The following is a 143,456-nucleotide window of genomic DNA, read 5'->3' as shown; positions in this document are numbered from 1 at the left end:
CCACTGTATGTTGAGGTGAGCTGGAGAAGCTGTGGGTGAGCGGGGATCGAACTCCCAATCATTGGGTCTGAAGCAGGTGCGCATGCGCAATATAGCTTTGTGCCATGAGCATGAGCGTTAACCCCTCGGCCACAGCAGAAAAATGGCTCCACTTCTGTGAAAAAAGGGGGTAGAGTCCCAGCTCCCTATTAATCCAACCACTCACGGTTTTAATGAGGGGTGTTATGATGTCAAGGCAGGCTGCAAGGAAAAAAACAAAAAATGTCATTAGGTAAGATCCAATGGCTGTGATGGTGTGGAGTGTTTAAACAGACAAGAGGTCATTAAGTATTATGTGCACTTTCACACATTAAGGACTATATATCTCAATGTATGAAGTTTGCTGGTTTCAGAATCTTTTTTTTTTTTTTTTTTTTCATCAACCCATTTTCAGGATTCGATCCAATACAATTGCCCAAATCTGATCAGATTACTTCTGAGCAACTGGGACCTGATTGCTTCCACTGAGATCTAGGATTAATCTTGTTTTCTACAACACAAAATGGGCAAAAAAAGCAGCTGCTCATTTAGTTAACAGTGGATCCAGTTGTTAGCTGCATGTATTTGCTTAGGATTTCTTTAAACATGCACTTAGAGTGTTTATTGACCTGTGTGTATTGGTAGCATGATAGTAAATATGTTAGATGGAAACATGCCAGCAGGACAAAAAGAAAAACCAGTCTGACAAAGGTAAGGTTTGTGGTTGCCCAGTGTCTGTGTTCCACTGCTTGACAATAAGGTTTTTTTTGTGTGTTTTTTGTTGGTTGGTTATTATATTTTTTTCAGGAATGCTGACAGTAAATATTGTTTCCATGTGGCTCATGTTGGCCAAACTCCTTACCAAGACTCCAGTATATGGTTTCTTTTTTAATTTGTTATCCATCTGTAGCTATATATTGAGGAAATGGGTCAAAGTGCACCACCTGGGGGGGTCAAAGGTTTTAGTGGTATAGAGTAATCCAGTAATCCAGTACATAATTCTGGAATTAATACATGGCAAGAAATTTCCTCTTACTTGTGTAAATTTATGGCTGTCATATAATCAGGAGCATGGCAGTGTCATATGGCAAGCCGTTTTAACATTTAATCACTAAGTCCCACTATCCGGAATTACCATTATAGATATCTATAACGTCATTTTGACTAGTAGTAATGTCATTGTGACTAGTATGAATTTTAATTTAAGATATCTGTAACGTCATTCTGACTAGTCAAAACTGAATTACAGATATCTATAACGTCATTCTGAATATTCAAAACTGAATGACAGATATCTATAACGTCATTCTGACTAGTCAAAACTGAATTACAGATATCTGTAACGTCATTTTGACTAGTCAAAACTGAATTACAGATATCTATGACATCATTCTGTCTAGTCAAAACTGAATTACAGATATCTATAATGTCATTCTGACTAGTCAAAACTACAGTTACAGATATCTGTAATTCAGTTTTGACTAGTAAGATTCAAACTATTTTTGCCATTCATGTGTATGGGGTTTGTCATTATAGATATCTACAATTACATTATGACTATCTATAATTACAGTTTGAGATATCTACAACGTCATTTTGACTAGTCATAATTCAGTTGCGGATATCTATAACGTCATTTTGACTAGTCATAATTCGAATTCAAGATATCTACAACGTCATTCTGACTATCTGAAACTCAGTTCAAGATATCTAGAAAGGACCATGTAGATATCTTCAATTGATAGTCACAATGACATTACTACTAGTCAAAATGACGTCATAGATATCTATAATGGTAATTCCGGATAGTCAGACTTAGTGATTAAATGTTAAAACGGCTTGCCATATACACTAGCATCTCTATGACAACTTTCTGAGAGGATTATCAGACATGAGGGCAGCATGACAAAGTGGCAGAATGGTGCTAAAACATAGCTAGCTGAGGTGACAGCTGACACAAACGGAGTGAGGGAGTAACAGCACCTATTAAGGAGAACAGGTATGTGCTCACTATGGTTATTATCTGTATTTAAACAGTGTGGGAAATGTGATATTTTATTATGACAAACTGTGACATCTATGTCAATTTCCTGGTTTTGCATCCATCCAAAATAGTTGTTGTTGCCCCCACCATGTTCCACCTAAAATGCCACTGTGTGTGTGTGTGTGTGTGTGTGTGTGTGTGTGTGTGTGTGTGTGTGTGTGAATATTTTACAGAATTTCAAATTTATAGGTAGTCTACTTTTGTGTCTTAGCAGGGATTCTTTCTACACACACCAGTTTAGTCTCTATCAACTAGTTTGAGGACATCCGACGCCACTAGATGGCAGCATTGCCATTCAAAATGCACCTATGTTGATGGAAACTACATGTCAAATATGTATCTTCTCACCAAGGAAACTGCCCAGATTATGGGTTGTTAGTGAAAATGTAAAAAATGTAATTGCAGGTTTAGGCCTTTGAAATATCTCTTATATGAACCAATGCAGTGAGATGGAAATGGTAATCCTCTATGGGATCTGTGAGGTATCTGTAACCTATACTAAAGTCATTTCCTCATGTATTTTACCTCCTACAACATATCCATATTGATGCTGTAGTAATAACACTGGCACCCTAAATGCCACAGCTGATGCTGTGTGAGAAATAATGTTTCATAGCAGTGGCAGATTGTAATGATGGAGCGTGAAGATTGATGCACAAAGAGGCAGGCAATTCTCTTCTATGTTTTCCTTCATGCAAAACAAATAAGGACTTCCCCTGTAATGTACAGCCTGATAAGAAAATGACACCTTACCTGGAACAATTTGGAACAATGCTTTCATATAATAGATAATGAATAATGAAATGTCAGACTAATGATCAAGTGATAACAGTAACTATGTGGAGCATTATTATCTCCATGCACTAATTACTGCTTCATGATAGTGAAAAACACAGTTTGTTTTGATGTTCTGATGCACTTGTGGATTCCTGCTCAGGAGTGGTTTTAACTTTTGAATGGACATTGGGGGGATAGTAAGGATGAGTCTTTTTGTAGTTGTTTTGCATGTCTTCGTAGTTGTTCGATTGACTTTCCAACAGGAAAACAGTCACGTCATACAGAGGCTCTGGTCCAGGGCTCCGTGGGTCTCTTTTTGTGGTCATATATTTTTTTTAATCTCTTTGTAACTGTTTTATGTCTCTTTATGGTTGTTTTGCCTCTCGAGAGACTGTGTGCTTTTATGTCACCTGTGTTCTCTCAGATGCCAAAGACATTTCATAAAAATGAGACAAAAAGGCTAATCTTATCTTATTTGATCTCATCTCATCTCATCTCGTCTTGTGTCGTCTCGTCTTGCCTTTGTTGTCGTTGTGTATCTCTTTGTGGTTGTTTGAATGACTTTCAATGTGAACAAAGGCAAACAAAAGAAGACAAAAAAACTCTGCATTGACCGAGCTGTCCCGACCTGTCCCAGCCTGATCCACTCTGGCACCTTTCTATCTTCTGTCCTTGGGGCCCAACCACAGGTACCCTTCAAAATCATTGTAGCTATTGTACCTTTCGTCCTTTGGCTAAATTTGTCTCCCCCTTTTGCTCTCTTTCCCCTCTGTATTTTACACAGGAAACCCAGCCACCTATGCAGATGTGCGTGTATGCACACAAACACATTGGCAGACACACACACCATCTTTTTTTTTTTTTTTTGAGTTTTTTTGCTTGGTTTTTACTTCCTCCTTTCATGTCTGTGTTTTGTGTTTTCTTCTTATGTTTCTTCATGTTGATCGTTTTTATTGTTCTATAAACAAAAACAAACAATCAAAAAAAAGAAGTGCTAACAATCACTACATACAGAGGCCCTGGGCCTGTATCCTTTGTGGTAGTGTTGTGTCTCTTTATGGTTGTTTTGCATCACACTGTAGTTACTTTGCATCTCTTTGTGGTCGTTTTGTGTCTCATTGTAGTCGCTTGATTTACTTTCCAACAAAAATTATAAACAACGTCATACAGAGGCTCAGGTCCAGGAGCTCCTAGTCCTATAAATAGAAGGCCCGTCCAGGATTTCATCAATGATATTAACAAGCCAGCTAGGCCCACCTACCATCTTCTGATTCTGCTGGGGTGGGGGCAACAAGGGGTCAGTCAGATGCCAGGTAGGGGGCCCATGCCACTCCTGGCCCTGCATCTGTTCCTTTACATGCATGTTTAATCATGTAATATTCTCAGTGCAGCGTGAAATGGCAAAAAATATAAAACATACACTGGCGGCCCTGTGAGTTTCGTATTTATTTGTCTATTTATTTAGGCGATGGGGGAGCAGTAATCTGTGCCCCCCTGGTGTCTGGGCAGAGACAAACACGCTGGTTGTTAGGCTACTGAGAAACCCCACCGGCTCTCATTAGTGAGGAAGAGAGAGAGATGAAGAGAAAGACAGAAGGTGGGAGAGAGGAAGAAAGATAAGTGTGAATGAGAGATGGAGGCAAAGAGTGAGGAAACTACACAGTGAGAAACAGAAGCAGAAAGACAGATGGATGCATCACAGCTTTCACCTCTCAGTCGTGTTTGTTTGCAAGGAAAGCCGCAACCCATTTTTCCTCCCTCTTCTCCTCTCAGTCCTGTCACCCTCTTGTTATCTCTCAGCACAAAATACTGAGGATTAGTGCAGGCCACAGGGGCTGCAGCCAAATGCTGCTGAACCACAGGCACAGCAGACAGTCACTTAATAAATGTTTAATTAAACTGCTGCAATGTTATGTGTGAATGTAGGGATGACTCACAAGTTTTGTGGAAAATAGAAATGCTTTTAAAGCGTCTCCACAAGAGATTCATATTAAACTCTTCACCCAGTCTGCGGTTATTATCAGAGACATAGTGTGACGTGGTCTACATGCGTATATGCCCCCAATGTCTCCAGCAAGGTCTGATTTTATAGTTCTGGCATGGACTGAAGACTTTAGTTTGGAGAAAGTTTGTTTCCACTGAATTCATAATTTACCTCATGTCACTGAGGACTTTTTCCACCTATCAGGTTTCTAACTCACAGTTTCTGCTGACACAGCGGTTGTTGCTGGTATGGTTGCTGTGGTCCAAATTCTGCTGTCATCTGACACACCTGTCACACATTCAGGTGTAACATTGCTTGAGTAAAAGTGAAGATGATATCTAAAAATTCACAACTAAACCAAACTCTACAAAACTAAGGCTCAGTAGCAGCCTCGCCGAAGGAAAACTCCTATACTACCCTGAAAAACAAACTGATCACTGAGTTCTGCCGAGGCCACATGGGCTTCCTGTCTGTTCGAAGAAACACTGTTGAATATACCAAATATTGTCAAGGCTGAAGTTTGTTTGACATTTTACTTCACAGCTTACTTTTAAGGAATAATTCAACATGTTGGGAAATATGTTTACTCACTTTCTTGCAGAAAGCTAGATGAAAAGAACGGCACTGCTCTCATGTCTGTGCAGTCAATATGAAGCTGTCGCTAGCAGTTGGATAGCTTAAATCAGCACAAAACTGGAAACAGGAGGAAACAGCTATCCTGGCTTTGTTCAAAGGTAACAAAACATTTTTATTTGTAATTTTTAAGGCAACAAAATCTACCTACCAGCACCTCTTACTAACATATGGCAAGCAAGTGAACTCTGGGGGGATGGAGGGCAAAGTGTCAAGATATAGTAGGCTTGCTGATGCAAATAGTTTGGAGGTCCACGAAGCTAGGGAAGAATAGAGCTGGGCGGGCGGCTTTTCAAACAAGTGACAATCTGCAGGCCTGAAAAATTAAGCCAACACGGAAGTGCCAAAAACTGCAGTCCTTCAAAAAGTCACCTGAGGCTGTCTCCAGAAGCCAGTCAGTCCCCATAGACCCTCATGTTAAAATGCCCAATTTTATAGCAGACATATACACGTTTACAGCCTGGAACAAGTGCACTGCTGATAGTGTCCTCAGTCTCAGTCAGATCCAATCCACACCTTCCTCTTTCACAGATGCCAGCCTCTCACCCAAATATTGTCCCTAATCTCTTAAAACAAACAAAAACAAGATGGCGACGGCCGAAATGCCAAACTTGAGGCTTCAAAACTGGATTCAACAATTGTTTTATACAGTCTGTGGACACGTCGCTTAGCCTGTTTGCTGACAGACAGAGCATGTTAGGACATCTTTATTGGGAAATACTGAAATAATCTGATGTTCGCTGGCTTGCTCATTTACATCGCGTCCGGTTAGGAAGAGGTGTAATGCTCACTCAGGTGTTTTTGTAAACGTGAAGTTGCTTGGCAAGTCACAACTTTGGCTTTTTGGATAAGTGAGTTTATCGGTGTTTGTAGATGGATTATTTAACTTTCAGATTGAGACTACCTGTTTCCCTCTGCTTCCAGTTTTTACGCTAAACTAAGCTGACTGTCTCCTGGCGTCGTACTGGCGTACAGACATGAGTGGTAGCGACCATCTCATCTAACTCTCAACAAGAAAGTGTGTAATGTAATTTTGAAAAATATTTGGTTCTGTAGCTGCTAAATGCTCCACTGTGCAGGTGCCCAGTAGTTCAGTGGGTACAGCAGGCATCCCATGTGCAAAGGCAGTATCCTTGCTGCAGCGGCTGCGGGTTCAATACCAGCCTGCGGCCCCCATGTCATCCCCTTTCTCTCCCTCTTTCACACTTAATCTGTCCTGACTAAGGCAAAAAGCCCAAAAATAATGATAATAATCAAACTGCTCCACTCTGTTCACCACATAGTTACCAGCTGACATTTGTCTGCTGTTTGGTGCTGAGCAGGTAGTGTACAGTGGGTTTTTAGAGTAATTGCGCTGAAAATAGCTGCCTGCTGCGATTCTAAGAGATCAAGATCAAAGATTAAACCAAAACAGTAAAGCTGTGGGCTGTACAGCTAAAGAATGAACAGATACTCTCGTAAAAGCTCTGTAAAGCAGAGGAGAGCAGCTCATCACTACAAACAACACCCATTACATTGTCTTGATGCATTACGTTACTGATTTATAGATGCTTTAAAACAATAACAGTCACTTTTAATGTGAACATTTATGAAATAGTTTTAACATTGCGATCCTGAAGAATCTCCTCTTGACGACCCTAGGATCAGCTTCAAATTGACTGGCATGTTTTCCATCATTGATTAAAAAATCAGGAGCAAAAGCATTGTTAGACTGCTGCTGTATTATGATCAGACTTCACCGAAAACTGAACTTGTTCTGTCACTGCTTGGCTGTCAAGAGCTTGAAAAAGCACAATATTTACTCCTGGTGTATGTACACTGTTTATAAAATCCACTCTCAGTGTGCACGATGCTGAATTATATTTTATTCATTTGTCATCTACTGTCTTTCCCGGAGAACTCAGCCTAGCTCCCTCCAGTAACAACTAGCCTGATGTTTGAACACTGAACACTCTTACGCAGTGGGGGGGTTAACTAACTTGCTCAAGGGCAACACAGAATCTGAAGTTTTGCTGATAAGATCTATTTATTAACAGTGACTGATGCAGATGGATTTCACGCAGAAATTTGAAGAATTATATTTTTATAACTTTTGACCTTGGCAGCAGCAGCTGACAAAACCTCAAGGTGCTTTTAGCTGTTTTGGAGCTCTGGGTCACATCGCATGATCTTTACTGGCAAACAGAGTTGCTCAGTTGTCATGGCATTGTTGTTGCACTTTGAGGACTTCTTGTCCATGCTGGCTTAAAAGTTGATCCTGTGATATCACGTCTTCATTTCCATGGCAACTGGGCCAAGTGAAACAGCTACTTAATGGACTTTGAGGGGAGTTTTTGTTGGTCAACTCCACAGTTGGCCTATTTGTATAGATGTCACAGACACATAGTTTGCTATCTGTATATGCTTTCTTTTAAAATGATTGTGATGTGTACATGTGTAGTTTGTGGTGCTTCACTGGTGGTGCCGGAGTGTGTGTGGATGAGGGGCCCGAGTTGGATTTTTGTGTCCCCAAGTCCATAATTTCTGGCCTACACTCATTGAGATATATGAGGTGAACACAAGAAACATCTGTCAGTAACGCAATACGATTCAACAGCACAACTCATCTGAAGCCTCCAGTATAATCATACAGTTTAATTAACACCTCTTTAAAACAGTTTCAACAAAAATGAAACATTATAATCTTCATGTGGGTAGATTTTACACCCAGGCATATTCACCTCAGCTGTAAATAGCATTGTTGGCTGCGGACACCTGGTGCAAAGAGCATCTGCCAAAATGTTATTCAAAAAGGACATACAATGCACTGCAGTGACATTAATACTATGGTTAGGTAGTTGTGTTATTTATTTTGTCAAGCATGTCTAATTAAATTAAAACTAGGCTAATTAAAATAAGATAACTAAGTTAAAATACACTGCAAACAAAGAATTTGCTTTCTTTGTCTCTCTCCCATCAACACACTGCTATAATCACTAGGAGGCAGTAAAGCTCAAATGTTGCACTGACATACTGAACAGCACATGATGATGGTGGTGACATTTTTGAGAAGTTTGTTTTCGTAGACAGAGATACTGTCAAAATGACACAATCAAATGACCCTAATGCTGCTTAAGGGCAAAACAAACTCACAATATGAATATAAATGAGTCTTGTGTTCTAAGATGAGCCATTACACACATTAACAAAAATGACACAGTGTGCAAAAGGACACGTGGTAATTAGATTTCAATTTATGCTTCTTTTCCGTGGCTGGAGAGACAAATCTGTCATACAGAGTCAAGATGATTCATCCTGGTAAGCCTTCTTGGAAGCAGAGAAAGAACATGGGACAGCAGCTTATCCGCTGTTTCTGTAGCTGGAGGCAATCTGATGTGCGAGTACATCCTCTGTACGGAGTTGTCGTCTGAAATGCTCCACTTGTGTGAAAGTGCTGCTTGAGTTACACTTTATTCATGTCACAGTGAGACTATACCTGTTCTAGAAGGTGACTATTAGATTACTACTAAATTTTGAATAGTTCATTAAAAGCTAATCATGACAATAGTTAGTGAAAATGAAAAGTATAGAAGTGTATGTGGATTAACCTTTGTCATTTTGATCTCTGCAGATAATGGGATCATTGTTTGTAAAAAGATGTAGAAAGAACTAAGTTGTCATATTTGACACACTCATTGCCTACATGTTTGTTCAAATCAATAATTCACTCAAGTAAATGATGGCGATTACAGCATTAAAGGTATATGTAAAAGTCTACATTTTAAAGGTAGAAAAAGTTTAAGAAAGGTTCAGACATGTTTGTAGTAACAGCAGGATACCTTTTTTGGATATGGAGGAAACCAAGTCGACGTCCATTTGTTTGAGAATATGAAAGGTAAACTGTTCCACAGTGCTACTAGAGGTAAAAAAAAAAACAAAAAAAAAACTCAGGATACCTTTAAAGGAATATTTCACCCTCATGCTGTGCCTCTACACAACCATGCTGCCCCCCTCGGTTCATCTGTAATTATAATTTGTGAACAGAGGAAAGCAGAGCTTGTCATGTTCATAATTGCTGCATAAGATGGCTGTGAGCAATAGCTGCAGTTGCAGTCCAAAGTCTAAGAAAGTCACGCATGCAGTGATGTATAAACATCCTTATTATTCTAAATTTAACCAGTTACTCTAAACTCTGAAGCTGTTTGGTTTCAGAGTTTAATGAGATCATTAATGTTTGAGAAAATGAAAACATGAAACTAAAACTCCCAACTGCTGCTTCCATTTCTTTGTCTTCACCTGCAGACCAGTCTCATCCACACTGACAGACTGTGAAGAGCGACTTGTCTCCATCAGCTGGGAACCTCCGCCGGTGTCTTTGTGTGTGCGTCTGTCAGCGGAGGAGGAGGGTTTCAGGCATCATCTCTCAGGCATCCTCTTACTGGGCTCACTGGACTAAAGCCTGGGAAACAGACCAGCGATGACCATTCTCATCAAGCAAATGGATCCAGGTACTCTGAAACTGAAATCAGAGCCCTGCTTCACAGCGTGACGTCCAGTATTTTTAGACAAAAGCTCAGAGAGAAAAAGTCTGTCCGAAAATGTTTCCACTGTGCACAGTTTTACATTTATTCTTCACTGATGAGAGAAAAACCCTGAAATGAGGTGAACCTGAGGGCACTTTTTTTCCTTGTGATTATGAGCAATAAGTTTCCGGTCCAGCTGTCTCTCTGTTTTTCAGCAATTTTCACACATTTTATCTCATTAATTATACAAAATACTTAAAAATAAACACATTGCATTTCTAAACAGAATTGAACTTTTGATCTTAAAGAACTTTTTTGTCACAGAGGGGATCCAAAGCATCTCATCTGTTTTCATTGTGTGCTATGTCATTTTTAGCCATGCTAGTGCAACATGTTCTCATCCCAACTTGTCAAAAATCGCTGTTTTGTCAATCGACTTCACGTCTTTATAGGATGTACTAGGTATACCCCTGTTGATGTTCCAGGACACCCTGTCAATTTGCGCTTGTTATGTGCATTGTGGTGCGGGGGGGTAGGGGGGCTGGAGAGAGGCAGGGTTGCCAGCCTATCGCAGGGCTAACACACAGAGACAGACAACCATTCACACCTACGGCCAATCTAGAGTCACCAATTTACCTTCACGGGGAGAACATGCAAACTCCGCACAGAAGGGTTCCCTCCTGGGATCGAACCAGGAACCCTCTTGCTGTGAGGCATGTGGTTAGGTTTAAAAAAACATCATGGTATGGCTCAACATTCACACAGGAAGTGAACAGCGGCCTCCCGGGTGAAAGTTTAGGACCTATCCACCCAACCTCCTGCTCGCTCAACAGGGACTTTCCCAGTCCTCATATTACCATGGTGTTTCAAACTTCTGCAAAAGGTGCCTTTTTACGTCTGTGTCTGACACTGAAATCACAGACAAAGCAGCATTTGATGAGTTGGGAATAAGAACGGTTTGGCTAGTGATGTGGCTGTAGTGATGGCAAAACTATTGGCTGGTCAGTTGCTTGTTTTGGTCCTTACTAAAATATCTAAACAACTGTTGGATAGATGACCCTGAATTCCACTTGACACATTCATGTATCCTATGGGATACATTTTTTAAACTTTGATGGTCATCTGACTTTTCCTCTAGCACCACCATCAGGTCAGCTTTTGTTAATTTGTTCAATACTTTCTGCCTTAATACCTCTGAAACTAACAGTATTCCCTCAGGCAGTGGCAACCCCAGAAATATTTCAAAGAGATGGCCAGGTGAAACCACTGAAAACCACAAGCCATAACTGAATTTCAGGAATTGGATTATGCTATTGACGTGTGTAGTAGAATCAAGAAGTCGCACACTGATATATTGTAGTTTCTTATTTTGCAGTTAGTATTTCTAATTATCTGACCACATAGACTCATCAGTACAGTTAACATTTTTAGTTTCACAACAATCCTGTTTTGTATCTGTGTATAGGCAAACATGTGTTAGGTGATTCATTGTTCTTCAGACAGATTGGCTGTTCTTTTGCTTAAAAAGACACAGCTAGCCTACACTGATTGTAAGGAATAAAATATTTACTGAGACCATGCCTTCTCAGGTTTAGGGGAGACTTGTGGGTACCCATAAAACCCATTTTCATTTTGATATCTTGAGGTGAGAGTTTAAGGGACCCATTTGAAATGGCCCTGCCAGTTGTTCCCTCGTCAAAATTTAGCCTAAGCTTGGAGTATTGTTCAGCCGCCTTCCCAACAAGCAGTGCCGACAATTGTATCAGGGCCCCCCCTGGCCACTGCTGGTGCCACTGCCCTCAGCCTCAGCTGTACCTTGCATTTAGTGCTATTTATCAAATATTAGCCCTGTAACACACTGAACTAAGATGGTTAACAGAGTAGACATGCATATTAGCATTGCCACTGCAAACATTTTAATCAAAGCTCTGCTGTGCAGAATCACGTGTGTGGTTGTCAATTCTTTCGCTGTGTCCCAAATTCATGCTACTCACTAAATCCAAGCAAGTGTTGTGAATGTCCTATTCACACTTGAAAAGTGACTGTAATAAGTGTAATCAAAACATTCAGTATGCATAACAAAACAACTTGATTTATGGGTTTGCTGTCAATGCACAAAGTCATAAAGTTATGCACAAAGGAATTTAAGTAGCTGCTCACAGCTGCAAAGAAGAAAACCCAATGTGCATGATGGTAAAAAAGTTTTGTGAACACTCTGAAAAGCAAACAAAAAAACAAATGAATCCTGGGAGAACATTTTGATGTCAGCATTTGTGAAGTTTACTTGTTAGTGGCACCAGCAGATTGATTGATTGACATCAAACACTGCATGCATTGCGTCATTTACTGTATGTTTAAAATGTTAAAGTTCCATAATTTTATTGGATACTAACTGCAAATACAGTATACTAAGACAAGTAGTATGTGTTTTGTGTTGTATATATTAGGTGTAGTATGGAACTGGGACACAGCCTTGTTTCCAGTTGGAAGTAAACTTGTGCCCATGTGCTGCTAGATGGAGAGTAAAAAGAAGAATTTTAATCTTGAAGGCGTTGTGTTACGTTCCTCAGCTTTCCTGAGCCCGATAGCTCCTTATCACATTGGAAAAGGTGACGGATATCATCCACAGTCTCTTAATCATCCAGAGGTAATTTCAGATGCACAGTCTGCAGATGACCTTGACTTTCTCCTTTTGAGCTTGCTGCGCTCTTCTGAGAATTTAATCCGTGATGTGGCACTCTCAGAGTTTGAGGATTACTTTTTTCATGCTCTGTTTGAAGGCTTTAAAAGAGGAGAGGCAGAGAGAGATTTGGTGATAACCCCGATAGAGCTATTGATTTGGAGAGAGGACCTGCTTCACACCTGGCAAGATTCAAGGGAAAAATACTGAGAAGTTTAATCAATGTGCCAACAGCTAATCAAAAGAAGTGAGGTGTACCAGCAGCCTGTGGTTTCCTGCTTTGAGGGTTTGAGTGTATGTTCCTCTTTCCACCTGCAAGTGTTTGTATCTCGCTGGATTCGTGCTTGTTTGTGTTCCAGTAATTACAGATGGTGTATATCAAATATATTTTATGTGAGAAAAAAAGAAAAGCACAGATTGGTTTCTTTCATTTGCAAACAAGACTGACATCTCAAAATTTCTATTTACCCAAGGTGTCATGTCATCTGGCAGAAAGGCAGACTGCAGCTGAACTCAATTACAGCCTCCTGTAAAGGCAGGCAAAACACAAAGGCAGCATCTGACGGAGGAGACGGACAGGATGTTTGCCAGGTTTGCATCAATTTTTCTGGTAATTTCAACAGTTTATGTTAAAATATACAGAAAATCAGTATCCTAAACCAAATCTTTTCTAAGATACAGCCTATCAAAAAAGGTTCCTTTGAAATACGGTGTCTCTTTGGTTGTGTGGTAAGACCTTGTTTCCTTGTTCTGGTATCTTTACTCAAACCCTTTTCTGGGATAAATGCTTTTTTGTCAGAACACATTTGGCAAGGTGTGTGAACTGAAACATCCTTGCATCTACTCTCTGCATTCATACAGTTTGAATCACTGGTCCATGAAATGACAACAAATCAGGGTCCACCACTGTGAGTTTCCTTCTAAAAAGGTTTCTCTTTTAGTTCGTGTAGCCGAAAGAGCAACGGGACGTGAGACAAGAGGATGACATGAAACAAAAGTCCCACATTTCAAGAGAGCTTTGCTAAATGAGCCACCAGGAAGCGCCATCCTCAGTAAGTTGACTACATCTCAGCCCAGTCACCAGAAGAAAATGTTTGCATTACACGTTTCTGCAAGCCACCAATATGTTTGCACGTTTCATTTGTATCATTCAGTGGTTTTTAAGTGATGTAATATATAAGCTGAATATGTCACTGGGAGGTGGAGGTGAAGGTGGATGGCGTGTCACCTAGGTGAGATGGATGCCAGGCTGCAGACTACTACAGATCACTGCCCAAGCCAACAAACAACAAAACTGATAGTGTTTCAGGGGCTTTTAGGCTCCAGTTGTGGGTGTTTTGTAGCAACCTGTCAGTGCGGATAGTGCCACAAAAAGCTGTTGTTTTTTACCAAGACATCACTGCTTGTCCTGCCGGGACTGTGCCCTCCCAAAATGTGGAGTTTTACAACAAATACAAAATAACTAAAATAAATTCCACTTAAAAACAGCTGACCAAGCTATGCTATACATTTAAATATAAATACTGCCATGTTTGATGTATATTACCCAAATTACCTTTTTTGTAAAACTGAGTTAATGTACTTAGTTACAGTCCACCACTTTTCAAAGTTTTTACTTTCTCACATGCCTGTCAGCTTAAAGGGACCCATAATGCTTTTCCTGTTTTCTGTCATAATGTTGCAGTATTGGATGTTCATATTAATCATGGCTAAAGTTTCAAATAATAAAGTAAATATATGTTAAAGTAAATCCCAGTGAGCAAAACACCTCAGGCTTCACACCGTCCTGAATACTCTGTGTTCAACATTTTTTTTATAATTTGGCTACAAGCTCTTGACAGATCATAATGGGTTTTTTGTATGCTTGAGGCACACTACTAGCCCACACTGCTACATGTAGCTACATGCTAACGTCAGGGAAACATGTAATCAGTATGAGAATGAAGTGATTTTTGAACATTAAAGCATGTAAACATGTTCCGGTAGAAACCCGAACTACTAGTATGACCCTAAAAACTAGCATAATAGATCCCATTTAAACACTCAAACTAGTTAAACCTTTAATGTAGTGGCTCTATGCTTACCTGGAAATCCAGATGCCCCGCCCCTAGCAAATTCGAATTTGCGCTGCACGGGAATCTGGCCCCAACGAGCAGAGCACTTTAAATCTTAAATCACACCAATCAGATCAGTCTGTCTGACAGAGGCTCTGGGCGGAAGTAGGAGTTGAAAAGTAAACAGCCAAGATAGCAGCTGCTGAAGGACAGCGTCCATTCAATTAAGCTTTGGAAGAAACGGCAAAAGCATAATAAAGCAGTTTAGCCCCACTGGTCGGCAAACAAATGGGACTTAGTGCAATGAATACGTCACCTTGTTTTTTGCTCTGGTTGGCCATCGTGCTATCCAATTGCGTGCGGCGACATTTGGAATGCCTTGGCCATCGTGCTATCCAATTGCGTGCGGCGACATTTGGAATGCCTCAGGTAGTGCCGCCCCTTGGGTAGGAAGGGTGTATCGGTGAGGGCCAGACTCAAAATCTTTCTAGATTTGAGTCTGGATTTCCAGGCTAGCTCTATGCAGTTTAACAAGCAAACTCAAAATAATAATCAAATCACTGATGATCTCAAAAGCTAATTCATAGTTATACAGCATCTGTACTGCTCCTACAGAGGCAGATAGCCCTGCAAAAACAGCTGATTCTGTCAGATAGATTCTTCCTGTGTGGTGTTTACTTGTCCTCACCATGTCGGCTCCTGTTTCCTCTTGGTGCTCATATTTCCTCCCACAGTCCAAAGTCATGTAGAAAGGGTGGATTGGATACGCTGAATTGTCAGCAGTGTGAATGTGTTTTTCCTGCTGTGTGACAGACAGCAACTTGACCTCATAAGGCCTCAAGTCCTCCCGTGACCCTGAACACAATTACCACATATAGCAAATAGAGGCACAATCACATCACACGGTTCTTACAGAGATGCAGTTTGAAAAATAAATAAACCGCATTTGGCTCATTTGTTGATATTTTGTGATTGAATTCATAACATTTTCCAAGTTCCAGCCCTGACTGCAACTCTTCGAGGCAAATTATCGCAATGTGTTGTACAATTTCTATCAGGATCCCTGAAAAGTTTCCAAGACATTGGTTTTCTACAGTGCAACACTTTTTTTCCCAGCACTTGCTGAAAACATATAATATATCTGCAGACCCGAGTTTATCTCTCTTTTTACTGTCTCCCCACCAGAGTAGATAACATAAATATTCTCAGATAGGAAACACCACTGACATCCTACAAGCACAGCAGCCTGAATGCAAGCGTTTTTTTTCTTCAACATTTTATCAGTATGACTGCGAGAAAAGATACATATTTACACGAAAGGGCAATACAGGGATAATGTATACTCTTCATAAGTCCCAGTTTATGGTTCTCATGCGTTAGCACACATACAGGTAACCATCAGTTGTTCTATAAGATAATTAACTGGTGATGTCTAAAAACCCAGAAGGTTGTTTAGACACACCCCTCACCAGTTTTACATGGAGCCCTGCTGGTCCTTAGGTGTCACTTTGAGAACTACTGTATCAGAAAATGTGTTTTGCACTAAAAATATCAGATCTGTGGCAAATTGAAGAAGGGACCAACTCAGCTGCAGTGTGAACACAGCCTAGACAGCCCAGTGCCTGGGCTTGCATGATTTTGTACTTTCTACTTTTTTGTACAAAAGTATTATCTTGTTCCCACATCTTGTTCTGTATATTCGTCGTTCTCCGCTTATTCGGGTCTGGGTTGCGGGGGCAGCAGCCTCAGCAAAGAAGCCCAGACAGTCCTCTCCCCAGCCACTTCCGTCAGCTCTTCCGAAGGAACCCCAAGGCGTTCCCAGGCCAGCCGGGCGATGTAATCCCTCCAGCGTGTCCTGAGGCGGCCCCGACGTCTCCTCCCGGTTGGACATGCCCGAAACACCTCCTAAGGGAGGCGTCCGGAAGGCATCCTTACCAGATGCCCAAACCACCTCAACTGGCTCCTCTCGATGTGGAGGAGCAGCGGCTCTACTCCGAGTCCCTCCCGGATGTCCGAGCTCCTCACCCTATCTCTAAGGCTGAGCTCAGCCACCCTGTGGAGGAAACTCATTTCGGCCGCTTGTACTCGCGATCTGTTTATTAATAGCTTGTTTATACAAACATATCTTGTTCTCACAGGATAAAAAGCACTGTTATTTGGAACACTGATCTTGTTCCAACAGTAAATTGTAGGAACATATGGATATCGTACCTAGAAATAACTTGCTGCACCAATATCCCATTCATTTACTGTAACATGTTGTCAAGTCACTTTCATTTATAAAGACCAGTATCACAAATAACAAATTGGCTTCGAGGGGCTTTACAATCTGTGCTGCGTACAACAACCTGTGTCCATGGACCCTCAATTTGGATAATGAAAAAACAACTTTTTTTTAAAAACAACAACTTTATTTTGCAGTTATTCATTAACAAACATACAACTTACAAACATAGACACAAAAAGAACTTCTCATCATATGTTGGGTGAATTGATGTTTTGAGCATGTTATAAAGTAGTTGTAACTATCCAATACAACTAGTGTTAAGGTGTATCATTGAAAGGGAAAACCTTCTACAAATTCTATTAAGGGACTCCAGGTCAGGCTGAAGTTTTTGCAGGCTTTACATATCTTGTATCTCAGTTTCTCCAAAGGTAGAAAGGATAGTACATCCCTCAACCACTGCAGAAATGACAAAGGTTAAATTTAATTTCCAATTAAAAAGTATGAGTCTGCGTGCAAGCAGGGAAGCAAATGCCAAAGCATTTGCTTGTAAATTTGAGACTTTGCAGCCTGGGGGTGGTACGCCAAAGATGGCTGTGTGATAGTCAGGTGCTATAGTATGACCACAGATTTTGGAAAATACATCAAATATCTGTCTCCAATAGTCGCTGAGGGCGGTGCATGACCAGGAAACCCTTTTAACAGGGAAAAATGTATGAAACCTCAGGAAGAGTAACAGAGAAGGGATGGTTGGACCAATTCATTTTACAGCATCGATACATGTAAACGTATCAGACCTTTTGAGTTTTGCTACTTTTTGCAAAACATGGTGTCCGTCTCTGCATGATGCTCTGTTATAGTACATGCATGTTTGACAGCTAGTGCTGCCCGCCCCACAAAACTTCTCTTTGATGCATTACCCAGTCATTATGTATAAGTTTCATGAAAATAAAACATTCCCCTTAAACGCATTGATTCAACATCCAACTTATATGCGCGTAGATTATGTAAGCTCAATATGATGTTACAGAAAGGTCACTGACCAAGGATCTGTGGTTCTTTGAGGGGCAAGCTGACATCCCAGTTATATATGCAGCCTTGTTCTGCATTCATGTGGTGTCGGAATAATCTGAAAAATGAGTTCCCGATCATATTTCATGGCTCACCTGATCTGTTTAATTTGCTCTTCATTATCAGTGTGTTGTTTAAACACACTGAGCAATTAAATACAACACATCTTATTTGTAGCATCCATGTTGTTTCCACATTACAACTTAAAGCTCATTAACACACCAAAGTCGGATGAACAACCATCCAAGGAGCATGTGAATGCACCATTGGCTGTGGTTGGCGAAGGTTCTGGCTTGAGTCCAGTTCAATCACTTCTTGTTCACTCACTGTAGCGGGCAGTTTTTGCAGTACCCTTCAACAATAGTGAGTGGGAAAACTTGGGAATTCATGGGCACTCAGACATTCAGCAGGCAGACCCGGTCCATACTGGACATTAAAAAGAGTCATTCAGAAAGATTTGTTCATTCATTTTCACCCATCACTACAACAAAGGCGGGATCCCTCTTCATGGACAGGCAGATGTGCAATGAGATGCCTTGTGCACAGAATAGACCAACATAATAAAATGACAGTATAGACAATAAGGATGACAGAATTATAGATACATTGTAAACAAATTCTCTACTGTTCAAACGTTTGTAATCACCCAATATTTTGATGGTTTTCTTCTTTCCTTCAATAATGGCTATTTTTAAAGAGATAAAAACAGTATAATTCTTAATGCTTTACATTCGAAATAGTTTTGGACCCAAAAGAAGAAGAATGAAATGATTAAAGCTTCCATTTAGTCAAAGTCCTCACATTGTTGCATGACAGGGGAGAATACTGTTGAAACTTGGATTTTGATCATGTTTTCCCGTCCAGAGAAGTGTAAGTGACCCTTGATCATTATTGAACCACAACAGTGCAATTGTGCTGTAAATATATTTGGGAGCTGTTTTTTTATTGGGCCCTCTGCAGTCAGCTCAGTGGTTAGACTGAAGAGGTTTAAACTGTGACTTGTCAGTCCGTGTTATGTTCAGCTGATATTCCCCGACTCAGTTCCAGTAGTGCTAACCTGAGACTAACCCTTTGTTTCTATTATTGTGCACTTGACACCTAGACAGAAACCTTTGTAAATCAGCACACATTACAAAGCTCCAAGGCCATAGCCATGGAGTCAATGGGGAGGGGGGACCAAATCTGCAGGGAGGCCTGCACCCCCTGGTGGCTAGGAGAATGTGTGGCTAATTTAAGTCAGGTAACTTTGCCATGATAGCTAACATTAGTGATAGTTAATTGAATAGCGCTCACAAATCGGCCTGTTTACACCAAAATCGTTTGTTTCCACTCCAAGCAATTACTGACACCTTTTAGCAAGCTTATTTATTTTCACAGTCCCAGTTCCAGTGCAACATGATGTATTAACATTGCCTTCTCATGCACTGAAGTGATGTGTTATTATTAGTATGGTGTGACAGTAATAAGTTTCCCATAAACAGCTGATGGTAACAGATCCTAAATTTAGTCTCTGCAACACTCGAATAATTTTTTATTTTTCCATTTTTAAAGATGACTTTTTTGGGGCTTTTTAATTTTAATGACGGGACAGTTTGGGGTGTGAAGGGTGGAGAAGGGGGACGACATACAGCAAAGGGCCACATGCTGAAATTGAGCCCGTCTCTGCTGTGGCAAGGACACTGCCCTTGTACATGGGTGCCTGCTCTCCACACTGGGCTACTGGGCGACCCCAGTTTTCCATTTTTTAATACATTTGAAAGTAATTAAATAGAGAGACAGTACAGTGTTTGACATTAATGGTACCTGCCCACAGCAGTCGAACAACAGCTACTGCTGGGGTACAGAAACTCTACTTGGACAAACCACATGCAGAACTGCAATACATCGTAATACACTTGAGCCAGTAGTTATGATAATGGGAATTTTTCAGGTTTATTCATGATTATAATTACATTTTCTTATGATTATTTGTGGTGTGTGGTTACCTAATGTAGTATAGAAAATAGTTTTATTTAGATTTTCTATCAGTATACTGTATTGAGGCTACATTTTTAAATTTGAGATTGGATGTGTGTCCCTGTATATTGTGATCCCTGCCTTGCTAAGCTTCCAGTTTTTGAACTAATGGCTGATGATTTCCTCTATTCTTATTTAAGTGTAGCTTAAAGGGATCTTTGTGTCTTTCTCCTCTGTCAGTTGTCAGTCTAGTTGAATCATTAAACACATTTTTGTTGTCCATACACAAAACATGACGTTATAGCAAACCCTTTTTACAAAATAACTGTCATGACCGTTTCAACATACAGAAGTCCCTAGGCCACTTAGTTTGTGAGGTGTCTCTGTTTTGACTTGTGTTTTCCTTTTCTGGAGATCCACAGTATTCACATGAGGCAGGGAAAAAGTTGAACAAGGTTTATTGAAAAAAAGAAACAAAACATCAGGCCAAGTCCTTCCAAAATTACATCTTGCACGGTCCACTCGACTCGACTCGACTTGACGCCCTATTCCTATGTATTCTCAGGTATTACGTGTTATTATACTTAAACACCGATAACACGGTCAAAAATGTATTATGATCCAAAACCAAACACAACCTTCATGTCGTCATTTACGCATAACAGTGTCCACACTTTGCTTTTTTCTTGTGCACCAAACTGCCTCATGGCACCACACCTGGCAAAAATAATTGTGCCTGTATTCTACCACAGAAATAAAGTAAATATAAACATAACCTTAGTGTAGTCCACTGCTATACCTTATTCAAAATATACAGAAACTGTTGTGTAAACTTTAATAATATCAGAACCTATATGATATGTCAGATCAACTCATACACTTTAAACAAATATAAATATGTGCTTAAGTGGCTCTCACAATAAAAGCATCAAACACCATTTAAAAGTGTAGAGTACTCCTCTCAACCATCTGACTTTTGGACAGTAGGCTACTTTATGAAGACAGGATCCAGGAGGATGTTAATCAAGTGTTTACATACTTTTCTTACATTGTGTTGTTCGTCGTTTTTTTTTTTTTTTTTTACACTTCATATTTATTAGTTTTTCAATTAACAAAACACACCAAAAAAAAAAGAAAAAGGGGGTGCCACTGCTTTCATTTTACAACTTTTGATACGTTGTCTTCAGACCAGCTGACTAACACAACACATCTTTTCTCTTATAGTCTGTCCATTTACCCCAGCATTGTGCATGTGTATCTACTAACTTTCATTACATCTGCATTTTTTCATGATTTTCAATTAAAGTGGAAGCTCCTGAAGAAGCAGGTTAAGTCATCCCCTGCCTTACAAACCATTTACAATCTTAAGTTTTGTTCGTATCTACTCACTGTTTAAATTGCTGCTGAAACCTCTTAGCCTTCACATGTGCATCAACATAAGGTGTGCAACGTCAACCTAGTGGGCCAGATTGGACCTTTTGGCAGGCTGGTTTTGGCCCCCAGGCTGTATGTTTAACACCCCTTCATTAGTCCTTAGGTGAAAGGTCAGTTTTTCCATAGAATATAGTTTCTCTACAATTTCCATTCACTGTCCTGGACGTGTTTCAGCCAGCTTCTGGTAGTGGACTTCGTCCATACTAGAACGATTAAATGTCCCTCTTATGAATGATGTCCTCAGGTAGCAGTCCCAAGTGAACAATCGGTGGGTCCCTTGGTGTTATTAATCTTTTTTTGATCTTTGAAATTGATTAAAAAACTTGATATACAGCAAAAAATGTTCCCACAAGTTAATATTTTGTCTTGTGTGTTTCACACATTATAAAACCCATTTTTGGGGTTCATTTGGATAAAATAAAGGTGATAAGCAGCCACTGATAGAGAGGCTGCAGCCTGTCTTCACACTGGCATGCTGTAGAAGCAGAAGTCAGGAAATCAGCGGCTGTCACGTGGCGCAGGCGGGGGCGGGGCTCTGCGTCTGCGCCGGCCAGTAGCAGCGCAGCGTCGGTCCAGGTCCAGGCAAGCTCCATGGGGGAAAAAAAACCCGAGAGAGGAGACGAATAACGGTACACTCCAGTATTTATGGAGCCGATCCCCGCATATAACCGCATCGCATCTGCGTGTCCTCTCGTGATGCATACGTGAATGAATGTGTTTGGAGACGGACGCGGTGTACTGCGTGTTGGGGCTGACGAAAACAAGCGGTCCACCATTGTCTGCGTAGAAATAAGAATGGCCTGGATGTGGAAGGTAAGAGGGGGTTTCTCTCTCACATACATTACAGCCAAAAAGGGGGAAAGGGTGGAAAAAACACATAAGCAGCTCCTGACGTCGTTGGCTTTACGTTTTAGTGCGTTTTAGCAGATGTGAGCTGAAATGTGAGCCGGTGCTGGTGGTGGTGATGCTCCGTGGAGGTGATTAACCCTCCTCTGCTTTCTGTCTGCTCGCCTGGTTTTTTGGAGGGGGACCCTGAATTTGTGATTTGGGCTCATGCACATGAAGGAAAACCAGGCCCTCGTGTTTGTTTTTTGAACTGAGTCCACGTTTGCGTGTCATCAGTCGTGGAAAAAGCGGTCAGATGAAGGCCATGCAGCCAGCTGTGTTCACAACATGCCTCATGACATGTTCAGGTGTTCACATGATGTCAGGAGTTTAAAACACTCACAGCTTCCTCAACAGATGAGAGCAAAGTTAGGAAAAAGTTCACCTGTGACTCTGAATCTCTTCATGTTTGTTTCAGCCTTTAAATTTCAGTTCAACTCAGTTAATAGGCCTGTTTGTAATTTACAAATGTGGATATCAGCAACACTGTGAGAGCTGAAGCTGTTGTTGGTCATATATGACACCAGGCGCACACTTCTAAAAATCTTCTTTATCAATTTGACCTAATCTGCTGATTAATTTCTCTCTATAAAATGTCAGAAAATAGTGGAAAATGTCCCTCATAGTTTCATATAGAGTTTAAGGTGACATCTTCACATAGTTTATGTCTACAGTCTAAAATGCACAGATATTTAGTTGTCCTCATTTTTAAAACTTCTGGAAACATTGAATGACTGACACCTTGTCTTCATAAGTGACTTAAACAATGAATCAATGGTTGACAATTCTTTCTTTGTTGTTGTTGTTGTTGTTGTTGTTGTTGTTGTTTATTGACAAATCGATAAAGTAGTTCATTTCTTGTTTTCTCAATTAATTGTTTGTTAAATGTCATATATAAATAGTGTAATGCATCTATCACAGTTTCCCAGAGTTCAAGCCGACGTCTTCAACTCACTTGTTTTATCCAAGCAACAGTCCAAAAGACCTCAGAAGTATTCAGTTTACAGTGATATGAAAGCAAATCTTCACATGTAAGAAGTTGAAATGTTTGATATGCCTGATTGAAAAATGACTCAGAGGTTTAATCGATTACCAAAACTTACCAAAGCATGTGATGAGCATAAACATGCTAAAATAGTTTGCATAGCAAATTTGACTTTACATCTCATTTGAGTGTAAGGGTGTTTTCACGCTTGGTCCTTTTCCAGCATTTTTTGTGCATATGTGAACACTCCAAGAAAACTCAGACCCCTCTGAAGCAAACCGAGCGGTGTGGTGAAGTTAACCTGTGCCTTGTGAACACAAAGCTCTCCAGGTTCACTTTGCTCTTTGCCATTGTATTTAGCCCTTTAGATCACATGCTATTGCATGGGGACGCTTGAAAAAAACAGACGAAACCACGTCAGCCTGTAACGCTTGCAAGGACGCAGGACGGGGAGTAGTTTGGTCCACAGAAGATACTGCACGTCTCCAGATGTGGAGTGTAGAATACATCAAATGGCAACAGTCTACAGCACNTTGTTTTCTCAATTAATTGTTTGTTAAATGTCATATATAAATAGTGTAATGCATCTATCACAGTTTCCCAGAGTTCAAGCCGACGTCTACAGCACAGAAACGCAAAGGGTTTCCACTAATTTTAAGTTCATCAGAAAGTGAGGGGCTTCATAACCCCACTGCAGTGCCACGACAAAGTAAAAACAAAACTATATCTAGGCTATAGTGTGAACAGAAAGAGGACTGAGGCCCCATCAGAGCTGAAGTTGACCAGAAAGACTACTGAGTCCTTTTTGAAATGAACTGACAATGAACACAAAAAGAACTGAGTCCCCTTTCCACTGGTCTACTTTTTGGTCCACTTTAAGAGGACTGAGTTCAGTTCATTTAAAAAGGACTGAATGTGAAGACACCCTAAAACACTTTGTTTTACACTGTACTTTCTTCCACACGTTTCTGATAACAGTACACGATCCTGGTAAGGATGTTTTCTGATATTGCCATATGTATATCACAGTGAACATCGGGTATCAAACTCAAATACTTTTTTGTTATTGCCAAAAATGCATCCGTAGCACCAAGTATCAAAACATGTCAAGAATTAGACCTTTAGATATTTGCTTATTTATGTGGTAATTTTGCTTTTTTATTCAGGCAGAGTTCTTGTAGGGCTCCTTTGAGTTTCAGCAGAATAAAACACTGAGCTGCCTATTGTGCTGATAAAGGACTATCTTGATTAATTTATTTATAAAAGTGGTTTGGTGGTAAATTCTTCAATGTGAGACATTGAAAAAGTACATGTTTGGCATTAGCACAGTGGCTGCAACTAATTCTTTTCATCAGTGATTAATCTGCCAATCATATTATCAATATTTGGTTGATTGTTTGGTCTTTGAAATGTAAGTAAGTTAATAGTAAAAAGTGCCTATCATGGGTTCCAAAAGCCCATTCTAGAGATATTTAGTTTATTATCTGTCAAGACAAAGAAAAGTAGCAAAACCTTAAAAATAAGAAGCTTGAACTGGGGAATGGGAAAATAGTCACAAATAATTTCTACTGATCATCTTATCGATTGTGGACTAACTGCTCCTGCTTTAATTGGTAGTAAAACTCAGGTTTTGTGTTGGCTCAGGTATCAAAATATATTATGAAATGCCAAACACACACAATATCACACAAACAAACGTCTGAAGTGATGGGCTGTGCTCCAGTTGTGGATTAACAAACTCTTTTTATGTGTAAAACAGCACTTAAGCCTGTTGGAATCAAACATTTGGCCAAACAAAATTGCTAGCGTAGCATAATAAGATTATATAATCACAGTGTGAGACTTAATTGCTAATATTGAATTATTGCCCATTCCCTCATTCATCGCACAGTGACACTCAATGATATTGATCTCAGTTTGCTGTGGTGCTAATGAAGGTTTTAATACAGTGAAAAGGTCATTTACTCCTCAATCATTCATCAGTTAGTGTAGCTGAAGATCATCAGCATCATTTCTCTCCCATCAGAAAAATCCACGTGTTTATATTTCTTAGACAGTTAACACACAGTCTGTGTTTGGTTTCTGTCAAACTTAATGATTTATCTTTATTTTCATTTTCCGAAGTTGAGTTTTCATTCATTTAAAAGCACTTTGGTTCCTGTCAATCCTGCAACACCCACAGGAAGAAATGAGAGTCTCTGTCAACAACATGTCACTCCACAAACTCGCTCATGCTGTTTTTGTTATCTGAGACAGGAGATAATTTCACACTAGATTTGACACTGTAATATTATATTTCAAAAACATTTCAGAAAGGAACGTGTAATTATATGGTACAAATTGCAGAGTGATCGAAGGGAATGTAAAGTAGGAGTGGACAGAAATAAATGAGCTGAAGCTAGTGTTAGAAGAAACAAGAAAGCTGGTGTTCAATTTCAAGCCTATTAGATACAAAAATAAGGTTAAGATAGTCAGACTTAAATGGAAATGTCTTGTAACACACTTTAATCTTGCGTCACCATAGAGTTAACTTCGCGATTTGTGCAGCCAACTTGTTGCTTGTACTATATCACACATATGCAAGTGTATACGCAGCAGTTTCTGAGCAGTGAAGCAACACTCTGCTGCCATGTTATTGTTGTATGTTTATGATACAAACAGAAGATTGCTGTTCATGGTGTTTCCATGCTTTTCTGCTGCCCTCAGTGATTCTTAGCAATAAACAGTGTAGAGGCAGGATAGATAAAGTGTTGATGGATGGTTGGATAGATAAGCTAATGCATCTACTGCCTAAAACAAACAAAAACAATGTGGAAAATGTGATGACAATATGGCATTTATGCTTTTTGTGTATTAATTTGAGGAATGTTATGGTGTCCTTATCGCTCCTCAGATCTGATGCTTTCATCTGCCACTATTTTTCATCTGTTCAGTGGAAGTATAAGTGATGTTTAAATCTAATAGTTATGTATGTTCCCATTTATTCCCTGTCTTTTTCCATTGCACTTTGTCAAGCTCTGTTTTTATTATCTAAACACCATCGTTTGTACCTCAGCAAAGCGCAAAAACTATTTTTTGCAATATTTTGATATTTAGTTTTTAAAGAAAGAAGCATATCCACTGACATTTTTAGGCAGTGTAAAATGTGCATAAAAAGAGGTGGATGGAAATGCACTTATAGCAAATAAGCACTTTCTAAAATTAATATGAAATAAAAAAACATAGTAGCAACTAAAGGAATAAATCAATAAATTAGAGTCTAGACTAATAAATTGTCTCGGCCAATATATTAGCTGATATTAGGTGTTGTTGATATTTCAGTATTGGCATATGTGCTTTCCATTAAGGAACAGGAGGTTTGAGGTACTTTGTGGAGCCTCAGAGAGCTTTGATAAGTTTATTTGTCAACTATAAAATGTGCATTCAGTACAATCTTAGTCACATGTCGCAGTTTAAATTAATTAAGGGGTCCTCATTATAAATAGTGGCTTGTGCCTTTAAAATTATACAGCGTCCATTTGTGAACTTTGTCAAAGGTTGCAGTTGTTTGTAAGTTTTAATAACTTCCACCCAAGAGTAATTTTATTTTCTAATCTTTTCAGATTGAATAAATTGAGTACTTGTTGAACAAAGAAAAAGAAAAAAAAAACCCCCACAAAGTTTAGCATCCAACCTGCAACTTCCCAGGCAGGAAAATGAAGCCTACACCAAAGTGCCAAAAATGGTAGTTCCTCAAATGGCCACTTGAGGCCGGCTCCAGAAGCCAGTCAATCCCAGTAGACACCCATGTCAAAATGCTCAACTTGACAGCAGAAATAAACATGTTTACAGCCTACTACAAAAACAGTTTTGGACTCTATAGCTAATTTCAACATGCATGACAACTGTACAGGGGTTTATTTTTATATAACTCAACCCATTGAAAGTTTAATTAAGGCTTTAAGTTGCACATAATTAAGGGCTGACAGGCTGTCTGCGAGGCATCACCTCGGGCCCTCAGTCAGATCCGCCCTTCACTCATCCACAGCTCCACTCTCTCATCCAAATATATTGACTTCCGGCTCCAAAAAAACAAAATGGTGAAAATGCCAAAGTAGAGGCTGCAAAACCAATGTGTAACGTTATGATAGCTGCATACATTTTTTCATACAGTCTATGTTCCTGTCCCATTAATCATTTAGCTTGTGATACCTTTGAGAAGAGTACTAACTTTCCACCACTGTGCTCAGGTGCATGAGACGATGCATTTCTTAACCTGGCCTGCTCCGGTGTGGTTCATGACACTGAGAGTTGTTTGACTTGCAGTCTGCTACTTAGTTCATGTTTATAATTGGTTAGCGAGGCCTGCAGAGAGAGCTCTGCCGTGCAGGGTGCCCTCTTTGTTAGCTTGTGTTTTAATTGGAGTGAGTTCATCCGTGAATAACTGTGCTGGAGCTGGGAAAGGCTGCGGCCGTTGTCCTCCATCAAAACAGTTCAGGATGAGCTCTCCATCACGTCTCATGGAAAGATGATGATGCTGCTGTTAGTCCTAACTACATGTGGCAGAACAAGGCCAGCAAAGCAAGTTTTTGTGACAAGTTCATGTGGGTACAACGCAAGCAGAAAGCACACAAAGAAGATTTCAAATTAATTAATGCATGCACTCACAAACACACAGTTGTTTGAGTGTGTCGAGAGGTGTTGTAACAGCCACAGGGAATGCAGAGAGTGTCCCAGTTCTTAAGAGTTTCAGGGATGAATAGCACTTCTCTGAGTCCCCCTTGTCCCATGTGATTGTGTTACAGCAGAAGGCAGGCTGATAAAAAGTGCCCCGCCACAGTTTTAGAGAAAGCACAGGGCACCGGCAGGATGTTGAATGAGGTTCCGTTTTATATTCAAAGTGTTATCAAATCCGTGCTCTGATTTCCCTTTGTGCCATTCTCCTCTTTTATCTGTTTTTGTTCTTTAGTGTGAAGTTTACAAGAGATTTTCCATTGTTTTAAAGTTTGCAATCTGGCTGCACGGGTCCTGAAGGTATAACCTGATTCATTTTTAATCCGACGGTTCATACAAATCAATTGCGAATATATATTCATTCATACAATAATGATACTGCTTTTTTAAAGTGGTTTTGTAGCAGAAGTTTAGTTTTACTCATAAATATGTTCAATATTAATCAACAGAGAAAGGAAATCCATCCAACAGGCATCCAAAACCAGAACTCCAAGTTTTATATGAAATTTGGAAATGAAATGTAACTACAGCACTCCAGTATTAATACTTACACTCAAACTGAAATCAAGATTAATATTTGCTAAAAAAAAAATATTGTTCTTAATCGTAATTTACAGAAATAAGAACTCAAAGTACGGTGGCAGCACAGTGGTGCAGTGGTTAGTATTGTCACCTCACAGTAAGAGTGTTCCTGGCTTAAGGAGTTCAAACCCAAACTTCTGTGTGGAGTTTTTAAGTTCTCCCCGTGTCAGCGTGGGTTTTCTCTGGGTACTCCAGCTTCCTCCCACAGTCCAAAGCATACCTGTCAAGTTTTGGATTTGAAAATAAGGGAAATTTTCCAGCGCCCTCTGCGAGCCGTCCCACCACCCCAACCAAGCTCCAGTATCCCTTACATTTTAAGACAGGTGTACAGGAAATCTAAAATAACCACTTGTCAACCACTTACTAACTACAATTAGGTGATCAGAATCTGATAGGCCTACCTTTGTTGACATTGAAATGCTGTGAACATTCCTACGTTATAATACAGCCTAAAGGAAAACACAAAAGGGTATATGAAGCACATTTATTTATTTATTTTACATATTTTCAGTTTATATACAAGTCAACAAATTACATATTTACTGTTCATTTCACATTGCCTGTCTTTAAGTTAAACATTTACATTTTATTTTCGTTATACATTTTCTTTTAATTTCTCATGTTCACTCATGTGGCTCTCTGGCATTCACTAATGACTTATACAGATTTGTTGCAGACTTTGCATCCTTTAACACTTTTTTGGAAGGAGTGTATTTGTGGGCTGGGCCAGAGTGGTTGATTTTACATGACAGACCCGCTGTCGACACTAACCTCACGACAGCTGCCACCCAAGCTACTGCAGGTGGCAGTTCTCGCGAGGCTAGTGACAGAGTTCAGTTTGGAGAGGCAGAGGATTTTTTTTTTTTTTTTTTTTTTTAAATTATATTATAATACGGGAGATTTATGGGAAAATACTAATACGGGAGGACGGCGGGAAAGAGGGGTAAAATACGGTAGTTTCCCGGCCAAAACGGGAGACTTGACAGCTATGGTCCAAAGACATGCAGGTTAGATTAATTGGTGACTCTAAATTGGCCGTAGGTGTGAAAGTGAGCGAGAATACTTGTCTGTCTCTATGTGTCAGCCCTGTGATAGTCTGGCAACCTGTCCAGGGTGTACCCCGCCTCTCGCCCAATGTCAGCTGGGATAGGCTTAATTTACAACTAATATACAATGATCCCCTGTCTATTTACTACCCAATAAAATAAATAAGTAATAAACCCATTTTATTTACAGTCCAAGTACCTCCCAGTGTTACAAAATAAATATGCACTCCCCTAGCACAACCTTTTCTCATCTGTGTATCTGCCAAAAATACCTTTTGTATAGTTTTTAAAATTGATTTAGATTTGTGCTTTGTTTCAACTCATCAGCCCATTCCACGAGTCCCTCCCATACACTGAAATACACAGACTCGTCTTAGTTGTATGAACATTGTTTTTTAAAATGAAATTCTCTTGAATTATAAGCCCCCCTCCCTGTCACAAAACAGTTTTTTGAATGTTGCCCGGAAGTGAATTATTTCTGGCTTTAAACATGATTATTGCAGTTTTAAATTAGTGTCTCCATTACATAGTTTGGCTAGCAGAGACAAGTTTATTTTTACTCTGAAAATACTTAGTATGTTTCTTGTTATAATAAAAACAATCTGGGGGTCTGTGTTTAAAAGTAACATTTTTTTGGTCAAAAAATTACTATCAGCTGATATATCATTATTGTGTTTTATAAAAAACACTAATAGTAAGTATTGGCTTCAGAAATCCTGTATCAGTCGGGCTAAAGCTGCAAGCTCTTTCTTAGTCCAATTTATGATTTGAGCTTTCTGTATGTTATGTTACTTTGGCACCTGATTTGAGTCACAGGGGAAGAGGATGACACGTTGCTGTTTGTTTTGACAGTCTGTTGAATTGCCATCACCACAAATGAACCCGTGAAATATAGACAGCTAATGCTAGCAAGATCCCCTCCTTTATAAAAAGCAGGACGATATACCCAGTGCTGAATGTATGAAAGCTGCAGGTGACTCAGTGTCTTTCGAAGTAACATGAGTTAAAATTAACATTTAACATTAAACATGGTATTAGGTAGGCCTATACGAGGGTATTTAGACATCCCGACAGTATGACTTTTAATACTGTTAAAAATTCAGATGCTCATCCTTCTATTAAAGTCATAGAGAGAGTCTGGGAATCAGTGCTAACATTAGCAAACAAAGTTAAGTAGCTTTCACTTAATGAGTCGAAGCTAGGGTACGATGGGTCCTCACAAATGTAAGATGTTGTAAAACAGCAGATATCTTAAATCACAACGTATAACCAACAAGGTCTTGTTGGAAAAGGGGGGAAAACATCTTCAGCAAAAACAATTGAAGTTTAAGTTCTTTCTTTGTCATATGCACAACATACATACAAATATGTATAAAAAAATGCAAGTAAAATTAAGAATCTAAGACATTAACTCATGCAAAACTTAGAATATAGGAAAAAAATATAATGTAAATGAAATTTTTTTTTTAAAAGTTTAATATCAAATAGTAATATCATATAGTACTTTGGTAGACTGATGAGTTGTTAACAGGTAACATCATTAAGTAAAACATTCGTAGGCTACACAAGGCTCTGACTTTTACCAAGACAAATGCACAGCCAGGGGCCTGAAGCCTATGTTGTGTTCACACCATGTTGTTAAGACCGTATTAAAAAGCAATTGAGTTGGAAAAAACGTTAATGTCATTCCTGAGAGTTAGAGGTAATGGCAATTTCTGACAACGAGAATATCTTCAATTTGGTGAATAGAATTAAATGTCGACAAAGTGGAAATTGGTTGCAAAGCCTCCAATGCTGGCGGATGCATTAAAAGAAAAATTAACACCAATACAATTAAATCAGGTAATCTAAAAGGAGCTCTACACAGATTGTTTGCATCTTGTTCCAAATACACTGCAATATTAGTTAATTTAAGATCTTTAAATTATGCGACTACAGAGTTAACAGTGGGCGTAATATGAACACTTCCAAGTTGTAATAAGGGAAATGTCTTCACAGTCTATTAAAACAGTCAAATAATTTTCCACAAATATGTCAAAAACAAACAAACCAAAAAAAAAGTATTCATAATTTTTTAAAAAATAGAAAACTATGCCCAATCTCTGTTGTATCATTATAATTTATATTTCAAAGTTCAAATTTCATCTTAACTTTAAGTGAACCTTCCTCCTGACTGAATGACCTAAAAGAAAGTCTTTGTCCTGCAGCTTCACTGTTGCTGTCCATTCTCTAAAACCTCTTTTGAGCCAACAGGGTACCATTTAAGCGTGTGGCTTCTTTATCATGGTAATGTAACCTACATCTGTTGTGCAAACACATACGCACACACAGACTGTTGCGGAGGAAGCTAGTGCGAGGGTTAGCTTATTCACAGTGGTAACCAAGGGTGATAACCTCGCTCCAGATCTGGCATTAATCCAGCGGCCATAGTCGTAGTAACTGGGCCAGCAGACCCTTCGCTCATACAGGAAATCTTATCAACATCTGGGAGGACTTAAGGCTTACTTGATCTCACTACGGGTCATTGGTCATGTTGGTCAGGTAGTCTCTAATCCTGGGTGGTTTAATCATGTGTCATCCTGCCAGTTTGAGGTGCCTGAACACTGCTGCCAGCGCTGGTCATTTTCTCAGCTGTTTTTTCTTTTTAGTGTCTTATCCCAAAATACAAAGAAAAGACACCCAGAGTTTAATGAAAGAGCTGATATGGCAGCCTGCAAATTAAGTTCCACTCTGTAATTGCAGTCACGGTCAGCAGCATAAAATTACATGTCACTCACAGAGAACCTCTGGGCCATAACCTCTATTATTACTGTACATGCAATCACGAAGGAGCTTTCCAAAGCTGTAATGCCAAGTTTGAAAGTTTTATACTTTAATTACTCTAAAACAAGAGGACAGAGCCAATATTCATGAAGTAAAGAATTAAGTACAGTTATTAATCTGCCATTGTTCGTCCAGACATCAGGAGAAAGTGCAAACAGATTGTAATTAATACAGCAGAAAAAAAGGAGATTGCTTTGCCCTCATCGACCAGAGCAAAGTCCCAGCCTTTACTAAAGCTATTTTGGGATATTTGGCTCTTGACATCCTTGTTTTCTGTTAAAAACTGATATTGTTAGTGAATTTCGGTACTAAATGGTGAAGTGCATTATTCCTTTTTTGATTCTTGATTAACTGCTGGAGTCTGCAGTATATTTTCTTTACTGAGGAGAAAATATGTATAATCAAAGATATCAGACAAATAACATATATTTCTATATCAGCAGTAGTTTTCAATTTTTTCTAAATCATTTCAAGCTGCTCCCAAATGATCTTCCTCAACCCTGTGGGATCTTTCAACTACCTTCACAAGGTGGCTGCGGGTCCTTAAAAAGTCTTAAAATGTTTTAAATACACATTTACTAATAAGAGGTATTAAATTGTCTTACATTTAGACTGAATGGGTCTTAAATGTTCTTTTGTCACACCACCAATGTAATTTTTGGTGTTGGTGCTATAGGAAACATCATTTTAACAGGAGGGAAACCAGACTTCAACACGCCTGTATGTGTGCAGTGCCCCATTTTTGCTCCCTCACTGCACTTAGATCAGGCCATGAGTCTGCATCACTAAACTCAGACCTTGCAAATTATGAAAAATTGACTGTGTGTCAAAGGTGTTACAAACATGGTAAAATAGGGATCTGGGCCCTTGAGTCGCACATGCAGAGCTGTAAGCACAGAAAATATTGTCAGGGTCATTTTTAATGTTCATTTTGAACTGAAATCAGTGTGTGTACTTGGAAAGAGTATATTTTCACTTTTTATGTGTATTTCCATGGCACGTTTGGCCTTAAATTTCATTTAAAGTGGTATTAAAAAGGTCTTAAGTCTTCAATTTAGCTTGTTTATACCTGTAGACACCTTGAAGTTCAGGGGCAAACAATCTAATTCATGGAGCAGAATCTCAACCTATCATAAAGGTATTCTTAGGAATTTAGTTTTAAATTGCAAAAACAAGCCAAAGCCTTCACGTGATGTTTCTGGTGAAAAACATATAGGTGAACAGTGGGACCAAATGTTGGTGTGTGGGGTTTCTTTTTTTTTTTATACTAAAATTGGTAACTTTTATAAACATAACTTGTTTTTATATTTGCTGAAACTGTCACTATATCCACACACCAAATGAGAGAGTCTGTAAAAAAAAAATCATACTCTTCTGCATATTACCGTGAATTGCTTCTAATGGCATCACCACATGTGAACAAACAAACCAATCAGAACTGAGGAGTCTCCAAGAGAGCTGTCAATCATGTCAGTCACTGCTGGCGAACTGCGGTCAACCTGATCAAATATGAATCAAGATTCTGTTGCTGCATTGTCCATTTCCTACCTTAAATGCTTTCAGAAACATATTTTAGTGTACTGTTTAGCTGTAAAATGAGAAAGTTGGTCTGGTCAGTTGGTGGTGTTTGGTGTGTTGCTCAAATGTTTCTAACATGGCGGCCGGATCATAAATTTTCTCATTTTACAGATAAACAGTACACTAAAATATGTTTCTGAAAACATTTGAGGCAAGAAACAGACAGTGTAGTAACAGAATCTTGATTCATATTTGATCAGTGTTGCCAGTGTTTTCACAGACTGTCTGTCTCATGTACTTCTTTCAGAATATAGTGACAGTTTGAGCAAATATGACACAAAGTTCTGACACACACGCCACAAAGATCCCAACCCACAGCCCGGCCCACAGTGCTCTGGTACATGGGGCGCCAGGTGAGCTAGTAGGAACCCAAGAAATGACATTTTAATACAGTTAATCTGCAACAGCAGAAACATTTCGAAGGAAACATAATAACGAGTGTTTCGTGCATTTTATTAATGATGTAGGGGATGTTGTTTTCCAGTCCAGTCTTGCAGAAAATTCAGTCTTGGTTTAATACAGAAAATATCCACAGTGACTTGAAGCACAAGATTAATCTGTAACTGAAACCATGATCTTTCCCGAACATTAATCTAAGTTCATTTGTTGCCTAAACCTGATCACATACAGGACTCTGCATGTGAACTCTGGTCTCTGGTGTCAAACTCCCTAAATGAGAAAATAATTTAGTGATATAAAACCTTAATTTCTACGAGACAGGGTTGATTTCTTTGTCCATTGACAAACTGATCTATCAGTTGTCTTCATCGCTGATTTTTTTTTTAACGGTTAAAAGGTGTTTTAGCTTCATAGTTCAGAAAATGATAGCTGATTTTCATAAATCATCTCAAGCTGCTCCGAATGTATCTTCTGACTCTCTCGGGGGTCCAAAGAGCTTGAGTTAGTCTTTAATCTTCTTCAGCCTCTTGCATTAGCATCAGTGTTTATCTTGGAGGTCTTAGGAAGGATAATTTTCAGATAATCAGTTGGCCACAGTGTTTGTTTTTAACTACACCTGTCTGATCCGTCAGCGCACACACACACACACACACACACACACACACACACACACACATTTACTTGGACAGCGGGTTCTTCAGGGATTAAAGGGTCACTCACCATTTTAGGATTAAGACTGGCCTCTTTACACTTCACTCTCCAGTCAGCTGTGAACTCCCACTCGTAGTTAAAGATGAGCAAGTGCCATGAGTACAATCTGTGAGAGGGACAGAGCGGCCAAGACGGCAGATCGTTGGTGGTCAGATGGCATCATTCGGCCCTGATGGTTCCCTGGAAGAACTGTGGCATTCTGGTTTTGAACATGATCCAGGAGGTGTTTTGCCAACTTGCTGCTGTGTGGAAATGACAAATACCGGATGGACTTCACATTGTGTATGTATGAAGGGATGACCAATTGCTGCTTGGTCTGTGTGACGTAGTGTGAACAAGCTGTTAGCACTGAGATATGTGTGCTTGGTTTGCCCGATGGCAGGAGAGGGAATTGAAGTGTTTGGAAGGTGGAAAGAAAACAGAAACCTTTTAGTGGTGCAATATAACAACTGTTAGAGCTGGAACAAAGTGTTTATTTTCACTGTTGATTCATCCAACAGTTGTTTTCTTGATGAAATGATTAATCTTTCACTACATTAGACTTTATAAAAAGATTAAAAAAAAAATAAAATCCCAATTTAAACTCCTCTTAGCCCAAAGTCACATCTTTAAATATCTTGTGTTGTCACATCGAAAAGATGGAATAAGCAATTGTTTTATATTTCTGTTTGAAAAATGACAAATAACTGATATCAAAATATTTGCCTAACCTTTCAGCTCTAAAAGGCTACTCAAAACTATTATCTTCATCATGAATTAATCTGTTGATTATTTGTCTTATTAGGTGATGAATAGTTGATTAAAAGGTGCCAGAGCTCTGACCCAAAAACTAGATATTCAATTAACAATGACGTAAAACAGAGAAGCAGGAAATCTCATTTGAATATTTAGAACTAGCAATCGTTGGCCATTTATGCTTTATAAATGACATATCATTTATTGTTTTATTAAAATTACTATTTGATCAGTCAGTTGGTCGATCAGCGGAAAATACATCTGCCAATATTTTGATAATCAGTTAATTGTTTAGGTGATTTTTCAAGCAAACGTCAAAAATGTGACCAAATATAAGCATTTGTTGCTTTTCCTTCTTTTATTTGAAGATATACAAGGAATTTCACTAAAACAATGTATGCAGTAATCTCTTTCAGTCATCAATTATGACCCACTAGAAGTGTGTGGTGGTGTATTTATCAGCATAATTTTCTTATTATCTTCTTATGTTCTGTATTCGGGACATTTATGGGCGTGCACCCCCACAGTGCTCAGGTGAGGTCACAGCTTTATAAAAAGGTAGCGACCAGGTGCCAAACCGTGAGCAGCAGGCATCCTAGAGACAAAGCGCAGAATAAAAGCAAATATAGTGAGCGGAAATGCCCATCGTGAATCTGGGGTTGGCTTTTACTTTGACTTTTGCTGGCGAGCGCATTTATAAACAGTAATCGACAATTCCGCTTAGTGTACCTTTTAAGTAAACTGAATCTTTGAGGGTGTCAGACTCTCGATTGGACAAAAAAATCAAGAAAATTAAAAATTGAATTGAATCAAAAATTGATTCCTTGTGTGTCTTCCTCGACCCCTTCACTCACATCTCCTGTGGGCGAGACTAAGACACGAGGAGGAGAGCTGAGGAGAGGAATCGAGGACAAATTAGGAAATGGGAAAGGCCTTATTTTCTTGTATTATTTCTAATGGCCTTACCGGCAGGAACGAAAACAACCAATCGGAGCTGAGGAGTTTCTCAAGCAGCTGTCAGTCATGTCAATCACTGCTCGTGTGCAGTCACACCGTCAAAGTAGGCAGCACTGATGAAATATGAATCAAGATCTGTTACTGCATTGTCTATTTCTCGCCTCAAATGTTTTCACAAGTAGTGATTGACGTGATTGACAGCAGTAATAAGACTCCTTGGCTCTGATTGGTTGTTTTCAGTGTGCGGTCAATTCCAGTGAATATAATTAGTAGAAGTAGGAAGAGGAGGAGGGGTGTGATCTTTTTTTCTCAGACCATTTGTCTCATGTAGTTTTCTCAGAATATAGTGACAGTTTCAGCAAATATGACCCAAAGTTATTGTCATAAAAGTTACCAGCTGTAGCTTCAATAGAACAAACTACCGTATCGAGTCAAATGATACTTTGTTGGTGCACAGCTTGCTTTACTTGTTTTCCATTCTGTGGTTGTTGTTTTTTTCCCTGGCACACTTTCAGCCCACTTAATCGCACATTTCTGGGCAATTCTATCAACTTTTAGGAGCATTTATGTCCTCAGTTTGTGTTAATTTCCTAACATGAAGTAGTTACAGAGTCATACAGCTCCCAGCCAGTTGGACTCATTTGAGCATGTTGCACCATTGCTGGATTACATTTGGCAAGTCCCACCCTGCACAGTGTGCTGTTGGCAAGGTTCAACTGCCCATTGGCACAGGGGCGAGCCAAAGCTCAGAAGAGAGCGATCAGCAGAGGCAGTGTTTGATAAGGAGTTATGCTCTCCGCAGACTTGGATGTGGCTTAGAAGTGCTGTCCAAGTGACACAAAAAGAAGTCATACAAAATCAAAAGGGGCAGCAGGAGGTGTCAGACTGAGTGGGAAGATTGTGGTTTAAGTATTTGCCTTGTTGAAGTGTAGTTAAGCCAAACACTGAACACTATTTAGCTCCAGTGGTGGTTGCTTGGCACCTGACCCTGACCTTTAAGCTGATTGTGGGAAGCAGCGAGAAAAATCCGTCTTTGGAGTATCAATTTAGTATCATAGTTTTATGTAATCCTGTTGCTCACAAATAAATTCTTGCCCCACAAAATTCAAGAATCCAAATCAGGCCAGCTCAGTTTGATTCAGGCTGGACCTCATCAGTGTCCTTGACCTCAGAGCCGTGCTGCTGTAATCCTGTGTGTATCTCCTCAGCAGCTTTTTCCAGACAGTGAGGTGGCAATGATCAGGCGTGCCTGTTACCCTGAGTAACGGCTGATTCTGTGCAGCTCGCCTTGAGCTTTCTGCGCTCCGCCCTTGAACCGAGCCTCTGAGCAAGCAGGAAATCCCTGTAATTGCATTAGTGTTGTCCAACTGTGCCACGCCCGTTCCCTCCAGACCGGCTCTTTTAGCTTGATTTATTGCCTCGACATGTTGGGATTTATTTTCATCCTATTGCAGAATTTGCGGACAGCGTCAGATATCCTTGACAAATATCCTGGCTTTGATTCTCTGTCTTTCTCTCTTATAGCAGTGTCAGTGTTGTGCTCAGTGGGAGCCAGGTCTGGTCATAGTATAGGCTCCTTTCCTGAGGGCTCTTGACCAAGCCAGCTAATAAAAGGTTTCAGTGCCACTGTTATTATCCCCAGTGGAAGCCTGGCAGTGCTCCGGGCGCCAGCACCGGGAGGCTGATTGCCTCCGTGAACTGAAGAGGTTGACAGACACAAATAGAGCCTGGCGGTTAAGTGAGGGCATTAAATAAAGTGCAAGTCCTTTTTTTTTTTCATGAAATATAATCCCCCGTCTGCTTTTATGCTCGCCTGTGACCCTGGAACTTTCTGTTGTTGTGGTCATTATGAGAAAAGGAAATGGGCAGTGGTTCAAAATGCCACAGTGTACTCTGGGTAATGTTGCAACTACTGTTGTTTTGTGAGGAACCTGCACCGCTGTGTGTCATGTCACACTGTTGTGTTTGAGGTTTCACGGGTGGTTTCGTGATTGTTGTGTCCGACCAGATTTGTATTTTGGTGCCTTATTGATCTCCCTGACGACTGCAGGTGTTTGCTGCTGTGTTTGTTTTTGTTGTTGACTCTGACATGGCTACCGCCTCCCCGTCCTTAACCTACTCGCACAAACATTGAATGCCACACTCTCCCACCCCTCAGTTTTGGCAACACAGTGCAGCAGCACCACAGAGACTTCGACAAAATAGACTCTGCAAACTTTATTGTTGTTTTCCAGAATGAACACCTGCGCGCGCCGCATAGAGGAGCCGTTCGGTGGCCTTCAATTCACCTGGTTGGTTTGTTTATCGTGTGCAACAGCCGCTCCACTTAAATTTCACAATGCTGTTGTTCAGCTCTCGGAAAACCTTCACAATCTAAAGAGGATTAATGAAAAACAAAAAGCTGTGCTGGCAAATTGTTAGAATGTTTTTGTGGTTGGAAATCTCTGAGAAATCTCTGCTGGTTTGAAAAAAGAGGATTCAGTTGAGATTTTCTCTCTCTCAATAAAAACTCCATGAATTTTCAGAGTGAGACTTCAAAATATTTCTTAAATGCAACACATCCTTTTTCCAATCCAGCATATCCTGTTTGTTCAGCAGCTCAGGAAGATAAGAGTGCGTCCGTCTTTTCTTATGATTGGCAAAGATTGCCATGTTACCACATCCTGACAGACGCCGAAAGGCTGATGTACTGGGGATCGCCATTAATCATCAGTCCAGTATTGGGTGTAAATATCAATCATATTCATGACCAGTTAGTCAGACAATTATTTTTGTAATTAATTAATTTATCTTTTAGTTCAAAAAATATAAAAACATGGCAAAACAACAACAACAACAACATTTTAACATATATGACAAAAAAGCAGAAAATCATCACACTGGAGAAACTTGAAATCAGTGCGTTTGGCATCTTTGCTTGAAAAATGACAATTAATCAAGTGTCAAAATAGGTGCCAATTAAAGGAGCATGTCATTGACATCAGATTGTTGTGCTAGATTTGGGTGATGTCAAGGTATTACTGTATACTGTGGTATTTAGAAATCCCAAAGGTATGATTTTTAATACTGTCCAAAAAACTGATGCTTCCTTTATCTAGTAAACTGATATAGAGATGCTGTATTGAGGCAATGTAGTGTACAACACCCGCCACCAGAGGTCAGTCTCTACCCGTGAAACAGGCAGCTGATCTGAGAAAAATGCAGACTGTAGCCCCTTTTACACGGCCAGATTTTGCCGGCAAGCTGCAAGCGTTGAGACACACAGAGCCGGATTGGCGAGTTGATCCGAGGTGCCCAATTTTCCGCCTCGTAGGGTAGACATATTGGCGGAACCCCTTTAGTTTAAACAGACCGAGGTGGCCTTATGCAACGGGAGGGGCTGTTGAAGACTTGTGGGAGAAGCTGTTGATGACGCCGCACGTGTGAGCCACTGGCGGTGGATAAACAGGAAACAGCTGATAGCAGGAATTAGCAAGCAGTTAGTAGCAAGAGGGAAACGCAAACCTGACAGACACTGTAAAGATGAGCAACTGAGGAGACAAGGAATAACGCACCCTCCTTGCCCTTGCAAACGAAGAGGCCATTAACCGCCAGATGACGGTAACGGTGAAGAACGGACCGACTTATGAGAGAATTGCCGAAGGACTGACCAGCCGCGGCTTCCCTCCCACGTCACTGTTTACGTCACACGCTGAGCTACACATTTTGTTACTTGCTCACGCCCCCCATTGTCCCGAAAAAGGCGCCATATGTATAAACAAAAGTAGATAGGCGGCATTTTGCCGCACTCCCCGATTTTGTTTTTATACTGCCAATGCTGAACAAAGACTGATTGGGCTTTCCTGCAAATTTGCACAATTCCTATCTAAAAAGGGCTTGTGAGTGGCAGGGATAACGTCACAGGACTAGTAAAAAAGAAAAAAGCCTCTGCCCCTGTTTGGGAGTATTGCCACATACACCGTAATCTTGAGTTTATTAGCCACTTGATTATATTCAACATCATCTTCGTTCAGCCCACTGATGTGCTGGCGTCTGCTGCGGCAATAAGTGTCATTGGCTCCTCCAGCAAGAAGGGCACTTATTTCCCATCTAATCATTATTCTGAGGGCCGTTAAGTATGTAAACCCAGAAAGACTTGTCTGAAAAGGCTAATTATTTGTCAGAAACACAACATGGTATGCCAGACAATAACATACATGGTACAATGACTTCTATCGCCAGTATCACAGCTTTCATGTTCTTTATGTCTGTTTGATTTTTACAGAAATACCATCATATACCATCCACCCAGATGAAATGTGAGGGTATGAAAAAATAGATAGCGCCCAAGCCTATAGGCTTACACAGGTAGAAGTACTCAGCCTAAGAAGACAGTTGAATAATGTGTTCTGTGGCTCGAGAGGCTTGTGATTTCATCAAGGTTGTCTCAGCTCGACTTTAAAGTTTTAAACAGGCAGCCTGCATTACAGTCGTGGGACTTGGAGTTAAAGAATGTGAATAAATCATCCAGGCCTATTTACTGACTTGAAGTGGCTTATCACAGATAGATCTGTATACAGTATAAGTACAGCCATCACTAACATAGATTTTTACACTGTAAAAAGTCTCATCAGCATCAGTCAGTGTTGTCAGTGTATCTGCTTCAAAAGTACAGTACTGGTTGGGCTATACTATCACATTGCATTATTGGAAATGTAGGAGCCAACATTTTGGAGCTTGACTCATACAAGGGAGAAAAAGTGAGGATGTGTCAGCCTCTGCAGCTTCAATTTTTATCTTTAAAACCTGTCTCTTGCAAGTCACCTAACGTAATGGAAAGCTTGAGTATCCCCTCAGTAGACAGCAACTAATAATTAGTTTCATTATCAGATAATCTGTTAATTATATTTACGCCTCCGCGCCAGTGACAGCCATGGCTGGAGGCATTTTGTTTTTGGGTTGTCCATCCGTCAGTCTCATTCTTATGAACGCGGTATCTTGAAAACACCTGGATGTAATTTCCTCAAATTTGCCACAAACATCCACTTGGACTCAAAAATGAGCTGATTAGAATTTGGTGGTCAAGGGTCACTGTGACCTCAATAAACATGTTTTTGGCTGTAACTGAAAAAATCATACACTAACTATGACAAAATTTCACACAAATGTCCAACGGGATAAAATTATGACATGACAACATTTTATATCCAAAAGTTCAAAGGCTTAATTCACTGTGACATCATAATGTTTTTTGTCATTATTCAGTATCATATCTCAGGAACATAAGGGTAGACATTTGGTCAAATACTGAATTGGTGACACTAATCTTGGGTGTCCACCGTCAAACTGTAAAGATCCTCTGCGTGCTGGGTTAAAGATGGGTGTGAAGCATCCATGTCTTGGCAACATCCATATTTGAGGCATTATCAACTGTCATGGCTACAGACAGGAAACACAACTGCCAGGTGGTAATTCTGGTTTTTGTTTTTTTGGTTAATTAATCAATCACTTGGCCTAGGAAATGCCAGAAAACACTATAAAAAACCACAGTTTCCTTAAGCCCAAGGTAACATCTTGAAATGGTTTTGGACTGTTGATTGGACAAAACAAACTACACAATAACTATCACAGAATAAAGAGTTATTGATTAGTCAACTTATTGTTTCAGCTCTAATCCGGTCTGACGTGTTTTTATACTTTTTATCCTTTCCTTCTTCCACTTCTTCCTCTTCGTCGCCTGAAAAGACTTAGTGGTATTTTCGTTGTAAAAGCATCTCTCAAAAGTTTAAGTAGTCGAAGAAGACGCAAATAACCTTCACCAGTTAGAACAATGCATTTGTAACCTCAAGCTATCTCAGTCATCATCCCTCTGAGAGCGAAGCACCAAACAGGACAAATTCCTTTTTATTACTGAGCCACTTGAAAATTCAGTCAGCATTGCTACTTTCTGTCTCTGGCAGCCTTGAGGAAAAGTTTCCATGTCAGACACATTTCTTTAACAAATAACACCTTTAGGAAAATCTCTGCAGAGGCTGGACGTCTGTTTAGTCAAGTGGAGAAGAAAAGTGGCAACACAGTTTGTTTCCCTCATACTGCAGATGTACTGCATCTGTCTGTCTGTCTAATCCTTTCAGATTCTCAGATGTCGCTGTAGTTTGCACTGGTAATATATATACTCAAATTTCTCTGTGAGCAGTCATGCTGTGTGTAATCACTACCAATGAGATGAGGCTCTATTATGGAGTTATGGAGGGATACCATTGAGTTTCAGGGGAAATATCAGTTGCTAAATGTCAGTAATCCTGCGCTGGCATTTGGCAAATTGAAATGGATTTTCTCTGGTCGATGTTTTTCTCAACAGCCACATCCCCCCCTGCCTTCGCCCTTCAAACACAAAGAGACAGGGAGAATAATTGCTATTCTGCTGTAAAGTACTCCGTAGAAATTCAGAATTGGATGTGCGGCATCTTTTCACAATTGCATTTATTTTTGCACTAAAGGTTCTCTCGCAAACTGTGCGTCTGCAGCCAGAATGTGGTGCATGGAGAGCAGCAGATTCATTACTATACAGTAGCTTCGTCCTTGGCCGGCAGTGCGGTCTCCTCTGCCCGTCGGCCATCTGTGACCATAAGAGCCAGCTACTTAAAAACTCAGATATTACAGCAGGACAAAGCTAAAATGGCTCTAGTCATAAGTGAGCGGCAGAAGTCATTTTCTGTGATTGGCTGAATGCCGCTAGACATTCTGGCTTCACGTCCTCTTAATATAACCCTCGACAATAGAAGTTATAGATATTATAGAAGGGTGAACATGCTTTTTTTAAAAACCACATTCAGTCTCAGTTTGCCCATAAAAGACAAGTGAGTGGAGCAGGTGGTCTGATACATGCAGATACTGTATCTTTATAGCCAGGCTGTCCCTGTCTTCACACTGCATTTATTTATTTATTTATTTTATGTGTTTGATTTACAGTTTATTACTTTTAAGTTCAACAACCATACAGAAAGCAGCTGTACATAAATTTTAAAAACTTTCATGGAAAAAAGTGAGAGAAAATCTGGAAGGAGTTACAGTCACACATTACTATTATTAAAATTAGGGATGTGCGAGATTAGTCAACTAGTTGATTAAACGTTGCTACCCTCAGCACCAGAAATACTAGTTGGATCAACTTATTAAGACACCCAGCGGAAAACGGGAGGAATTTGGATCAGCATTTGAGACTAACCAGCAGCTCTGATCAGCAACAGCTCTCTCTCTCTTTCTCTGTTTCATACACAAGCACAAACACGTGCGCTGTCAGATTGTGTCCACATTGGTTTGTTATTTTGGCACACGGAATATTCTGAGAAGCCTGGATGTGTGAGTGTGCTTATGAGTGTGTGTGTGCGTGCGTGCGTGCGTGTGTAAATTTGCTTGCACACTCAGAGAGTAACCCTGTGAGTGAGTGTGTTTGTGAATGGAGTTTCAGCAAAATTAACTGTAAAAAACATCCCTAATTGTAGTGTGTAACTAACTGTCACTTTGTCTTTTTTTAAAGATATTTTTAGGGCTTTTGTGCCTTTATTTTATAGGACAGATATAGTTTGAAAGGGGGAGTGGGAGTGGGGATGACATGGAGCATAGGAATGTGGGTTAAAATCAAACCCGCGGCCGCTGTGGCAAGAACACAGCCTTTGTACATGGGACGCCTGCTCTTCCAGGTGAGCTAGAGGGTGCCCCAACTGTCACTTTTTTAATCAATAAAAGAGGACTGAGATTCTGTGTTAAGTCAAACTAAACAAATTAAAAATGTAAAACTTAAATTTAAACATAAATTCACTTTTGCATTGTTACAAACACTGTTTAAAGTTTACAGTCTCGTCTGCTCAGATGAAACCTGTTATCTTTGTACAGTTTAAAATATTTTGATGATTATAATTCGATCACATCATGTCGCCCCAAAATCACAGAGGTCAGTATGATATAGAGTTGTTCCAGTACAGATATCAGTAACAGCAGTAAGTCTGATACTGTCTAAAATGCTGGATCAGATATCGATGAGTGCCCAAGTCTGTGCACCGATCCAATACCACATAATTTATTAATGAACCTAAAAGTAGTGTCACACTTGGATAAAACGGCAGTTTTCCCAGAAATCAATACTCTTTCGCTGCTCTGAGACAGTAACCTACGGAGCAAGTTTCGCTGTGAAGCCACCGGCAGCTACTGTTTCAGAGCAGTGACGAAGAACTGTCAGCAACATCAGCAATTTGGCAACTTTTTACACTGGATTAAAGAACGTTCTGTGGCATTTATTCTCTGTTTATATTTGTTCATGTTTTACAAAAAGTATAACCCGAGCCATTCCATACAACTGATTTCCATTTCACATACATACAGGATCAGTAATTTATGGCTGTTAATTTCTTTTTTTCTTTTTTCTTTTTTTTGCAGATTATTTTTTCAGGCTTTTTTGCCTTTAATGATAGGACAGAGTGAAACGGGGTGAGAGAGAGAGAGAGAGAGAGAGAGTGGGGGGGTTGACATACAGAGATGGTCGCAAGCCGGAGTCGAGCCTGCGACCGCTGCAGCGAGGCATCGCCTCTGTACATGGGGCGCTGGCACTATCCACCACGCTACCGACGCCCCCTTTTTCTTTTTTCTTTGACACAGTTGTATTGGATAGGTAGTCAGTATCAGCCAGTACACAAGTTCAGTCCTCGGGATCTGTATTGGGACAGAAAAAATGGCATTGGAAGATCCATAGTATGATATATGACACCCTCTATCCCCTGACTACAGATGTCATATTGCCTTAAAATAGTAGGATAATGGCAGCAACTATGGTTGTTTTTTATTCCAATTAATCTGATGATTATTTTCTTGATGGTTTTGTCTACAAAGCACCAGATGTCATCAACAATTGATTGTTGTAATTCCCTAGAGCAAATTTAGCATCTTCAGTTGTTGTGTTTTGTCCGATCAACAGTCCAAAACCTAATCCTCCCATTTGAGGAGCTGGAGCCAGCAGATGTTTGGCATTTGTTTATTAAAAAGTGTCTCACACTGATGACTGCTGCAGTGCTTTGTGGGTTAAATGTGTGTTATCAACCTGAGACTTATTATCAAGTGAAACAAAGACACCAGTCCAGGGAGAAACAGTAGTTTTAAGGGCTGTGAGGAAGAAATTGAGAGTGATGTCAGTCTCTCCACACAGCTGAAAGTCTATGGCAGCAGGATAACTCGCAGCCATACATAAAATGCTTTGTTTTTGACAGGTAGACTCATTCTGCTCACACAGATATGCAGCGTCTCTGCTTCTCAAAGAGCAGATTTCTCTTTTTTCACTCTGACAAATTCTTCACTTTCTCAAGTGAGCGAGCAGCAGCCTACGCAGCAGAGCATAGAGCCTCACCAAACTGTTTCTGTGAACATATGGTGCTGTTTTTTTGTTTTTTCCCCCTCGTCCCAAAAGTTTGCTGGATCCAGAAGGGGAAGTGAATATTGTAGAGTGTTTAATCCTTTATACTTGTGGGGATTATGTTCCATTTGATATCAGATATGCATTAGTCAAATGGGTTTTGACTGCTTTCCAGTCACGCATACAAGTACACGTGTGCAGATACATGGACACACACACAGACAGACACACACACACATTAACACACACTTGTCTGATTAAGATAGGATTTTGCAGTATTGATGTTTATGGCTGTGAAAAATGAATGCATAAAAGGGGGTTTCTTCCTTATTGTTGCCCCCCGCAGAGTCTTAACCACATAAAAGCAAACTGATTCTTTTTTAGGCCAGATTAAGTTTCTCTGTGATGCTCTGTACTATAATGAAGCAGTATCATGCCAACAGAGCAGATTAGTGCTCATTTGACCTGAATTGAAGGATTTTCTTTTCATATGTCACTGCTGATAAGGGTGATACAACGGAAGTAGCACGCACCAAGGGCAGCAGCATCAGGATGTTTTGTCATTGAACTGGCGAAGGGAAACATCTGCATGACACTAAGCAATGGTTTTAATGAGGGGATACAGAAAGAAGAGCAACAACAGGGAGGAATGTCCCACTCCCTGTAGTGCAACATAACTAAGTTCATTTACACAAGTACTATACTTGTTAGACTCGTGAAATTGAACACATTGTAAAGTGACCTCTTACAAAAAGTGTCTAGTTGTCTGTGGGTTGTTAGCAGTTCCACCAAATTGCTGATTTCCCCTCTACACTTCTCAGATATTTTATTTTATTTTATGTTTTTTATTCCAGGCTCAAAGTGTAACAAAACAAGCACTTTACTTTGGATTTTTTATGCCTCTTTACAGACACTGTGGTTGCTAGTTTGAACACTTATTTTCATAGAAATTGATCCCTAAACAGATTGCTAAAAAGAATAGCTTGGCTCTTCACAGTAGATCTCATTTGTTTGTCATACTTTAGTATGAAGCATCGTGGACAAATCTGGTAGGCTGGTGAAGTTAAAGGAAAACTTTGGTATTTTTTAACTTAACCTATTTTCCCAGGTTATTCTGCCTTAGTGACAAATGGAGACAACAATTTTTGAAACTGGTCCGGTATTGTGAGAGGGTGGCGAAAGAGATGTCAATTTACATCCAATAAAAGTGCTTGTTTTCGCCGCTGACAGGCTCAGATTATTTTTATGAGTGTCTGACAACATTACGTGAAGGATCCTACAGAGAAATGAAACATTTTTCCTCACCTTTTGCTGATTCTGTCTGTTTGTTATTGTGTGTAACCAAGTCTCGCTCAAGGACAAGTCTTGTTCTTCGATGTGGTGGACTTTTCCAAATTGTTAAAATCAGCTGATTATTCAACCATGACACTGAAAATCTTTTAGGTACACAAAGTAACGCTTTCCATACTCCCAACACAACAAACTCCTCCGTACACTTCCCTTTCATTGATTTTCCTCTTTAAAATATTATCTCTCATGAGATTTCAGCACAAGACTTCTCTTTGAGCGAGATTTGGTCATGATAACAAACAGACCAGCAAAAGGTAATGAAGAAATGCTTAATTTCTCAGTGGACTCCTTTCTGTAATGTCGTCAGACACTTAAGAACAATCTGAGCCCATCAGTCGGCAAAAACGAGTACTGTTAAAATGGATGTAAATTGATGGTGCACAATTACCTTTTGTGATTTTATTGCTGCCCGTTTTGCTGCTGCGGCTGGAGTGGTCTCTCCCAATACTGGACCAATTTCAAAAATTGTTGTTCCCATTAGTCATTGAGACACAGAAACGTGCAAAAATAGGGTCCAGGTCAAAAAATACTGACGATTTCCTTCAAGTGAAATTGGCGATAAGGTTAAAATCGTCTACCACAGTATAATTAATTTACAGTACTACGATATCAGTATATATTGTGATCTTGTTCACTAACCAAATTTTAAATACACAAAGAAAACACCACTGTACAACAGAACATCAGTGTTCAGTAATTCTGGTTCACTCTCTGTTTAGTTTAATAATTCATTATGTCATCAAGAAGTTACAGTATGCAGAGCTTGGTGAAGTTTTCACCTGTTGTTATTTGGGTTAAAAATGTTATCCCTCTTGCTGCTGTCTGAATCTGCCAATATGCAAATTCAACAACTGACAACAAAAGTGATTTTTGTGGGAGATGATGGATTATGAGAAATATGTTATTGGCTAACCAGACTAGTGACAAACACTCTGCAGAGTGAAATGTAAATAAACGAGCTGGATTGTTTGTATTTGCAGAGCAAACACTTCTCAGTATTTGCATGTGACTGCTCTGTTGTTGTTGGGAACCCTTGAAATTAAATAAACGTCCTGCTGAAGAGATCTGGCAGATTAACACACTGTAACTCAGTAAAACGGGGGGGTTTCTTCAGAGCATTAGTGAGAGGTGCTCCACAGATCCTTTTTTTAAGATGTGAGGCTGCAGCTGGAGCTCCTCTAGTCTCCTCTGGGTTCCTCATGACAGCTGTGTGAGGTGACTGCCCCCTCTGCTGGGCTCTGCAGGGACCAGCAGGCTGCAAACATCCCAGATGAGCGATGAACTTTACTGCAGCTCATTTATTCATTCGACTGTCCCTCTGACTGCATGCAGCATGCAGACATGCTTACCACTTTGCATTAGTTCAGCTTCCCTTCGGTTCATTGTTGCAGTGTAATAATGAAAGACGTAACTGAGTGTAGTGGAATGTATCATGTACTACCATTAAATACGTTACATGCACTAAAGTACAGCTCTGAGATTTTGAGTATTTCCTTTTTATGGCACTTTATACTTCTAATCCACCACATTTTGGATAATATATATTAAATACTTTCCAAAATATCTAAAATACGACATATGTGCATGTTACTCCACTACATTTATCTGAAATGCGCAGTTACTGTTCATTTTGCATATTTTACAGATTAATTTTCAGACAGAACATATGATGATCTTAAAAATTGTTATTCATTATTATTATTATTATTATTATTATTAACAACCTTTATTTAACCAGGAAGATCCCATTGAGATTAACAACCTCTTTTTCAAGGGAGACCTGGCCAAGATAGGCAGCAGCAAGTATGAAGCACAGTTACAAATTACACAGATAAAACACAAACAAATAGTATTGAATTCACAAGCAGATTATGAAAAACAAGTACATGTAGTGGAGTCAGCCTCAAGTATTCTTAGTTTGGATTTAAAGGCGCTCAAAGAAATTAACCCTGTTAGTTTCCAGTCATCTTGCAACATATTCCATGCTGAAGGTGCAGAGTAGACAAAAGCCTTTTTACCCAATTCAGTACGGGCATATGGAACAGAAAGCAACAAGTAGTCTTGCGAACGAAAGGAGTAAGGACCAACACTTCTCTGTGCAATTAAGGAACAAATGTAGGAAGGCAGTAGACCAAGTAATGCCTTATATATAAAAGTATACCAATGACTGAGCCTTCGGGTGGCCAGAGCAGCCCATCCAACCCGAGAGTATAACTCACAGTGGTGTGTCAATGGTTTACAATTAGTAATGAACCTCAGAGAAGCGTGGTAGACAATAATCCGTAACCACTTATCCTGTTCAGGGTCACAGGGGGTAGGGTGGCTGGAGCCTGTCCCAGCTGACACTGGGCAAAGGTGTGGTACACCCCAGAAAGTTCACCTGACTGTCAAAGAGACACACAAAAATCCAGCTCACATTCACACCAACGGGCAATTAAGAGCCACTAATTACCTAATCTGCATGTCTTTAGTCTGTGGGAGGAAGCCGGAGAAATAGGAGAAAACCCACGCTGACATGCAAACTCCACATAGAAGGGCCCCAGATGGCCAGAACGTAATGCAAATGTAGGAATGTTTCAACACTAATTAGCTTACTTTTTCAAGACATAGACATATTTATTTTAAACCAGCTGCTTTGAATTAAAAAAAAAAGAAGGTTGAATAATATATTTTTAGGATAGTCATTGACAGAAATGCAGATTAAACAGCTCAAGACTATAAAGTAGTATGCAGTATATAACACTATGAAAGGGCCTAATTGGCAAATAGTACTTTGACTTATGTTACGTGAAGGGACAGTTCACCCCCAAATCATAAAGACAATTGTTTCCTCTCACCTGTAGTGCTATTTATCAATCTAGATTGTTTTGGTGTGAGTTGCCAAGTGTTGGAGATATCGGCCGTAGACGACTGCCTTCTCTCCAATATAGTAGCACTAGATGGCACTCAGCTTGTGGTGCACAAAGTGCCCCAAAAAAGCAATGTCTCTTTCTCTTGTAGGAACTTTTTTTTTTTCTCTGGAACCACACTTGCAAACCGCATCACCGCGCAGAGGGAGGAGTGCATCAATTCATGGATGAGATGCTCATGCTAAAGATGTAAACATTATTGGCGTCCACCTCGGCTGAGCTGTAATGTTACCTAGCTCAGTGGTGCTAGGTGAGCTAGCAGCAGATGTGCGCTTCTCTCTGCGTGGTGATACGGTTAGCAGATGTAGTTTGGAAGAAAGAAAATAGTTCCTACATGAAACTGCTCACAACAGGATCTGTTGATTATCTTGAGTAACCAGGTCATGATTTTTGGAAAGAGACATCGCTGTTGAGTCTTTAAACTGTATTTCTTGGCACTTTGAGCACCACAAGCTGAGTGTCATCTAGTTCCATTATATTCAAGAGAAGGCAGACATCTCTACAGTACTCAAGAATTCACACCAGAGCAACCTAGACTGATAAATAGCTTGACAGGTAAGAGGAAAAACATGTATTTTTGATTCTGTCCCTTGAAAGTACATTTTGACAATGTTTTATACTTATAATTAAGATTTGAATGCAGGACTTCTATTTGTAACTGAAATAGAAGGGAAACAGAAATGAGCCCCTGTGATGAGTGAAAACACAAAAGACTTGTGTAAATAGCTCATGAATGAAATTAATCATACAGTTAAAAACCTAATATATATGCAGTAACATCTACAAATTGTATAAATTCTCTTGCACAGTTCCTGTGACAGTCAGAGCTCCTGTGGGTGAAATTTGGAGAGGAACTTGTGCGTGACCGTGTTGCCCAGCAGCAAAGGGTAGACCTCCTCCTCCTCCGGGAAAATAATAGTTTGTTATCTCGTACTTGGATGACTTTTGAAGCGAGACCTTTGCTGGAAATATGACACGAATTAAGTAATGCGTCTGGACCTCCACTAGCAATTTCAGAAGTGGCTCTTTGTTTATGCTCCTGTCTCACACCCCCGGAGAGCAACACCAAGGTTTTTAAAAGAGAGGAGGAGGAGAAAGAGTGAGAGAAAGACTCTGTAAATATTTTCTCAAACGCCTTAATTGAAATTGGATTTTAACTGCTCACTGGACCGTGGTGGCAAGAATCAGGTGCCAGGGAGGTAGCGGTTTTGCATTGCAAATGTAATTTTCTGTTTTTTTTTTGTTTGTTTTTTCCCATTGCCCAGGAGGCACTCGAAAATAGCTACCAGATATGTTTTTTCATGAGCCATTTTCTTCAGGTTGAGCCTCTCATTATTTCAATACCCATCGCGATTAGCTTTTTGGATTGAAGTACAGTGTGGTCCTGTTGTTTACTGGGCTGGAGCGTTAGTCTTTATGGGAAATTGTATTCTCTTCATGCCCAGATAGAGCCTGATGGAGGTGAAATTTTGATTGCACAATATGTATGGGAAATAAACAGCTAATGTGCTTCGAGTTTTCATTCATCACACAAGTGGGTAGGGCGCTTCTTGTTTATTATTTTGTAATTTGAAAATGTATTGCCTTTTCGGTGTACGTTAAGTCGGGGGAATGCTGCAGTGATTGATAAAGAAACTTTAGATATTTATTTTCACCTGTAGATACCAAACACTGAGCAGTCAGCTCCTCATACTGAATATATTATTGCCAGTGGTAGAAAAAGTATCCAGGTAGTTTACTTAAGTTAAAGTTACCACACTGTAAAAATTGAAAGTGTTCCTTAAAGTGGCTGTAATGGATACATTCATAATAACAGTCTAAAAAGTCCCTCAGAATTTAGCAGAGACCAAAACAGAGCTAAAAGAGAGTGAATATTTAAAGATTATGTAACATTACCATATTCAAATTTCTAAAACAATTATACCTATCATATATTTTTTGAGTTGTGTACTTACATTATCCCAAATGTTTCCAACAAAGTTCACATCCAGAGAAATCTGTAATTTTATTCAAAACATGTGTCATTTGGTCGTCTGTCAATGGCTGTATTTATCAGACCACAAATAGGACAAGCTATGAGAGAGGCTTAATTAGATGAGCTAGCTAGCGCACCCCATGGTCCCTTTGCCTCACTTCCCACTAAGGAGACTATTTTGCCGGCAGGAGAGCAGGCCTCAACTCCGGACACAGACTCATAGTTCAGCTGTAGCAACTTGAACTCAGCCAGCACAAACCCAATCTAGGGGTTTACAGTGGGCTGTTGGCCAGTGCAGCACTAGGTCTAACCTGTGTAATGGCAGCAACAGAAGGTTTGCTGAAGTTGCTGCAGGGCACTAACTGAAGGTTAGTCCTAAGGTTAAAACTTTTTATGTGTCTCTGTGAAGACAACAACTCCCGTGATTCCACCTTACATCATGACAGAGGTGGGACCAAGTCATTGTTTTGCAAGACCCCAAGTAAGTCTCACGTGTTGCACTCAAGTCCCAAGTCAAGACTGAAAAGTCTCAAGTCAAATCCAAAGTCCTAAACATTGATTTTCGAGTTCAAACCAAATTGGAAGTTGTGTCATCTCCGTTTGTAATTTTTGAACTGCATGTTTTGCATACTGCTTTTCACTTTTTACTGACACGACGTAGTTTATTACACAAACGAAATTATCTTTGGTTTAATTTTTCCCAACTGTCACTCGGTAACATAATGTTAGTTCTTCATGGTCCTCGCCTGCCACTTAATTGATGCTGTCAGATTGTTTCAAATAAAGTGGATCTGGGGAATTAAGTGTTGACATGTTGGAAATTAATAGTGTTAATGTTAGTTGATTCAGGAGATGAATGCAAAATAATTTATTTGTAGCACACTTTTTAAATAGCCTAGCGTGCTTTTTTTTAAATCTCTGGGCTTGGGGAAAGGTATCGAGTATTTTCAAGTGAAAAGGCTCAAGTCCAAGTGAAGTCTTGAGTAATTGGTGTTTTAGTCAATGTCAAGTTGCAAGTCTTTTTTGTTTTTTATCAAGTCTAAAGTAATTTAATTTGTGACACAAGTCCATGTCATGTGACTTGAGTCCACACCTCTCCTTCATGATGTCATCAAAGTCTGTCTATTGTTGTTGTGATTGAAAGAACCTTAGCAACAATGTGGGTTTAACGTACATTCATCAGGATGACACAAACACGACTCCAAATGAATGATCGCATTGCTCTGTAACTAATGGATGTGTATGTAAGCAACTGTTTGCTAACAAGTTCACCACATCAGCTCACATTGAAGATGATGAGACTGTATGTCCACCACTTGCTATTTCTCAGTTTCTACACAACTGATGATTCCATAACTTTCTGCCAGTTTTCCTCCTATATGTAATCTGGTCACACATGCTCACTGCAGGAGAGCCTGGTGGAAGATTATGGCTCTCTCGTGTCTCGGGTCCCAATGATCCCACACAGTCTGTCTGTGAACCGAGATCAATACCACCTCAGAGTAGGTTTTAGCACCTTTAAAAATATCCCCAAAGCTTTCGGTGGGGATGTGTTAAATGAAACATCCTCTAGCTACAACCATAAGTGGCACTGCAGTTAATGACCATCATTGTCTGATTTGATGGTCGCAAACAAGGTCATTGCAGCTGCATACAGAGTCATATTCCTCATGCAAAATGTTTCAGTGCTGACCGAAAGCTTTAATGTTGAAATTTTATAGCCGTGCTGCTGCCTCACTGCTGGTGTTAATGGTGCCCATTTTGGCTGGTGCTCCCCAACTCCCCTACTGTACTCCTTCCTCGATGTCAAGCCTTTCAGCCTCTCTGTCAAACAGCTCAACAGGCCAACTCATGATCGCCCTGATGGATGAGCGAACGAGGAGAGGAGTCGTGAGTCTCGCACTCGAGCTAGTGGAGGTTCAGCGCCCCGCTACGCCCACGCTGAGCCGTCCAATCGCCTCCAGACTTTGACACATCATTTCCCCTGTGATTTGTGGCCAGATTGAGGTTGAAGGAGACAAGGAAATTTTCTGTCCTCATGAGAACAGATGGATGTTGCAGCGCTGCAGACTGAGCCGAGGGTTGTTTCTTTATTCCCCCCCTTCTGAAGAACCCTTTTGCTTTATGAGGGAATGGTTTCATGCTCCATAATGGACTCCTGATGACTAGCTATTACAGAACATTTTCAGAAAACGACCTGCCATTTTTTTTCTTTTGGGATGACACAGAATAGACGGACTGTCCTTTGAGGAAAGCAATGTGTATTATTTTGTAAAATACTTAAGTATATTGAGCATTTCTTATTTGTCCTCTTTGTGCTGTTTCATACAAGATCAAAGTTGGAACCCCTGTGTTTGTGATCAAAGGTGGGCGGTAATGCCATGAAATGATGCGTGATGCAACATACATGCAATCGCTAAAATGCGGCTTGTCAGGGCAGCAAATGGTCACCATTTTTTTTCATCCACACACCCCTACCCTCACATGTTTGATCTCGTCTCTGAGCAGCGAGGCCTCCGGCGCCTCCCTTGGGATGTTTGATGTTGCAGATCAGAGCGCGTGGTGGTGCAGGCACTTTGGCTGTGGGGGCTTCACCATTACAGCACGCTACATCCAATCTTCTCACCATCAGATAACTTCAAAGGATCTGCAAAACACCACCTTCCTAAAAATCCAGAGTTTCCCACCGGTGTTGTCTGTTAGATTAGCAGCACGTTATTGAAGCTTCCTGGGAAAGAAATAAATAAAAAAGTCTCTGACTCTGCCGAAATCTATCATCACCTCAGGCTCCGAGATGTCGTAGTACACCGCAGATTTTTTTCATCTTTGTCTGATTCTTTCTCTTTGCTGTGCATTGATCTCCAGCTCTGCCCTGCCAATAGCTTCTCCTCTTTGAGACCTTTCCTCGTCCTCCATCTCTTATCCATTATTCATCACTCTCAGCTCTTTCTGCCAAGCCATAATACCTCTTACCTCCAGACCAACCTTTTGCTGTTTTGCAATGTATGAAACAATGATGCCCAGCTGTTGCTTTCTTGGGAGCCATGCTGTAATAGGAACAAAGATTGCAATGTTTGTGCACAGTCTCTAAGTCACACTCTAATCCTCTGACTGATAAAACAAGACAAATAACCTACAGCCATTCTAGTGGCTGTACTTTGAACCAAATGCTAACATCAGCATGGTAACAAGCTGACAGTGTCAGTGCTAACATGCTGATGTTTAGCAGGTATAGAGTTAACCATGTTCACCATCTCTTAATATGCATAAAAATTATGTACAGCTGATGTTAATAGGAATGTCATTAGTTTTGCAAGTATTTGCCCAGAAACCAAATCAGTGAAGTAATTTAAAAAATGACCTTATGATGGTGCTAAATAAAAAAGTTAGACTAAATTATCTAGGAACCATAAATGTCTGTATTATTTGAGTTAATCCATCAAGGAGGTGTTGAGACATTTAGATGAATAAGTAACAAACCTTGACAGGTCAGTGGATCTCAAGTCAGCTGACTTTATTCTCTTGGGACCATGAATATCTGTAGCAAATATTCATGGCAAGCCATCCTTTAGTTCTCAAGATATTTCACTTTGAATCACAAATGTTGACCTGCTGGTGGCACTATATGAAAAGTCAGAGAATCACCAAAGACAGTGGGATTTGCCTGATTTGCCTGGGATTTGTCTGTACGAAGATTTCATGGCAATCAATCCAATAGTAATAGATTCATGTATGGTAATTCTGTAAGGCCACACCTTCTTGGGCTGTCACTCATTCCAGTTTGCTGCTCTGGGCGACTGGAACGAGTTGTAAGAAATGCTTCAGTTCAACACCTTCATTGCGTTACCGTCTTTTAATAACTCATTACAAGAGATAGTTTGCACCTGTTTTGGAATTTGCTTCTCTGGTACACAGTATATAGACCTCTGTTGTTGTATATGTTGTGATGTCTTCATTTCGCCTTATGTTGTTTTTATTACTTAGCTTTGTCTATGTTTTAAAGGTCTAGTGTTTACAATTTAATGGCATTTAGTGGTGAGGCTGCAGAACTGAAACTTCTAGGATGGTGATGCAAAAACATAAATGACCCTATTTAGAGCCAGAGTTTGGTTTGTCCATTCAGGGCTACTTTAGAAACAACGTGGTGGACTCCATGAAACAGGACCCGCTCCGTATGCAAATTTGCATTTTATAGGATAGCGTAGAAAAGACCTGCAATAGTCTGCCTTACTCTGCCCCTGATTGACTTACCTCGACATTCTTAACCTAACCCTATCCAGTCTCGCTCCTCTTGTCTAAATCTAACCAACAAAGGCAATCAGAATTCACCAGTCACAAGGACATTAGGTTGGGTCATGCCTTCACTATCCTTGAAAACACAAAGTCATGCTCCATATATAGATATAGACAGCTCATTCTAAGGGTACAAAAACACTTAAATAATGACAACTTATATATATACAGATATATACACTATTCCTGCCAGTATATCCAACTAAATCCCACACACTGGATCTTTAAAGCCTTATATCAACTTGCCTCCAGTCACTGCCTCTTGGCAAGGTCATCATTATAAATAAGAATTGATTCTCAATAGACTCATCAAGGTAACATAAAAATTTTAAAGAAAAAATGTCGAGATATTTTAGTCTGGATCAAGGTGGTGGACTGACATGGCTGAAAAAGTGATAACTACTTCCCATCTCAGCTATTCTCAGTTATGGTTTGCCAGTCACATTAGAAGGAGTAAGAAAAGTAGAAATGATGTGGCATTTAGTAGATATTAAGTGTTAATCTTTGCAAATTGACTATCTTGGAAGACGAGTGAGTACTTCATAGAGATCTTTTCATACTCAGTAAGTATGAAGTGATGGAAAGAGGTTACTGTGAGTCATCTGTGTTGAATCAAAAACATAATGATTGAATGTAACACTTATTTTCCTTTATATGTTATTAAGCCACCTCACTACTTGAGAAATGTGTTCTTAGTGTAAGAGAGCTCTTTTCTTTTTGTTTTGTTGGTCAGACCATATCAAAGTGACTCAGGGAAGATGCACTTTTATGAGTCTTTATTTATCTGTAAGGGATTTTACTAAGGAGGATGTTCTTTTTCACACTAACATACTTCATGCTGACGCAGTTAACATATATTCTTACCTTTATGTCTGTACATTTATACCTAAACACAAACTAGTCTGCATATGTCAGTCAAACAGCTTCTCATCGCCATGGTGAGAGATTTGACCACTCAGTGTGCATTTGTGCAGCTAAAACTGATCAGTTACATGCTGCTGTGTGCCTGTTGGTTTGCTCTATTTCAGAATGATAAACTAATAAATTGCCTAATTCTAAAATTTAAAAAAAAAAATTCAGCTCACTCTTGAAAGTGTATGTGACACATGCAGATGATTCTCTGATGGAGAGTTGATACATTAAAGCAGCATAGCCTGTGAATTAGTGCCCCATGAATGACGCTATGTACTTAACGTAAAGTTACACACTTAATGTTAAGTCACAGAGGTTGATCTGATTGGCACAGGACATTTTCATCATGTCCAATAGGGGAATTATTGTATGAAGAGAAACAAGTGTTTATCATGCCTTTGTGCCAGAGAGGACCAGCCATCTTTGTTATGCAGCAGGATGCAATGGTATGTGTCATAGGGATCTCCGTTAATGAATCTGAGGGCAGAATGATAAACTGAGTCTGGGGGTTTGAACGTAGAAGCAGCAGCATGTCCATAGATTATAGCATCATAATCTGGAGCTGATAGGAGACTGCTTCCACTTTTCCTACAATGCAAAGGGAAACTGTACAAAAATCTGAGTTATTTCTGCAGTTTGGTGATGAGGATTGAAACTGAAATACTTAAGTTAGAGATGTATAAACTTTTGGATGTATTGCGAAGTTAAAATAATCAAATCAAATCAAGTGTCTGGTTTTACAGTTTTACGGTATGTTGAATTTTACTGAAAGACTTGCATCACTGTCGGATGAAGTTGCTCCCTTCTTTTGGCTCTGCAGTGCTAAAAGTTAAAGATGCAAGTTGATATTTCCTTGAAGCCCAAAAGCACATTGTAATACAGTGTAATGCTGTATGTATGATACATTTAGGAACAAATCTCATGACAGTTATGTGCAAAATGAGCGTTATATTTTAGCATTATTATATATTATGTACCACGTATGCAACAAAATGCTCCTCAATCATCCTTTTTCTTGCCTGGTTGTTATATTGTATATATTTTACTGTAATAGGATATATTTATTGTTATTATACAGTATTTTTTATTCATATACACTATATTTGCCTCCTCATTGTATATTCAGTGTTATGTATTTATCTGATGTGACCGCTCGCAGATTTATGACGGAGCTGGAAAGCCTCTACTTTTTTATTTACTCTTTAATTCAAGCTATTAAACTACTGCCAATAAATAATTTTGATTAAACGTTCAATTTTAGAATAACATTGCTGCATTTTTCAGACTTGTCATGAGCTCACTCCCTCTCTCTCTACAGAGGAAGTCGTTGATCGCCACCAGTCTGATTGTGGCGGTGTCGCTCTTCGTGGTCGTGGTGAACTACTCGGAGAAGCCGTACTTCCTCCTGCAGCCAGTGTTCGGACAGACGTTCAGCAGCCACTGGATGTTCTCCAAGCAGCCGTACAAGGCCTTCAAGCCTCACCTAGGCTATGTCAGCATCCCCAAACAGGAGGTGAGGGACACAAGTGGACAAAACACACAAACACTGACCAGTAGGCACACTCAGAAACAGCAACTTTATTCATTCAATGTCATATTTGTAGTCATGTGTATGCAGATGTTTGACTCGACTTGATATAAGCTGCTATTAAGTCCCATTGCTTTGGGTAGCATCTTGCTGCCTTTCTTGCTGTGAATGCAAATAATGTTTGCTTAAACTGGTTAAGTTAAAATTGCTCTATACACTACGTGAATTTTCTAGGATGGTGATGGGATGGCCGCTTCTAATCATAGCGAGAGTAGGGCAGGTCACCTTCACTGTCCTTGTATTCGCAAAGTTGCGTATACTGCCTGTTTAGCACTGAATGACACAACATAGTGGAGCATTTAGCAGAGAAGAAGTGGAGCTGTTGAAGAACAAAACGGAGCTAAAGCAGAGTGGACATTGGGCTTATATTCATCAGATGGCCAGAAAACATCTCCAAATGACCAATAATGTAGCGTTGTGTCTCTGCTGCATGTTTTAATAGCAAGTGTTTGCTCACCACACCGACTTAATAAGGTGATAGATGATATGTCAGTGAGGTACAGCTTGTTGTGTTGCACCCCAGTGGCCAAAAAGTAAATTAATTCAGGTTTAAAGCTTCAGTGGGTAACTTTTACAAAAATAACTTTTTGTCATATTTGCTGAAACTGTCTCTACATCCTGAAAGAAGTACACAAGACAGATAGTCTGTGAAAAACATCCTCCTCTTTCTACAGCCTCTAATGGCATTTGCCAGAATCTACAGCAGCACACCAAAACCAGCCAATCAGAGCCCAAGAGTCTCTTAAGCAGCTGTCAATCATGTCAGTCACTGTTTGTAAACTACGGTCAAACTGTCAAACTAGGCAGCGCTGATGAAATATGAATCAAGATTGTGTTACTGGCAAATGTTTTCAGAAACATATTTTAGTGTACTGTTTAGCTGTAAAATGAGAAAGTTTGTGACCTTGCCGCCATGTTGGACACTGTCAACCCAAATACCAAGCACTGCCCATCAGCCGGACCAACTTTCTAATTTTACAGTTAAAAAGTACATGAAAACATGTTTCTGAAAACATTTGAGAGGAGAAGTCAGTAACAGAATTCTGATTTATATTTAATGAGTGCTGCCTAGTTTGACAGTTTGACCGCAGTTCACGAGCAATGATTGACATGATTGAGAGCTGCATTTGAGACTCCTCAGCTGTGATTGGTTGTTTTTCGTTCACATAAGGTCAGGCCATTAGAAGCGCTATAAGGCGATAGAGTCAGCCAAGGAATATGATGTTTTTCCAAGATTATCTGTCTTATTTAGTGCTGTGTGAATATAGTGACAGTTTCAACAAATATGACGAAAGTTATTTTTGCAAAAGTTACTAACTATAGCTTTGAACGCATAAAAAGCCCATAACAGATGACGAATAATGGTGGTAATATTTCAGTAGTCAAGGTAAACTGTGAGAAACGTCCATTTGTAAAATACAAAGTGACAGTTTCATTACATCACTCACAGCATTAACATTAAATATTTTACAATAAACCATTATGCATTAGTCATATCACAGTGTGTCACAATGTCATGTACAGATTCTCGTATGGTGCATTCATTTTCTACAACCCTCTGTGAACATTAACCTGCCATCACATAGCCTCACCTCGATAATGAAGGTGTATTCAAATGCACTCATGCAAACAGCACAGCACCTCCTTGAGGATTTTCTTAATTCATTATATCAGGTTGTCTGTGATGGATCTGAAAACGCCTGTTTGATGTCTCTTGTGTGCATTATTTCTTTGTAATTCCAAACACCCATGTCCATGATCCTATTCTTCTGCCTTCAAACAGCTCTGTGCTGTATATTCCCTGCACAATTTATGGAAATTGAAATATCAAAGCCTTTTAATTCCCACCGCATCAAAATGTAAAAACCAAGCTGTTTGTTTGTTGTTTGGGGAGGCAAGCAGCGACAAGCTGAAATTGTGCTCATATCGCTGGATATTGGGTAGTCACGCAGGAAAATCGTATATTTTGCTCGCAGAGATGCATGCAGCGTTTCTGTCTGACAGGGAATGAGGATTGTGCTTTCAGTTTGGGCTGCAATACATCTAGATTTGAAGTTGCGATGGATGCGTTGGCCCTTAATGAGAAGTGGATGCCTTATATTCAGCGGGCTGATATTGGCAGATTAATGCAGAGCGTCACCCTCTGCCTCCGGAGAGCTTCATCCGCACAACATGGGCCCAGAGGCAATCATGTCTTACACCAATCTCTACGTCTGCACCTCCTTCTGCCTTCAGACAAGCCTGCTTAAATCACTGCCCTCTCCCCATGGAGATTTATGCAAATCATTGGAAAGACTGGCAGCTTCTGCAGAATTAGACCTCTTTTCGGCTCAAATTCCCCCACCATTGAGTTCTCTGTAGGGAATCAGAAGGGGCAGTGATTGGCCAGAATGTGAGTGTCAAAAGTGTTCTGCATGCTACCACAATTTCTGACAAAGGATGGACAGAATAGTGGAGGTCTGGTCAAGGTGATACTGTTGTGCTGGTTGTCGTGAGCGATTACGTCCAGAGTGAAAGCTTGCTGTGTGAGCTGTCAGCCTCTGTTAAGCACACAGCAACACCTTAAGAAGCCGTAATACTTCTCCCGGACAGTAAGGCAATCTTACATGATCCACAGTGAGGTGTCATTTGAGGTGTTATAAACCTCCTGCAACCATGTATAATGCATAACCTGGTAGCATGGGAATGGTCTGCCTTATTTTCCTCATTTGATTGAGTCTGCCTCCAGGTGTGATAAATCGCTCCCGCTCTGCTTTTCAGGAGAAATAGAAAACATTTGTCTTGTGGCACTTTACATTCATGCCCCTGGTCTATCACAGATGAAGACAGAAACTCAATATTTTCTTTTAGACCTGTTTTTTTTTTAATTCAGGCCCTTTAAAATGTACACAGCAACCAACATGGAGAAAAAATTGCTTCTGTTTTTGGATTTCTTCATGAATCACATTATTATTTTAATCATCATCATCATTTATTTTATTCAAGGCCTCGGAAAACACATTGAGTGAGAACCTTCATTTTTAATGGTGCAGAGGTACATACATCAAACACATCTTTAATCAAATAGCAATACAAGAAGAATACATGGCTTTAGTCACACAATTTTGCTGCAGAGTGAGCGCTCCTGACTATCACACTGCTCTTTGATAGCTTCAGACGTGATGCAGTGGCCCACTGTAAGGGTTTGAGATCACACTTTCTCCTGTCTTCTGCTTGTATTCAGTGAAGCTCACAGATACTTAATAGACACAGTCTCTGGCTTTTGTCTGTTATCTAACGTAGTCAAAAAATGTTGTTGCATACATCTGATCTGTCGTTAGCATCATTAGTTAATTATATAACATGCCACTGTTCGACTGAATGCCCTGCTGAGCCCCGGAAAAAAAAAACCTGAATCATCGAATATTTTTATTAAACAGCCAAATCTGATTCGTGTACAGCCCAATTTTTTCAATGTAAAGCCAAATAAACAAGCAAGATCTAAAAACATGACAGTTATAGTCAAATGGTTAGCAATTTAACCTTGAAATTCTCTCAGTGCTGTTAATGAAGTCAGCTTAAAGTTTTGTTGAAGCATATTCCAAGTATGTGGGGCACAGTGAGAAAAGGTAGATCTTCCTAGTTCTGTACAAATTTTTGGCACCTGCAGTTTGAGCTATGTCTGTGAGTGGGTACAGTGGCTACCAACATTCCTCTCGTTCATTCTTCTCTATAATGGTATTATTAGCAGAACTCATTTCAGAACTACTGTAGTCAATATTTCTTGCATTTGAAAACAAAATCCATTTTGTCTTTCCGCAGTTTAGGACCAGTTTCAGATTATGGAAGTGTCTTTGATGGAAGTTAAATGATAGCTGTATATTAGAGTGGCTTCATAAAAAGAGTCTGCACAAGAATAAAGGACAGTGTTGTCTGCGTAAAAATGGAAATTACACATTCATAATGTGGAGGAACCCCGAGGAGTTCCCTTTGTAATGGGGAGAAAAGAAGACTAATAATTACCAAACCTGACACACTAGGACCTGTCAGAAAGATAATTCTGAAACTACAGGCAACTGCCATGGTCAAAACCCAAAGCAGAGAGTTGTCAAAAGCTTCCATTAGATCAATGAATAGAAGTGCACATTGTGTTTTGTTCTCTAAACTATATTGTTACTACTACAACTACTACTACTACTGCTACTACTAATAATAATAATAATAAAAGAATAATAATAATAGATACTAAATAATAATATTAATGATAGATCATATTATTAGTTTGTTTCTGTACCAGCTGACACTGACCTAAATGCTAATGTGCATGCTAACATGCTGATTTTTAGCAGGCAATGTTTACCATGTTCACATTTTAGTTAAGCATGTTAGCATGCTAACATTTGCTAATTAGCATTAACAGCTGAGGGTGATGAGAATGTTATATTTTTTCCAGATCTTTGGTCATAAACCAAAGTACTAAACAAATTGAAATCTTTAACTAATGAAAGCTGGATGATATTTCACTCTCAACCAAAGTGGTGGACCAACTGGCATTGCCCTACCTAAAGCCGTGCTAATAGCATGGTTAAAAACTTATCTTTATCAGCTTACCAAGGTCAGCAGAAATAAATGATCTCATGCCGATATATCATATAATATTGCCCATGGTTTTACATGTGCGTTTGTTTCCAAAAGAGTTGCACCAACATTTTAGCCAACATAATACCAGAGTAAACAGCAGGGTTTCCCCCAACCATTTTAAGACTTTCACGGAGCGCCTAAGCATTTTATCAGAGTGCCTAAGCCAAATGTACAGAAATTAACTATGCTGAGACACGTTTTTTTCGTCATTTCTGCTCAAATCAAAGTTCATTGGTCTTTCAAAGGGTCTACTTGCATTATTACACTATTATCATTTTATGAGTAGCAAAAGATGGTCTTAAAATGACAATATTTTTTTTTAAAAATGCTACTATTTCTGGCCTAACTCGCATCTTTTACTACTGAAGTAAGGTAGTAGGTAGGGTTGGGATCCGGATCCGGTTCTTTTTTGGAACCGGGTCCAAAGTTTCAGTTCCGGAACCGGTTCCATCACATTTCACCGTAGTACTACGGTACTCCAACATTATGGTATCATATGTACCGTGGTGTTTAAGTACCATGGTCTACCGTTGGTACCAGTATACCGTGCAACACTAATATAGAAGAGTAAAAACTTTCAGTGTTTGCCTCTGAATTGTAGTAGATCAGATGTATAATAAAGTAATGAACACAAAGTGGAAATACAGAAAAAAATTACAAGTACCTTAAAGTGTGCAGTATTTGAGTAAATGTGCTCAGTTACTTTCCTCCAGTGAGTCCTCAGTATAATGTGCGTGCCCTCAGAGGAACATTTGGAATTACTCAGTTATTTCCATGCAGACGGCTTCAGCTAATCAATGAATTTTTAAGTGCCGTAGAGGCATCTTACACTGGGACTTGGCACCTTAGTGTAACAATTATTGCTTATTAATTAATCGTGTTTAGAGTATTTTAATGAACGTCAAGGTTAAGTTCACACCCCAGTGCTATAATTTAATGATGACCGAGTTCCCGGTATTAAGCCTGTTTTTATTTTATTTATTTATTTTTTTCGTTTTAAATAACCCACTTTATTTTTGACACACTCATGCATTAAAATCTGAGGCTTTGAGGAGATTTTATACTTATCAGAGAGTGCCAAAATTATTGGGATTATAAAAGCGCACTCTGTTTGCGATTACTGCATGGCACGCTGAAACAGCCCCATCATGAACATGAAACTGAAACATGAATCACAGCTGAGAGGATGAAGAGGCCATAACATTTTATTGATTTACAGGATGTAATGTTCGGCGATTTGTTGGGAGCTAGTTTCCAGTCCTGTGTACTAAATAAAAATATCCCACTAGAGTTTTTTGTTTTTGTTTTATACACTCCGTTAATGCATGTAAATGTGATTAATGTCCATGGGAAGCTAATTATGTTTTTATTTTTGTGACTATAAACTACTCAGATGCCCGTTTTTATTTTTAAATTAAGCCTAATTAATGCAGAAAATCCATCACTTGTTTTTCTTGATAAATGTAGAACCCCAGTCTTCACTGAGTAGCTCTGCTGTGTTAAATACCTTGCTGAGGGGCTCCTCAGCAGTAGGTTTCCAGTCGTAGACCCATGTGTCTGGCATGCAGTTAGCCAGCTAGTGTTCCCCACAGACTTCAACCAATCTGTGTGTGCTGAGAGGCGTGATGGAGTTATGAGCTGAGCTGAGGGCAGCGGGTGATGATGGACGAGCTGCTGACAGCTCAAGGCTTCGGTGATGTGTGTCTCAACCACCCAGTAAATGGAGAGCTACCAGCCTAGGTCCAGTGATCATTTCTTAACCCATGACTGAATCCATACATGAGAGGAAAGGAAATATCAGGCAGCTCTGTTGGAGTAGTTCACTCACAAATTTATGTCTCTTAAGAAAGGAAATCAACACTGTTTTTATATCATTTTAAGCAGTTGATCTTCTGTATGCACAACACTGAGTCATATGATTGCTGATAAGCCAAGTAGTCGTAATAGAATTTACTAGATTGTCTTGTGGGATCTGTTTGCACACTGAAACTCGGTTGTTTGTTGATTAAACGCAGAACACGCAAGAGAGAGTTTTACGTTCGTCGGCCAGAACGCAGCACATATGCAATTTATATTCAAACCAGTGGCATAACAGTTATTCTCCATTAAGCAAACGATCAAACGAGGCTTAGTCATGACACAACGCTCTTTCTTTTTAACTTTCTCTTGCATTCATTCACTTAAGTAAGTTTAATCTCATCAAAACAAACCAAGCATATTAGCTTCAATTAGGTAAATCTCCCATTTCAGATTCACAGAGAGCTTTCTTCCTCTCTTGGCAAAGCGTAGCTAAGAGCCATTATTGAAGATTCATTACAAATCCCCCCCGCTCCAGTAAAGTATAATAAGATATATAAAAAATATACAGTAAGATAAATGACGCAACTCCCTCGCTTCCCCGTTCTGCATTGCCGCAGTAAGACTCTGTTGTAACCTCTGAGGTCCCACATTCAATTAACTTAATCAATGTTAGTTCTGGGCACAGTGACATTAATCTTGGGGAATAAATGAAAATGACAGTGGGCTGTAAAACCCTGATGAATATATATATTTTTATAAATGATTACCAAATGTATTTTATTTTATGTTCGGATCACACAAGCCCCTTGCCAAAACATCACTTTACTGTGATTATTGCATTTATATTAAGTATATCACAAACTATAACATAATGAGATGAAAATTAAACAATATTAGATGCAGTATATTTTAGGAGAAAATCTCACTCAGAGGTTTAAAATAACCCAATTAAATCTATGTTAAATTAGAAGACAAGAGTCAGACATATTTCAAAACTGTCTCTAGTTTATTTCAGCAGTCTTAGTCCCAGTAGAGTCTCCATGAGGGGCCTGGGGGGGACATGGTTTCCTAGGTAGAATTGCTGGCCCTCCCACTGGCAAAAATAATTGGAGGCCAGCATTACTGTCCTCAAGATGCTGTGGCACACTCATTTTTTTGGGCTGTGTCTATGCACAGCAGGTAATTGGTTGTATTAACTGCACAATAAGAAACCAAAGCATATCAGTGTGTGACTCCAGTGTGTGGATGTAGGGACATAACAGTTTTTTGTTACCTTAGAATGAGTTGCTTATATCTACATTAAGGCAGGTCCTCTTCTAGAGAGTCCACCATGTTGTTCTACAGTAGCCCAGAATGGACAAACCAACCACTGGTTCTAGATAGGGCAATTTGTGTTTTTGCGTCTGCCACCATTTTACTACACGTTTGGCACACAGGAGAAGTTTCAGTGGTGCAACCTCATCACCAGATGCCACTAGATCCCACAAACTAGACCTTAAACTCTCCGTATTGACAGAGTCTTCAACTAGCCTATATAGACTACTAAAACAGCATAATCAAATTCCTGAAACTCATTGAGACTTTTGGTTTTGGTGAGGCACTCCAAGATTTGCAGTGGCCCCATCTGACCATCCCTAGGAGACCATAAGAAGAATATATATCACTTTTTTCAAACACTTTAAAATTGAAAATAAATATTTTATCTGTCCTTGAACACAAAATGACCATAAAATTCTGCAGGAAATGAAATAGTTGATGGTGAAAAGATGTGGTTACCTCACAGTACCTAAGATTGCTAGTTTTAAATTCTCATTTTCTTGTCTTTATTCTGTTTTCCGATGGTGCTTTCAAGACGACCACTTTCTCCTTACTAACTTTCTTGCATTTTTAGCCTCTCCGTGATAGAGGATGTTGTTATCTGTATACAAGCAGGCTAAAAAGCCTTGTTCTCGAGCTATAAAAGAAAATGATAAAGCACTGCAGTATTTTGCACTGTGATATATTTCCTTTCTCCTCGGTCTCTGTTCTTATTATCTAGTTTTCTTGTGCCTCTGTTGTGTGAGCAGTTCTGCAGCTCTGCTGATTGTTGCCTTGGTTGTTGATAAAAGTTACAGATTGCTTATTTTCTCCCTCAGTCGCACCTGTAGCCTCTGTTTAAAACAAACAAGACAGCAATAGAGCGGTTATTGTTAAGCCTGTGTCTTATTGTGGCCATCATTCTGACCTGAAATACTTGGATCTCGTGACCTCGCCTGGACTTGTCTTCAAGACCTTGACGCTTGGACTGGGACTTGTCTCTTAATTTGATGTGAGACTTACTTTGACAAGCCTGATACTTAACTCGGTTATGTCTCAAATGACCTGTTACTTGACTTTATATTGTCTCAGTTGACTTTGACATGTCTTTATTGATTTTGGACTTGACTAAAAACCTACTCTAACAGACATGAGACTTGACTTGAACTTTTTTTGATTGGTTTGACTGAAACTTGACTCCCACTTGTCTCATTTGTCTTTGATTTGTTGCCATTAGTGTTAGACTTGACTTGAGACTTACCTTGAGAAACTCAGACTTGTCTAAATTGAAGCAGTTATATAATAGTGATGAACTGCTGTAGCTGACTTGCTTCTTCTCCTCCAGCCTCTGAAGCTGCACTGCGAGCTCTGCAGCATTGTGTCCAGCTCTGGTCAGATGTTGGGCCAGGCTGCCGGCCCACAGATCGACCGCTCTCCCTGCATCTGGCGGATGAACAACGCTCCCACACGGGGCTTTGAACATGACGTGGGCCAGCGGACCACGCTCAGAGTCGTCTCACACACCAGCGTCCCCCTGCTCCTGCAGAAGCCCCAGTACTTCTTCGGCCAGGGCAACGACACCGTCTACGTTGTGTGGGGGCCACTACGAAACATGAGGAAGGACGGGAAGGGCATCGTGTACAACATGCTGCGACAGGCGGCTGAGAACTACCCTCATGCACGCATCTATGTCACCACAGAGGACAGGATGAACTACTGCGACATGATTTTCAAGAAGGAGACGGGAAAGGACAGGTGAGTCCATTTTTTGGCATCATTACATTCCACAGCAGACCTCCAATTTTTCTCTCTGACAGATTTACCGCTCAGTACTTTGACATCCACTGTTGTGCTCGCTGCTATAATATCGACCTTATCGATGCGGATGGTGTGCGCAACGCTCTGTGCTTTCCTTGTCTCAAATCCTCCCTTTCATGAAGCCTTATCAAAGTGAGTTACTTAACTTTCCCTCTGAAGACACTCAACACGGCACTGGAGGCCATTTTCTAAAGACAAGCTTTTATGGGGAGCCTCAGAAGCATGCACAGCCTGGGTTATAGACATCAGCCAAATGCCGGTCTGGGGAAAATTCGGTTAATGAGGTAGCATGATTCTGGCAGTCTTTCTAAACACCCTAGTTGCATCTAGTCTCACAACTTCTCTGGCAGCATTTTGGCGCATTTTGAATCAGCAAAAACCAAAATTATTCAAGCTACAGATCAGTAACCTGGAAAGTTGGAGAGAGAATGTGTTTGTTGGAGGCATTTGGCAACAACATATGCTAAAATTTCACTGTGTTTTTTTAAGACAGACCCACCTAGCATTTCCTTTCTCTATCAACTCCCTATAGAGAATTGTAGGTTAATGACTATAGCAACCAGGCTCCAGGCTCGCTATTGTTTAAGACGAACCTCATTTCTCAGACCAGCCTCTGCTCATTTCCACAGAGCTCTACACTCCTGCCTCTCCCTCATGTCATCAAGACCTCTCTTAACTTCTTAAGAGGATTAACATGTTCGGTAATAGGCGTAGCATCCAGTCCATTCCAGCTCCATTGTCTCGCTCTTATTCAGGATGGCAGGGTTAACACTGAATTTCATGTAGAGCGTCCATGTTCAGCCTGGCTCAGCTGAGGCCCATGACACACAGATAGAGACGTGGGATTAGGGAGGTATGCTTGGAGAGAAGAATCTCATTACAGCACATAATGCTCCTGGGAGTGATGCAGCGCTTCAATCATTACTGATTGGTAACAGAGACAGAAATTCGAGGTGTGAACAATGAGCCCCATCTAATGAATATGTGACGAGCTCTGAGAGGTTTCTCCCTGTCTGTTTCCGTGCCTGTCCGTCATTATTTGTGTTTGTCTGAAACTTGGCTGCACGTATTGAGAGGTACTAGGTGTCCATGGTAACGGCTTTAAATTAGCTTGAAAGACAGCAGTAACACAGTATATTTTCATGTAATCAGAGAGAAAGAGGAGGTTGAGTGACTGTTATTATTATGTTGAGCTTATACAGTATGGTGTGATTCCAGAAATACACTGCAGCTCTTTATATTCTCAGCCATGAAAAATAGTTTTCTTAAAGTCCAGAGCAATGCAACACCCTCAAAATTCTAAAACAATAAAAGTTGTTGATTTATTTTCCCTGCTTTTCCACGCAAGCTACATTTATTAATGTCGTAAAGTTCATAACAACAAAACGCAGTCTTAAAACACTCTTACTGGAGCAGCTCGTCTGCCTTTACCCTGTCATTTGTGTGTGTGTGTGTGTGTGTCTCTGTTCACTGGTTTACTGTCACCGCTTGCTGCACGGTGATGGGGGATAATCATCAGCTTGGCGGAGATGGAACAGTGATCGAACACAACTCTAATTATCCAGATTGCCGGGAGCAGCAGAGGAGACGCAGCCGCCTCAGTTTCGACTTGCTGATCAGGCGGAACGCAGCGCCGGCTGACTGGCTCGCCAGTCAACTGAGTAACCATCTCTCAGCCTGTAATTTAAAACCACACGTAAAGAATCTAAAGCTCATTCATTGTGGACAGAGATGAGGAAGATAAACAAAAGGAGACTCTGGGGTGGAGGGGTTGCGATGATCTAAGCAGGGCTGAAGTAGCCTGAGTTCACCCCATGACCAGATGAGCTGATTTCATGAGGTGCAGCTTGAAAAGGCCAAATGAGACAATTAAGGGCTTATCAAGACCCAGAAGGAACTAATAAACATCCACAAGCTGCGTCCAAATGCCAAACTACATACTAATTCTACACAGATTATGTTATGTATGTCGTATGTTCATATTGGAAAAGTGATCAAATCAAATATACTGGAAATGATTGTTATGGCAAATCCAATACTATACACCTGGGATACTCAATTTGCTTTGCCTGGAGGCCACTTTGCAAAATGACAGAGGGCCAGGGGCCAGTTGCAGCAGCTTGCAGAGTTCAGGTGTACGCAGACTTTGAGGACATTCAGGGCTTAGCCTGGACCTTTGTCAGAGGAGCTGGGAGACAGCCAAATACATGCAGGCTGCAGTTTGCAGAACAGTAATGGCCGTTCCTGCTCCCTAGCAGAGTAAACACAGCGTTAAGTGAAGTTATTGCAGAAATAGAGTCAATAACAACAATTAAACAAGAACAATAATATGCAGCACGCAGAGTTTCTTGGAAGAAAAGACGTTTTCACCGTTCTTCCAGCTGGATTTGGCGAAAAACTTGATTTATCAACTGGCTCCATTTGGGATTGAAGATGTTCCCTGGTGTTTTGTTATGCTAATTGGCTGAAGGAGTTTGTCTGTCAAGGCCAGTATCCCCGTCCACTGAAAGTGTTTGGAGTGGCAGCAGGACCAGACTGACACAGAGAGCAAAAAAGAATGTTGAGCTCATCATGATGTTTATACCAGGCCAGCTAGTAGAGCCACCCCCGCTTGCTTTGATGTGTTTTAATGCACTCTGGTACCTTATTTATGTTCAGCTTACAAGAAGAAGTTCCCAGTGTGAATTAATTTATTTTCATTGTGAAATAGAAAATGGTTGGCAGGCCACCCAGCACCCTGTCTGGCCCACGGGCTGCAAGTTGAGTATCATTGCAAAACACTAATAAGCCTTTTTCACAGCTAAAATTTCGACTTGTTATATTAGAAAACAGCGCAGATATTGGAGTAAAGGAGAGAGAACTTAAAAAACTGTCTTGGGCAAAGTGCTACAGTCCGTTGCTCCACATTAAAAACATCACAAAAATAAACATGTTTGACTGCTCTAAATATATATACTATATATTATTAGTGTGTAATATGGAATTGAGTGGGTCTTCTGAATAACAGTAATGTGTAATGAGTTTCTTAGGATGTACAGAGATAAATCTGCAGGGGCTCTAAACTCGGTAACAGCCAGTTATTGAATAAACAGTAGATTCAACATAATTACATACACAGGATTCTGTGGGTGAAAATAGTCTTTGTGTTCTGGCAGGGAAACGTATGTGTTTATGTATCTTCAAACAAAGAGGGAGAGAGGTGTATCTTGATGACTCAGCTGTCTAGCAACACATCATCACATTGACGTTCAGGGACTTGCTGTCTCTTGCCTTGTCCATCTAGTCATCCTTTTCTGTGAACTGCTCAGACAAAAGCCAAAAACAAAACACCATCGTTTAAAAAGAGATAGGCCATAAACATTTGTATCAACATCTAACAGGAGCCAAGACAATGAAAAGTCTGACCACAGCCCTGGATGTAAACGTATTTGACAGCAGCTTAAACACATGATTCATGTGATTGCGCACTGCGGCTGGAAGTTGCACGGGCTGAACCTATCCATTATCAGCGCTACCTCCTGAGCTGCAGTCGCTGGCTGTCGGACCATATCGGCGCGGCCCTGTTAGCGGTGGTAGATAACAGACCTTACGACGACACGGGACTTAAATCACAGTGTCACTTTACAGCACTGCCACCTGGGCCTGCGTGACCTGCTTCCCAGCCAGCTGCTCCTTCATAGCATGTGTATGCACTGAGGTTTGCATGGATGTGTGTGCTTTCACAGAACTGACACTGTCCCTCTGTTTATGATAGTGTGTGGACAGTTTTATTTATCCCTCTGAGCACCTGTTCATTCCTGTGGTCTTTTTAACCTTTAGAAAGGTCTTAACAACCGGCAAACATTTTTCGTTATACTCTTGGTCAGTCACACTGGATGCATTTTCAACCATTCAAACATGCTTTACACGCAAGGCTTTTAAACAACAGTTTTACACCTGTATTGTTTGTCTGCAGTTGTCTTATTCTTTAATGTTTCACTGTGAAACACGGGGATGTCATAACACTTACATGATAGGCAGATTCATCCATATTGAAAAGAATCAGCTACAGTCCTGTAGAAAATAGTAAATCTAAGAATATAATGTAAAGTAGTATAACGTTTTTTTGCATCAAGTACTTTTATTTTGAATACTTTTAAGTAGATTGTCCTGATTATACTTGCACTCTTAGGTAACATTTTCAATACTGGACTCTCATGTATTAGTACTTTTACTTAAAGGTCCAGGATGTAAGATTTAGGGGGACATATTGGCAGAAATTGAATATAATAAGTATGTTTTCTTTAGTGTATAATCACCTGAAAATAAGAATCGTTTTCGTTACTTTAGAATGAGCCGTTGAGCGATGACCTGTCAATGCAGCGATCCATCAGCACACACCGTTGTGCTGATGCGTTTGACCAGGTTTAATCATCTGGGAAGAGACCTCTGCAAATGATTTGGCTCCTGGTAAAAACCTCCTGATCAATTTCAGCTGGTTTCAGTCTGCAGTCCTCGCGGTTATATGCCACTAAATCCCTCTATATCTTACACACTGTTTCTTTAAATAAAAGATCTGAATACTTCCTTCACTGGTGTCCACTACACATGTCCATCTACAGTTAGAGTCATGTCACCCTTGAGCTTATGCTGGACATGTTTGTGTGATTAAACATGAGGCTCAAACAATACAGAAATCTGCTTATTAAACATAAGAGTCAAAAGATAAGTGACCTTCAATTACAAGAGAATATAGGTGTTATTTTTAGATGTAGCTCATTTACTTTTGTCTACTCAATTTCTCCCAGTCATTCGTTAACACATGTAGCATGAAATTAGATTTACTTGTTTTTAATGTGCAAACTTTATGGCAACACATCTGTCTCGCAATTAACTCCTGCTTTGTAAAACAAAGATATCTGAAGTAAGAAGGCATGGACACCATGCAGCTGTTCCACACCTTTAATTTTACAGGCAAACCTAACACAAACATCCACTACACATTTGCGTATGGATCTCCAGTTTGTCACGTCAGCTGTGTCCCCGTGACGGTCATGTGCAGCGTCATACAAAGCAGAGCGTGAGATGTAAACTGAATGAGTAACTCCTCGTAAAAATTTCACTGGATAGTGTGACTTGTGGTCAAAAACTCCACAGGTGACCTTTAATTTCAGGAGAACACAGGTGCCATTTAGTCATAGCTCATTTACTTCTATGTTCTCCAGTTTATATCACCCTCAGTCATTCTGATGCGCATCCAGCATGAAATTAGATTACTTGTTGTAATGTACAGTATTTTATGGTGTCACATCTGGCTTGACAGTTGACTCCTAATGAGACGTGGGAAATAAGTAGACTTGAATATGACAGTAAAATCTGTTTTTGAGGGATTATTTTGCGATGAAGACTCTGGTTTCCTTGCTGTGGTTGTCAGATGAGAGCAGGTAGAGTGTGATGTAAAGCAACTGTTACATTAAAACTCTTTACTCAGGTACAATAAAATGAGGATAAAATTAAGGAACTGTGACAAGTTTTCTAAATTTAACCAATGGTAGTCCAAGGAAATTATTTTCATGCCACATCAGAGTCAGTGGCAACAAACCAGAAGTCAGAAAAATGCCACAAACTGGACACAAACACAGATTATCCTTAAAGGGCTCGCTGATGCCTCGGGTTAAAATAACACTCTGACGCAAGAACCAAAAATGGATGTTTCATCTGTAATTCATCATCAGGGGTGAGTCAGTGTAATCGTAGATGAACTTAATAGCAGATGCTCCGCTCTCATGGGCTTCCAAATATGTGGTGAATTTCATTTTAATCTGTTTTTATTAGCGTGAATGTCACGGCTGTGTAATCATGCTTCATAATCTCCAGCCGTCCACTTCATACAAGTGTAAGTACCCCTGGCAGTCAGCACACATTCATCCTAAAATAGTTTAAAAATGGAACACCATTCAGTTCAACAGCCTCTCTGTGTTATAATGATGGTCTGAGAGATTCGGTTCAATATTTTGAATGTGAACAGCTCTTTATCAAAATCATGTGTTGCAGATCTGATAAAAGCTCAGAGGAGCTTCAAGAGAATGAACTGGGAAAGACAGAAGAGGGGAAAGCACCCGAAGGGATTTTCTTTGGATGAGGGAGTATCTTCTGTTTTAAAAGTGCCAAACATCCCTGTGGAATAAAAGCCTACTTGTATTTAAACACTCAAACAAAACATATTTGTATTCCAAAAGTCCCCTGTTCACTGACTGTAAAACTGCTTTACATGTTATTCTTGAGAATGCTACAAGTTTTGAGTTTCAGTTCTTTAGTTGCTGTATTTTAAGGACAAGCTCATATCTCGAGCTCAAAAAATTTGATTGAACTCAGTGACAATCTTAATGCCTGTGCAGAATAGAAAGTGGCACAAAACAATTGTATTGCACATAATGAAAAACAAATACTGGACATGGTGCTGGACCTTTGACCACTTACAGTCTAAAAAATAGCTGGTTCAACTTGAAAAAAGAAATTATGGTAGCAATTCGAATTAATTGCTTTAAGTAGTTCCAACTCTGGTATCATTGAGTCAATCCTATGAATTTTTTATAGTCTTACAAACTCAGTTAGTACAACTAACATGATTTGCTTTGACATGAAAAAGCTCAATAAAGTTGAACCAACTTAATATTTATCCAAAAGTTGTGCTGATATTTAGCAGCAAACCTATTTTATTTGAGATATTCCAACCTATTTATTTTTAATGCCATCCTACTCAAAGGTGTTGATTTTGACCAACTTCTTAAAATAAGTTGTCAACTGACTAAAACAAGTTAATGCACAAATGTAATTTTTTCAATGCTGAAAAACTCCATTTTCTTTAAGCATTATCCACCAACCCCATGAATCATTTTTTAGCGTAGTAACTACTTCACTGTAAAACATTTTGCAGGAATTTAGTGAAATCAGCTCAACCTTTGTCATTTACTTTACGTAAACATATATATTTTATTCACATATTAGTTTCAAGTTACTCAATTTAAAATTTTTATAAACATGAGTTGTTCTGACTGAGTTGAATGAATGTAGTGGCATTTTTAAAGCTAGAGTGCAGGACTTTAATATATTAATGAACGTCAGTTACATTTATCCCCTTGCCAAATAAGTTCACACAATGGTGATCAAGCCTATTGCTGCCAGGGGAAGGTCTCTGTCTTTCACAGTGTAATTGAGTTTTGGTGTCGGGTGTCTGTGGCAAGTTAACTGCGCTGGTGCACCGGAAGTGATGCCTTTTATGTCAGCTGGCCAGAGTGACAAGGGGATAGATTAATTATCTCCTTTTGTTTGTTTTCTTTTTTTCTTTTTTTTTTCCTGTTCTCAGACAGGGATGAGCAGTGCGCTGGTGCTGTTTATGCAAAACTGTGCATGTGTATGGGCAGCACTGAGCACACGACTAGATAAATGAGACTTGGATTATATTACACAAGTGTCAAATTCAGGATCGCACAAAAAAAAAAAAAAAAACATAAACAGACACTGTCACCCCGCACCACCACCACCACCACCCCTCTCACACACACATCCTTGAGTGTTACATACCAATAGGTTTTAAGCTTTTGATATACCCAGAATTGATGCACATAATTAGCTGACACCTCTCCACATCCCCTCCAGCAGGTGTTCTAAAGAAGCGTATCATACGTTTCCATCTGAACTCCCTCGATGTATTTGATCTGGTGCCCCTGAACAGATCCAGCTCATTTTTCTACTTTGTTCGATATAGTGGGAGTCAGTCCAATCCGTTGGTAAAAATGCACCACGCATACAAGAGATAGTTTCACCCATTGAATTATTTATTTATAAATTGATTGATTTCATCTGCCTTGGAGCTTGGATCTTAACAAGGTCATCTGTTTTGTCTAGAAAATGTGTAGGTTGCAAATATCTTTATAAATCTTAATTTCTTTATTTGTTCAAAAGACCTTATAATTTGTCTTGAGTGCACAAAAAGCTGATGCAGATAAACTAATCCACATCTTGACCCTGTTCCTAAAGCCTGTGTTTATGTGGGTGGGGATAAAGTCTCTTAGGGACCTGATGGAGTAAGGGGCTGAGCGGGGCAAATCATATGCCTTTTAAACTTCAAAGTATCTGTAATGTCAGTTTAGTCCCTTTGTTTGTGTTGCAGTCTCTCTGAGTAAGTGCAAGGACGGGCAATTCTGCAATGCATTTAGAAGAGATACAACAGTCTGGGTTGCACATTCATTCCTACACTCTCCACAATGCATAAGGAGTAGTGTGTGCCACCTATCCAGGTCATCTTTTATTGCCTTAAACAATTACTTTGGCCTAGTATATCTTACCTAGTGAGGAGGTGATCTGAATCTCTAGATACCTGGTGCCTGGTACTGGCCATTTTAATGTACTTTTAACTTTAACTCTTTGGGAAATGAGTCCACTCATGTTCTAGGGCTGGGTATTGGTACTCAGTACCTTCATGGTATCAACCAAAAATAACTTAGTATCGAAACTTCTTAAGTCACCTACATTTGATCCTTTTTGTACCCATTTCTAGCAAGAAGACTATCTGTATTGTTTTTCTGGCCACCAATCATCGCAGACGATTTAATGTGGCATGCGATTGGCTCACTACCGCTGCAGCTACAACCCATACAGTCTGTGGTTTGGGGAAGTCAAGCATGGTGTATTTAACAGAGTTGGCAGTCCAGCGTGCCCAGATGCCACCAAAATATTCAGAAGTATGACTTTACTACAGGCCTGTTACACCTAGTAGCATTTTATGCAACAGAACGCTTTAATTCACATGATGGGTATCGAGTGAAGTAGGAAAAAAGGGTATCAAACGAAGTCCTATGTTGATACTTTGTATCACTTTATGGGCACTGGTATTGTAGCTAGAAAAGAAATTAAATGGAGGTTTTGATATAGTTTTGCTGTTGCTAAATGTGGACCTCTTTGTCTTCAATTCATCAAGAATGTTTGCCTTTTTTGGATTCTTTGTTCTCTGTGGGGGCATGAGAGAAGAACAGTGTATTCTTCCAGAATTCACAGTTACGCGGAGTGAGTAATTGACATAGAAATGATCATTTGGGGGGTGAAGTATTTCTTCAAGGCAGCAAACAGCCTTACTCTTATCCACAAGTTTCATGTGTAGTGTTGAATCTGAAACCCCCTTGTTTCCTCTCAAATGGTTTGATCATCTGTTCAGCTCAGCTCGATTCTTTCCTCTGTTTTCTGTGAACAAAGGGAACAACAATAGCCTCATTTGCTGAGGGCATTGCGCTTATACGCTGTCAATTTCGGTCAGATCACAGAGAAATTACAGAGAAAATCACTTAATACACAAACCCAGTTTCACTTAACAGAGATTGAATTCTCTTCTTTGTTGCAGTCTCACTTCATTGGGCTTTTGTGTTAGAAAAAGAAACATCTCCAGTGCAGCTTTAAAGTGTATAATATTTCACAAAAAAGAAGCTGAAAATTGCTGCCTGACCTGAAATATTCAAACACAACGTGAAGGAATGTGACAGAAAGCACTGAACTTTGTTGATGCAATCTGCATCCCGATGTGATCAAGAGCAGCCTCTGGCTTCAATGTCAAACGACTCTCCGCCAGTGCACAGACTTTTGTTTACAGGGTGCATAGTACGTGACTGTCTATAATTGCTTTGTGTATTGGATGTCAAGAGAAGAAGAAACCTGTAGGAGATTGAAACACAGTGTTTGCAGCATCACCACAGAACTGTAATTTCATGCTTATCACGACGAGCCGTTTAAAGAGAAAAGAGAGAGAGAGGATTCATTGTGTTTCTCTCCACATGAAGCTGTGATTCCCGCTGCAGACAGCCCTAAAAATCTGCACTGAGCGTGTTGCTCTCCATCCAAACAAGAATTTGTCACTGAGCAAGCGTGTAATGACATTACATTTCTGTGTTGAAAGCTTGTAATTGCTGTGAAATTATCTTATTAAATGAAGCCACTGGAAACCCTGGAACACAAATACCCCCGGCGTCCTGGGAGGCTGTTCATCAGGTCAAAACCGGTCAATTCAGAAGAACAAGGAAGTCATCGTCCCAAAGGAAGAGGGGATCAGCGACTCGTCATTTTCTGTGTTCTTGTGACCCCATCTGAGAGAGAAATGAGGCGGCAGTCGGAGGGCGAAGAAGCAAACTGTCAGCTGAAGGCAAAGTGCAGTCTTCCTTGAAGTCCATTTGCATTTGTATCCTAATGATGTAAGGACCCTCGGAGGACTTAAGCAAAACTATTAGCGGGGGAGGGACATTGGATTTCCTTTTGGAACGTCTAAAAGGCAAAAATCCTTTTATTTTTTTTATCTGTTTGTACATTTTAAAACCAGAAAACTGCTTAAAAGTCATCAGTCAGTAGTTATAAAAGACAGTGTTTGAAAGTAATTAAGTACATTTACTCAAGTACTGGATTAACATACAATTTTTAGGTACCAGTATTTCCATTTTCTGCTTCTTTATACTAATACTGCACTACATTTCAGAGGCAAATATTGTACTTTTGACTCCTCAACATTTATCTGACACCTTTAGTAACATTCAGATTAATAGCACAAAATATAATGAACAAATAAGCTATGATGTAATATTATAGATTAAGGTTAATGATCCTCAGGGGTAAGCAAGCTACCCATCAGATAAAGTATATGAAGTAGAACACAATGAGCTCCACACTTACCAGCTGCAACATTAAAGACTGATTATAATCAGTCAATATATATTATACTGAAATGGCCTATTAGTATTTTACTTTTTGTACTGTAGCTTTATGTGAGTATTTCTATACTTAAGTATTTATACTTTTACAATAGTGGTCTCTGGTCCATGTTCCTCTCCTCTTTTTAAATTTATACTTGATCTTCTTATTTACACTTAATGGCCAAAGGTATGTGACACCCAAACGTGACATCTTTATGTGATTGTTGAACAATTAATCCAACATGAGACCATCGGCATTAATATGCTGCTACAGCAGCCTCTGCTCTCCTGGAAGGATTAATCACTAGAGATTTTTTTACCCCATTCAGCCACATGAGCATTAGTGAGGCCAGGCACTGATGTTGGTCGATATGGGGGGCTTATTTGTGCATTAGGGGGTTACGGCTTAGCTTTGAAGCCTGCACACAAAGTAGCGTACGTGCTGTGATTGGTTAGCATGTACTGCTTGTCTTTCTCTGTGCGATGAAGGCAAGCATTAAGAACTTCGAGGATGGTTAAACTATCTGCTCTATTTCCATGAAACACAACAGTGATTTCACTATTGTCACAAAAGGAAATAGAAGTAACCTGGATATAACTCTAGTTCTGTTTGTAAATGTGTAGCTTATAGTTAATGTGGGAACTATAGCCCGAATCACTGTGGCGTCATGCTAACAACAACAATCACTGGGTAAACAACTGACAATCTGCTGGCAACTGATCTGAATTGTGGAGATATGTGAAACTGCAACTGTAAAGTGTAAAGATACATGATCAAAAGAGAAGTGTGTAGTATAGGGTGAGCTATTGGCAGAAAGGGAATGTAATATTCAGAATTATGTTTTCATAATTATGTTTTATGTCTTTGTTGGCTTAGAATGAGCCCTTTATACTTACATCGGGAGTGGGTCCTCCATGTTGCTCTGCCATGTTACTACTATGTTACCTGAAGGCCACCGTAGGTTCTCTTTCACACTTGGAGAGGAAAGGGTATTCATTTAGTTGCAGGTCTACACCAAATAGTTTGATGCTTTGAAGCTTCATTCATAACGTTGACATTCAAATTCTGAATCGATATTCAAGGCTGCGCAGCCGCCTTTTTTATGTCTATCCATTCTGTTTAAACCTGGTATTTCTGCACAGCTGGGAGCCAATCCACACAGAACAACCCTAACAAAATATACATGCATCAACCGAACCAAACAGTCAACTTGTGCATTATAGTAGCAATATTGTCAGGACAGAGACAAAAACAGAGAGAAGGACTGAGTGCTGGGTCCGTGTGTTATAGCAAGAGAGAAAGAGAGAGTGACACAGAGGGGGGGAAGACAAAGTGGACTATTGCACATAATGTTTCTCTGACTTAATAACTTACCCGGGACTCCTACCAACCAGCACAAGTGATATTTGCTTGATATAAGCTTTCTTGAACCTGTACAACTCACCGGTGGGTGGCTTCAAAAACATTTTTACACGGTCAGAAAGCTGTTTGCTATCCAGCTTGCTGCATACAAAGGCAGGCACGCACCTGTATTAACTGGGCGATCTAGCAGCAACCTAACAGCACCACAAATTATATTTTTGTAATAAAGAAAGCTGATTTAAAAAAAAGAATAACTCATTTATTCTGAGGGTCACTTTATTCAAAGAGAGAATTTTGTTGGAGGATTTTTACATTATTTTTTAGGGTGATGACATCAAAAAATATACCAACAGACATTTGAAGCTTCATTAGAAAACCTCAATAGAAGCTTAGAATATTAAAAAATACATTCAGTACAGGCCTTGCTACTTGCATTCTGCAACCTCACCTCTAGATGCCTCTAAATCTGACACAGTGGTCCATTAAACACTGTGGTCCAACCGTATTTTATGTACTTTGTTGTTTTGCTGGCGTCTTTGACAAACCAAATCTACCAGCACAGAAGCGAAGCAATGTACTGCTGTCGACAGGGTCTGCAGCAAAATGTGTTTTAGCCACCCTAAAAAACAATGTACACAATATTTGGATTTTTTTTCCACCTTAAACACTAACTGATCGAGGCAGTGGTAGACAAGCAGCTCTTGTGTTTTGCAAAGTAAAATGTCTGTTTTGTCAGTGGAGTCTGGTGTCTTTGAGAGAACATCTTCAATTTTCTATATTTAAGGATATTAAACTGGTTTTGATTTTTTTCATGTTGGACTTTTTTTAGGTCACTAAAAACGTATTAGTTGAGGCAGCATTTGCTCAGCGCTGTCGCTGCCATTTTTATGTTGTGTTGTTATGCACTGAATTATTGTTTACAAACATTATGATTCAGTCTATTGAGCTTTTCACTGGTATAACATTGCTAGGCAACAGCTTGGGTCCATGTTTACTTCCTGTCAGCTCATGTCATTCACATACACTGCGAAACGTTTCAAGAGGAAATACAAAATGAGCCATTTAGAATGTTTATATTGTCAAGTTTGACAAGATCTACAGTTAAAGATCACGAATGACTCTGTCAAGTGTTGTGTGGTACGAGTGAGTGAAACGGTGCGTTTCTGCAGTGGGACTACGGTTAACCCCTCGCATCAAGTATAAACCAACTTAAGACTCGAAAAACCCTCCTGAAAGCCAGTCAAGTTACTCCACACCAAACTGGGAAAAACTTTTCCTTTTGGCTCACTCTTTGTGCAAGAGGGCATGTGCACAGTTGTGTCCACATGCTGTTTGCCACATAGTATATTTTTTGCCTTTCTTCCCACATTTTTATGTTTTCTTTGTTTTTGCAATATGAAATTTATGAGTAGATGTTCAAAAAAGGTCTGTGAAAGGAAAACAACCATCAATTCTTGCTCTCATATCACCAACGATTTTGTCACATAAGGTGACACCTTTTGTCACACCTTCGTTTGGCACGCTGTCTCTGCTCTCTAGCATATTTGAATAAGGTCTCATCTTTTCAGTAGAAGCTAACAAAATCACGGTGATGGTTAGGATGGTTAGCCCACAGCCACAAAAGCACTAAATGCATTTTCTGTTCTGCTTTGCTGCACCTGATTGAATAACCTCCACTGGGTGAAATCCCCCAGACGCACACCTGCATCACTAGTCATGTAGCAGCCCAGCCCCATTTAATAAGCCTTATTAGAACAATTGCCTCTGTGGCCTCAGAAAAATCACACTCTAAAGAGATAAAATAGCCTCATAACACAAGGCTGCATGATGTGTCAGTGTGTATTAAGAATATGTGTCTGCACCGCTGTCACCAGGGTAGCTTCTTGCATATTTATGCTTTTTATAAGAATCATATTTGTCCTTTAAATGACTTGCATTGTCTGTAAAAGACATAAGAGGATAAGATGACACTTTATTGGCCCCTGTCAGGAAATCATATACATAGCTGCAGCAGCAAAAACACTTAAAAATTGCAGTAGAATATAAATCAGAGCATTTAGAACAACAAGAATTGCAATATAATTGACAATTAAATAGACAGCATATTAGATTTTACTGACATATTCTACATCTTTGCTTGTTAAAATGGTTCATAGGCATATTTAGTTATATATCAACCAGAGCTGAAACAATTAGCTAAATATTTGATGAGACAGTCTGCAACATGCAAAAATGTCAACCAGTCTCTGGTTTTGAATATGTGAGGATTTTTTGTTATGTATCTTTGTAAGGGGCCAGCTTCATCTTTTATCGACTGAAAATCATGAAAATAATTTTAAGTTGTAGCCCCAACATCAGCACAGTGTTTTAAAGTATAAAGGATAAGATATATGCAAAATGAATAACCGAAATCATCTGTCTCAAAAAACTAAAGACTGCGTGATGTGCAGCGAAATGTTAAGTGTAGATAGAACAGTGTAAAAAACAGAATATTAATGTGAGTTTGTAGCATTACTAATGTCTGCAAATGTCTTTCATATCCACATTAATCAGGTCTACAGATGGCCTTGCCCTCCTCCTCCCTCTCCTCCTCTTCCTCCTCTTCTTCTTCTCCCAGGCCAGTGTTTGACATTTTAACTGCAGCAGGTACAGAATTTTAAGTCTCCTGACAGAGCGGATACCTCGCTTTCGCTACATGCCTCACGGATCCTCTATCACCGTCTGACTTAAACAAGCTTTTCTCTGATGTTTAGGCCAGCTAAAGACTTGTTTCTTTTTTCTCGCTGCGCTGTTGAATCACAATCAAATAATCTGCAAGCTAGGCCAAAACACAAAATGCAAGATGTGCAGCTTAATTCGAGACATCACCAACTCTGTCATGTCAAGTAATGCACTTACTGCTGCTAGCAGGACAGAGATGGATCTCCTATCAGTGTCTTAAGAAAGAAGAATGAGTGCAGCCACAAGGCTCCGTGCAGCATCAGCCGTAATGCATTCTGTCATTGACGTTCTGTTATGTGTTCAACTCTAAATTGGATGTGAACTAGTCACTTCAGATTATAGTTGTACAACTCTGTGTGAAAAGGGAAGCAATCACCTCTTGGCAGCAGCATTAAAATCTGCTTGTAAAATTGTCAAACCCTCATCTCCCCAAACAGAGCGTCGCCTGTTCTTGAGAGTTTCTCAGCCAGTGAAAAATAATAATTCAGCCGTTTGCTTTCCCTGACAAACACCATCTTTTGGGGTTCTTTTCAATCAGCTAATGCAGCGCATTACTGCTTCACATTTTGTTTTCCATTTTTAAACGCAATGACACACAAATCATAGTAATCCCAGTGAGAGACTTTCAGTGTGTCGTTTTTTCTTTTCTTTCTTTCTTTCTCTTTTTTTACTTGGGTGTCTGCAGAGCTGTGTGAAATTAGATGGTTTACTTTCTGGTCAGCTTTCAATGCAGCTCCCAAAGATGTAGAGGCTTTCAAATCTCAGTAATGTTGATACATGCCTTACTTTAATGTGCACCATATTGCAGTCTGAATGTAGTGGTGCAATTTGGTGTTTATTGTTTGGTATTCAAAATAAACAATTATACTGCACTAAAAAGCTAGATTCAATGTACAAAATGTCAGTACTATTCAAGACAACAATTTTGCTTTTATCCGAGTATAAATTTTGTAACATTTTGTGTCACTTTTCAAAAGGCAACCATCTTATTTTCAGTTTTGAAAATTTGTTTGAAAACATTGTTCACAGATGTGAAAGAATAAAGTATATATCCTGTAGATCCTTATATAAAAACAGTAATATCAGAATGTAAAAACACATTTAATTTGAACAGTGAAGTGACATTATTAAGTCTTTTATCTTATTGGATGATTATTGATTGCAGTTTTCAATGCAAATGGCGGCAGTTAGGTGCCAAGCTGGCACCGGACATTAATATGACATGAAGATGTTGGCCTCCTAATGCGGACAGATGTTAAATTTTGGTTAGAATGAAAATTGGACATTTTAAATGTCAAATGACGTTAGAATTTCTCATGTGAATGTTAACATTTTGAATTTTATTTATTTATTCATTTTTTTTACAAACGTTTGTTCTCTAAACCTCACAACTAAATGTACTTATTTTACATAAAGATGACTTGGGCATGAGATATTGGAAAGACGTTGGATTTTGGTCACTTAAAACCAGCAAATACCGTCATCTGTCGTCAGTATTTTACGTGAAATAGACGCTGGCATTAGGCACATAACCACCACCTGTAGAACGGTGGAATAGTGTGACACCACTGTTATGAATGTGTATCACGTCGTAGAAGACAAAGAAAAAGGGGACCTGTTACTAGAAGTCTAAAACTCCATAGGTCACCATTAAAGGTCCAGTGTGTAGGATTTAGTGGCATCTAGTGGTGAGGTTGCAGAACTGAAACTTTTCCAGTGTTCCAAGCATATAAGAAAACTGCAGTGGCCGGCGCAAAAGCACAAATAATAGATAGATAGTCCTAATAGAGCCAGTGTTTGATATCCCCATCTTGAGCTGCTGTAGAACAACATGGCGACCCTGTGGGAGAAGACCCGCTATGTAGGTATAAACAGCCCATTTTAAGTTAATAAAAACACAACGATTCTCAGTTACAGGTGATTATAAACAAATTAAAACATACTTATGAGGATTAAACACCATTTCTGCCAATAGATGCCCCTAAATCCTACACACTGGACTTGTTATTGCCTGGTTTGGTGAGCCCCCAAATCAGCAGAAAAAAAATGCAGTAACTGAATTTCTGTTTGTAGAGCACCACCTGTTCCTTTCACCCAACCTAATATCTTTGCCTCTGTTCTCTAGATAGATAGATAGATAGATAGATAACGTTCATGTGCATGAATATCCATACTGTATCTATGCTGTATATTCCATAGGGATGTAGCATTGTGTAAATGTGTCAAATTAGCGAAGGTATTACACGTTAAAGGAAGAATAATCACTTCATTATTCCGTCTGTCACACCTTTCAGATTTCTGATTTGTGTGCAGCATCATTTACCGTCTTCATAATGTGGTGTGATAAACATGAAAATGTAAAATCACGGCAGCGTATCGCTGTAAGCTTCCTGTAAAAACCAGAAGTGGTGCTGCATTGTCGGAGCGAGAGGCTTTTGCATATTAAGGTCGTAACACATTTCTTTGCGAGCAGCCATAAATCTTCTTTACTGTAAGAGAAGGGACCCGGTGTGGCTTAAGAGCAGCTTGAACAGTCAGGGAGAGCTTAATAGTGCCGTGGTTATTGGACTTTTTCTTGGGATTACTCCTTATTGTTAAGCTCTCCAAGGTGTGAGACAGAAGCCTGATCTAAATTATTCAACAGTACAAGTAAGATTAATTGATTATTGAGCTTTAGATCAATGATAATCAGTAGTTCTGTGTGTAATTCTGGATCTTAGGTCTTTGTCTTGATCTCTGTCCCTGGAGAAATCTCTTAAGTTGGTCCTCATCTGTTTTGCTAATCCTTGGTTTTTACTCCCCTGGTCTTGGACAGGCATCCCATTAACATGTTGAATAGGCTGCAGATCTTTTAGAGTCTGCCACTTACCTTAGACTGTTTTACTCCCTCTGTAGGTTTTTTTTTTTTTTGTTAATCGTAAAAGTGACTCTTTTTTTTTACCAAACCTATTCAAACTCCTGCTCACCTTCTCTGACCTTCCACCATTTTGTCTGTTTTTTTTCTGCCAAATAAATCCTCACAAATGGTTTATGGATCTCGTGAGATGGTGTTGTTGCCATGGCTGGGGAGGAAAACATTGTGCTAACACTTACCAGGGTTAACGCTTCTGATTCTCTTTGAGGGCAAAGACTTCAAGGTGTTACGTTGTGAAGCCCATTCCTTATGTTTCCGACTAAAATTGGTTAACATAAACCTCTCAACCTGCAGGAGGCTTTCATTTCCAAAACACTTTACACTCAGTTTGAATAAAACATAAATGAGACGTCTCTCTTTTAGCAAAACAAATGCTGTTTACTTCTGTGAAGTGTGTTAAGTTCTTGGCTCAGGTCATGGATAATGATGGGATTCTTTTACTGGAGGCTGTTTGTCAGCGCTTTGATAAGTGAAGCTAATAGGCTTATAAACCATGAAGCCTAGGTTCCTTTTTATCAAGATATTGTTCCGTGAACTGCAGAAAACTGTTGCATGAATGACTCAATTTTGCTGTACTGAAGTGAAAAACATTTCCAGCTGGCATATACAATATAACAGTGTCCCAAAGGGTTTGAAGAGCCGCTACTAACAATTATTTTCATTTTTTGATAAATTTGCTGATTTGTTTTTTATTTAGTCCATGTTAGAAAGGAATAAAAAAAATGCCCATTGCCTTTCCGTAAAGCCCAAGGGGTTGTCTTGTATTTGCAATGCAAAACCTGAGAGATTCAATAGACCTTGATATAAAAAAGAGAGGGAAGTTTCACCCAGTGAAGCTGTAAGTACATTGCTGCATTTTTAGGCACACCAGCGCCACAGCTGTAGAGACGTTGGTCAGTTGATCCACCACTTTGGTCTAGTCACAGCCCCCGTGTACCTTGGGTGATCATATGACTGTTATCATCATCAGAGCAAAATTTCAATTTGTTGGTGTCTCATCAAATTGGCCTCAGCTGTACTTTGTGTTGAGTGCTAATTAGCCATTATTAGCATGCTAACATCCTAAACGGAGGTGATGAACATGGGAAACAACATACCCTCCAAACATCAGTGTTGGCATTGATGTTAACAATAGACTTTATCATAAATAAAGATGGACGACATTGCAGCTCCCCAAAAGTGAACCCAAATTATCTCAATCGCCCCCTGGTGGCTGACTGCAGTTTGGGTCATAAACCCTACCTCGTCCATGTTAGTGGATGAAGATCAAGTACACTTTATATGAATATTTCCCAAAGATGCTTTCTATCATTTTAGGTAGTTCTCCACTCACCAATGTATGTTGAAGTGTTCATTTTTCGGATAAGTGTGGTTATAACTGGTTATTTGATGCTACAAAAGGTGTTTTGGTGTCATGATTGACAGCTGTGTATGCACTCACTATCAGTGGAGCTGCTCTCACTTGGGCAGGAACTCGAGGCTCCGCAGATCGCTACAGCACAGACTCTGGCTGCAAATGATGTCATCAGCGCAAGACGGCAGCAGCCTGACCTGGGATATTTAGCCATCATTTTTGTACATTATGACTTAAGTGATTAATCAATTATTTAATATGTTTCTGATACATTTTTGGTGAATCAGTTCATTTCAGCAGTTTGAATCTAGGAGTGTGTGGTTCAGTCATTGGTACACTTACAAACAGGCTTATCAATGAATAATGAATAAACGGACTGTTCATTCTTTCTGAGGTTGCTTTCGTGTTGCATAAGTCGAACCTTGAATTTGAAATAAACTGGAGCTGTCTTTTTTTTGGCTCATTGGTGATCATACAGTCTGGCCAAAAATAAAGGCATCATTTCTGACTGTAATTCAGTTTCTGCTTCTTTTAAGCCACTTCACTGTGAAAGGCAAGAATAGACATAGGAACAGTACATACAGTAGTGGAGATGCACACTGACCTTGGGGAATTGTATATGCATACAGTTCTTGACCTTAACAGTCAAAAGATTAGAACATGCATAACTAAATAATGCCAATATTTAACCAGCAGGAGGTACTTCATATTCAGCTTGGTTTCAGGTTTAGTGCAGCAGGGAAGGTTATTTAAAATTCCTTTTGTTATTGTTGTTGCAACTTTCTCGTTTCTGTCGAAGTCAATTAAAATTCAAACCTGCCATTCACAGCATCTGGGTTTCATGCTCCCCCTCAGAACCCCCCCCCCCCCCCCCAAAAAAAAAAAATATAAAATGTGGTTGTTGTTGACAGGTGACAGGTGGGTTGTGGGAAGGTTGCTGGTTGACAGGTGGCTTGTTTCCATGACTCCACAGCACATACTCATTATAAACCCACGACTCACCCATGTGGTTTTGCATGCATGATGTTTGCTACATGCAGAGGCTGTTTGGTTGCTGTGAATCTGACTCTTTGCCCCCTTAATTATCTTGCTATAAAAAACTGCTATAATCTTGTTCATGTTTGTATATTAAAATAGGAGTTGTTTATTGCATTTTAGATATCAGACAGTATAATGAAGACTCCTTCTATTCCACAGCTGCAGAAAAACCTGGAATGTATTAAGATTTTTTTGCCTTGCTTGCGGCATAGCTCTATGGATGGCAGTGTCGCTCTTTCGGTTTAGATAATGGCACAGACATTTATGTTGACTTGATGATGAGTCCTAATTACTTTGAGGATACTCTGACTTTTCTTCCAGACCTGACAAAATACCTGCAAAAGTAATGATAGTCCCATCAGCTTTATATACACCTTGTGTTTATTGCTAAATAGATAATGTTAGCATGCTAACACACAAAATGGTAATATGTCTGGGTGATATGGAGAAAATCAAATATCAAAATATTTTTGACCAAATGGCCTTCATGTGTCAATATTGCGACGATACTATAGGATTATCTATCGGTGCTTTCACAAAAAATGGGCACAATATGATATTTGATAAATAATTATTAGTGGTGAAAGGTGAATAACAGCTAGAACAGTCTGGGAAGTTCAGAAAATTGCATCACTTTACTGTGATGCAGCCTTTAAAACCCTGAAAAGACAATGTTACAATATTACGATATTTGAAATTTAACACAATATCTAGTATTGTGTGTTGATATCTAGTTTAATATCACAGTATCAATATAATAGCAATATATTTCCCAGCCCTATGTGGTAAACATATCTGCTAAAGTATGCCAGTGTTAGCATTTAGCTCACATTTGTACCAAAGTACAACTTATAGATTGTATAAAATATTGGACGTAACTACCGTGACATTGCCCATTAGTTTGTGGATTCTCATTTTGAAACCACGAGCCATCGCCTTTTTTTTGGAGCCAGAATTGACCATATTTGGATGAGAGGGTGGAGCTGTGGAGCTGTGGAGGAGGGAGGGGTGGATCTGACTCGTAGACTGTAGCGTCGCCTCACAGACAGCCCGTCAGTCAAGCAGATGCACCCTTAAATATGCGTGACTTCAAGCCTTAATAAAGTGTAAATGGGTGAGTTATATAAAAATTCACTCCCCCATGCAGTCGTCATAAATGTTGAAATTAGCTATAGAGACCAAAACTGTTTTTTGTGCCAGGCTGTAAACATGTTTATTGTTGCTGTGGAGTCGGGCATTTTAACATGGTGGTCTATGGGGATTGACTCACATCTGGAGCCAGCTTTAAGTTGTTGTTTTTTTCAGCCCTGGCTGTCACTTGGTACCACCGCACAGAGCTGCTAGCATAGCTGTAAACTATTAGTTTAAATTTTCATTTAGTCTAATTCTTTTGCAGTTTTGCAGTGTGTGGGTGGTCCTCCTGCCTAAAGAACAGAAAACCTCTTTTTAATCATTAATTTGGGTTTTACTGGAGAGATTAAATGTCCCATGGTGGTCTGAAAGAGGAGGCTTTCTCACCCAGACAATAAGAGAATTTAGGACAGACACTGAATACTGAAAATAATACACAGTGCACTGGCACAAAACATGAGCTACTGCTAACTAAAAATACTGAAATCAGTCGAACCCAAGTAGGAATTTGCCGTTCCACTCATTGTGCGTCGCTGAGGATTAACACGTCAGCTAAATGCCCTAAAATGTAACCGAAAATATGCTTAGCGTGTGTGGCAGACTTTGATTCACTGCTGAGCTGTAGTTGACTAATCTGGCTTTGTCTTTTAAAATGAGAAACAAGGTTATATAATCAGTTTGAAATATCTGCCCAGTTGTTTCGGGAGAGAAATTAGCTTTGAAGTTTTAGCCAGAGTGTGACTGAGACAGTGAAATTATATCTGTGGGCGGTAATTGTGTGGAAACAACTTTTAGTGCAGGCAAACTGCTTTTGACTTTGACTCACTTTTGAGGCATTCAAGTGCAATCAGTTAAACTCAACATCATACACATTATTTTCCTCCTATGGTAAAAATTACCTTCCTCTTCTTGAAGCTATAGTAAAAGGAACGTCATATTTTTTATACTGTGTCAAATATTTTCAAAGAATTTCTGATCTTCTGATTAAATGTAATGGCACCTGGCAGCAGTCTGTTTTAGGGATAGGCACAGAGTTAATTATGATTTATTATCAAAGCTATATGCAGTACGGTAAGAAATTTAATCAAACACTGAAAGGCTGTGATTTATGATTCATAACAATGCAAATTAGTAGGCAGGTAAGACATAATCATGCATTTATTTTGACCTACGATATGCAGGAAGAAACTTTGCTTGTAAAATAGACAGCTCAGACACGTTCTCCTTAGACCTAAAGAAGCCTTTGCCTCAGACTCACTGGGGTGCTGCGAAATTAATGAGAGAAAACTGCTGGGGTGGTGGTGGGCATAAAGGCATCAGACGCCTTCTTCTGCACTGAGAGAATTATTAAAGTGCTGGTTGCCAGGCGGAGATGAGGAGATCAGTGGAAACCCCTCGCCGTGAGCTCTGTACATGTCAGTAGAGGGGAGGGATGGCTGCAAGGTTGCAGGAGGGAGGCAGCAGAGAGGGAGGGGGTATGTTATTTTTTGGCTTTCGCCATTTAGCACCATCTGGTCGGTCATTTGGGTGTTTGCGTTTTGTTTTTTTGGGGGGGGGGGGGGGGGGGGGTTGTAAATGCGACAGGGGACAAATGTTGTGAGAGGGGAGCAAGTTAGGATGATGGATGTTCTCCACATGCAGAGTGTCAGTGAACACAGCAGCCTGGATCATGCTAACAGCACAGAGACTCTGCAGGGGGAGTTACATGTCAGGATATGAGACGCAGCAGCTCTCCGCCTTTTCCCCCCTCGCAGATTTAACAATTTACAGCACTGCTACATGAAGACATGGGTATCTTACTGTATCTTCTTCTTCTCTGTTAGATTAACATGAGTAAATCAAAGCAACATTAATAACATTAAAACATCACCTGTGATTTTAGAAAACAAACAAGAGTCCTGAATATGAAGTAAGAAGTAGTTAATGGAAGATGTGTTTGTAATTTTGAAAAAAACATCAATTTTGTCAGTATGACTGTCATCATATCAGAATCAGACCTCTCTAATGTGAGCTGATTTGTTAATTATGTTAATGTTTCACATGTAATTAGACAATTATGTATCAGCCATGCTTCCTCGATGCATGACACGATTATGATCATGATATCAGATTACGTTTTCACATCATTTTTGAAGCACCCTCATTTCAGTCAGTATTTGAAATACATATCCTAAGTAGCTGATGGATGAAGGAAGCAGCTAATGAATAGACAAAAAGGTGCAAAATCAAAAGCAGTCGTCAAGTCGTAGGCTTTGGTTAACAATAGTCTGCTTGGACAAAGGTCAGTGCAGGTTGGCTACTTTAAACTGGCTTGATATCAGACTGAATTTTCATTTTGGGTCACTTATTCTCGTGACAGTGGAGATGTTTTGTTTTAGCATAAGAAATTATTAGTGAGCGATGTATCCATCCCCCCAAATGTGGCGATTATAGCGCCAGTTCAGGCAGCCGTCACTACATCTTCCCACTGCATCATGTATCCAAGATCTGGCGGTGTACTTGAGCCGCCAGTACTCTGTTCACTCTATTGCTGCTTGCTGCTACTGCTACAACCCTTGCTGCAGTTAATATAGTGTTTCAGAAGACCCACCTCCACCTGTAGGCTCTGGGTCTATCTTGCCTCAGGGGAAAAAGTTAGTATCAACATTACTGCTGGAGTTAGTATTCCTATGCAGTTGTCTAATCTAGGCTTGCTGCCATGGAGGGTGTTATGTAGGGTGACCTTGCTGAACAAATCTGAAATGTGTGTGCTGATTCAAAGGTCTAGAACCAAGGAAGGTTTAGAGTATGCTAAAATGTCATCACTGCATTTTTAATGAATACTTTTGCATTTCCTGATCACATAGATTCTACAACATGTTACATTGCACTGTATTATTGGGGTTCAAGCTCATTTTAGATGCAGGTTTGTGCACTGGATTAAATAATGCAAACAGTAATGAGGCGTGAAGCTCCTTCAGAAGGTGACACACCGGCAGTGGGGGAATGAAACTAAGTACGTTTACTCAAGTGCTGTACTGCAGTACAATTTTGAGGTATATGTGCTTGACTTGAGTTTTGTGTTTTCATGCCACTTTATACCTCTGCTCTTCCATATTTCAGTGGGAAATGCTGTACTTTTTAAATCCACCACAATTATTTGACAGCTTTAGTTACTTTATTTATTTATTTTTTTTACAAACAAAACATACTCATTAATGATAAACATAATAAATAAAACTTCCAAGTACAGCTGAAATGATTACTAAATTAATCAACTGGACGATTAACAGAAAATTAATTGCCATTTTGATTGTTTCATTTAATGGTTACAGCCTCACCAATGTGAAGATTTGCTGCTTCATAATTATTTTTGGTTTAATTAATTTTTAATTTTGAGGTTTGGACTGTTGACTAGACAAAAGAAACATTGTGAAAGTGTCATTTAGGGCGCTGAGAACTTGTGACAGCACTATCTCACTATTTTCTAAATTCTTTCAAACCAAACAATCGATCATTTAATGGATAATGAATACTTCCCCCAATATTGCAGGCAGGTCATTTAATCAGACAAACTTTAAAAAGAAAGTAGACTTACCAGAATCTGGACTTTGGCCAGACTCAATACCTTAGCCATGATGAATCTGCCTCTTTTCACTTTCGCAGCATTTCCACGGGTTAATGAGGCATATTTTACTGTTGCACCCCCATTTTTAGCTGATAATGCAGTTGTATTTTACCCTGAAATATCTGTCCTATGCCACCTCCCTAAAAGGTTTATAATTAAAGCTGATTATGATGACATTTAACTTCTCAAATGGGCAGACGGTGAACTCCTCAAGCTAAGTGAGATCTCACATTGGAAAAGGCTGAGTAGTGATGACAGTATAGATGAATAAATGTATCAGCAGCAGCATGCTTTGATGCTCTGACTTTTTTCCTAGGACACTTCAGGAAAGGTTAAGAATAAATTTCTACTTGACTGTGGTATTTTCATCGTGTCACACAGTCCTCGGTCCTCTCATTCCTGGTCTTCATCACCACTAAAATGGAGCACAATTTGACTCTGAAAGCTCACTATACCCAGGATTAGCCATTCACTGAGTACTTCACTTTACAAAATCCTCTATGCAAAATGTCAGAGCAGTTTCAGGACTGTCGGCTGTTTGCAGGGATATCAGCGTCCACACGGCAAGATCAGAGACGTTCTGTCCCCTTTTTACCAGCCCTCTGTCCTCCGTCCTCTCACCGCGCTCATATTGACATCTGCTACAGGAGTACAACGAGGCCATTAACTCGGGGGAGAGGGGAAGGCAGAGAACAGAGGGTCGGAACAGAGAGAGGGATGAACAGAGTGGGAGGGGAAGAAGAAGAAGAGGACTTGAAAGGGTCAGAGAGAGGAATTGTGGATAGAGCTGATAAAAACACAGAAGAGCAGAAATTGTGTGTGAACCGGAAATGGTGAAAAAGGGTAATCAGAGAGAGAAAATGTGAAAACAGCTAAAAACATTCAACCAGAATGAAAGAGATCCCCAAGGGGACTAAAATCCAATATTGTCAGGCCCCAAAGGACTACAGTACAAAACACTAATTCCCAAGAAAATAGATTCTTACATATCTGAAGACAAAACAGGGAAAGCAATTGAACAAACTGTCTTTTGGGACTTTTTTATTTTTTGAATAAAGACAATATGAAATGAGACTGTGGGAAAGGGAGTGATTCACAATTTTGAATAAAAAATAAAATAAAAAACTAAACTCAACCACTCATGAAAAATGGTCAATGATATCAAAACCCTCTGATCAAACAGGCTGTAAACATCCTGCGGGGCTGACTGTCCAGAAGGGCTAACATCCAGTCCTGTACTGCGCGAAAGCTTTCTAAAAACTGTCCACCCTTACTGCTATACCTATACTACAGGTATTTTAATGCTGCCCTTCATTACTGACCACAATATGAAATAGATGTTTTACTAAAAAACATAAAACTTAACAACATATTTACATCCATCATTACAAACTATTTACCAAAACTACGAATAAAGTATGTTTTCATGTAATTATTGGTTCAATCCAGGTAAAATGAGGGGAGGTCTAGAGATACAGTATGTTCAGTGAAACTAATTTAGTGAATTTAAAGTACTGCTGTATGCTGATGATCCTGTTTTGTTTTTCTTTATTGTCGCGGTGTCAGTCAGCCCCTTGTTCACTAAAGCATCTTTCTCCCAGCTGAAAACACAAGGCTCTCCCAGGGAGACACCCAGCTATGACTGCCTGACAGCACTCTGGAGGCATAGCATTTTTTTCAGCTGAGATGCTTTGGTTGTGTGGTTGTTATGAAAGAGAATATCCTCAGAAGTAAAACATTTTGGAGCAAGGTGAAGTACCTGCTCTGGATGAAGGGAAGGCTAAAGCACGTAGGGAGAGAGGACGGACCTGCCGGTCCATGTGAGTTCATGAGAGGAAACATATATTAATATACAGTATATAAATATGTCCTGTATTGGTGTCGTTGTTCAGCACTTGTACATGTCAGATGTGACATTTGGTCTTTGTGGTATTTGTCCCTTCTCCACTGTGATTGGATGGCGGGGTAAAAGAAGACAGTGACATATGCATCGTTTTACATCGAGTTGAAAGAAAAGCAACATTTTTCAACTCTCTGGTCTCAGGAAAAAAAACGCAAAATGTGCAGCACTCAGCGCAGAATAGATGCTCAGTCCCTGATCACACTGTAGCGTAGCATAGATAGGTGGCGCTCCCATTGCCTCAGGATAAAAATGCTTTGGTGGACATTGCCCCTTAGTCTCTAATACTCTCTAATATTTTCTGACTTCCCCAATTCGTGTGTTACTCAGCCCAGAACCCACAGACTTTTACTGAAGATGCAAATCTTTTTGGTCACAGATATATGGTGTCTTATTAAAAACAAAGTCTCAGTAGTTTCCTAAAACAGCTGGACACTAGTTTTGAGAAAATGTTACTTTGATTAAATTGTGCATTTTCGGGGGGACTAGGGATTAATACACAGTATGTATGGCAGCAGGATGGTGTAGTGAGATAGACTCAGAATAAACAGTGCTGATCCTTATTTTGATGCAAGGAAACACAGAGCTCTGTGAAACAGAGGAATGAGATGTATCTGGCTAAACGGTATTTATCTTGTTGAAGCTTACAATATTTGCTAATAATATCAAATCAAACTGGCTTGGATCTTTTCATGGGATTAATGGCGTAAAATAAAAAATATTGGCAGCCTAATCTTTTAAAGTCATTAAGCAGTGCAGTCACAAATGAGCACTGACAGTTTTATAGTGTTCCAGAAAAAGCATGATACCAGGAAAACAGAAGTAAATATACTGTATATATACAAACATATTGTTTTATTTTGTTGATAGATTTTTAATGCAGCAGTAGACACAGTGGACTTTGTAAAAAGAAAATGTCAGGAGAAATTTTTATATACTATTTTGTAAATTTGGGCAAAACAACAAAATGTTCCTGCAATGATTTAGCTAAAAATATCCTTCATTTTCCACACCTGGAACAGCTGGTGCTTAATTTTCTTCCTGATTCATTAGTGGAGCTTCAGTCTTTGTTCAGTCTGATCTCATTTGTTTAAGGACTCACACTTGTGTTGATTGGGACATTGTTTGCACCTGTTGATCTTATTATAAATGTTGTTCAGGTGCTGAGTCCTTCAGTGTAAAATTATGTCTGCTGAGTTTTTGTTGAATAATGTCTATATTTGTAACAGGAGAATCTTGTTTTGAATTAGTATGTTATATTTCCTGCTCTTGGAGACACAGAAGTTGTGGTGGAGTTAGAAAATATGATGCGATCTGCTTTTTTTGTTGTTTAATGCATCAATTCAGATGAAACCACTTTAAACCAGCACCTGTTTCTGTGAATTGGATGCATTTGGGTTCTACTTAACATGATTACGCTCTGTGGAAGAAAGTGAAATATGGGGACTCATTTCACAGTTCAAGCCTGTGAATAAATACACTCCCTGAATAGAAAAAAATAAAATGCGAGTCCAGTTTTGTTTCACCAAAAGTTTTTCAAAATGATTCCAAAAAGTTGCACTTGGAGAAGCAAGTTCAAAAAAGGTTGTTTAAATCTCAGACTTGGATGCGGCTTGCAGGTCATTTCACTAGAAGTGAAACTGGTCAAACATCAGATTCACTAAAACAAACAGCAAAACCAGGAAATTGAATCTAAATAAAACACAGAATCTACACCATTAATTTTAGATTAAACAGAGAAAGATAGGGGACCTTGATTGTAACTAATACCAAATTTTACAGTAAGAAGAAATACATGTTCTTTGCTGAATACAATACCACAATAGGGAAATGTTACCAAAGCTTTGAAAAACATATTCAGGGAGTCATGACCCTGTCAGAGAATTGAAATATTCCTTTTCTGTTGGCAAACAAAAGTACTGGAAGCTGTTTGCTCCTGCTATGAGGGAGGTGGAAACAATCATTTCTCACATATTAGCTACATCACAGCATCATACTTTCATCATACAAGTTGTTTAACTCCAGTTTTTTGTTTGTTCATTAAACTGCAAAATGAGTACTGTGAAAAATATGTATAATATGGATGTTTACTGGTAATCACAGAGAATATTTTTTACTGGTTACACGTGTTAATATTTTGGTCAATTGTGCTACTCTTCAGTTTACTGCACTGTGCACCAGCTGGGTCTGGTGAGAGATAATTAGCTAGCGGCATCACTCATTCAGTGATTACTGCTAGCAGCACTGCCCCGACCCTGTGCCCCCTCTTTGATATTCCCCCAGGTTGCATTAGTGAGTAAGCAACTCAAATTTGGGCCACAAACCCCCTTTAGCATTGTTAAGTATGTTATCGCTGTCAGCTCTGTTAGCACTGTTGGCAGCATGAGCACGGCTACTGGTACTAACATAGTTAACAATGCTTAATTAGCTAATTGCTAATGGAGTTTTGCCGCTGAAAATGAAGCCGCATACTCACCAGAGCTCCCTGTGGGAGACTTCAGGATGGCTATCGTCTTTCCATTGCAACACTGTCTTTCCACACGATGGTGTTAGCAACAGTAATCTACGAATAAGTGGCGTCATTAGCTGGCTCCCAACCCACCTGGGGGTTATTTTTAGGCCAAAATGGCAGCAGTTTTGTATTATGAGAGTTAGTATGCTAACATTTGCTAATTCGCGCTATACACAGTTGTTGGTATACTGTACTTGTGTCAGTAGGTATTTAGTCATAAACCAAAGTATTTGACAAATGAATGTTTTCACCTGATGATACCAAATTAAAAGTGAAAGGATCGCCAATGTTTCAATTCATCCTCAGGACATCATGAATATCTGTACCACATTAAGCGGCAATCGATCAGATAGTTGTCAAGATATTTTATTTTTGACCAAAGTGGATAATTTTATTTATTTATTTTTTTAATTTTATATACTTTATTAGTCCCCGAGGGGAAATTCTGTTTCACTCTGTTGTCAATTACACTCAGGTCCGAACACACACACATGCACTAAGTGGAGAGATGTCAGAGTGGGGTTGCCCATGACAGGCGCTCCGAGCGGTGGGGGGGGTTGGTGCCTTGCTCAAGGGCACCTCAGCAGTGCCCAGGAGGTGAACTGGCACCTCTCCAGCTACCAGTCCACGCTCCATACTTTGGTCCGGACGGGGACTTGAACAGGCGACCCTCCCAACCCAAGTCCCTATGGACTGAGCTACTGCCAGAGTTGCTGGATAGTGTATACATTTACTGTATAAAAATTAACATGTGGTTAACATTAACATTTCATGGCAGTAAAGTAGGTTAAAACAAGAGATGAGTTCATAGTTTAGAGTTTAGAGTTCTGACCCGACATCATCCAAACAAAAGATGGAGCTTCTCTGCATCAACAGGCGTCTTTTCTTTGAGGTTTAACATCCTCTTCCTGGTTATTATTAGTGTTGCGTACTGGTACAAAAGTAAACAAAACAAGACTTGAAGAAAGCAAATTGTCTTTTTCATAATGCAGGTTGTGGAGGTCACCCCTGATGCTTCTTATTGCCTCCCAGCAGAATTAAGAAACGCCTCAGCAAGCCTGCACGGCTGCATTGCTCATTCTCATCATTAAAATAAATTGCTGTGCTCTGTGGTCTGTGTAAAAAGAAAAATGTTACAAAAAAGCCCTGTTTTCACCCCGCGGCTCTGCTCTCGATTTTGTCACTGTGTCGTCCCAGAGGCTCCTCAGCTGCTTCAGAGATGCAGGAAGACGCAGTATGTTGTTCCTCTACACAGAACTTGCTCATGGGCAAACGCAACAACTTGTCTCGAGGCCTGTTATCGTATGAACTAATCAATTAATAACGAACAGTCATTTGCATCAGGCTACATCATGCTGGGAGAAAAAGAATCACATATCAGAATATAGAAGGAGAGGCAGTTCTGCTGCTCATGTCTCTGGAGATTGGATCAATTTTAAAAGAGAACATCTGTTGAAGAAACCCTTCTTTAAAATAGCATTGTGTTTACCTGCTATGGCTAGATGGTACTTGTGAAACCCAGACAATATACAATTGACGCTCTGCTTGAGTGGCAATTTCTTTGAAGCAGAATAGAGCAGAGAAAAAGATATTAAGAGAGAGAGAGAGAGATGGTTGATATAACGCCCACCCTCCTCCTCTAGAGGAGGAAGAAGGCCTGGTTTGGTCTGATGAAATGCTCTCTGCAGATTGTGTCTGAAGTAACTTGATAAAGGATGGATGTGAGTGAGGGCCTGGGTCTTTCCACGTCAAAGCACACACTGACCTGGCAGAAAAGAAGACAAAAACAGTCCTATAAAAATCAGACATTAAAGGACTAAAAATCATCAAACTGCTCCAAAGAACAGGTAAACTAGGTCTAGGTCTTAATTTTAATGACAAAGATCATGCACTGTTCATTAGTATATCTACTGAAAGTACTGCACCACAATTAGTTTATAACCCACATAGTCATGAAAGCTGCGTTCACTTGATCAGTGGGCTAATGGGAGTGAAGAATGAAGTAGTATAAAATCCATGTAAGGAGGCAGGTCGGGGTGGGGGATGAGTCAGACAACACAGAACCTTCTCCAAGGAGGCTAGTGTTATTTTATGGTATGTCAGTACCAACTTTCTCCTCCTGAACCTAACCCCATGTAAAGGGGTATGATAAGTACGTACATTTGTGGAGTGCTAATTATTAGGATATCACACAAGTTGTTGAATGAGGATACATTGCAATGTTGTGAAGCATTGCTTAAATACATTTCAAACTGTAGAAATTAAAGAAATGGCTCATTAGGAAATTAATTGATTTGATATAGTGTGTGTGACTTTAAGTGACAACATGTGAAATGTCCAACTTACGATACCATTTTGTTTTAGGTCTATATTGTATGTAAGAGACTTCCTGGTTTTAAAAAAAAAAAGGCTTAATAAATAAATAGTGTTCACACTAAGAAAAATTGAAGAGATTTAGCATGAAGATTGAAAAAAAGAAACAAAATCCACCTTAACTTTAGATTTTGTTAATGTGGAACAGAGTCAGACTAGTTGTTTCCCCGTTTCCAGTCTTTGTGCTAAGCTAAAGCTAAGTTCATACTACAACTTTCAAAGTCATCAAATTGCTGTATTGCTCGCACCACACTACTTGCTGTCTTGTAATCAGGAGTTTTGACATTGTTGTTGTCACACTACATGACTGACTAGCGACAAGGGGTCGTACACCAAAAGATCTTTCACCAGGAGGAATCCCTGATTAGTATGTCATGTCATGCGCAGGTCTAACTAAAACCCACAGTCGAAGGGTGCTTAATTGTAATTATCAAAGTCAAAAATGAGTTATCAGGCTAGTAACTTACAGAAACACTGTGTGCAATAGTCCACCTTCCACCTTCTCCCTCATTCTCTCTTTCCCTCTCAGACACACATCTTGGAAAGCGCTTCTGACTTTCCTCAACCTATGTCTTTTGCTCTCATTGGCTGTAGCTCACTGACAAAGTCCACAGTACAAGCTTTTTTCCCCCCTAGCATAGCAAGGCATGACCTGTCCTACTCTGCCCTACTCTGCCTCTGATTGGCTTACCCTGATATTTTTACCCTAACCCTAACCAATGGCACTCCTCAGGGCCAGTACGTAGGGCCAGTACGCATGCTGCATTTTTTTGTGCCCTCAAATCCATTGTTCTCATTGTAGATACTGTATGTGGAAGTTGCGCCCAAAAGTGAGAGTGATGCTGTTGACGCATACAGGCGTTCCCAAGCGCCTGTTTTTCAGGGTGTGACAGCTGCGCCCTAAGATAAACGTAGTTCAACTTTGGGAATGCAGCAATGCACACTACATCATGTGACAAGGAACAACCAATCACAGCCTGTAGATGTCTTCCCTTTCTTCAGTAAATGTCAGTTTGTGGTAAATATGAAGAAGAAGTTGATTATTGAAGTTGACACAGCCTGAAAGACAATCAGATCCGGACTCTGGATTTCGGGTAAGTAGGCTGTGATAAGGTGCTTGTTATGGTCGCTTAGCAACATCAGGTATAACCTTTCTCTGTGCCCTTGAAAGCTGGAAAAAAGTAGGCACAAGAGTAGCACCAGCACCACCCCTTGTGTTTTCCAGGGGGTTAAAGATGTGGCATGTTTCTTGTCCATAAACCTAACCAACCCAACCAGTGATGTAGTACTAGCCAATCAGAGAAAGATTAGGGCAGGTTGTGCCTTCATCATCCAAGGCAAAAAAAAAATGGCGTCCCTGACAGGTCCAGATAATTAAGCACACTAGCAGCGATTTGTGAGTGCTGAGCCAATGCCAGTTTACCTCTGATCTGGGGCTTTTGTCAGGGACCTCCAAAACTGTCTGCAAGTGGAAAAACAGGGCTAAAGTCTGTAGTGTAAGCTAGGCATTAGCTAACCTGCTGCTGACTGTAGCTTCATAATTTAGAGAACAGACGTGAGAGTTATATCGATCTCCTCATCTGACTCTTGGCAAGAAAGCAAGGGAGGGTATTTCCCAAAATGTGAAACCATTTCTATAAATCCATAGTCATGATTTATGGCCTGCAAAAAGTTTCTAGTTTAGTTTTTAACTGTGTAGATGATGTCCATGCTGAGCTGTCTATTACAAGCCCAGTTTCTCCTAAACAACTCAACAGGTGCCTAACATATGTGAATATTTGTCTCATATTATATCAACCTTTGTCTGGCGTGTCATCAATAATCAGTTTTTACAGTCAAAATTATTCCTGGGTAAGGATCAACTTTTCAGAATAGAGCTGAATTATATTTACCTAATTGTTTTGGACAGGTGTCATATCATATTTGTGCAGTTGCAGAGGCACATATAAAGCGCGATTCGACTAAACCGGTCGTCACTTCGGATTTTCTCACACACGTGGACAGCTTTCCTGCTGTGAATGTCAAGTGCGAGTTATTGAACGGAGTCGGAGGTAGAGGAGCCTCTCGCTGATCCCGGGCAGCTCCTTAGCCTCTGGCGCTCGGCAGGTAAAGCACAAAAAGCTCCGGCTCAGTCAGACTTCGGGGATTATTTACTTAGACCCTGCTCAGAGTGTCTGACTTCATTTCTCAAACACCCTTCATTTCCCAGTGCCAGTAGCGCTGCAGCATCCTAGCATGTCAGTACCAATCACTCCTGCCTCACTTGACTTGTGTTGAAGAGAAAGAGAGAGAGAAAGAAGGATTTAACACAGCTTTTTTTTTTTACGTGTTTTTCTCATTTTTGTTCGTTTCTGTTCACACCCAAACACAATTTATTATGTTCTATTTTTCAAGAAAGCCGTGGCAGTGGGGACTAAAGGAGACTCAGTAAAAAGCCAGGCAGCGTCGAGCCAGACCTCATGACACCTTTTGTTTGCCGTCTTTGAGTAAAAGGCTGTGTTTTTTTTTTTGCTTTAACAAAACAAGCAAATTGCATTCTCTCTGTCCTCCGGCTCTGGATGTTATTTGTCGCCTGCCATAGCAGCTTCACACCGTGGCTTATCTCTCTTTTAAATTGGCCACACAATAACAACATCCTTTGTGAAAAGTTGAGCCATTATGATTGTCATAGGTAAACACATTGTCTGTTGAAGACCTTGAATTCTATCAGTCGTTCTCCCTGCGTCTCCACTTCCACCTTCCATCTGCTTTGAAATGTTAGTTATCAGGTCAGCAGATCCCACCCCTTTATTTATTCCAGCAAGCTTTTTTTTGCTCCAGGACATTCAGCACTCGACTGGGGATGTGGTGTATGTGTGCGAATATATGTGTGCTTGTATTTTTGTGTGTCTTACTGCTAGAGTGGCAAATGGCTAATGAATAATGCAGGGTAATAGTGATGTGTTGACAGCTCTGACGGCTGAGAGCTGCCGAGCTGTGTATCACTGATAATGTGCCATTTCCCTTCTGTGCTCCTCCACTCCCTTATTACAACAAATTGCATTTTTTTTTTAGTAATTTCACCTCCCCACAGCCCCGGTGTCAGTGTGTGTGACAGAGAGTTTTGTTTGGCCTATCAAACTAAAAGCTCAACTACACTGTGCACTTGGGATCTTAGAGGCACGTTTTACAGTAAGGAAATTTGAAAGTCTTGAGCTTAATTTAGTTTGCTGATTGATTTCTAAATTAATTTATTATTTTTTCTGCCAGTTATGTTCCCTCAATTTGACTTTGGTGTGATTGCAAAGGATAGTGGTGTATTTCAGTATTTGAAGTCTGCCCTCATATCCTTTTTTTTAACTCTCTATAGCCAATCAGGGTTTTACCTACTACTAAAAATACTGAGATTGTGTTCTTTTTGTCTTAGTTTTAGTTTTGGACCTGCGTGTTACATTTTATAGTTCACAGTTAAATTTTGGGTTTATAAGGACCCTTTAAGGCCTTTAAATGGTTATTTTCAAGCCAAGGAACAGTATATTACAGAATAAGGCTTTGGGCCCTCTTACACCAGGTGTGGTGATGCCCCTCTCAGTGTCTTGGAGGTTGTTCCTGCCAAACTCATCAGGTAGTTGGCCGTTGGTCTTTGCCTTGATTAAGCTCACCAGTGCCTTCCAGGCTATAAAAGCTGCCTCATGTTTTTACTTGCTCTGTCCCTTCCCACAAGACATCCACCCTGCTTCATTGCTTTTTGTTTTTGCACCTTCAACACCTCCACAGCACACCTGACACACATCCATGCATGGCCTTCATTCCTGACTTAGCTGACCTACTCACTCCATTGTCACTCCATCACATTTACTGAGCCAGTTTGTGACAGTGCAAAGTGGCGCACATTGCCATGCAACTGACATTTCGACAGCCAGTGCCCATGTTGTGTAAGTATGTACTTGTGCCTGTCTGTGTGTCCATCGGCATGTCGGTCAGGTTCGGTCAGGCGCGTTGTTGGCACATTCCTAGTTTGAGGCAACAGCAAGAGATTTTGCTATTGACCAACAAAAACCTGGTCTGAAGTCAGAATGAAGAAGTATCCTCCCGCTATTTTTCCTGTTCCCCTTTAAGAGAGAAGCTGTGCGCATATACACACACAAGGAGCAGCATATCTTCATTAATTATTTCAGAAGCAAAAAGTTGTTCTGTTTCCTCTGTCAAGTGTATAACTACAGTTCAGTCAGGACCACTTTTGTCAAAGAAAACTTAATTTCCATTTGAAGTATTATATTTGGACGTATGGCTCTGTTCTGGGCCCTCTCTGCTTTTCCTAGGCCTACGCAGAAAGCAGAAAGTACCCACGAAAAAAGCCTAAGGCAGAGAGAGCACACCTCTTCACCTTTCCACGCACCTGTGTAGAAAGCCTTAAGGCAGAGAAAGCACACCTCTCTGCCCTTCCATGCGCAAACGAGGAAAGCCTGAGGCATAGAGAGCAAACCTCCCTGCTAAAGACCAGCAAAGACCCCCCGGGAACAGAACAGAGCAGCATCTATGACATTCAAAAATTACATTGATAAGTCCGACACAGCATGAAAAGGAGGAGCTGGGGTGGAGGCGGGTTGCAAAGCAGCTTGCAGAGGAAGGAGCAACAGTAGGCAGGCCAGCGCAGTTTAAATAGGATGTCCTGAATGAGATTAGCCAATTGGTTGCATATAAAGGAATCATGTGATCTATGCAGCTGACTCCCCTCCATCAATCAGCTGCTCCTTCAATTGATTGGACTGCTTGAGATCAGCTGATGTAGCTGGGATGTGAGCTGAGCTTGACATGGTGTCCTGCCTGAATGCTACGCTCAAGTTTTTGCTGCCTTAACTTCCCATGATACTATTACCCTCATAAAGTCGCTCGCTTCTCCAATTCGCTGAACCCACCACGAATAAAGCAGAGCTTAATAGAAGCCACACCTGGCTTCTAAAGGGAACAGGAGATGACACTCTGATTGGTTGACTTCATGTTATGCCCAAAACACGGCTATGATTAATTAAGGGACGAAATACAACCCCTTTGCCCCTTGACCCTTACTTTGCATCCAGATTATGCACTGTTTAAGTAGCCAAACTGGTTGGACACACCATAAATGCTCTTGCGCTGTGCACTTTAGACCATGAGCTATGGACTATTAATAAGGGCCCCTTAGAGTCTACAGCAGTCCATCCAATAGTGTCAAGATATTTCACTCTAAATCACAAATGTTAACCTCATGGTGGTGCTAGAGGAAAAATTAAGGAAAAGTAGGATTCAGCTTTTGGGCACCATGAACATGTGTACAGGATTTCATCGCAATCCATCCAACAGTTAGAGATATTTAAATTGGTGACCAGCCAACAGACAGACATTTCTATTCCTAGAGCAATGGTACCAGCATGGCTAAAAATCCCAATTAGTAAGATATATTTGACATGTTTTTATTATCTGGTCAGCTTTATCAGCAATGTATGGGGCCAGTTGGACTCCCGTCTTCTAAAATCCTGTCTACAGCCCTGTAGCCAAACAGCGATTCAAAGAGGATCTAGCTCATGAAACCTTTTCAGATCCTGTAATAATCACACTGTCAGCTTGGTCTTAAGAACAAATCCTCAGCTGCACAGGGGTGCATGACACATTTCACTTGTTAATCAGCAGGTTAATTTGGAATGAGCATAAGAAAAACACAGCTGAACTGAAAATGATAAGAGCACCGCCTACAAGAAACTCAAACTTCATCAAGTAGAGCACCAAGGACACAGACGTCAAGAGTATCATCCACATCGTTTGACTGATCTTAAAAGAGTGCGGGGCAGAAACACCACCACTTTTTTTTCCTGAGTACAAAAGATAGGAGACTTACGTTGTGAGGAAAGCAGCAAAAACTAGCCATTGTAAGCACAGTGGTGATGTGGCTGGAGAGACTGTTCATTATCAGAAAGTTCATAGGTTCGATCCCCACAACAGATTAAACTCCCAGCAGCGTCTTGACATGTCAAACTCTCCTTGAACAAGACGCTGCAGCCTGCACTTGCACAGTGTTCACCAGCAGCACCGTGAACCATGAAATGTAAAAATGGGGAATCTACACTGTAAATGTCTCTCCTGTATCACAGTTTGACCCCCTTGCATTTAATGATGCATGTGTTTGCATAATCTTTTGCAGAAACTCTGAAATATATTTAAGGAGGTCACTGCAAGTCAAAGAATGGCCATGTGACAAATCCAACATTTAGACTATGGTTTTAATATAATAAAGCAAACATTTTGGAGCATTAAAACTGTTAAAAAGTGTCATCACTTTGAGTTATTTGATACTGTAACACTGAAGGTTTAAAGTGAAAACTCAATATGAGTGTCTTATCTATTTTTGATGCCCTCATGGGGGTACTATAATGATTTTATTGGGTTTTAAAGATTTTTATTAGGTAATTTTATGTTTTAACAATCTTGGGACCATGTTTAAATCAATCCGTATTATGGAAACAATGTGATTTGTAGATCCATAAAAAAAATCTAACCAAATCAAAACTGAAAGGTAAAACTATCTATCTTTATTAGGTTTTGGGCACAGCTCTGTAATGCACATCTATGGTTTTACTTTATCCCCATCCATCTCATCATTCACCCCGACTGTCTCCTTTTCTGCTTCAATAAGGTCTATGTTCATAATTGCTTGTAATCATATGTCATTATGATATATATAATTTGAAAAACTAGCAGCAATAGGCATTTGACAAGAGGCAAGAAAATGACGTGTCTTTTCCATCAAGGTGCTAGGTGACAGATAGAAATGATTGTGCTTCACACGGAGCAGGCTGTACTATAACTATTCAGACCTCCATCAGTCGAATGCCAGCTGCTTTCAAAGCGCAATAATATGAGAGAAAGGAGGTTACAAATAATTATTTCTGAATTACAGCGTTTTCAACACAATAGTAGAAATTACATTTTTATAATGAGCTATATTTCGAGCTGTTGGAAAGCTTTGTGTAGGTTTTTATCAGTGATATGGTTCCAGTCCTTTGCTGTGTGATTTCATTCGCCAGCAGGAGACTTGAAGACTTCTGGATCACAATAAGGATTGGTGAATAAAAATTTACTCCTTTGTAATAACCTGTGATAAAGGTTCGTGACTAAGTAGATCAGCTACAGCTTTAAGCATCTGCCTGCTCTCTCTTACAGGTAGGTTATTTTAGAAAAGGGATCCCAAACTTAGGGGTTGCAAAACACATTTGAGGTGTCACGAGATGATTAACAGGGTAGGACAGCAGAGGAAAGTTTTCCCTCCAAATGATGCTTATTTTTAAGACCTTTATTCAATCTTTGTTCTGTAGCCATGCCAACAAAGGCTGGATGGTGGTCGGGCTGCTGGTTGGCAGGGTCCACCTTTTTTAGTCCAGACTAAAATATCTCCACGACTATGTGATGGATTTCCGTTAAATTTTGTACAGACATTCGTGGTTCCCAAATGATGAATCCTAATGACTTTGATGATCCCCTGCCTTTTCCTCTAGCACCACATTTGTTTGTACAATCTTCCATGTCCCTCTCAGGATGAATTGTAATGGCTTTTGTTATTCCCTGACCTTTCATTTAGTGCGACCATCAGCACTGTTTTCCTGTGAAGCACTGAATAATTTTGCAGCTGAAAATGATTCATTTGTTATTTGGTAGAACTTGTCACAGCTGGTAGACACTTGCATCGAGTGATGAGGAGAAACAAGTAGACATTCCCCCAGTTTTTAAGGGATCACAAGCCAAAAGTGTTTGGAAACAGTTGGAGTTTGTGTTGAGCGCTGTCCAAGGTGCTGATCCTGGAACAGCCAGGGATGCTGGAGCTCTCTGAGGTACTTTAACAATAACGGGCAACATTCCTGCTGGTAACTCTGACAGGATGCAGCATGGCTAACAGGGTCTGCTGTTCCAAACATCCGTGTTAGTGTAGGAAGTCTGCCAGCTTATTATGCTGGTTATTTTATTGTTTAGTCTGCTGTTTCTGGGCATCACTTTGATATTTTCAGTGTGGTCCTTTTTCACAGAGGACCACAGAGTCATATAAATGGGCTGAAGCAGTTTAGTAACTGATATCTAATGGGAAAATTGAAATAGGAATTAATAAAATGCACACATAAATAAATTAATCCATTATTAAATGGTTAAAGTAAAATAAGGTGTGGGTGAATTGAAAAACAAATGAAAAGAGAAATTATACTTCCAATTACATGATTAACTCTGTAATGTTAATTCAGTTTGGGAATTTTTTTTTAAGATGCATATTCCTCTAGTGTTTATTGATTTACGTTCTTTTCTTTATAAATTCCTTTTAATTTTACTTATTGATGAAATATATGTTAATTTGTGCATTCTTCCTCCTCCTTTTTAATATAAGAAAATTTATGATACCTTAATTTATTTATTGGGAATTGAGTGCATGCTTTATTACCATTTATATGACACCTGTGGGCTTCTATAATCTCTATGCTGCTACTGTGTCACACTGCGGTGATGCAGCCATTTTTTTCCTTCATTATTATCAGTATCAAGCTGTGCACTCTGTTTAATTCACACAAGGTCTAAGGCTCCTTGTATTATTCTGTGTTGCTGAAAGGCAGGGGGCCCGCTGGGAGCACGGGGCCACCTGCCATGCGGGTGTACACTTTATGACCCACTTTCTAGTCTGGTTTTGACAAAATCCTCGAGTCAAGATGCATCTCAACAGTGTGTTGTGTGTTCGAAAATGATCAAAGCGCACAATTTTTAACTTTGAGGTCATAACACCACGAGTCTGATGCTGATGAAAGGATTATGCATGTTGTTATTGATTGGCCCACAGGGTTCCTGCATCATTCACATGGGACGATGTGTTTGCTGCTGTTGTGATCGACTGTTCGACAACCCAATAAAGTGTGTTACTTCTCAGCCTTTGAATCTGTAAATATCTATCTTTCTATCCATCTATCTATATCTATATATAGATAGATGGATAGAAAGATAGATATTTCTATATCTGTATCTATATATAGATATATATATCTATATAGATATAGATATAGATATAGATATATCTATATCTATATATAGATATAGATAGATAGATACATATAGATATAGATAATAAATGGTCTTTAAAATGAGAGAAATAATGACTTGTGAAACGTACAGTATGACAGACATATGTTTACACACCTGAGGGCGGTGCTGCAGATGCATTTAAATTTTAAATTACAATTTTCGTTCCCCAGTTGAGACTCCTATCCAGAGCAGCTTACAATAGGAACATCTGTTAGAACCATTTTAATTCTCAGATCAGCTGCATTACAAGCACACAAGAGCAAAGAGTACAAAGGTCGGAGAAACAGCATCCTGGAAACTCTCTAGATGTTTTTTATTTTAATGCTAATGAATATTACACTAAAAGCTTTCTTTATGTCTTTGCAGGATCCAGTCCGGCTCCTACCTCAGCACTGGCTGGTTCACACTCATCCTCGCCATGGACATGTGCAAAGAGATCCATATCTACGGCATGATAAATGACACCTACTGCAAGTAAGACACCAACTATCACCCTCCATACTTGGATGAAAAATGTACATGTTGCTATAAAAACTTCCAAAACTAGATTCACATTCACAGCGGTGCTGGCCAATTGCAGCCTCCCATAATCGCGGACTGCCCTGTTGGAATACATTTCTGATGCCTCAGTTTGGATTTAATGGCTGAATTTCTATGCTGAAATCCATATTGGGTTCTCTGTGCCGTGAATACCATTATGTTTCCCTGCCTAGAATACCCAGCAGGCTGCAGAGTCTCCGATGCTATGGGTGGCTGGGCTGCAGCACCCAATTCCTCCCCTGCTTAAAGTTTTATTTGTATATCGGCCTGTCGTCTTCTCTCCGACTCTTGGGTGAGTGATTACTGTCTGGCTGCGAGGCCATAGGAGGGATGACAAACAAGATGCTGTTGCTCCGGGCATGGCTGCTCGGTCTCGAGTCATCTCAGCCTTGATTGACTCTCCTTCTCTCTCCCTACGTTTCCCCTCCACTCTTGCAGCTCAACCTGAGCTCTCTCTATCCCCCGAATCAAACACTTTTACCTAATACGCAGTGAAAATCCTGCCTTTTATCCTCTTCGTGTTCCCCGTGCACAGCGGGAGTTGAAATATAAACAGCCCCAGACACATGGCAGAGAGGAGTGATAATTCAACCAGCACCGAGGATTTTATGATTCAGTGAGGCAGTTAAGGGGCGGCACTCTCTGCCTGCCTGTCTCTCACTTGTTTCCTTCCTCTCCTGCATGAGACAGGAAGATATTGTGTTTCACTGAGTTTCTGAATGGACAATTTAGTGCCACACAAAGTGCTCTTGGCAGCCGACTGCTCCAGTACAACAAGAAGAAGTGATGTTTTGTGTGACGACGTTCGAGGCACCAGACAGAATTGACCTCAGCAGGTGCTGCAGAGAGTGAGGGTGAAATTGAATTTATTTGTTAACGCTGCTGCGCACCACTGTGTGACACAGAGAGGAGAGGCAGTGATTGGACTGTGTATTACTGTAAGCTGGCAGACAGCCACAGTGGCTTTCTCACTGTGGACCCTCTGGTGATGGCTGTTTCTCTTCTGTCTGTGTTCATCCTCCCAATGAAATTGTTACACAAGTCATCTTCTCATAAAGCCGTCACTCGCTATTAGAACCCAACTGCAGAGTGCTCAATGAATCTATTCTGCCGCTACGTGCTCACTCCTGTCGTTATTGATTCCTCCTTCTTTTTAATGGTTTGAAGATGCAAACTGTAAACACAGCGACTCATTGTGAAATTCAGGTCAGAACGGCTCAGCTTCCCCCGACTGTACATTATGATGTTTTTTTAGATTTACTTTGGCTCAGAATAGGAATAATATCTCACCAATAAAAGAGTATTTATTGAATAAATCCAGCCACAAAACAGCAGCTCCTGCTTCTTTTTAAATGACTGAGACCTGCCGAGAGGAGAATTTAGCCTGGGGCAGAATCACTTCAGACTGCTGAATGCTGTTCTGAAGGATCTTTCAGTTTAATAGTTTAATAATTTAGTTTACTTATTATTGCAGATGATAAAAGTTGTAACTCTCTGACTGGAATTTTTTATGAACTGTCATAAAAAAATGCCTTAGCTCTAAGTATTGTCTGACAAACAAAATCATGCCAAAACAATACATCTAATACATATTACTAATGTATATATACACAAAAATGTAAATGAGAAGCACTCAGAGCAAATTCAATTTTCAGGACGTACAGCACAGTGTGTTTTGCAGGAGTGTTGAAATGACAAACATCTGTGTTACTTTACAACAAAACGTATGTTATCATAAAATAGAATACTTTAATTTACTATTTAACTGTTAACTTGCGTGAAGTGGTGTGGCTTACTGTTGCCAGAAATATGGATTATACTCATTTCCCGCAGTATCATAACACCTGTGCCAGCTGCACTCTCATTTTCATTTTCATTCTCTCTCTCTCTGTTAATGTTTACTACAGTCGCGCTGTTGTTCTCTGCTGCTAACCAAGAAAAGAAAATCCATTGTTGTCATGTTATAGCCCTGTTATATTTATTTTAATAAAAATGAATACCGTCTATGTCAGTTTTCCCTGTGATACTGAAAATTGTATCAAATATAGATACTTTCAGTTGGATATTCCAGCATTGTGTCACCGCTACTATGGTCAGCAACATAGGGCAAAGATCATTTTAACAACTAAGACAGATGTTCTAAGCAATGTTTTCATTGTTGTTCATGACACATTTTTCATATTGGGAACTCAGGTTACCGATTTAGTTTGCAGCCTGCTTGGAATCATTGATTGAAACAACAGAACTGTCTAACAATAACGTGTCTTCCCCTAATAGTCAATTAACATAATGATAGAATTGCACCTTGACTCTCTTTTTAAAGGGGACTTTCACCCATTTTCAAAATTCATACATTTTATTCCTAAGACAGTCCACAACTATAAGTAAACACAAGCAACTCTCTCAAATCCAAAAACTGTGTGAGTGTTAAAACTCAAATGTTGTGATGCCATAGGGTATAAAGCCTGGAGCTGCTTCACAGACAATGAATGGTGAAAGATGTTATAGATGGCACTGAGAGCACCCAGGGGAGTGTTCTGAGTATATGGGTACATTTTCTGTTTCAGAAATGAGAACACTGCATTGGAATAAAAAAAGAAAACAAACACTGTGTTGGTTCACAAGATCAGGCTCCCATTCATTGTCTGTGGAGCAGCTCCAGACTGTATACTTGATGACATCACAAGTTTCAGACTTCTCTAAGAAAGTAGCTCATGCTCACAAAATTGTGACTGAACTTTCCAAGGACATGGAAATAACATATTGGAAGCAGTAATTTACGAAGCGTTCCACTTTAACCTTTATTGTGAAGTTGTGACGAGCTGCTCTGATGAAATCTCTGCTGATCTGATTAAGTGTGATCGATCAGCCCATCACTCGCTGAGCTGAATCAGATAAATCCTGCTGCCGCATCGCAGCTCATTATCAATTTACTTAGTGGATGGCAGTCAAACAGTCTCCAGATTCATTAAATACATGCATTTGTTTTTGATGGCACTGCTTGTTGTCCCTGATGCTTGATAATTATAAAATTATTTTTCAAAAAGTGTTTTATTGTTAACATTAGCAGAGCTGCTCTTTATTTCAGAGACAAGGAGCCTCCACTATAAAACACTGCAAAATGTTTCTTTCTTTTGTTCTTTTCTTATGTCTTTGTTTCTTATTCTTTCTTTCTGTCTTTCCTCTCTTCTTCAGGACGGAGGGTTACAGAAAGGTTCCCTACCACTACTACGAGGCGGGCAGCCGGGACGAGTGTGCAGAGTATCTGCTTCATGAGAGCGCCCCCTACGGCGGGCACCGCTTCATCACCGAGAAGTCCGTGTTCTCCAAGTGGGCCAAAACTCACGCCATCAAGTTCTTCAACCCACTGTGGCAGCTGTCGTGACCCCGGCTGAACGGACATGGAGATATGACACCATCATCATCATCGTTGTCGTCCTCAGGGGACCAGCTGGATCTCTACACTGGCAGAAAACGTGTTCCCTGATGTGTACACACATCCATATTGGCACAAATTCCATTTCATATCCATTAAAAAAGGTTGGTTGATGGCTGCTTGTCAAGTCCTGGATGGCTAATATCCAGGAAGTGCTTGTTTGTTTATTTTGACAGCCACTCAGACATACAGAGGTTTGACCATCATGGACAGCAGAAAACATATCTCCTGCTTCTTGAAAACACTTTTCCTCCTGAGTTTGAGAGCTGAAGAAAGTGCTCAGCACGCTGCTCTTCACTGACTAATCGATCCGTTCGCTGCTCTGTGAGTTTAGCAAAGGATGGCTCGAAGACTTACTTGAAAAAAAAAACGGAGAAAACAACAGGAAGAAGAAACAACCATCTGTCAACTTTCAGTGACCTCAGCGGCTCACATGTCTGCAGGCGCTGCACATCGCAAAGGCTGAATTAAAAATGTTTTTCAGGACTGTAGCTGAAAAAGAGCTCAGCTGCCGCAGAGACGAGTCTCGTTGCCATGGACGCCTGGCGAGCTCGCCTACTCTGTTTCCTCTGCATGTCTGTCTCCGTCTGACAGGCTGTAATTAATCTATAAGGAGTATCATTCAGGCCTTCATCTCTGACTGAGGGACTATTGAAAACAGGTTTCAGTTAAGTTTCCCCTTCTAAAAAAGCTTCAACAAAAAAGGCTGAGAAAGAAAAAACAGCAAAATAAAAACAGATTTCAGTTCATAGTAGAAGGTGAGCCACAGTTGTAGATATGAATCAGCTTTTTTTTAATCATTATCCTTGGTTGTTATGCCGTGTGTAAACTAACACAACTTAAAGATGTCAGCTTTTTTTTTTTAAAATTTAATAATGCTGTGAAATTTTAAGAGACATGTTTTGGCTTTGTCTGGATAGGTTGCTAATTTATTCCGCAGAGATAGAAGCTCCTAACGCTCTTAAACAATGTGCCATTGAAAATGTGAGCATCACAGCACATAGAGCAATGTGCAATTAGAAACTCCACACTTACGGAAGGAGTTAAATCATTTGTGACCCCGCAGAGGGAGAGATTTATGTGTGCAGTGAAACCATTTGAAGTTAATTGTATTCTATTATCATTTTGTGCCTGCAATATACTCTGCAGTCCATTGTATAGAGACAGAGGGAGATGCTCTCTCTCACGCTCGCTCATATTCTCATCCAGCTTTGTGCCTCTTTGTGTACAGTATCACTGTGTGAACACATCTCCCCATTTGTCTTTGAAAGCAGCGTGCGTGTCTCCCGGTTCAGGTCATTACATTTGAATGCATCTGTTCCAGGACAGTGAAGAATAATCAGTGAAGTGCTGAGGTGTGTAGGTTGGCTGGTAGCTGTGGAGGGTTGAAACACTCTGGCTGTGACCGTGACTCCTCTTCCCCCCCTTGAGGCTGTGATTAGTGTCCCGGTCAGAGTCGCGGCCCAGAGGGGAGGACTGGAAGGATTCAAAGACTTCTAATTTAGGCGACTTGATGCACAGGGTCCCTGACGACTGTAATAAACTGCAGCTGAGCTTCACAATCTCACTCCGACTGCACAGCACTGTTTACTATCACACATAGGCACTCCATTTTGGGCTCTTTCTCAGTAAGCAGCATTGATTTGGCGATTTACAGGTCAAAAGACATGTAGGTTAAAGCTGCCTTTTGGATGTCCTGGCAGGGACGTAGCCACCATGGAGGACTCTGAAGTCATGTCCTTTGTATTTGTTGGTGAGTATCAGGGTTTTAGCAACTTGGGATTTTACATAATGTAGCGTGGTGAGAATTATAAGCCAATTACAGAATTAGTATGTTTGGACTTTTTTAGGCCAATGAATAAATACAGTTTTCAGTATTTATCCCCCAGAATAGCAGTTCATGGCAGCATGGAAAAGGCTTTGGAATAGTATTTAGATCTTCATGTTGGGAAGGGAGGTATAATTAAACAGCTGAACAGGACCTTGTGCGCCACTCAGAGCATATCTATAGCCCGCAATAGGGCCACGACCAAGACCCTTCATTTGCTTTTCTGTACAGAACCAAGTGATTTTAGATTGCATGCCGGTGTTATGGAAGTAAAAGAGGTGCGACGGGAGTGATGTGTAACAGAGCAGCGTCGGCCTCTGGTGTGACATAACACACGCATCAGGCAACACTTTCTAATCTGTGAAAATGACATAATACATCATAACAACCATTTAGTGTTCTTATTATACCACAGTTGATCTCGTCCTGTGCTCAGAGGGTAAGGAGCTCCCGGAATTGCCTTCCCAATTTGTGGACATTCTCACCTACTGTTCTTCTTTGAGTTAGCTGCTAACTGCTTCTAACTGCTTTTAAATCACCTGGCGGTGGGTCGCAGACATAGCATACTGTCGAAACATCACAGCTGTCCCGTCCTGCCGGCTGTCCCTTTTACACAGACATTTATTCAGTTCTGTTAATAACTCCTCTGCTGGCCTAAAGGTGAGACAACTCTGTCTCTCTGTCCTGGGACAGGATTGCCTGCACACAGTCTGTCTGTCTGTCTGTTAACATGGAGATTTCTGAGCCGGCAGTTAGCAGCTAACAGTACTAACTCAACAAACAGTGCTAACAGACGAAACAGTGCCGACAGAGCTAACTTTGTGACGGGGGAAATCAGAGAGTGGGCTCTACATTTTGGCGGCGACACCATCCCGATATTAAAGGTAACCACGTAAAGAGTCCAGTGCAGAGCAGCGGTGATTAGATGAACATGAATGTGCTGCTAGACAATCTACCGCTACAAAGAACAAAGAAGCTCAAAATTACAACACACACACAGAGGGAGCGTGACTTCATTCTCTGCTCAGAACGCCATTACTCCACTATATCTGTACTTAGCAAATATTTTGCTGCTATAGTAATGCTCTGAATGTCGCACACAGCTCCTTTAATTGAAAAGATAATAACATTACCCTGTTTCTGGTTTTTGGTCAGAGTTATTTGAGGATGGCAGGGTGTGTTTAGGGGACTTATGATCTCAGTATTTCTAAAATTCTGGCTACAGTCCCATGTCTACGTCACACATAACTATTGTTTCAACAACATTTCAAATGATTATGAATTAAAGTCTAAAATTCAATGCAAACCAGGCCCTAACAAGGCATATGCAAAATAATATTAAAATACATTTTTTAAACTGAGTTGGAAAAAATGATAAAACATAACAGAGACATCTAAAAAAAACTAGCCCCTGTCCCCTGCACAAACTCTCAAGACCCCGGGAACCTTAACTCTTCCTTCAGGAAACAGGGTCTACATTAAGTTCTGGCCACCAAAAAGTCTCTGCTCTGTGGTAGCGCTTACAGATGGCCCAGGAAATATTCGGCTGGAGTTTGCTGTACTGTGAATGTGCCTCATTGGTCAAACGCAAGCCTTAGGCAGCTACAACTTATGTTCAACATTCATTAACACAGAAAGCAAGCAAGCAGAGGCACCAGTATTAATATTAGGACTAGCAGTGGAAAATGTTTCTAATGTTTATGCAAAAAAAAATATATATATATGTAGTTGACTTCCTGTCTCTTCTTCAGACACAAATGTTCTGTTGTTTTCAGGTTTCCTCTCCACCTCACGTTGCACGTCTCTTGCAACATCCATTCCAAATTTGTATCCGTGCAACTGTAAACTACAGAGAACAACAAAATGACTCTGTTGTTGTTGTTGCATCATGTATGGAAATTGCAGTGCCGTCATTTGCTGATCCATTATCAGTCCAGTTTCAGTCTTCACTGTTCTTCACTTGAAGTGGAAACACAAACAGAAATGTGCAGTTCAGTTTTTCATTTTGTCCCTGAGTTTAGTGATTTGGGTTGGTAAGTGCATAAAACGATTTGGTTGAAAAAGGACTAATTAACCTTTAAAGCTAATTAAGTTGCTGCTTTAATTTGTTTTACCAAACTTTTCCCAAGATCATGAATGAACTTTCATCCACACTGAAGAGAAGTCTTTAAAGTGAAAACATGACTGTGACTGTCAACTGATCGTCTCCATGACAAGTGAGCAAACACCTTCGCCTAATGAGATGTGTGTGATGCAAACAAAGCTAATACGTGGACTGAAGTGTAAACCCAGACTTTTAGCCGTATTTTTCCCTGCAAACAACCAAAGCTCTGCTCTCTGTGTTCTTGTGTCTCAGCTGTATGTTTGGAAACATTTTTGGCTTGAGGAACAGAGACAGAAAATCATCTCTCTCTGTTTCCCAGACCGAGTAAGATTCCCCAGAACTTACAATGAATGACCTACAATTCAAAACTCATTGTAAGTCTACCTGGCTGACAAGAGCATCAGCAAAATGTAAAAATGCCCTATTTTACATTCCACCTGGTGCCGCTCAGCCTATAGGCGATGACCGTAACACAGGCGGGGTCACGGTTCAGATTTCCTCTGGGATGACACGTGCTTGAGAGGTACAAAATATCCCAGCACTGCGAGCAGCTGTGGATCAGAGTATCCACCGCACGATGTATGTAAAGCAGAAACGTCTTACTGTATTATTTCTCCTGTTCAGGCAGACTGACAGTAAGATCTGAGCCTCAGGAAGAAATTATACTTCTTTCAGTTCCTGTGGGAAAGCAGCTGTTAATACTGAATTCATACAATACACCATGCATGTTACATGATTAACGTACATCTTTTATACAACTCCACTCAGCCTGTGATTGTGCAGTCATCTGGCAGCTCTCCACCAATCAGTTTTACCTCTGCTGTACAGTATATCCACCGTAAATTGTAAAGCGCTTCGCACCATGATGAGATTTTAAGCTCTGTGTTGTCATCCCGAGATTTTCAAGTGTGTTATGGCACATTTTTGATTGAAATTGTTCACTCACACCCAGAAGAAGAGCACCATGTTTCTTCTGCTCATCTTCCATCCTCCGCTTGTCGATTTTATTTTAATGGTTGCTTTTATTTTTTTGTTGACGCAGTGGTTTGTGTTCAGCATTTTTCTCTGCTGTAGGTCGCGTGTTGCCAACATTTTCTGCTGCTTCAGGCTGTGCTCTCGGTTATTTTCCGATCAACACATACGCCATTGTTCTCCGCCAGAACACACTGGAAGAATACCTACAGATGTATAATACAGGATATTATGGAGAATACGCCCATATATAGGCTCCCATGAATCATCTGCAGCTTACAGGAAGAGTGGAGCCATGAATTAAAGTGTGAGCACAGTGGGAGGCCAGATATACCAAGAACATTTGTTTTAACTTTGAAAGAGTAGTTTGACATTTGGGAAAGCGCTTATTTGATGTCTTGCAGTGAGTTAGATGAGAAGATTGATGATACTACTCTGATATTTGTACAGTAAATATAAAGCCACATCCAGCAGGTTAGCTTCGCTGAACATAAAGACTAAACAGAAGGAAACAGCTGCCCTGGTTCTGTCCAAAGGCAACAAAATCTAACTACAAGCCCCTCTAAAGTTCACGTTAACATTTTATGTCACATATTTAATGCATAAAAAAGTGTGAAAACAACACGTAGTGGTTTTAAAGATGGTTTTGTATGGGACTGTTTTTGGCTCTGAGCTGTCGCCAGGCAACCACCTGAGACTCCAGGAAGTGACCGTGCCTGGCCCAGCCCCCAGGAACGCCACTCAGCCTTGCTTTCATTTTTTTGCCCAGTGGCTGCTTTTGGTATTGCAGTGAAAAAAATCCCTTGTCCAAGAAACAATTTTACCCATCAACAGCCATTATTAAAGAAATGTCTGAAACTGGTGACAGGACATCTAGAACCGCAAAGAAGGTCTGTTGTGACTCTTTCTATTAGGAATTGTTGATCCATAGAGGTTTCATATTTGTAAAGCTTTTCTGTGATATCATCACAATGTAAAGTCTAAGGGCCTAACACGAACTTGTGGGTGGGGCCAAAGGGAAAAACACTTCTGCACATATTCAGTGGGCTGCATTCCGCAGAAGCAAAACTGGAATTTGGAAGAAAAAAATTGCGAGCAGTTCCATGGGGCTGAATAAGCGCCATCTTGGGGTCAGGTATCCAGATCTTATAATAAATTTATGGCCTGGCCAAGAGGGAGTTTGATGTGTAGAGAGCCAAAGTCTGGGCAAAAGTCTGTAACTTAATGCAATCTGTCATTCAGAGTTTCTGTCATCAGTCTTTCTGAAAAAATGAAGCCCGTTGCTCGAAGAGAAATCAGCTCCACTACAGCAGTTGTCATTAGACATTAAAACCTTTCTGATTTTAACAAAGTTAAAGATCTAGTTTGTCAGATTTAGCGGCATCTAGCAGTGAGGTTATAGAACTGAAACATCTCCCATGTGCCAAGTGTGTAAGAGAACTACAGTGGCTGTGCGAAAACACAAATGGTTTGGTTTGTCCATTCTGGGCTACTGTAAAACAACATAGCAAACTCCTTGGAAGAGGACCCGCTCCACATGTAGATATAAATGGCTCGTTCTAAGGTAGTAAAACACAGCCATTCTTACTTTCAAGTGATTTTCAACTAAAGAAAACATAGTTGGGAATGTTATATACCACTTCTGTCAACAGATTCCCCTAAATTTTACACACTGGACCTTTAAAGGATTACTTTGTGAGCACAGCGAAAACTTCAGCTCCCATTGAGACGTACAAGTGTGGCACTGCAGGTTCCTACTGGCAAAACTTGGTTTTGTTTATACTCATAAAACTCACCAACACTCTCTTCTAAAATAATTTTCCTAACTCTTTAGTTGACTTTGCTGTCAAAAAAAAACCTTTTACAGTATTTTTCTGCTAAAAAACAGAAAACTCTCATTATTATCTAGACATATGAAGCAAGCCGCACCATCTACCGTGAGTATGGCTCTGTTCCAAAGCTGGATTTTTAGTTATTAGAATTGTGACAAATGTCAGTGGGAATGTAAAACAGTTTTTTTTTTATTTCTGGATTCAAAGCCAAAAGTTGTGGTTTAACTTTGGCTCTCTACAACCCCCTGGCCAATTCATGGTTTGTTTGTTTTTTATTTTTGTGTTGATCAAACAAACAAGACATAATGTGTAAATCTGTGAACATTATTCAGACAAGTCCAGGCCAACTGTTTCTCCCTGTTCCTAGTCTTAATGCTAACCTAAGCTAACCAGCTGCTGGTTGTAGCTTCATATTTACAGTACAGAGTAGCATCAATCTTCTTATCAAACTTGACATCAAAGAATGATTGAGCATTTCCAAAATCTATTTTTTTTGCCCTGAATTCTTGTCAATTTGTGCTCCTGGCTCTTTTTTATTTATAACTTACAGATCATTTAAACTGGCCTTATTTCATGTTCTGAGCAGTGAAGTTTGTTTGGAGATGGTTTCATCCATCCAGACCTGTGCCGTCGCTGTATATATGCAAATGAAAAAAAAACATTGCTTGTCCTCAGTGGCGCGGCGACAGAAGTGGCAGCAGAATGAGCTCCAATTGTTCATTCGTTGTATAATGCGAAGGTAAAAAAGCAAATTGAAGGTCACTACCGTTAAAACAGAGGTGGCTTTAAAAAACCTGATTAAAACGTCTCGGTCTGGATGTCTGCGGAACAAAGATGTGAACTTCATTATTCCTCACCATTTCAAATGCTCTCATTATTTTTGTCTCCGTTTCCTGCTGTGATCAGTCGAGATAATTACTGTCTGTTTTGGAGTTGAGATTTTAAAGATTGTCTGACTCCACGTTGAAAACCTCTTCAGTTTGTAGCATTTTCCCTCCCGACTGTTGTACTTGTTGCCATTTTCTCAAATGCCTCAAGTGCTTTCTTACTATGAACAATTCATTTTATGTTTTCTTTCCCAGTGTGCATGTCTTACAACTGTTTATTTGTGTTGTGAAGCACTTTCCTTTTTTCATTTTCAGGTCAAGTGTCCTTGTGAAATGTGTAACTTTGGGTGTGTGTTAAGTTACATAGAATGTAATATAACACTGAGGTTGTTATAATGAAAGTTGTTCTTGCTAACACAGCGAACACGCTCCTTTTTATCGGTGGTAAAGTAACATCCAAATGCTGCATGGAGTATAGCAGGTTACTGAAATGTACATTTTGTTAAAAAATAAGTAGTGGTTATATGTATTATTCTGTCATTTGCTGTCTACATATTAGCTAAAATTAGAGATATTGTGAATGTTCTTATTTTTACCAACACGTCCTCTATGTCTTCTGTTCTCTGTGGGGATTAAAGGAAACCTAAAACCCTGTTATATGATTAAAGTCCTTTCTAAACAAAACAAGCAGCATCAGAATGTAAGAATCCTGCTGAAATGTGTTCATGTTATATGAATGGAGGCCGAGCTGAGCTGTCATCTCAAATCTGGCGTCTCATGAGATTTTTAAAACATCAGTGAGGGAGCAGAGATGTGCTGAGTTCAGACAGGTCTCAGGAGTTTCGTTGAGCAAGAGCGTTTTTTATGTAACCTCTGCATAAATAAAGAACTCGAGTTTTAAATAATAATGCTCACGTTCATGGTTTTTATGCTGCAGTTATGAATAAAGTATCAAGATAGAAGATGGAGTAAAAGATGAGCGAACTGAAGCAAAGCAGCAGGCTTAGATAACCTGACTTCTTATTCCCACCTGCCTTGTAAACACTAATGTCTCTCAAACTCCATGCCATCACTTTGTAACACAGGCTTATAGTTATAAATGGTAATTCTCCTAAAAAATGTCTTCATTTGCTACTACTTTGTAACAACAAATGTTATGCAACAAATTTAGTGTTACCAGGATTATAACTTAATCCACATCTTGAGGTTTATATTGAACTGATCTGCAAAGTCACAAAATATTCATACTATCTGCAAAACATTCACGCTCAGAGTTACGCTTTAATTGTTATCTTTAGGTTTAACTCAAAGCACTTGGTTAAAAGATCAGAGAGAGAAGCAGGTCTTGTAAATAAAAGAAACTGTATATGAGAAGAGATAAGAGGTATTTACTTTTTCTATTTTTAACCTGAGCCACAATCTTTCCTTAAAGGTCCAGTGTGTAGGATTTAGCAGCATCTATTGGTGAGGTTGCAGAACTGAAACTTGTCCCATGTGCCAGACGTGTAGGAGAATTACGGTGCCGCGAAGAGACCTAACTAAAGTTACTGTTTGGTTTGTCCATTCTTGGCTACTGTAGAACAACATGGCAGACTGTGGAAGTGGACCTGCCTCATATGTGGATAAAAACAGCTCATTCAAAGTTAACAAAAACACACTGATTTGTAGTTTCAGGTGATTATAAACTAATGAAAACATAGTTATGAATATAATATAGCATTTCTGCCAATAGATGCCCCTAAATCCTACTCTTTGGACCTTTAAAGTAATAATCTAGAAGATATTTATTTAAATAAATGTTTGTTGAGTCACTATCTATTACTACACGAGGTAACGCAATGGCCCACTGATGAAAGCCCTTGCGTTTGCAGTAGTAGGAGCTGGGTGTCTATGGCGACATTCCCAGGAAATATCACAAGTGGTGCATAGTCATTTATAATCCGCTCTTACAAACTCCCAAAACTTACACACATACATTATCTATCATAGTAACCCTTTCATCTCGCCAGGTGCAGGGCTCATAAAATTACCTTTTATAAATAAATTCACCAACTTGGTTTCAAGCTTTAGGACCCTGACACACCAAGCCAACGGTCGGGGGTTGGTCAATGTCAGACCGTCGACAGGTGTCTGTCGCCCAACTTTTTGCACTGTGTCCTGCACTGTTGGCACTAGTCGGCCCTTGTTGGCTGTCTTTCGTCAGATTCATCATGTTGAACAAACGTTGGAGACAGCAGAGCCTGTGGGTGAGAGAAATCACTCTGATTGGCAGCTCAGCCTAGTGCGTGACCAGAGAAACGGAAATTAAGAAAGCTAAACAAATGACTTAAGCCATTATGTCTGCGTCACAAAAAGTTCACACTTATTTGACTATTTCATTTTGTTCAAAAACATTTTAGTAGTATATAAATGTAGTATTTAGTAGTCAGGGTTTGTCATCTCTAGCCCACATACTCAACAAGAAGGTGACATTTTACATCTGTTTTCAAAGTACTGAAAAGTACTTCTCATGATTAGTAAATGGACTCTGCTTCTTTGCTAAATTGCATGAGTTACCCTTTAAAAATGGATTGCTTGATGTTTGCAGTTTCAGGATTAACCGAAGATGTGTCTTTCAATAGAGCATCATTTCACTCTCATTTAGAAAAACATTCATCTCTGACTGTCATGCTGTTCCCAAGACGATGCCAAGTCTTGTCTTTTGTGGTATTTATCCAAATGTTCCCTAGCACAGCACAAAGTAAGCTTTGGTGTAATGTTGTTACACCCACCCCCCCTCCTTTTGGCTTTAGTTTAATTAATTGACAGTTTGAGTCGCTGTCCGTCTGAGCCGACCAATATCAACACAATGTCTCCAGCCCTGCAGGAGTGATTCAGTCATGACGGCAGAATCACTTGAGTCCAAACATGAACATATACATCTGCTTCATTCTGCTCAGCCTCTGAACACTGTGCCAATCTGTGCTTTATAAGGTAATAAATTAAGGTGTCGGCCATCACTGAGCTGATCACGTATCATCAGCAGGTTCTTCATAACCAGAATCAGAATCAGGTTTTCACAGACAAGGAATTTGTCTTGATGTTTTGGTGCAAAAGATTAAACATTGTATGAGAAAATAAAATATGAAGCCAATACTGCAACAGTCAAAAAACATAAATAAAATAATAAAAAATATTATAAGAATATGTACAATTTAAGTGTTTTATGCAAGACAAGTTGACAGGGTGTAGCCTGACAGTGAGCTTGAGTTATGGACGTGAAGAGAGAGAAACAATCCCCCATTTCCACTTCAGTTACCTTGACTGTGTTAGACCTCAATTAAATTCCAGCCTGACCCTATATTTACTTGATTTTTTTTTTTTCTTTCTGCCTTGTTTTTTGTTTTGCTGGCAGCTGGCATGCGTTAGTGTTTTCTGTTATGTGCAGAGCTTAACTGAGCAAGGTCAACGAGACAACCGGAATCTTTTCAATTCAGTGTTTGCAAATTTGTTCTTGCAGAGTGTTTGACCTCTGGAGCATATTTGCAAGAGGATGTGCTCTCCAGGGCCAGATGGTGCTACAATATGTAGCATTATCGGCGCTCAGGGACACGAACTGTGGTAATTAGAAAATGTAAGGGATGGAGGGAAGAAAGAAAAGGTGCATGAAGGGTTCCACTTTTTTTTGTTTCTTAACACTCTCCTGTTGAAGCACACTTCTGCTACTTCGCAAATCATAAAAACTCACACTGGCATATTTTTGAATTAAAAACCAACACATTAGCTGAGCTGTGTCCCAGTTACATACTAATTCTAAACAGGATTTTAAATAAGTCGGTATGCATACGAGGAAAGTCGTGATGTAGGAGTGTCATTTATGTACAGTACATTACTGATCCACTATGTGATTGAAAAGGAAGTTGTGGAGCTGCTCAGCTACAAAATATTAAAACAAAATATAACGTTAGCAAAACAGTTGATAAAAGAAACCTTTGGAAAAACACCTGAAAGTTGCAGTTTGGCTGTCATTTGATGCTTGTATTGCACCACTTCCTGTTCGTACAAGTTTGTTATGTGCACTAATCTCTTCAGTACTAACTGTAAAAACAATATATTATGACAGTTATTTTGTACATACCGTTTGCTGTCATTTTGTTGTAAATGAGAGAATCTGTTAACACCCACATCAGCCATATTTCCTTGTTGTTAGCATAAGCAAGGCACTGAAAACCCTCACATATCCTCCTTTAAACCCACATGACGTCTTGTGTGATATATGGGTGCGACTTCCAGCGTGTCCTGTCACTGAACCAATGGAATTTGGTGGTACACTATCCTCTTTCCTAGAGCATTTGGGAAATAAGACATGGAACACACCACCTGTTATACCATAAACAGGAAATCATACCTCTGCCATCTCTAACAGTCATTAGCTTGCCTTGCTCCGTTTCCATACTGTTGAATTAAATGGAGCTGAGCCAGCTTATAGTAAACACCTACTCCTGCTAAAAGATGATTATTATTTCATACAGCTCATAAACAAACACTAACACATCCGGCGAACATTTAACTCGTTAGTTTTAATTTTAGCTTTATGTAAACTGAATAAACGTGATGTTTCCCACGCTCATCATCAGTGAAGCAATTTACACATTGTTATAACCGCTGATTCAGGAAGGGCAGGAAGGTTTGCTCTCTCTGCCTCAGGCTTTCCTTGTTTGCGCATGGAAGGGCAGAGAGATGTGCTCTCTCCTCCTTAGGCTTTCCACATAGGCGTGTGGAAGAGGCTTTCTGCATAGGCCCAAGGACAAACAGAGGGGCCCCAGAACAGAGCCATACCGCCAAATGTAATACTGCAAATGTAAATTAAGTGTTCTTTGACTAAAGTGTTCCTGACTGAACTGGGCCTTTCAGCCAAAACATAATCATTTTCCAACCAAAACCGAGTGGTTTTAATGCCTAAACCTAACTACATGTTAACAGAGTGGTTGAAACATACAGTTTTGCTATATAATAACATACAAATGTAACGTATCTTTTCTGGCAGTGGGTTAGCTCATTTATTTAATCAGATTTCTACCGAGTAAACTGACGACTTTAGCAGAAGCCCTCAGCAGTAATATAAAGCAGTAGCAATATAAATAACTTTAGGCATTAATTTGTGTATGATATGAAAGAAGCACGGTAAATCAGTAACACATTCTCAACCTTAATGTCTGCATACATAATTCAAGGCATGATGCTTTGTTTATTTTATAACAAGCAGTTTTCTAATGTAGGCTGAGAATGCAGTCAGGCAGAGAAAGGCAGGGATATCATGCACTGACATTAAGTGACAACAGACCTGTCATTCTAGGTGTCATTCTCCTCCACAAATTCTGATTTAATAGCCTAATGCTGATTCTGTGATGTGCTCATGTTTCAGGCTTGTGGTCAGATGTAGCTGTTCTCTGTAAAGTTTTATTATTCAGGTCATTTTCGAGCCCAATTAGGCTACTTGTACAATCTCCATTTGCATCACATGGCTTTTTGTACTCTAAAAGTTGTTTTTCAATAAAAGATTGAACCTAATTATCCATTTCTGACATTTCATTTTGGTCCAAGTCATCTGCTCTCTTAAACAAAAACACCTCTTATGTCTCCCACATGTTTTACTGATCTGTTGCGCTAATGACCACTTTGTTGTCTGCTGACAGATGCAGCCAATTAGTCAGGTGTGTGTGGGATACATCAAGTCCAAACACATCATATCACCTTCCCCGGAGCAGTGATCTGCAGCTGTGTACGAGGCTCAAACTGTGTGTTTGTTTGTTTGTTTGCGCCTTTGAATGTTTGCATCCCTGTTTCCACTCATTTGCATGTTTCATGAGGACTGTGGGTGAAAATGAGCACCGACATCATGCTTTTTGGACTCTGTCCTGTCCACTTGGCACAGCACTCGTGTTGCCAGATCCTGTTAATTGGTGTATTTCACTGCTTTCAAAGTGGCCGACTAGTCCAGAAATTGTGTCCGCTCTCTTTCTTTGCAGCAAAAATAAATGAGAGGATTCATGTGGGAGTGAGTAGCCAGTCCTATTTTTCTTCCCCGTCTGCTAACTCTGTAAATTATCTATAACATTGTAAAAGTGCATGAAAGATGGAGGAGTGAATTGTGTTTTAATTAATTCCATGCAGTCTTCTGAAAGGCTCTTTAACAATATATCCCTGTAGTCACTCTGTTGCCTCATTAATGACTTGCATGGAGCAGACATCACTTTGATTGCCACGATTCTACACCCACCTCCCTAAAGAAATATGAGTGCTACACTAATTGCCTCATGTTTATATTGATTACATCCCCCTCCTCCAGTAGTCGCTCATCCTCCCATCTTCAGTTTCTCGGAGCATATCGAGCCTGTCAGGAATCAGGAGCATTCGAAGGATAAAGTGTACGGGCTGGCACTAAATGTCAACAATTTTCAGATTATCTGAGGCAACAGAAAACATTCAGCTGTGACTAATGAGCAGCCGTAGCTCTGACAAAATAAATCTCTATACTGTTGTGGATAGCTACCGTCTATTTGTAGTCCTTGGAAAATTTCTACACCAATTTAATAGCAGAAATGTGTTTTGCATCAACTTGAGTTGGATGGCGCAATATATATGACCACAAGCTAAATAATGTCTCAGTTAATGTCCCTGTTTACAACCATCTCTCCCCATCCTTTCATCAACCTTGATGTAATCAAAGTTTATAACATCCTACATTTCCTGTGGGCCTAAAGGTAATTGAATTGCTCTAAAAGGTCTTATCTCTGGAAAGCCTCCCCTCTCTCATCACCATCAATCACCCCCCTCTGATACCTATTTATATTCCCCCATATACATCAGCCACGGGTTTTCTTTATTCATTTCCAGTGCATTTTTCAGTTTTTATGCCGATGACGTCCTGGTTTGTGTGACGGCAGACAGAAGTGATTGAGTGCTCTGTCAAATACACTGCTGGGAGGTGTCAGCTGCTTTCAAGGTGCATGAGGATCAAGGGGAGTGCACTCGACTGACTAGGAATGTGTCCTGGAAATAAACGCTGCTTCACATTCATACAGTTACACTCACGCAGTCTCCTCTGGGAGCTTTCCAGTACACAGCGAATCTTCCAGTGTGGTGTCAAAGTTTTGGGAGTAGAGTGCATCTGAGTTGACTGGTGTCTAAAGGGGCAATGTGTCTTCACTGAAGTAGTCTAGTTGCCAGGGAATACGTTACGTATTAACATTTGGGGGGCACATGTGAAATGGGGGGTTTGTATCAGACTGAAAAGACAGAAGTTCTCATCACTGGCCCTGAACATGTCTCAAAACAAATTCAGCCACTCCTTGGCCCCCTCACTCCAAACATAAATCAGGTGTAGAAAACTGGGTTTTATTCTGGACAGTAATTTGAGCCTGGAGCAACATGTAAAGAATGTAGTCCAGTATTTTAGAATCCATGTTAAAGTGAATTTAATCACATACAATGCTCCCACTGATCTGGCACCAGAGTTTACAACTGAGCTTCTCGCACTGTACAATCCAAACAGGCCCCTCTGGTCTGCCAATTTGGGTCTTCTAACAGTTCCAGCGTCCAGGTTAAAGACAAAGGCATCGGATCAGCTGACTCCGAGTGTGTGTATTTGCAGCCATGTCTACATGTCTGCATGCTAACAGGTATTTATGTGTTGAAGTGTATATGTTGGTGTAGGTGTATGTATATGCTTCTGTTTAATAGTATCACTTTTGTTTTGTGTTTTCTTCACCTTGGAGAGCACTTTGTGCTGTCAGCTTAAAAATATCTCTACAAATAAAGTTATTATTATTAATGCCTACGGTGGCCCTGAAGGGCAAAACAAAACAGTAAAAGTGAATACACAACAAAGTTCACAAAATACAACATAAATAGAGTAAACTCAAAATGCAACAGGTAGACATGTACTGGACAGTGATTCCATGACGCTTACTGGATTCAGTGTCTGTCTGTGACCAACAAATGTACTTCTTCTTCTTCTAGTGGATTATCGGCAGACTGAATGCCTTGTGGTGCATTGCTGTCCCTTACAGGTGGGGAGTGTAACATAAAATAAAACTTTATTTATCCAGAGGGAAAATGCTGTACAGCAGCTGCAATACAAGGTGGGAAAAGTTCAAAAATTAAAGTGCGTATATAGGCGGTGCAGTGGTGCAGTGCGGTGGCACGGTGGTGCAGTGGTTAGTACTGAAGGTTCCTCAGGCCCTTCCATGTTGAGTTTGCATTTTCATTTAGTGTCAGCGTGGGTTTTCTCCAGGTTTTCCAGCTGAAGAGATTGGATAAGGTTGGCTGATGACTCTAAATTAGCCGTAGGTGTGAATGTGAGTGTGAATGGTTGTCTGTCTTTGTGTGTCAGCCCTGTGATAGTCTGGTGACCTGTCCAGGGTGCACCTCACCCAATCTCAGCTGGGAAACGCTCCAGCCCCCCTGCAACCCTCAAGAGGATAAGCCTTTATAGCTAATGAAGGAATGAATTATATGTATATGATATTGCAGTTTGAATGTACACCTTATGTTTTTACTGTGTTACTTTTTCCACTGGGTTTGTGGTAAGTCCTGCCATACAGTGCTGTGAGTGCATGTAGATATTGAGGATATTATATAACCCTTTAAACTCCTTTTACATCCCAGTCCTGCTGTTCGGGTTATGTGTCCCTGTTTCCAGTTTTTTCAGCTAATAATTCCTGTTTAATTTCATTACACACCTGTTTCTCTACTTTCAGGTACCTCACTTTCTGCCCTTGTGTGTTTCCTACCTTGTCTCACCTGTCACTTATTACACTTCCTCCCTCGTGTAGTCTGTGCCATCCTCTTTGTCTGTGCCAGTTTATCTTATGTGTTTCTAGTAATTGTTCCAGCAGATTTCCGTTTGTGTTCCTAGCGTTATTAGACCTTTTCCTGTATTTTCGACTCAGCCTCTTGCTAAGTGCTTTTTAAAACCTTTGACCTGATTTTTTATACTTACTTCAGTGTACTAAACTCAGAATTTTAAGTAAAGATTATGTCCTTAAGAGGTCCTTTTGAGTCCCTCTATTGTTGTTGCCTGTACTTCCTGATAACTTAACATTCAAGGTGTTCGGAGGCCAGTGGTAGAAGCAGTAAGGGACTTGAAGGCAGCCGAGCCCTTGTAGTTTGACCCCTAGTCAACACTGATAGCTCTTTTTCTTTTCTGTTGGTTCCCAATTATGTTTTTGAAATCAATATAACAGGAACACCTATGGTGCTAAAAAAGCTTTAAGCTTTCTAGTCTGGCAGCTGAAGACAAGCTCAAGGGACAGAGGTCAGATAGTCCACCCTCAGCATCAAGCCCTGAACAATGAGGACTGAACCTGCAGCTTCTATACAGACACAGCAGCTCGAGGCAGAAGCCTTTAGGGAGGCTGTATCATTCCTTGTTCACACAAGTAATGAAGCAAGTGTGTTTTGCGAGATGAAGACATTCCAACATCGCCAAGACCCCGCAGAGAACCACTGATTTTCTTACAGTCTTTCCAAGACTCTTTCTTGTACGTGAAAGGATTAGTGAGTCTTAATATCAAAAATTCTGTTAATTGGCATGTTTTTAAAGAAGCCTTATACACGCTGGCACGAATCACAGTGTGTGTTTTGTGTATTTGTATGTGCAGATGAATCAAGACTTCCTGCTGATGTTTGGTGCCAAAACAAAGATGCTTGAAATGTGGGATACGTCCCTCAAGCCTGACGTAGAACACTTGACCTCATCAGCTGAGGTCTGCCCCCTTGTGACAGCAGCTCCAAGACAATGATGGCCGGTAAGGTCATATGTGATACATACAACTTTAAAGCCCATGGGTGCTCATTGCCACAGATGTCCTCTTTACTTGGTGTGACAACTTAATTTCCTGTCACACCAGGATGGTGATATGTCCTCCCTGCTGCTGCTTCTCCACCTCCGCTGTGGACAAACATTGTGCATTTTCACAAAGTAAATTTTAGCACTGTCCTGCAGCTTTTTATGTCTCAAATTTAGGGACTCATAACTAACACTGAGCCAACATCATGGGAATTGTAAGGTGTTTTAATCCTCTGTAATAGAATTCACCGTAGAGATATTTAAATGTACGCATCATTGAACAAAAAACTGTGAAGGGTATATTTTCATGCTCCGCTCCTATAAAATGGTCTCATTACTGTCTCATTGTGATATTTTGTGCTCTGCAGTCATGCAGCAGCATTGATGATCACCTGAGGGGAAGAGAGGGTCAGCAGCAGTATCTCCTCCTGTAGGCCAAACAAAGAACAGGACTGACATTTACTACATCATAGTGGGCAAACAGCTCGTCCCCTGCCAAGGAACCAGCTCCCTAGCTGTATTTGATGATGTGTTTAACTCCCACTTTGTGTTCAACCTGTCTTATGGGGAGTTCATGGCCCAGATATACACCTTTGTGCACAACCGTTAATAACATCAACATTGGGTCGACTGAGACCTCTACAGTTTGTGAACTGCTGACAAAACAAAAAGTAAGGGATGTGAATTTTAGAATACTTTGGTGTTTCATCTGTCGGGCCTTGAATAAAAAGCATCTTCAGTTCTAACAGAGTGGTGCGGAGTCGCAGGCTTTAAACTCTGTGTGGGTGTGAACCCTTACAGAGTCGTTGAGGTCACATGTGAGCTCTCAGTTTCAGAGTTGTTAAGGTCACGTGAGTCACTGACCCTCCCGGCCATCTTGTGTGCCGTTAGGGTTAGATGAGTCCAGGTGAGAATGGGTGTTAAGTCGTCTGGGGACGGATCCCAAGACTGCATTGTAGGAAGGTGATAAGTGGTGTCGTAGGCCACCTCCTCTGGTTAACGATGGTCGTTCCAGTTTGATGTGAATGGCATCTTTCACGCCTCTTTCAACTGAAGAAGCCTCTTGGATGAGAGGCAAAACGTCTTAAGAAACTCAAGCAAGTCCAGTCTGCCTATGATATAGCACTTATGATTACCATGACCTGGATGACTGAGAATCTTCACCGACATCCCTGTTTAGGGATTTCAGAGTTTTCAACTCTTTCTGGTTTCAGAAAACATCTGAAGTAAAAATACTCATCAGACTGACTTTAGATGTTTAATAGTAGCTGTGAGAGGCCCGTACATCTCGGGTTGAAACCCTAAATCTGTCACAAGTTCAAAGTTTAGCATCATAGATGTTGATGCAAATTCTAATTACAGTGCATCATTTAGCGGTGCTTAAATCAAACAGCAATACCAGAGGTGGAAAGTAACTACAGTAAGTACATTTACTCAAGTATTGTAGTTACGTACAAATCTGTGGTACTTGAACTTAACATTAGTATTTCTTTTTTTCTGCTAGGTTTTCATGCAAACACGTTTTCTCAAATGGGCCATTCTGCATAATACTTTTACTTTTGGTACTTATGCAGGACTTTTATTTGTAGCATAGTATTTGTACATCATGGTATTAGTTGTCTGATGTTTGACAGAACTGTCAGCTTGTTGCACTCCATTTCCATTTTCAGTCTGACCCTGCGTCCACGCTAACCAATATTTGTGGGGTAAGGGAATTTGATTTTTCCCAACCAATCACTAGAGGGCCACATATCCGCCTGAATCTAACGTCATTTCAAGTCTACACTGATGCGTAGTCATGTCAACATACCTGTTTTACTGGGATTTTAGGAGTGGAATGGAGCAAAGTAAAACAAACTATGATGTTGGGAGATATTAAAGACATGTTGATTTGGAACAGCCTTGATAGCAGTGTAAATCTTGTCTATAGTTCTCGCAATTGTTCTTATTAGTCCTTATTGGTTCCAGTGCATGTGCTGACAGGGCTTGCCAACAGTTTGAAGGTGTTAGTCTGATCGCTACACTCATTGGTTGTTTTGTATTCTAACCCAGACTGCTGTTTCATATCACATTGCAAGACGAATCAGTAACTCTGTGGAGTGGATGGATTTGAAGTCTGGACCCAAGCAACGGGATCTGAGTACTTCATCCAACACTGAAGTATACACACATTCTCAAAACTACAATACATTCAGATTCAGTGACCTTATGTCTTCTCCAATAGTAGCTGAGGGTACAGGGGACATAAGGTAGCCACTATGTACACCTGCTGGTGTTGAATTGATTGACCCTAATCATTGATGACAAGTTAAACGCACTCAATCCTGAAGCTGGATGCACACTGAGGAAGGCATATAGTCGAAACATCCATGCATTTTAGGTCCCTGCTGAATGCACAAACTGGAATACTTCCTCGATTTTTACATCTAATTATTTTTTTCACCACTGCCTAACCTGGTCCTGGGCACCTCAGCAGCAATTTCTGGGGCAGTGAAGACCGACTCTCATACAGTAGAATATATTCACTGGCAGTGCTCCAACTTCACAGACCAGTTTTGCTAACCATTACACTGCAGCCAGTCACAGTCAATTTTAAAGTGCCTCCAATCATCTGAGTGATAAGTATGATTTTACAGGCAGCAAGAGGAGATGTTCACAGTGCATTTGCAGTCATACCAGGCAGCTGAAGACATGAAGGATTTCACTGCTCGCCAACTTGGTGAAATTTTGGAATCCATTGACAGTTTGATGAATACCTCCTCTGCTGGAAATGTGCCACCAACTACAGCAGCTTTTTTTTCGCCCTGAAGCAAAGTAAAATTGCTGTACAGCCCCACACCGTCGTTGTTCTCCTCCTAACCAAACATTTCATGAGCACGGTTATCATTCCTGCCTTATAAACACAGCATGTATGTTGAGCACTTTGCTTGTCTGTCCAATCCTCTGAGGCAGTGCTGCTCTCTCTGGGAATTCTCGCACTGCAGAGACAGAGAAGCTTTCAAAAGCCTCCTGAAAATTAGATCTGTCCAAACCGATCACATACCGCGAAAGACTACTTCCACAAAAAGACTTGTGCACTAACGATGAAAGGATTTCGTGGTTCTTCAACAGCGGGGCTGTCTATCTGTCCCGCGGCTCCGTGCAGACATCTGAAAATTCATGAACTGTGATCCTGAACAACACATAGCAGGAAAACAAGACTGGTGGTTAACAGTGACTCGGTGTTGATTTGTTAGCACAAGTGAGAAGTTAAAAGGTGGTACTTTAAGGGTCAGTTCAATGAAATTACAAAACATGTCTTTTACCTCTGATGGTATGTAGACATGCAGATAATTTTGTTTTTTAGAGACAGTGCTACATTTACGGGTACAGTTTGGAGAAGTTTTCATTGGAACCACTGTGTACTGAAGAAATAATCAATATAAAAACTTTCTGTCTGATTAATGGGACACTGTTTCTGGAAAGAAATGCTGCTGTTTGATTTTGCAAATGTAATGTTTGACAAATGAAATTCTGTATTGTTGTTCCCAAGTTATACTTCAAAAAATGGGACTTATGGATGATAATTAGAGTTAGAAGTGTGATTTTTTTCAAGTAATCAAAAGTATTGGCGAGTGTTTGCACAAACCACTGCCAGAATCTCCACAGCTGTGTCTATTGAGAGACAGGTCTCTCCCACCACCGAGTATATCCAAACAAGAATTTGGACTTTCATTGACGAGCTTTATTGGCACTTCAGAGATTGCTCTCCGCAATTGGAAGAGTCAGACGAAACCTAATTTTGCTGAATGGCTCAAATTAATGACAGACATTTCCTCTCTCATTCCCTTGATTGCAACAGCCAATAATTATCTAACAAATCCTCCAAATTAAATAACAAAACACATTGAAACTTCCCCACATAAAAGCGTCCTCTCAGCAGGACGACACCATTTCTTTGATCTCTTCAAAACCATTACAAATCTGTTTTATGATGTGGCATCGCTATGGTTAAGGTTTAATAAAGGTTCAGATTAAAAAGAAACAACTTAGTGTCATGATCCTGGGTTTTTGTTTGTAGTTTGTTCCCTGTTTCATTTTGTTACTTCCCCACCTGTTTTGCACCACACCTGTGTCTGTTACACCCTGAGTTCCCCGTCAAGGTAATGTTGTCCTTGTTTTGGCTGAATCCAAATGTCCAGACTTCACCTCACTTGCAGACTCAATAACTTTGTGGACATGTTCCCAGGAAGTCTGGGAGTGCTTAGGGCTGTTCGAAGCTACAATTCATCCATTCCACAAGGGGCCTCAAGCTGACTTTCTGCAAACTTTCCAGAGAGTCTGCTTGGGGTGCAGACTTCACTGATTTAATAACCCACATTTCATTGCAATACGGACGTGACGTTGTGGGTTTTTCAACTGCCGAAAAAAACAACAACTTATGAATGTGTTATAGTTAGAGCTATTAAAATGGTACTTGAATTGAAATAATATTCAACTACATCATGAAACAGAGATATGTAGAAGTATAGGCTGTAGAGGGACTGAAAATGCATTTTATTATTGCAGATTATATCAGACTGTGCAGTGTAATAGGCTAAAAAATTGGCCAGGAAACAACAAAAGAAGGTTTCTAATGTAAGTAATGCCCAATTTATTGAGTTATAGTCCTGTCCTTATTTACAAACATTTCTGCTTTTGAACACGTGAAGCCTGTTACATAGAGATGTATTAATACATTTTTGTTCAGTCACAAAAAAGGCTATACATGGGGTTTACATCTTGTTATCTGCAGGAACAAATGACTAGGCACTGTTCATCAGCTTATAAGACATATATATGAATATGACAGCACCAATAGTTAAATGTTTCCACTGCAACGAGTAAAACGGTCTTTCAGCCGCTTGCAGTGTCTACCCACGCAGACTTTATGTGATGATAGTACATACGTCACACTATGTTCAACTGAAGTCCGCGAGGGCTCAGTCTGCAAGTCCAGAGGGTGGACATTTGGATTCAGCCTCTCAGTTTTTGTCAGTATTCCTTGCTTTATTTTGATATTCATCCTTGTCTCTCGTGTGTTTCCCTCCTGTGTGATTACCTGCCCCGCCCTGATGGGTTTCACCTGTCCCATTACCCCTCCTCTCTTGTGTATTTAGTCCTTGTGCTGCCCTTTGTCTGATGCCAATTCGTTCTCAGCTGTTTGTGTGTTCGAGCCATTTCCCCAGTGTTCTCTTTGGATTTGACTAGATTTTTGCATTTTTTGACCCTGCTTAAGCCTACTGCCTTTGGATATCTTTTGCTGTGTTTTTTGGACTGATTATCTGTGCACTGACCCTATTTTTTCAGTAAATTAGTTGTGTTTGTGAGTCCTTTCTTTGTTGGCTCCAGTCTGATAGTGTCCATGAGTTTATCAGTTCCACCTGTGTCTAATCACCCTGCTGTCCTTGTGTATTTATTCAGTGTGTTTCTCCAGTCTTTTGTCAGTTTGCCTTGTGAATAAGCATGTATAGCTAAAGCCACATTCCATTTCAAGCCCAGGCTACATGATCTAACCCTGCTACAATGCAACAGTAGTGCATGAAGATGAGACCAAATGAAGCAATTATCCATTTTATTTATTTACTATTCATTACATGCCCTAACCCTTACCCTAACCTTAACTGCTTCTCTTTTAATACTCTATAGCTAGCTAGATGCTAACTTTTTTCTTCAGGGCTTCCACCTCGTGCCAAGGAGCAAAGACAGCTGACCATGTAGGTACAGTGGTTGAGTCACATAGCTGCTCCAGTTGCAGTTATACGTACTTGCTTGTGAGTAGCATTTCAGCTGGTTTTTACTTGTGCACTTTTCCATCAGGTGTTTTTAGTTTACTTCCTGTTACTTGCCTTTTGGTTGTTTCTGTTACTGGCCTGCCCAACCATCTGCTCCATTTGGACACTGTGAGTCATTTCCATTTAAATTGCTGAAAATTTCCTGCTGCCTCCTCTACTTTCTGCATTTGGGTCCAGTTTCTATTCTTGACATTATCAAATGTGACACTTGGAGTTAGGTTTATGGAGGGGCCATGCTTAGGGTTGAAAATATGTCTTTGTTAAGGTTACAGGGCTTATATTGTGGCTAAGGTTTGGGGACAATCATTGTCATGATCAAAAGACAAACACTGACTCAAAGTTGGAAACAGGAAACAAACAACAGTGTTTATTGACATCACATTTCCTCCTTTGTTCCATAATTGCTATGGGCACAACAGGCCTTTGTCACTTGAACATCGAAATTTGTCATTTGGGCACTTCTTGATTGACTGAAATGATTTCCATCACAGGAGAGTCACTAATTATCAATGAAATGTCTATAAAGTTTGCTTTCCTAAAGGAGGAAGCATAATAGGAAGTGACTGTGAAAATGTGCCCTAGTTTATAATGTAATCATGTTGTATTTGTACATTTTTGTTTATTGGTTTGTCTTATCTTATTTGCAGGTGCTACTTCTTGCTCAGTTTATTTTGTTATCTGTTCTCCAAGGATTTACTCTGAGTCATCCAGTGTTGCATTATGGTCTTCAAATGTTGGAAAAGTTCATTAAAAACTTGTTTCACAAATTAACTTCTAATCACCTCTATTGTGTCAGCCTGGAGGTGGAATTCTCAGAGGCACTTAACTCAGAACCTGGACAAATAAAACCAAGCATACTGGCATGAATAGACACAGTGTCACCAGAGATATGTTTTTTTAAAAAAGTAATTTAGTCTCAAGATTTTGATGAGAAAAATATTGACATACCAGCATCCCAAATTATAAATTAAGTCACTGCTTAGAAATAGAACAGTCTCTTTTACCCAGATGAAGGATGTGTCATTACTTATTGCGGTACCTGTCTGCCATAAAGAAGAAATTAATAAAGAGCTGCACTGATGATTCAAAACAGACCACTCAGTGATCTCTTTTTGAAGCTTAATCTCAGGTTTTCAAAAAAGATTTCAGGTTTTCAAAACGCTGAATGAGACATTTCAGTACTATATATTCCAGCAAGAATACACTGCCGTGTTAAAAAGCAGCACTACCTTGGCTTCTGCACTCTCAGACAGCATTACAAATGATTTCAGACTCCCTGTTTTGCAGTCCTTCACTCCTGACCTCCAATAGCTCCCTCGCCACCTAGGAAGCCTTCCCCCAGCATCTGGCCCACTTGCTCCCCCCCGCGAGAGCGAGCATGTCGGGGCAGACGAGTGTGCCTCCCTGCGGGCCCGGATGATGAGACAGTGCATTTACATTAGCCTAGTGAAGCAGGAGCAGTGGCGCGCTGCCAGCACTGAAGCACAGAGCATGCAGCCAGAGCATCTGGTGGGTTTGTGCTAACGTCAGGAGCGGCACGGTCTGCCTTCAGACAGACTCACCGACGACGCAAAGGCAGGCAGACAAACTGGCACACAGTCAGATCATAAAGTCAGATAAACAGTCATATTCAGGAAGCTAATTAGCCATTACTCATTCAGCCAAACCATTTGTCAGCCAAAGAGGGAGGCAGACTTCTGGCCTGCACCTCAGTCAGTTATAACCAGGAAATGGAATTAGAAAGGAGAGGGGGGACGGCTTCATTTATGGGAGTCTGGCCTCCAATCTCTTGGCTTCAGCAGGGAGGAGACCAGGTTGTTTTGTTCAGGGGGAAATTAGGGTGGAGGGAAAGTCACTCGGTGTTGAAATTACCTTGGACACAAACTGTAATCCGCCTCACAACCACCGGCCATCAAGGGAGGAATTTTCCTTGGATTTCAGCTTGACTTTCAATAAAGATTCAAATGGTAGGGGCTGAGAATGGGACATTAGAGCGGCACTTTGCGAGAGGCACTTAGGTACACCAAATGTGAATTTCCATTAGCTGGAATGGAGGATGGACACGTTAATGGCAGCGAGCACAGCAACACTTTGGGAAGGGTTGCATTACAGCCAGATTTGTTGTAACAGAGAGGCAGGAATAATGCAGTTCTTTAGCTAGATTGAGTTAAAAATTGTTGTGGCACTATAGCTGAAATAAGCAATAAAAGTAGCACCAATAAGCATTTATTACACCTCACAATGATGCCCAAGCAGCAAAATGCAGCAGAATCAATTCCACAGCAGAGCAGAAAAGGATTTTGGATAATGTAGAGCAGAAGCTTGTGACCCTTCATCACAACTCGGGCTTAACTTTGGATATGTTTGTTTTTATAGGGAAAAGTAGCCCGAGACATTGTCAGATACTACAGCATTTATAGTGTATTCTAGTTTGCAATGCCCATCCCAAATACACACAAACTCAAAGGAAAAACATATACAGAACAATTCAATATACAATAACTAAAGTCCCTGAAATATATAAAAAAAATTTACATAAAGGAAAACTTCACTGAAAACCATCTGTGTATTACTTAGTCATGCCATGTTACCTTGAACTCATGGAGAAAATGTTGTTTATCTCACATGCCTTCATGGAAAATGGCAAACATTGATTTATTGATTAATTGGAGACCATGTCGAACAACAGCAAAACTATATCAAAACATCTGTTTACAAATCCAGATCTTATTTATCCAGTCGTATGCTCAGTACTTGCCAAGCGCATGTATTTTCACTAATACATTATGATTTAAAACTGACCTGAAAGTGAAACTTATCTATACTCTCTTCAAAGCAAGACTCCAATACTAAGGTTTTTAGCAACAAAATAAAAAAGTTTTCTTCATAAATTCAAGGTGACTCAGCATCACTGATCGATATACAAACATTCATGTGAGGGCGAAATGTTCCTTTAAAGTACCTCCTGACTAAATGACTGATGTCTCTTTAGAAACTGAACATATTGGGCTTCTTGGGAACACGGCAGCGGGGAGATCTTATCAGCTTTATGTCCAAAGATTTTAATTGCCCGATCATTTTAAAAACACCACTTCACTGATTCTGCAAGGTTAGTTTACTCGTCATGGTTAATTAGCTTGTAAAAACACTTGTATAATGTCTTCTGTGGCTCTGGAGGAGCTTTGCAAAGTTTGCCTGTCTTACAAACTGGAGATGGCTGTTAGAAAGAAGAGGCCATTTAGGATGGAGACTGGGGTTAAACAAAATCAAGGATGTTAAATGAAGGTTGGGACACGGTTTCTAACATCATGAGAGCTATGGGTATGACACATGCACAATGTAACTGGAGCTGCGATGTTAGAGGCTTAAAGCAGGCGTTGCTAAATATAAAGGGATGTTTTCTGCTCAGGTGCTCTTTGGGTGCTCTCAGTTTGACATAAGTATGCTTGCTGATGAGGATGTAAAAATAGACTAGAGTTTTGTTGTGTATTAACATTTCATTTGAGCGAGTTTATGAAAAGCAGGTCCCCCAAGTCTCCTCTCTCACACCATGTAAGTCTACTAACAACTTGCAGATTAATTTCATGACACGGTCCACGTTCCTCATATCTTTATTTTTTATATGAAATATGTTGCCACCTGAGGCTGACTGTGGACGCCTCAGTGAAACTAATCAATCATCCTCATATTCTATGATCGTGCGCCAGCTTTGGTACCAGCTATGGAGCCTTTCGGCAAGTGCAGACCAGATTTTACTGCACGTGTGTTGTGCCCCAATGATATGACATGGTATGACACCATGTCCTAGCCTTCATTTATTGGCCTTGAACAAAATGTGCTCTTTGAATTGCATTATGAAAAATGTATGAGCTGGTGTTTTTGGAGCCTGACCAATACAAGGAGCAGAAAGTCAAGATATCTTGGCATCTACTGCTTCAATTTGAATTTTCTAAAAAATCTTTCTCTTGTTGGCCCCCCAATTTTATTGAAGTGCAGTGCTAAACAAAAACAAAGACATTGCACAATAACTTAAAAGTCAAAAGATCATGAGATACATAAAACTAGAAAAACAAACAACCACTGATAAGTGTAATGGCACATTTCCATCATGTCCGGTGACAGAGGGTGTCTCAATGTTTTCTATTCATTTCGAATGGAGAGCAGGAGAAGCAGCCTTGCAGCGCATAGTGGGAGTGTTGCGGCAAGTTTGTAGGAGCCGTTGCAGTGGGTTCACCAGTCTGCAGCTGTACAAAGTAGACTAGATTTAACTTTATGCAAATGAGTCCTTCCAACGGCAATGCCTCTTGCTCCCAAAACTTGGACAAAGCTGTCAAACTGGGCAATATGGTTCTAATTAAAAGGCAAAAACATTTCTCTTATTTTGACATTTTCTTGATAAAAAATGTTGGAAAAAACTCAAATACAGAAACAGTTTAAACTATCGATGTGTACCTTAAGGTTAGTTGGTTGCATAAGTGGTGGGGGGACTCTGACACATCGCCACCGAGCTGCTTTCCCATTTGGCGAAGTCAGATTCTGAGTGCTTGTCTCACCTCTACCACAACAAAGCGCTGGGTCTCCCTCTGTACTCATGGCCCAGTCACCCCTGAAACTAGATTCCCTCTTCCATCATGCCTGAGGGAACAATTTAATTAAAAAGCCAGCTCAGAGCAAAGGACACCCATCACCCCTATTCTTGACGTGCCCACAGTCAACAAACATGGAGAGCAAATAAATCCTCTTGTGGACAATGTCCCGGCCCTGCTACACTAACTGTAAATACATACAAAGAGAACAGATTGTGGTATAATGACTGTAATTTACTGGCTAAAGGGGCAGGATTAAATATTGTTTGGGCTCTGGGTTATTTTCACGAGAATGGTGCTGATGATTGACATTTTTTAATTGAATCCAGTCCTAGAAATCCTATCTGTTCTCTAATTTAGTCCAACCTGAATGGGCTTCATTTTTGGTCCCATCTGGTAATACAATCCATTCATTTCGCCTGTAATGACCTGTCAGCTGTTATTATCATGTTAACAATGTATTTATCACACAAATAGCCAACCTACATTTCTAAAGAGATTAAAGTGGTCAAACTTTGACTGTATGTTTCATTTTCAACTACCACAATGGGCATTGTGTCCAATAATTAAAGGACTATACTGGAGTTTTTGCAGTTTTAACTCCTTGAAGGGGAACTGAGCCAATTTCACACATCAAAGTCTTGGAGAGCACTACTGCATATGAGAATGACGTAACTTGAGGCAACGTCTGTTCGGGCTACAAGTTAGAAAATGTAAAAATCTAAAGTAATTGTACCAGACCTCTGTAGCCCACTCATCATGTCTGGCCAAGGCTTGAGGCTACATTAGCAGCTACGAGTTTACCAGAATCTCCAACCAAACTGTTGGCAGCAGAATCGAGTTTCATCCTGGATAATGTAGGTGCCAGGTTTTGACAGGGAAGACTAACAATACCTCTGGTATTGGTATTTTATCCTTTTTAAAAATTGGCCATTGTGATTTTGAGAATGTTATAGAGGTGTGTTGCTAAATCAGCAAAGTACTTTTTTAATAGTATGTTTAGGACTGAAATTACTTAATTTGGTTATGAGGTAAATAATCAATTAAGTAATTTATCACACAAAAAGTCCAGCTGGTTCCAGCCTTTTATATGTGAGGATTTGAGATTTTCTCTCTTTATGTCAGTCATGAACAAACAATCTGAAGAATTTCAAGTTTTATTGAACTCAGTTGAAAAAAAATAACCAAGAGATTGCTCAATAACCAAGGGGCTACTTCAAGAAAGGAAGTTCATTTTGGTTACGTAAAATAATCTCAACTCAAAGGTCAACTTACTAGCCAGGAAGCATTGCAAGTCATCGGCCAAGGCAAGAAGAGGAAGATCATGTATCACATCTTTGTGATCTCAGCCCCATTAACAAAAACCTGTTATCCCATGATCCCATGAGTCCCACACTGGGCTCTCCTGATTACGCCTGAAAAACAGTGTCATATGTGGTAATTTCTTCTTTTCTGAAAGTAATGGAAGCAAAAGTAAACTATTTTTTATAAAAAAAAAAAAAGTTAGAAAACCAGCATTAAATGATATTACAATATGCACATGATCATTTTGATTTATATTTTTCACTTTCAGCAATTAAAGCCTAAAATTGTTGTTGTTAACTTTGTTGGTGTCCACGGTTGAGACATGCTGCTCTTTAAATCTATCTTTCTTGTTCCTATTCTTTTTGTCACAAATGTGACAATCAATAAGCTGACCCAAAACCTTTTAATATAGTTGCCTCCATTACTTTGGTGAGACTTAGACTTTTCTTTGTGCAGTAATGGAGGTGTAAGTGCAGACTGATGGAAAAAGTCTGATACCTCTTACTGACAGTGTCACTTTATCCTTTCTTTAACTTTGCATTAATCAATTTTTTTGTTTTGTTTATTTTGTTTCATTTTTTGCTATTTGAAGGCAGCGTAACAAGCTGTAAACACAAAAGTGGTGAATGATCTTCTATAAAGTTGTTGTTTTGGATAAGCAAACTGTTGCCGACAACTCCTGAGTAGAACCTGGGTCTGTGGTTACTAGATATTGGTGCAGTGGTTGGCATTTTCACTTCACAGAAGAGGGTTCCTGGCTCAAACCCTGTGCCACTGTGTGTTTTCTCTGGGTACTCCTGCTTCCTCCCACAGCCCAAAGACATGCAGGTTAATTGGTGAGTCTGGATTGCCCATAGGTGTGAATGTGAGCGTGAATGGTTGTCTGTCTCTAAATGTTAGCCCCGCAATAATCTGGGACCCCCAACAGGAAAAGCGATTACGGAATAAAATGAATAACT

General features: G+C 40.0%; 1 protein-coding gene across 1 annotated transcript; it reads left to right on the top strand.

Moving 5' to 3' along the window:
- Positions 1–21,931: 21,931 nt before the first annotated feature.
- Positions 21,932–121,850, top strand: st6galnac3 (ST6 (alpha-N-acetyl-neuraminyl-2,3-beta-galactosyl-1,3)-N-acetylgalactosaminide alpha-2,6-sialyltransferase 3). Its single transcript, XM_050032950.1, has 5 exons — positions 21,932–22,190; positions 58,931–59,125; positions 68,262–68,671; positions 109,789–109,896; positions 113,158–121,850. The coding sequence occupies exons 1-5, from the start codon at positions 22,086–22,088 to the stop codon at positions 113,345–113,347; spliced, it is 1,008 nt and encodes a 335-aa protein (XP_049888907.1). The 5' UTR covers positions 21,932–22,085; the 3' UTR covers positions 113,348–121,850.
- Positions 121,851–143,456: the final 21,606 nt, after the last annotated feature.

The sequence above is a fragment of the Epinephelus moara genome, chromosome 21 (genome assembly GCF_006386435.1).
Source record: "Epinephelus moara isolate mb chromosome 21, YSFRI_EMoa_1.0, whole genome shotgun sequence".
Lineage (NCBI taxonomy): Eukaryota > Metazoa > Chordata > Actinopteri > Perciformes > Serranidae > Epinephelus > Epinephelus moara.
The sequence above is the reverse complement of the archived record's forward strand: the minus strand, read 5'-3'. Positions and strand labels throughout refer to the sequence as shown.

Bases quoted from the DNA above. Each gene is read 5' to 3' on its own strand.
- st6galnac3 (XM_050032950.1), top strand. From the start codon at position 22,086: ATGAATGTGTTTGGAGACGGACGCGGTGTACTGCGTGTTGGGGCTGAC. The intron at 59,126-68,261 runs GTGAGGGACACA...CTTCTCCTCCAG, and splicing joins TCAGCATCCCCAAACAGGAG to CCTCTGAAGCTGCACTGCGA. The intron at 109,897-113,157 runs GTAAGACACCAA...TCTCTTCTTCAG, and splicing joins ATAAATGACACCTACTGCAA to GACGGAGGGTTACAGAAAGG.